Source organism: Miscanthus floridulus, chromosome 6, assembly GCF_019320115.1.
Source record: "Miscanthus floridulus cultivar M001 chromosome 6, ASM1932011v1, whole genome shotgun sequence".
Lineage (NCBI taxonomy): Eukaryota > Viridiplantae > Streptophyta > Magnoliopsida > Poales > Poaceae > Miscanthus > Miscanthus floridulus.
Genome location: NC_089585.1, coordinates 77,054 through 221,232, shown reverse-complemented (window position 1 = coordinate 221,232; position 144,179 = coordinate 77,054). Strand labels below are relative to the sequence as shown.

At 44.1% G+C, this 144,179-nt stretch overlaps 1 protein-coding gene, 3 long non-coding RNA genes and 1 pseudogene across 4 annotated transcripts; 1 reads left to right on the top strand and 4 right to left on the bottom strand.

Annotated features, from left to right (window-relative positions):
* Positions 1–45,297: 45,297 nt before the first annotated feature.
* LOC136461479 (uncharacterized) lies at positions 45,298–47,086 on the bottom strand. The gene is made up of 3 exons (XR_010760339.1): positions 46,883–47,086; positions 46,490–46,536; positions 45,298–45,752 (listed from the first exon to the last, which is right to left on the bottom strand). It is a non-coding gene; the product is annotated as an uncharacterized lncRNA (long non-coding RNA).
* A 1,050-nt stretch (positions 47,087–48,136) lies between these two features.
* Positions 48,137–49,343, bottom strand: LOC136461478 (uncharacterized). The gene is made up of 2 exons (XR_010760338.1): positions 49,198–49,343; positions 48,137–48,462 (listed from the first exon to the last, which is right to left on the bottom strand). It is a non-coding gene; the product is annotated as an uncharacterized lncRNA (long non-coding RNA).
* Positions 49,344–53,090: 3,747 nt separating this feature from the next.
* On the bottom strand, positions 53,091–53,572 carry LOC136461480 (uncharacterized). The gene is made up of 3 exons (XR_010760340.1): positions 53,483–53,572; positions 53,307–53,399; positions 53,091–53,225 (listed from the first exon to the last, which is right to left on the bottom strand). It is a non-coding gene; the product is annotated as an uncharacterized lncRNA (long non-coding RNA).
* Positions 53,573–61,019: 7,447 nt separating this feature from the next.
* LOC136457319 (uncharacterized) lies at positions 61,020–80,684 on the bottom strand (annotated as a pseudogene).
* An 8,970-nt stretch (positions 80,685–89,654) lies between these two features.
* On the top strand, positions 89,655–92,237 carry LOC136461477 (large ribosomal subunit protein uL29x-like). The gene is made up of 4 exons (XM_066460746.1): positions 89,655–89,757; positions 89,842–89,995; positions 90,097–90,254; positions 92,016–92,237. The coding sequence occupies exons 1-4, from the start codon at positions 89,754–89,756 to the stop codon at positions 92,048–92,050; spliced, it is 351 nt and encodes a 116-aa protein (XP_066316843.1). The 5' UTR covers positions 89,655–89,753; the 3' UTR covers positions 92,051–92,237.
* The last annotated feature ends 51,942 nt before the right edge of the window (positions 92,238–144,179 follow it).

The window sequence follows — 144,179 nt, the reverse complement described above, 5'->3', positions numbered from 1 at the left end:
ATCGATCTATCCATACCCCAAGAACCACGCTGATGTATGAATAAAATACTCAAACCCACCCAGGACTCCAACCCTACGGATTGACAAGTATCAGGCCTGAGCACACCCAAAGGCACGATGAACCACCACCTCATCTCAGCTCTAACTCTAATCATATTAATTATATGAATAGTTAAGATCAAAGTCAAGTATGCTAATCTCATAACATGTAAACTATAGTCTAGTTCATATGTCAAGATCATAACATAAAGACTATACTCTAGTTCATAAGTAAGACTATAATATAAGATAAGGAACAAGACTTTGGAAGAACTCATATTGATATTCATACCAGGAATATCTTCTAAGGAGTCAAGCCCTCCAAGGTAGCTTCACCTTAGCTCTAGAAAACTACTAAAGTAAAAGTACAAAGGTAGAGACGAGGAATTGCTTCTAATGTATTGTTGTGTGTTGTCTGACTTGTCTCTAGAGAGGGGCTCTACCTATCTATTTATATGCACTAGAGGTCGGTTTGGAGGAGAATATCCGGGGATCCCGCATGCAACCGCCTCAAGTTACCGCCATCGAACCACCATCCAAAGTTGGGGCCGATTGGGCTCACCAGGGGTGTGGGTGCACCCTGGCCTACTCCGTTGGCCATCGACCTTGTCTGGTGGGTCTCTAGTTGGGTCAGGATGGCTCCTTGGATGGTTTCGTGCCCGAATGCTTTGGATATGTTGGGCCTTCTTATTCCTTTGCGCAATTCAGTGGTAGAAAGCGCCTTTTTGGTATGATTTTCCATGTATTTGGGTATAAGTCTTGCAAAACATGAATTCTCGAAATACATGTGGAACTAGATCAATAGTAAAGGTATATGTGCATACGATTCCTTATTTCTCCTCTTTTATGTCTTATTTGGCGGGTAAAAATAGGAGTTAAGGATCGCCAACATCAACTTCACCGGTAGGAATGTTGGCCGCCATTCGTTGGGCATCTATTCTCAGGCCATTTGCTGAGTATTTGCCTGTGCGGTTGTCCATACGAATCATCATACAATTTTGGATTTGAGTTTTGGAGCTATACAAAGTGTGGGTACAATTTAGATGACCAGTTTCTGGATATACATAGTGTATTTTAGAGTGCTTGTAACATGATTATGTACTCAGCTATAATCTAATATAATTCTTCTTTCATCTAAAAAATACCATGAGGGAAGTATTCATTTTCCTCTATAGTATTTTTAGGAAACGAGTAAACCAGTTTTTTTCTACAACCTTAGTTCTTATTAGATTGCTACTTTTAGCATCTAGCACACCTTTATTAGTCTTAAGAAAATGTCTACATAAAATAATTTCCTCAGGTACGCCGATTCAGGTTCAAGAACATAAACAATATGTAAAAATTGGTATATCATTAATAAAAAATGTCAACAACACACTATCCCTAATGTTTGAGATGGAGTATTTCACTACTTAAAAAAAGGATTTTAGGAGACTGCCTAGAGGCACTGAAAAAGTAGTAGTAGTAGTAGAGAATAGATAGAGTAGTAGAAATATGAGCTAATAGCAGTAGGAGTAGTGCATGAAGTACAACAGTAGTAGCAATAGTAGTAATAGTAGATATCAGTAGTTGTAGCAGTAGGCAGATTAAATGCATAAACATGTTTGTTTGTAAATAATTGCTCTCAAAATAGCGGGTTGCTGCACCAAGCAGCCTTCCAACGCGTGTTGGTGATCACTGATCCTTGACTAATGTGACAGCCCTTCTTACCAAAATAATAGGTTCTAGATCAAAAATTAAGTGCCTAGAAAAATAGCAATATAACCAGGAAAATAAGTTACTGAAGATTAGTACAAAACAGGTTATATGCTCATAGGATTAACCAACTGATCAACTAATAAGCAGTTCAAATTAATAGATAAATTGCTAGACAAATAATTAAATAGTGTTGAAAATAATCAACACTCTAGAATCCGGCTGTCACGTTGTCTCACTACACCGCTTTGTATCATCGAGCAACAAATTAGTCCGCCCAATAGTGCAATCACACCCAAGTTATAGAAACTAGCAGATTGCACATTAAAAAATAATAGAGGCATCATAGGCAGCTATAGAATTAATCACAGGCATCACATAGGCAACAAGAAAAGGGGATCCAAAACCTGCAGGGAGGAAGAAAAGGGGATCCAAAACCTGCTAGGGTTCGGGCTCCCTGCGCGGAGGAGGAGGAAGATGGACGGAGGGACGCTGAGCAGGAGGAAGACGGCGCGGGGGAAGGAAGAAGATTGTGCAGGAAGGAGGTACGCTGGGGAGGAAGAAGATGGCGCGGGGGAGGAAGACGACAGCGCGGACGGAGGGATGCCGGGGAGGAGGAAGACGGCACAGGTGGAGGAAGAAGAGGGCGCGGGGGAGGAAGAAGACGGCACGGATGGAGGGACACCAGGAAGGAGGAATATGGCGCGGCGGAGGAAGAAGATGGCACGGGGGAGGAAGAAGACGGCACGGACGGAGGGACGCCGAGGAGGAGGAAGGCGCCACAGGGGAGGAAGAAGATGGCGCGGGGGAGGAAGAAGACGGTGCGGATGAAGGGACGCCGAGGAGGAGGAAGACGATGCGGGGGAGACAGGCAATGGCGGCGGCGGTGGCGGCGGTGGCGTAGGGTTTCGGCAGCCCTTCGGGGTCCAAAGAGCCGCGTCAAAGAAGATAACCAAGTGGGGGACGGGATAGAGTATATATGGGCAAACATTAACTGAAGCGAGCTTCATACTATAACCGCCTCGGTTAATATTAACCGAGGCGGTCGTCTTATGGCGCCCGCCTCCATTAATAGTAGCAGTAGTAGTAGGCTAAATAGTAGTAGATAGAGCAGTAGTAGTAGTAGGGTAGTAGTAGTAGCAGAGTAGTAGTAGTAGTAGGGTAGTAGTAGTAGGAGTAGTAGTAGGGTAGTAATAGTAGTAGATAGAGCAGTAGTAGTAGGGTAGTAGTAGTAGCAGCAGAGTAGTAGTAATAGTAGGGTAGTAGTAGTAGGAGGAGTAGGAGTAGTAGTAGTAGTAGGGTAGTAATAGTAGTAGATAGAGCAGTAGCAGTAGGGTAATAGTAGTAGTAGTAGAAGAGTAGTAGTAATAGTAGGGTAGTAGTAGTAGTAGGAGTAGTAGTAGGGTAGTAATAGTAGTAGATAGAGCAGTAGTAGTATGGTAGTTAATAGTAGCAGAGTAGTAGTAGTAGATATCAGTAGTAGTAGCAGAGTAGTAGTAATAGTAGATAGAGCAGTAGTAGTAGGGTAGTAGTAGTAGCAGAGTAGTAGTAATAGTAGGGTAGTAGTAGTAGTAGGAGGAGGAGTACTTATTACATATATGTGTGTCATACATATCAAATAATTGTTCAAAATCATACGATCTCCCACTGTCTTATATATATGCCCCCATTTCAAAAAACTTAGTAACACATAGTTCTCGTTAATCGATAAGTGAGTACATTATTACATATATGTTTGGCATACATATCATTTTGCTGGAAGCGATCCTATGACGCTCTTCTTCTAACCATCGAAGTAGAACCAAGGCTTCATGCCACTCTTGTTGACGCAGTTCTCGACTTTCTTGATCTTGCGTGGATGATCGGTAAAGAGTGAGAACTCCGCATAGTGGTTGTATTCTTCAGGACTCTGGACTCCATCTGCTCCCACAATCCTCTGCTTTCCTGACACTTTGGAGCTCCACGGTGGTTAGGCCATACTCGTCCACAACAACCGCCTTTGGCTTGACCCACTGGCACTGAAAGATGGGTATCTATAGGTCACCACCGTAGTCAAGTTCCCATATTTCTTCAATCTGCCCATAGTATGTCTTTGTCTCCCTAGTGGCCTCATTGATGCCCTCATATCGAACACCGATGTTCTGTGCTGCGCTCTTCTTGTCCTTCTCTTTCATGTGGAACCTGTATCCATTGATGTCATACCCTTGCCATGAGGTGATTTGGGTGGATGGGTCAGACGCAAGCCTTGATTCATCAGTTTCATCATAAGGAGGTATGCCCTGCTGTTTGATCCATGTTGTGAAATTGATCCTATGTTGTCTCTGTACCCATGCTTCTGTGCGTCCATCAAGAGCATGCAGATCTCCTCTAGGTGATTGTCAACCCATGTGTCCATGAGCACTAACTGATTAAGGATGTTGTGATGAGCTTCCTGCACCACTTTGTCTTGTATATCTGTGTGTACTTTCCTCCCCGTGCACCCCATGCCCAAGGTTCTACCTTCATGCAAAGGGACGGGCAACCCAATTGCATTTCCATCCCGGATGTATTTGGTGTAGCAGTTAATGGCCTCCTCTGTTGTGTATGCCTCGATCATAGAGCCCTCTGGGTAAGCACAGTTATGGACATATCTGTTCAGGGTCGACATGAACCTCTCGTACGTCCACATCTGGTGCAGGTAGACAGGCCCAAGTTCCTATATCTGATCAACCATGTGCATCATTAGGTGTGGCATAATATCGAAAAAAGAAGGCGGGAAGCACATCTCGAGCTGGCAAAGAGTCTCTACAATGAATTGTTTCAGGCCTAGCAGCTCAGCTTCATCGATGACCTTTTGTGTGATGAAGTTGAAGAAGTAACTAAGGTGTGTGATGACCATCTTCACGTACTCTGGACCGATAGCTCTGATGACAATTGGGAGGAACACCATGAGCATGACATGGTAGTCATGTGTGTTGAAGCTGGTGAGTGTGAGGTCCTTCATAGAGACCAGGCTCTTGATGTTGGAAGAGAAACTGGTCGGCACCTTCATAGCCCTAAGCCACTAGCACATGGCCCTCTTCTCATCTGTTGTGAGGTTGTAGCTTGCGCCCGAAAGGTCCACTTTCCCACTGTGCGTCGCTGGTGTCGGATGAATTTCAGTCCTGATGTTCTTGTTCACAAGATCTAGACATGACTTTAGGCCATCCTTTGTCTTAGTCTTGATGTCTAGCAGGACCCTGATCGTGCTCTCGAAGACATTCTTCTCTAGGTGCATATAATTAATGGCATGGGGTGTATGTAGCTCCTTCTAGTACGACAAGTGCTTGAAGAAACACGACTACTTCTTGAAAGGAACGGCAGGGGTGACAGGCTTTGCTTCTTCCTCCATCTTATCTCGCTTCCTCTTCATTGTTTTGGTCCCATCTTCCTCAGCTTTCTTCTTCTTCCCAAACTCGACATTTATGCCCTTCACCATGTCAAACACCTTTTGACCATAACTTGTATTTTCTGGCTCGTTGGTTTGAGGCTCGGCTTGGTTGTCAAAGAATTGGTTCATCGAAGGATGGCGGTACCTATGCTTTTTGTCGAGGAATCGCCTGTGCCTCATGTACACCAACTTCTTGGATGCATTAAGATAAGTGTAGCAGGTACCGTCAATGCAAACTACACATCCCTCAATGCAAACTACACATCCTGACTTACCTTTGATCTACCCCGATAGTGAAAAAAGGCTAGGGTAATCGGTGATGGTCACAAAAATGACGGCTTTTAGAGTGAACTCCTTCTTTAGGGATGCATCCATCATCTTGACCCTGTCTTCTCATAATATCTTCATGTCCTCCATGACCAGCTCTAAGAACACATCGATATCATTGCCAGGCTACCTTGGTCTAGAAATAATCATGGTTAGAAAAAGATACCTACGCTTTAGACATAGATAGGGAGGTAGGTTGTATATGGTGAGGATGACCGGCCAAGTGCTATGAGAGCTGCTGAGGTCACCAAATGGATTCTTCTCATCGGTACTCAGCGCAAACCTAACGTTCCTAGCCTCATCACCAAACTCCTTTGGGAACTTCATGTTGAAATGCTTCCATTGCTTGCCATCAGAGGGTTGTCGCAGCTTGCCATCGTCCTTCATGCGTTTCGTCGATGCATGCCAGGACATGAGCTGGGCATCCTCTGGGTTCCCGAATAGCGCACGCAGGCGATCGATTACGGGCAGATACCACACTGATAGTGCAGGACTTTTCCTCTACATGTAACCCTCTTCTTCCTCATCCTTAGGAGACGAGATCTTCTTCTTGGATGTCTTCTGCTTCTTCTGTTGTCCTCTCTTGGGACCCTCATTATCCACGTCTACGCGACAACCGGCATTCCTCTTGTACCGACTCGCGCCGCAATGAGGACAACTCTATAAGTTCTCATACTTGCCCCGATATAAGATACAATGGTTAGGGCATGCATGAAACTTTTTAAGCTTCATCGCCACTGGCCGGATCATCTTCTTTGCTCGATGGGTATTGGCGGGCACCTTGTTACCCTCTAGGTATGTGTCAGCAAGCATACATAACAGGTCATTGAAACTAGTGTCCGACCACCCATGGCGAGCCTTCAGCATCAGCAACTGGAGGTTAAAATGCAACACCGTCCAATGCTTTGGACAGTCCTTATATAACGGATCAATAGCCGCCTGCTTCATCTCTTTAAAATTCTCCAACCACTTCGGATTCCAAAACATAATGTCATCTTGGTCCGTACGGTTAGCAAGATTTTCAAAAAGCTCTGCATCTTCGGGACCCAACACATCACCCTGCTCACCATCCCCACCACCATCATTGTCTGCTATGTCTTGAAGAAGATCATTAATGCTGATATAATCACGATCACCATTGTTGCCCCCCGTAGCTGGTGTTGATGAAGACGGTTGTTGTCCTACATCATTCACAGTCGAGGTTGTCGATGAGTTTCCTTAACTAGATGCACCGGTGGCACTCGAATCTGCTTTGCCATGATACTTCCAGACGGTGTAATCCTTGACGAAACCATGCCGGATCAAGTGAGACTGCACAACGTTATCTTCCCGAAGAAGCTTGTTCTTGCAGCTATTGCACGGACAAATGGTGCGCTCCCGACCCAGGCGCAGACGATGCTTTTTCGCAGCGGCAACAAAATTTCTCACAAGGCCCAGGAAAGACATATCGTTGCCGACCCTCGGTAACTTGTACATCCACTCTTCCCTGTCCATGACCACCGCCACCTTGCACACAAAACGAGAATATAAAGTCAAATTTTCCCCCAAAAATATGAAAAGCATCCCCAGTAGTTCTATAACCAGTTTTTTCTTTCTCCTCCACCTAGATCTAGATCTAGATCTCTAGAGAGATCTAGAGATAGATCAGATCTAGAGAAAAACCACCTAAATCATGTAAAAGAGAGAGTACGAGAGCTGGAGAGTAAGAAATCAACCTCTTGTGGTGCCCCCCTTCACCAATTTCAAGGGCAAAACCTCCCCCTCTAAAATGGCCAATTTTTGGGTTTTGAGCTCAAAACCCAAAAAAATGGAGGTGGAGCCTGGGGAAGAAGAGATGGGTTACTGTATTTATAGGTACAGACTTAACCAAGGCGGGCTTCATAATTCGACCGTCTCGGTTAATGTACGTTTAACCGAGGCGGTTACATTATGACAAACGCCTCTGTTAAATAGTTAACCGAGGCGGTCGTCATAACATAACCGCCTCTGTTAATGAGTTTAACGGAGGCGGTCACGTTATGACGACCGCCTCGGTTAACTATTTAACGGAGGCGGGCTTCATAACGTAAATGCCTCGGTTAAACAAACATTAACCGAGGCGATTATATTATGAAGCCCGCCTCGGTTAAGATATTAATAGAGGCGGTTGCTGGGCCGGCAGCCGGCCTCGATTAATGGAGGCGGGCCGCCGGCCCAACCGCCTCCGACGGCTATTTCAAAGCGCCTCCCAAAAGATTTTTTTTGTAGTAGTGATATGAGTACTATGCTTAGAGTACTTCAGACCAATTCTACTTTTTCTATTTGCAACACATCAAATTTATGGAATGATCATTTCATAAGTCAACTTTTGTAGTACCCATTCATCGCCTTGCATGTATGTATAACACATGTACGTTGTTTTGTTGGTTGTTATAATTTATATAATGTTGATATTGCTTTTCGATTTTATATTTGACTATAGCATAGGATGGCCAAAATGATGTGAAATGACTTTGTGATCTAGCTATTGGTTTACGAAGATAATTCTAGAAGTTTTTCAATTCCTAATAAGGGACCGCAGAATTTTCTTAGGTGTGCCGTAGACAAGAAGTGACAAAATAGCTAGATAGTCGTAGTGAAACTAGGTTTTTACGGTTTGAACTTGATTGTTTCAATTTCACATCAAAACTTGAGTTACATTTTAATGTTTATCCTTTATATATGAAGATACATATAATATTGATTTTGTGAACATCACGCTCACAATATTGTTTTTTGGATAATAGTACAACACACATTTATACTCAAACTATCAGGACCTTATTTATTTGGGTAAAGTACACTTTTCAATCTTCAACTCGCACTGAAGTTCGATTTTCAATCTTCAACTATGAAATCGGGTAAAAGACACCCTCCAACTGTCAAAACCGGGTAAATTTGGCCCTCGACTGGATTCAAAAGCGGTTTTCTATTTTCGAGAGCCGCTGACATTTTATATTATTTTTTAGCATCTTAACATCCTCAAATGAAAAAACATAAAACCACAAAGTTGTAGATCTCATTGAGAGTTATAATTTTGGTATAAAAAATATTTTAATTTTACTCCATACAAAAGATATATTATTTTTCTAATGCGACAAATGTTAGTACGCGATTATTATGTTGCTAAAATTTATATTATTGTTTTAGCATCTTAACTACCTCAAGTGAAAAAACTTAAAACTAGAAAGTTGTAGATCTCATCGAGATCTACAATTTCATATAAAAATAATCTTCATCCGACATCATATATGATTTTTTAAAGTGGATTTTTATCAAGAGACAAAACAATATTGTGGCGTGACAATACTCAACTTTTGAGAAATTATAACTCTTCAATAAGACGTCACATGAAGATAACTTTTATATGAAAATTATAGATCTCGATGATATGTACAACTTTATAGTTTAAATGTTTTTCATTTGAGGACATTAAGATGCTCAAAAAATAAATATAAAATTTAAGGACCGTAATAATCGCGTACTCGCGCTTGCTGTATTAAAAAATAATATATTTTTTATCTAGAGTCAAATAAAAATACTTTGTATATCAAAGTTGTAGCTCTCAATAATATCTACAACTTTGTAGTTTTGAGTGTTTTCATTTGAGGACCTTAAGATGCTAAAAAGTAATATAAAATTTCAGCATCTCCTTAAAATAGAAAACCATTTTTGAAAACCGTTTTTGAAACCACCCGAGGACAAACTTTATCCGGTTTTGACAGTTGAAGGGTGTTTGTTATCTGGTTTCGTAGTTGAAGGTTGAAAATCAAACTTCAAAGCGAGTTGGAGGTTAAAAAGTGTAATTTACCCTATTTTTCCGGATACAAAGCACAGGAATTTACCTAGCACAATGTACAAAGTATTTCGAGGAAACAGGAGCGCGACAGTTACTTTTAGATGGACGCGGTAACACATGAACTGCAAGAATACACATTTAATTTCTTTTGAGAAATCTCTGAATGCCTTGGGTCTATGCATTCTCAGGTCTCATATGATCACAGTTCAGTATCTAGTCACCACAAGCACTACTACACAAATTTTGCAAGACGGTACCCTTTTATTAACCGAGTCTGTCACAAAATACAACCGCCTCGTAAAATGCTCGGCAATTAACGGAGGCTGTCGTTTTATTTACCGAGCCACCAAAAAATGACCACCTCGCAAAATCAATTTACTGAGGCGGTCGTTTTATTTACCGAGCCATAAAAAATGACCTTCTCACAAAATCGATTGACCTAATGCGCCCTTTCAGGTAACCACTAACAAACTAGAAAAAGTCCTCATACTGATATAAAGCCAGAGCCATGTAGCCCTCATGGTTGTACTGTATGTTCCAGCTTTTGCCGACAGATAAGTCCTTAGGGAGTGAAACCTAGAGCACCATGAGAACAGCTCAATGCTCTAGCTCCCTGAAATTCGTGTTGCTAAAAAGCATCCCTTTATTTCTTGTTGCGTATTCAATTAATCAGGTTATAGCTCATGATCATAATCAATTGAGCACTAGCATAGCTACCCATATGCAAATAATTCCCAAGGTGTCAAGGTTCAAGGTACAAAGCTAGGATATCCTCACCGGTAACAAGGTAGACACATGCATATGATTAAAGTGTGATTAAGGTAAATAGGACAACAAGGATCATATCATGCTATACTTGTCTTAAACACTTGCTTTTCACTCAAGGCAACTGCACATAGAAATTATTTGGTCTTCTCTTCCATAGCTGTCGGCCTCCAACGCTTACGGATAACTCTTCTTCTACTCGCAAATCATAGCAACCAAGCACACCAACAAACATACAACAACAAACGAAAACAACTAAGAACAGTACACCACACAAAAGAAAACATCGTACTAAAAGAGATCTAGCTAGTCGAGAGAACGCAAGAAACACCGATAACAGAACTATCGTTAAACGAAACGACTATGAGGAGTTTTATATTATATAAAAGAAAAGGAACAACTAAAGGCTTGATTTATTTTAGTTAAATAAAAGCATAGCAGAGTCATTAATTCACATTGGACAAATCATAATTTAATTTAAAAGGTAAGTTAAACCTAGTCATATTTTATTTATAAACAATGCCACATAATTTCATCAAGTTAAACTTTATCTTTGCAAAAGAAAATAAACATGTGAGAGCATATAAACGAGTTTATCACTTAGGCAACATGTTTAAACTAAGAAACTTATATTGTAAAAGCATATTAATGTTAGCAATTAATCACATTAACATTTTATATATAAATCACCGAGATATAAAACCTATATTGCTTTTTAATTATAAACTGATTACATAAAGCATTAATAAATTAATATTTCTGTTGAAATTCAAAAGCATGAGACATGATAAACATTGGTACTAACATAAAGATCATATATATCAACACAAAGCAATAGCTAGAAAGTGAGAGTAGTTATACGAAGGAGTATATATATATATATATATATATATATATATATATATATATATATATATATATATATATATAACTACTATCCTGTAGCTGGCTACAGAATAACTTATTCTGTAGCCACTTTGAGTTATGATAATTAATATGTTAATTTATGAGATTATAGTAACTCCTTACTAAGTGGTTTAATATAATGTTATGGTAAATATCCCCATGTGTTATAGTAACCCAACTATCGTAAATATGTATTGACATTATGGTAAATTAGTATATAAAATTATAGTAAATGGAGGTGGCTACAGAATAACTTATTTTGTAGCCGGCTATTGAATAGGAACTACTATCCTGTAGCTGGCTACAGAATAACTTATTCTGTAGCCACTTTGAGTTATGATAATTACTATGTTAATTTACGAGATTATAGTAACTCTTTACTGAGTGGTTTAATATAATGTTATGGTAAATATCCCTATGTGTTATAGTAACCCAACTATCGTAAATATGTATTGACATTATGGTAAATTAGTATATAAAATTATAGTAAATGAAGGTGGCTACAGAATAACTTATTTTGTAGCCGGCTACTGAATAGCCTATATATATATATATATATATATATATATAGAACTACTATCCTGTAGCTGGCTACAGAATAACTTATTCTGTAGCCACTTTGAGTTATGATAATTACTATGTTAATTTACGAGATTATAGTAACTCCTTACTAAGTGGTTTAATATAACGTTATGGTAAATATCCCCATGTGTTATAGTAACCCAACTATCGTAAATATGTATTGACATTATGGTAAATTAGTATATAAAATTATAGTAAATGGAGGTGGCTACAGAATAACTTATTTTGTAGCCGGCTACTGAATAGCCTCTCCCTATATATATATATATATATATATATATATATATATATATATATATATATATATATATATATATATATATATATATATATATATATATATATATATATATAGAACTACTATTCTGTAGCTGGCCATAGAATAACTTATTCTGTAGCCACTTTGAGTTATGATAATTACTATGTTAATTTACGAGATTTACAGTAACTCCTTACTAAGTGGTTTACTATAACGTTATGGTAAATATTCTCATGTGTTATAGTAACCCAACTATCGTAAATATGTATTGATATTATGGTAAATTAGTATATAAAATCATGGTAAATAGAGGTGGCTACAGAATAACTTATTTTGTAGCCGGCTGCTGAATAGTCTCTCCCTATATATATATATAGAGAGAGAGAGATATCAACATGCGTCAATAAATGCACATCAATTAACTGACTCATTCATTCACACAATTTATGTATTCATATACTGTAGTATACATCACGTTACAATTTATATTTTATACTGTAGTATATCATCATATTATATTTTATATATTATTATTCTATTTTAAATATTAAAATATGTAATGTCTCTACTTCGTCGGTTTGTCCCACCACTCTTCTACTTGACCCACCCCATGCGGCCAGTGCGATAGAAATTTGGGCCTAGCAAGGACAGACTATAATATAATAGAGCTACAATATATCCGCTCTAGGTTCACTTTAATTTATATTAAAGCATAATGTCTATATCTATATCTATCTCTATTTCGATCTCTATCTCTATCTCTATTCCTATTTCTATCTCTATCTCTATCTTTACTTTACAAAGAAAATGCCTCAGATGTCAAGCCGCCCAGCAGCACCATAGCCTCAAATGTAAGTATGTCCGGCATGCAGACCAATGCAACTGGCACTACTACAGGAATCAATTTGCGCAGCATGGCCAAAATACGCTCCGTGGCGGGCACCTTTTTTGCCTACCACGGTTAACCGGTGGCCGGCCACCAGGGTGCCCGCTGCGGGAAATTGGTTTACCGCGGCGGGTGGTATGAATCGCCCGCCGCGGTTAATACGGTTTACCATGGCGGGCTCTTTAAACTGCCCGCTGTGGTAAAGAGTTAATTTACCGAGGCGGGCGTTTTATGTTGCCCGCCGCAGTAAAGCCTGTACAAATACAGAGCACAGACCCTCCATCTTCTCCACGGGTCTTCCTCTCTCAAAACTCATGGGGGGAGGCTTTGCCCTAAAATTTGAGAAAACTTTTGATTTGAGTTGAAGGGCTTGGATTTGAGGGAGGAGGACATCATAAGAGGTTCATAAAGGCTCTCCGTCTCTCCTTCCATCCTCTCTCTCTATTTCCATCACCTAGAGTTCTCTTTAGATCTAGATCTAGATCTAGATCTAGATCAATTTTAATGAAAAAAATGATGTCATGTATTTCTTTAACTTTAGATTCATCATAGATGCATGCTTCATCTTTCACATCGTTATTTCCTCTCTTTTTCATGATTTTGGACGTAAAAATCATCAATTTCTCCTAATTCTTCTTTATTTAATGTTGATTGTGATGGATAATGTTCGCAGATATGATGGATAGATCGGAATGGATGTACCGGATCGATAGAGTGAATGATCCATGGTACCTCTTTGAATTAAGGAAGTTTATTGCGGCTGGTAAAGCTAACCGTGAGAGACTGAAGCGGATGACAACCATATGCCCATGTTCTCGTTGCAAGAACCTGAAAGCCCACCGAGACAGCGAGGTGCAAACTCATTTGATCATGTATGGTTTCATCGAGGGCTACACAGTCTGGACATTTCACGGCAAAAGAGTTGGTGCGAGTGGCGGTGCATCTGGAGTGAGCTCTTCGACGCCGACAACGACAGCACCACTGGTGAATAAAGATCCTTCTACAGCAGCTGCGCCAGCCGACAGTGACAACAGTTGTCGTGATTACATCACGGTGGATGATCTAATGCAAGACATGGCCAACGAAGCCGGCGACGGTGGTGATGGTCAGGATACTGTGAGCCAACCTAAGGATGTGCAGCTTGTTGAAGATCTAGTCAAACACTTCGATGAAGACGACGTTGTGCTGGGTTGCCCAAAGTGGTTGGAGAATTTCAGAGAGCTAAAACAGGTGGCAGTTGATCCTCTCTATAAGGACGGCGGCGATTGTCCAAAGGAGTGCACGGTGCTCTGTTTTAACCTCCATATGTTGATGTTGAAGGCTCGTCATGGTTGGTCTGACACTAGCTTCAATGAGTTGTTAAGCTACCTTGCCACCACGTACCCAACGGCTAACAAGGTGCCCGCCAATACTTATCGGGCCAAGAAGCTGATCCGGCCAGTGGCGATGAAGCTTAGAAAGTTTGATGCATGCCCTAACCATAGCATCCTGTATCGGGGCAATGAGTATGAGAATTTGATGAGTTGTTCGCACTATGGCTTTAGTCGGTACAAGAAAAATGCTGGTTGTCGCGTGGATGCAGAAGACGAGGGAGGCTTGCGGGGTGGTCGGAAGAAGAACAAGAAGGGGGCAAAGAAGAGCAGTGTGGCCAAATAGATCTTGGCTCAGGAGGACGATGAAGAAGAGGGTTACACACACAGGAAAAGTCTAGCACTGTTGGTGTGGTACCTGCCCATGACCGATCGCCTGTGTGCAATATTCGGGAACCCGGACGATGCCAAGCTCATGTCCTAGCATGCATCAGCTGACCGCCTGAACGACGATGGCAAGCTACGGCACCCATCCGATGGCAAGCAGTGGAAGGATTTCGATGAGGCCTACCTGGAGTTTGGCAAGGAGCCCAGGCATGTTAGGTTCACACTAAGTACCGACGGGATGAACCCGTTTGGTGAGCTTAGCAGCTCGCACAGCACTTGGCCCGTTGTGCTCACCATGCACAACCTACCTCCCCATCTATGTCAGAAGCGTAGGTACCTTATGCTGACCATGCTTATCTCTGGACCAAAGCAGCTCGGCAACGATATAGATGTGTTCCTAGAGCCGTTCATGGAGGAAATGAAGATACTATTTGATGTTGGGGTCCAGATGGTGGATGCATCCCACAAGGAGAAGTTCACACTAAAAGCAATCATCTTTGTCACCATCACCGATTACCCCGGTCTCTTCTCACTATCGGGACAGATCAAAGGGAAGACCGGCTACGTAATTTGCATCGACGGGACCTGCTACACTTACCTTAAGGGATCCAATAAGATGGTGTACACGAGGCATAGATGGTTCCTCACAAAAAATCACAGGTATAGAAGAAGTATTATGAACAAATACTTTGACAATCAGGATGAGCCGCAGCGTGATCAACCGACGCAGACTAGTTGGGGGACAAAGGTGTATGAGATGATCAAGGACATGGATCAGGTGGAGTTTGGAAAGAAGAAGAAGCCGCCTGAAGAGGGGAGCAAGCAGACAAGGAAGCGAAAGCGGGACCAGACAGAGGAAGTCCCCGCCGCTGTTCCTTTCAAGAAGAAGTCAATTTTCTTCAAGTACCTGTCGTATTGGAAAACACTGAATACACCCCATGCCATCGACTGCATGCACCTGGAGAAAAATGTCTTCAAAAGCACGATCGGTGTCCTGCTGGACATCAAGGGCAAGACAAAGGATGGTATTAAGTCACGGACGGATCTTGTCAATCTAGGCATCAGGCCGGACCTTCACCCGAGACCGCCTCAGAACAGTAAAGTCAATATCCTAGGTGCGGCCTGCAACCTAACGCAAGATGAGAGGATGACTTTTCTTAAGTTGCTTAGGGGTATCAAGGTGCCGACTAGTTTCTCTTCCAACATCAAGAGCCTAGTCTCCATGAAAGACCTCATAATGACCGACTACAACTCACACGACTGCCATGTCATGCTGACGGTGTTCCTACCAATTGCGATTAGGGCTATCCATCCAGAGTACATGAAGATGGTCATCACACGGATGTCATACTTCTTTAATCGCATCACCTAGAAGGTCATTGATAAGGCTGAGCTGCCTGCCCTGAAGGAGTTCATCGCAGAGACCCTTTGCCAGCTCAAGATGTGCTTTCCACCATCTTACTTTGATATTATGCCACACCTAATGATGCATATGGTCGATCAGATCCATCAACTAGGCCCCGTGTACCTACACTAGATGTGGACGTATGAGCGGTTCATGTCCACCCTCAACAGATACATCCATAACCGCGCTTACCCGGAGGGCTCTATGATCGAGGCATACACAACGGAGGAGGCCATGAACTAGTGTATGAGGTACATAAGAGATGGGAGGGTGATTGGGTTGCCTGTCCATCACCACGAAGGCAAAACCTCAGGGATGGGGTGCATAGGCCAAAAAGTGTGCACCGATGTGGCAAACCGAATGGTGCAAGAAGCTCATTACAACATCCTTCATCAGTTAGTGAGCATGGAGAAATATATTGAAAAGAACCTAGAAGAGATCCATGCCGCTAATGATGGACAATGCACGGAGGCATGGGTCCAGAACCATCACAAGAGCAATTTCGTAGAGTGGCTCAAAGAGCAACACATACCCCTTGAAGGATGCCTTGATGAAGATACGGAGACCGTTAAGAGGCTTGTGTTAGGCCCATCTAGCCAAATCACCACGTGGCAAGGGTATGACGTCCAGGGCTATAGGTTCCACATGAAAGACAAGGACAAGAAGAGCTCGGCACAGAACTGCGGTGTTCGATACGAGGGCAAAGAAGAGTACACGGGCCAGAGGAGGCAATACTATGGGCAAGTTGAAGAAATATGGGAACTTGACTACGGCCAGAACCTACGCATAACCGTCTTCCTTTGCCAATGGGTCAAACCAAATGCGGTTGCAGTGGACAGTTATGGGCTAACCACTGTGGACCTCAAAAGTATCGGCTACAAAGATGACCCATGGGTACTAGCAACCAATGTCGCACAAGTGGCCTACTATATATATGCAGAGGACCCAAAAAGGCATGTGGTTGTGTCTGGAAAGCAGCGGATTGTGGGAGCTGATGGGGTGCAGAGTCCCGAACAATACAACAACTACGCAGAGCTCGAGCTTTTTACCGATCATCCAAAGAAGATCAAGGCCGTCGAGGACCGATTCAACAAGTCCAGGATGATGCCGTGGGCCCGCCCTGATGGTGAGAAGAGGACGGTGAAAGCACCTGCACCAAAATGATTTATGTATCCTAGAGACATATATATATGTAATAATGTAGTGGACTCTATATGTATCCCAGAGACATATATGTAATAAAAAGCCAAGGGTTCTTTTTATCACTCAGCGCTTATAGATAGGTGGTTGTTGAGTGTTGGTGCGAATGTCCCTATTACTTGTTAGGGATGCAAATATATCGCATATGGAGGGATATCATTGATATTATATTTATTTTTATATTTGTATTCGATTTTGAATTCTAATGCATTATGTTAGTATAGACTAATGAATACAGCTAATGAATTATGTTAGTATAGACTAGTTTCATCTTCATGAGACTTAAAATAGCTAATGAATTTTGAAATGATGATCTTTACCACGGCGGGCATATAACAGAGCCCGCCGCGGTTAATAGATTAACCACGGCGAGCAACATAACCGCCCGCCGCGGTAAACATTTCCCGCGGTGGGCTGTTACGTTGCCCGCCACGGTTAATCGTAACCTATATAAGCCGTCCCCACCCTCAACATTCTAAGTCTTTTGCGTGGTTCAGTTTTACCCCAAAGGGCTGCCAAAATCTCATGCCGCCGCCGCCATCTCCACCGCCGATTGAGCTCCTCCGCGCACCGACCCCCACCCCCGTTCTCCTCCCCATGCCCGGTCCGCGCCCCCATCCTCCTCTCCCTTGCCCGTGCCCCACCCCCGTGCTCCTCTGGTGCCCTATCACCGGAACCCTAGCGCCGGCCATTGAGAAGTATCGCGCTGCCGCTGAGCTCCTCCACGCTAGGCCCCATCTCCGGAACTGTTGCTCTAGCCGTCGAGCTCCTCCATGCTGGGCCCCATCCCCAGAACTGTTGCTCCGGCCACCAAGCTCCTCCGCGCTAGGCTCAATCCCCTCTCGGAGTCTCGTTTCGTGTTGCTCGGAGCACGCACAGCAAAATCCAATCCGCCCCAAGTTATGCACGGTGATCCTCTCTCTCCTTTGCTGATTTGTAGATCGATTCTCCTCCCTAGGCGCGATCTATGGTTAAGACCTAGGCAATGCCGTGGTGGGGATCCTCATCGCTTCTGTTCGTGGATGGCTCATGATGATCTAGGTTCCACTGACTTTTATCACTTTTGTGCGAATTATATTGGGGTGGGGGGTTAATTGCTTGATGACATGATGATCTAGGAACTATGGCCATCTTCTAGGCGACTACAGTACTAGATATGAATCGTATCAAGTAAAAATCAGTTTTGTTGCTTTGCCCCTCTAGAATTTTTTTAGTTGAATAATCACCTAAACTGGGCTTATTGAATTTGGATCTGTATGTCTAGGGTCAGTTTTGTTGCTTTTGGTCTCTTTGCTTTGCCCCCTCTAGATCAGTCAAATAATCACCTGAACTACATGATTTGATATGTGCTTTGATAGTTCCTTGGATATGTGCTTTGATAGTCGAAGATGTATGTTGTAGCTGTTACCTGAGAAAGTTTTCATTGTTGTCAATCTGCATGCTTAGGAGATACATGAAGGCTTATATGCAGTTGACGCTATAGCTTTTGCCTATGAACACAACTAGTATACTGCCTACTACTACTCCCTCCTCCTCTACTCCTCTACTCCCTCCTATACTACTAGTATACTACTACTACTGCCTACCTCTACTCCCTCCTATAATACTACTAGTATACTACTACTAGTATACTACTAGTACTGCCTACTACTACTCCCTCCTCCTCTACTCTTCTACTCCCTCCTATACTACTAGTATACTACTACTACTGCCTACTACTACTCCCTTCTCCTCTACTCCTCTACTCCCTCCTATACTACTATTCTACTACTGCTGCTCCTATTTTTGATTTGTGAAAGGTTTTTGTTTAATGGGGCTAGTTCCTTTTTTGGCATATGCAATGATGAAGTTTTTTGGCATTTGCCTCTCTTGCTTGTCATTGGCAGTTTGGCATTGCCAATTGCCATGATGCCCATTAATCCACTGCCTACACTCTACTACCTACACTCTACTATCTACTGCCTACACTCTATAGCTTGATGCAAATTTTTTGATTTGTGAAAGTTTTTTGAGATGGCTAGCTACTACTTATCCCCTTACTGGTACTCTACTGCTTGATGCAAAATGGTACTTGTATTACCTATTTCTCTCTACCACTGTTGTCTTACTACTGCTGCTGCTACTTTGAATTCAACTGAACTGCTATACTACACTTGGTGAATTTTGAACTGCTATACTACTGATCTATGATGCTTTTGGTGAACCATAGCATTTGAATTCAATTCTTTTTGCTGCCTATGATGCCAAAGAAATTTATGACAAAATTCTGAGCATATGCCACTACCTATGATGCACCTTGCCTTTAAACTAATTCTGAGCTAAATTTGTGAGAATTTTGAGATGAATTGGTCACTCTGCTACAATTTTGCCAAATTTGATATAATTTGTGAGAATTTTGAGATGAATTGGTCACTCCCTCCTTTACTACTAGTATACTACTACTACTACTACCTACCTCTACTCCCTTCTGTACTACTACTAGTATACTACTACTACTGCCTACTACTTTCTAGTAGTATACTACTACTACTGCCTACTACTACTCCCTCCTCCTCTACTCCTCTACTCCCTCCTATACTACTATTCTACTACTGATGCTCCTATTTTTGATTTGTGAAAGGTTTTTGTTTAATGGGGCTGGTTCCTTTTTTGGCATATGCAATGATGAACTTTTAAACTTATTGTTGAGGCAGTGGCATATGCAATGATGTGAACCCTTTTATGCTGAGGCAGCGGCGATGATGATCGAGTGCCCCCGCTAAACTAGGATGGCTTGTATACCAGATACAAGCAACCAGTTTAAAAGCGATGTGATGACAATGGGGCAAATTTAAGCCAACTACTACTACTTTACTACTCTAGTACTACTCTACTTTACTACTCTATAACTGTGTCTATACAACTGAAATATGTATTCATTGTAGCTTTCTAATGGCGGAGGAACCGATAAGCGAATGGCGCGACCCTACCCCTAGTGCATCATCATCAACTAGCCTCGAGAGCCAAGTGTCTGTGACCCCAAGGCCAACAAAGAAATGTCGTATAGAGGACGAAGATGATCCGACCTACCAACCGAGGGACAACAAAGTTGAAAGTGCGCGGTCTCCAAACCCTGAACAGATGCCGGTGGTGCCTCAAGAATTGAATTTTGAGGAGGAACAAGTCAGTGAAAAAGACCCCCTCGCTCCATCTCCAACCACTTCAGGCAAGTCTAGTGGTCAGAGGACAAAGCTGAGAAGGGGGGAACACAGGAGGCACCGGAGGGAAATCCATGGTGAAGTCCATGTGATCCATGAGGTGGGACCAGAGGGAAACCTGTTGTCGCCACCCACGGTCCTTGCCAAGTTCAGCAACCAGGTGGCATGTATAGTCAAGGACAAGGTGGAGATCACTTGGGAGGAGTGGAACAATGTCTCAGTTGACTACAAGACACATATCTAGGGTGAGGTGATGAGGAGCTTCCATTATCCTAAGGACGCCGATCTAGACAAGTGCAGGGAGTGGGTCATGCACGTGGCAGGAAGAGCCTTTAGAAACTTCAAGTCCATGCTGACTAGGTACTACCTGAAGCTAGGCAAGTCACCCTATGTCAAATACACTATGGTGAAGGAACATCACTAGGAAGAGTTCTGCAAACAAAGAACAACAGAAGAAGCAAAGGCAAAGAGCGCCAAGTTCAGCGCACTCGCGAAGAAGAACCTGCACCCCCACCACTTGGGCATGACTGGGTTTGCTGGTAAGAGGCCCCAGTGGCGGGAGGAAGAAAGGGCTAGAGCTGCCACTGGGCTTCCCGATCCGTACGATGGTGTAGACTTGAGGGCTAAGGACTTCATTTATGCCCGTAAGCCGAAGAAGCTCAAGGAGGGCGCGAGCAAGTTCAATGAGCCCAAGTTCAAGGAGGTGGAGAGGGCTCTCATCGAGGCCGCTAAATCCAAGGACAGCTTCGAGGTTTGCAGGGGCTAGGACTTGCTGACCCTGGCGCTGGGAACCCCCAAGCACTGTGGCCACGTCCATGGCATGTCGTCGAAGATGAGCTGGAACTCAGTGGAGTCATGGCAATCCAACGATGCCACATACCGGTCAAGGCAGAGGTTACAAGGAGGGCATCTTTTAGAAGGGCTATGATCAAGGCGTGGCCGAAATGATCAGTCGGTCCATAAAAGAAGCCTTCACGAGCAATGACCCAGATATGGTGTCGATGAGGTCATAGATGCTTCGCCAGGCTAGCGTGGCCGTGCCTCAAGTTCCACAAGGGAAGACACAAGGGCAGCCACTACCGATGATCAAGGATCGCCCAAGGCACCCCGTCGATGACATCCGGCAACCCATGCGCGTCCACCTCAACATCCCATTTGGTAGGGCGAAAAAGTTGACCATGGGTGAGGGTTACATGCACCCCAAAGAAGATATCAAAGATTTCAACCAAGACCAGATCCCTACCAACTATGCTGTCGTGATACTTACATGGTATGTGACCTAATACGAAGAATTTGAAATGGAATATCCAACTGTACAAGGGGTAACGATCCTTGGAGCTGCCATTGGTTTCCGAAGTCCTGTGGAACAAGGACGACATAGAGATCATTCTCTCGATGCCGACTTCTACGTCGATGGCGACACCAGCATCACAACCATCCGTTGCCGGATCTTGTCCCCCCAATGATCCAGATCACGGCGACATCGATGACGAAGGCAATGGCAGGGATGACAAGGGAAGGAAGTCACCCCGAGGCACAAGCCCTCACCCTCGTTCTCCTCCTCCAACAACAAGTCCACCTCCACCTCTCGATAGTCCATCTAAGGGCACAAGCAAAGGACCGGGAGGCACGGAGGAACCGAGGTCAAAGACACCACCTGCTGCCATTGCGAGCACAAGCCACTGTCCTCCACCGCTGGCGAAGACTAAAGGCGACCAAGGGCATCTCACATACTCACTTGAGTTTGAAAGGTATGGTAGCGGCGAGCATAATTTGCTAATAACTTTTCTTTGCCATAATATGGTACTAACATTTCTATCCCAGGCCGAGATCACCTTTCCATCTATTTCCTGAATCGGATGACTGCCTCGGCCATTATGAGCATGGGAAGTTCATGATAACCAAGGCCTAGCTCGTCGACAAGGAAAGGTGGGAGACAAGGAGGTTTCATCTCTGGTACATGGAAGCGGCAAAAGCTGGCCTACATGGTTTTCTAGTCAAGGTTGTGGCAGAGTACTTCCACTTGCCCGGCAACGATGTAGAACTCCCCGTGGACTTCCATGACATGTACAGACTACTACGGGAACAAGACCTTGACATCGCCCAAGTCACCTTGTTCTCTATATAAGTGATGAATTACGAGTTTCACATATCACCTGCCTTTGAATCGGTCAAGACTACTTATATATGCCACGATGGCTTGTCCTTGCAGGTTGATGGCCTATATATCCAAGGAACTAAAACTTGATGTTATCTATCTATCTCCAATGCATATTGCTCAAAGAGTCATCATTGGTTACCACCTAGATGACAATCATCCAACCATGAAAGACTTGACCAAGCGACAGAGAGAGGCGCACAGGAAGAAACTGATGGACAATGAGAAGTTGAACATTTCAAGGTACATACTAGGAGCAATGAAGAAGATCATGAGAAATGGGTGTATCGTAGCTGCCTACCACTTTGGGTAAGTCGAAGACATGCCTGTAGAGATAAGTGGGTAGCTAGCTAGTATTATTATTTCTCATCGTAACCTGTATTTTGTTTCAATGGTGCAGCCAAGGCCTCAAGGGTCACTGGGTTGCATTTATCATCTACCCTCAGGATGGCAGGGCCTGCGTATTTGATTCGTTGAGAATGCCAAACTTAAAAGGGTACAAGACCTTTGAAGATTACCTCAGAGTGTAAGTGACTGAACTGTCTTCTCATATGCGTTCTAATGCCCTGCCTAATACTAGTACATTTCGTATAGCGCTTATAAGGAGTACGTGAAAGGATCCTGAATGCTATGATCAAAGAACAGAGAATTTTAAGGCTAAGCATAAGAACCGCATCAAAATCAGACGCAACTTTCCGGTAAGTATTTGAAAGGTTTAATTGTGCTTTCTGTTCATAAGTGTTCTAATGCCTGTATTCTAATGCTTGTGTATCGATCATGTAGTGTGCCAAACAACCAGTAGGATCACAAACCTGTGGCTTCTACGTCTGTGAGTACCTGAGGGAGTGCAAGCAGTACAACAGCAGTTGGAGGGTGCTCAAGAATGGATTGAACTGGTGGAGAGACGTGCAGAGCACCCAACACTCCTTCAAGCAGACAAAGGCGGACATATGTAAGTTTGTCTTAGACAAATGCGTGCTTGAAGGGAGCACGTTCTTCAATGAGAACAGCCAGCTAGCGATTTTACCGGAGTACGAGAGGCTGAGGAAATGACCCACGATGATGCGTCCGCAAGATTACTCCTTAGGGCATGTATAACGACTTTAATATGTAAATGTAATGAATTAACGATGACAAGAACAACTAAGTGAATGTATATATATGTATATTATCTCATGTGTAATGCCTGCATACTTTTTAAGTTTAATCTGTGAAATCTGGATGTGATTTGAATTTGAATTTGAATTTGAATTTGAATTTAATTATATGCCTGCTGTATTTTTTTTTAATTCAAGAAATAATTTACCGAGGTGGGCAAATAATAATGCCCGGCACGGCTAACGAACATAACCGCAGCGGGCGGTGTAACGTGTCCGCTGCGGTAAAATAATTTACCGCGGCGGGCGGTTCAACGTGACCGCCGTGGTAAAAGTATATTTACCGCGGCGGGCACGTTACACCGCCCGCCGCGGTAAATCGGTTAACCGCGGCGGGCAAAGCCACCCGCCGCGGTTAAGCCACGATTTACAGTGGCCTCTAGGCCGCGGCGGACGGCTTTGTCCGCCGCGGAAAATCAAAAACGCCCACCTCCATTAAAGTTTGTGTAGTAGTGTGGGACATGCAATAATCCCCATCACCTGGCCAAAACTGTGATGCATGGTTCTGTCAATCACCGTACGTCGCTTCCTCAATTGGCTTCCTCAAAAAGCTTGAAAGACTAGAATTGTGTCCATTACAAACTGTGCAGGACTATGTAGAACTCTTTAGTTTACCATATTGTCTATATAGGCATGCAAGTGCAACTCCTCTGGTATTTGCTCCTAGATCTATATGTTCCATATGAATAACCACTGATCCATTCTTTGTATCCCTAAATTTCATGGGCATAATCATGGCATTATCAAAGTCTGCCACATGCCCAGAAAATTTCCATATGAGTACTATACTTAGAGTACTTTAGACAAATTCTATTTTTTTCTATTTGCAACATGTCAAATTTATGGAATGATCATTTCATAAGTCGACTTTTGTAATACCCATTCATCGCCTCGCATGTATATATAACACATGTACGATCTGTTTGTTTTGTTGGTTGTTATAATTTATATAATGTTGATATTGCTTTTTGATTTTATATTAGACTATAGCACAGGATGGCCAAAATGATGTGAAATGACTTTGAGATCTAGCTATTGGTTTACGAAGATAATTCTAGAAGTCTTTCAATTCCGAATAAGGGACTGCAGAATTTTCTTAGGTGTGCCCTAGACAAGAAGTGACAAAATAGCTAGATAGTTGTAGTAAAACTAGGTTTTTTACGGTTTGAACTTGATTGTTTCAATTTCATATCAAAACTTAAGTTACATTTTAATGTTTATCCTTTATATATGAAGATACATATAATATTGATGTTGTGAACATCACACTCACAGTACTGTTTTTCAGATAACAGTACAACACACATTTATACTCAAACTATCAGGACCTTATTTTTTTTGGGTAAATGAAATGTCCTAATATGGCTAGAGGGGGGTGAATAGCCTATTTAAAAATCTACAAATCAACTAGAGCAATTTGATTAGTATGACAAATAGCATAATACAAACTTGCTCTAGCTCTACAAGGGTTACAAGCCACCTATCCAATAATTCTAGTTGCAATGATTACTTAGGCACCCAAACTTGCTATGTAACTACTCACTAAGAGCTCAACTAGATGAATGTGAATAATAAAGCAAGCTCTCAATTCTAATTACACTAAAGAGCTTGTATCAACTAGTTTGCAAGAATGTAAATAAGTGAGTAGAGTGATTATACCACCGTGTAGGGGATGAACCAATCACAAGATGAAGATTAAGCCAATCACCGGGAGAATGCAAATGACAAGAGACAACCGATTTTTCTCCCGAGGTTCACGTGCTTGCCAACACGCTAGTCCCCATTGTGTCGACCAACACTTGGTGGTTCGGCGGCTAAGAGGTGTTTCACAAACCTCGTCCACATGATTGGACACCGCAAGAACCTACCCACAAGTGAGGTAACTCAATGACATGAGCAATTTACTAGAATTACCTTTTGGCACTCCACCGGGGAAGGTACAACTCCCCTCACAATCACCGAAAGCGGCCATGAACAATCACCAACTCGTGCTGATCCTCCACCGTTGCTCCAACCGTCTAGGTGGTGGCAACCACCAAGAGAAACAAGCAAAATCCGCAGCGCAACACGAATACCAAGTGCCTCTAGATGCAATCACTCAAGCAATGCACTTGGATTCTCTCCCAATCTCACAATGATCATGGATCAATGATGGAGATGAGTGAGAGGGCTTTGGCTAAGCTCACAAGGTTGCTATGTTAATGAAAATGTGCAAGTATTTTCCCTTGAGCCGGCCATGGGGCTATAAATAGAGCCCTCATCAAATAGAGCCATTATACCCCTTCACTGGGCATAACGCGGTCTAACCGGACGCTCTGGTCAGACTGACCGGACCCTAGACTCAGCGTCTGAACCACTGATTTATGCCACATGTCACTCTGAGTTAAAACTAAACCGTTAGATCACAACGGCTAAGTGCTAACTGAACGCTCCGGCTAAACTGACCGGACGCTGGAGCCTCAGCGTCCGGTCGAGTACAGTAAGGGTCCAAATCCATTTTTCCTCGACCGAATGCGTCCGGTCCACCTCGACCGGACACAGCCCAGCATCCGGTGGTATACCCTAGCTACTGTACTGCCAGGTCAGCGCGACCGGACGCAGGCAGTCAGCGTCCGGTGCATTGAGATCCAGCGTCCGGTCACTTGATCGATGCTGGTATCTCCTCTGTCTTCTTCACCCTTACTCAAGTATGCTAACCACCAAGTGTATCACCTTGTGCACATGTGTTAGCATATTTTCACAAATATCTTCAAGGGTGTTAGTACTCCACTAGATCCTAAATGCATATGCAATGAGTTAAAGCATCTAGTGGCACTTTGATAACCGCATTTCGATATGAGTTTCACTCCTCTTAATAGTATGGCTATCTATCCTAAATGTGATCACACTCACTAAGTGTCTTGATCACTAAAACAAAATGGCTCCTATATTTTATACCTTTGCCTTGAGCCTTTTATTTTTCTCTTTCTTCTTTTCCAAGTTTGAGCATTTGATCATCACCATGCCATCACCATTGTCATGATCTTCATCATTGCTTCATCACTTGGAGTAGTGCTACCTATCTCATAATCACTTTGATAAACTAGGTTAGCACTTAGGGTTTCATCAATTAACCAAAACCAAACTAGAGCTTTCAATCTCCCCCTTTTTGGTAATTGATGACAACCCTTTCACAAAGATATGAATTTAAGTTCATTTGAATCCATGTTGCTTGCCCAAGCATATTTACCATTGTGTAAAGGATATGGACAAGTTTCATGAACTCCAAATGGTAGCAATTGCTCCCCCTACATATGTGCTAAGAGTTTGGATTATAGCTTTGCACATATGCTTAAATAGGAAATATAGGAGTCAATTTCTATCCAAATGATGCTAAGGTATAAGAGATGGACCTTTGAAGCGTGATACCAATCGGAGTGCACCAATATACCATCCTTAGCATTATTAGTAACTAGACATACACAAAAACTAGAATACCCCATGAGATCAACATTAAAAGCAAGGGTCTAGTTTTCATAATGTGAGCATGAGTCTAGCTACTTTAGCCTACGCATGCTAGTTTTTCATTTCATCATTCAAACCTATAACTAGCATACACCACACAAGCATGGATATTGAAACTTAGAACTAGTAACATGCAAGCAAATATATGAAATATTCATTCAAATGCATCATACAAGTTTATGAGCTTGCTCCCCCTACTTGTGTGCTCAAAATTTTAATTGATCCCTTTCCTTTATCATATCTTTCCCCTTATGTCAAATACTCCCCTATCACTCATATCTTTGTTTCTCTCCCCCTTTGTCAACAATTAGCACAAAAGGTGAGCTCAAATTATAGATAGGTTGGGGTGAAACCATGTGAAATAAGGATCATTTTTCCAATTTGGTTCAATCTAGATTACTTGCAAAAGATATTTAACTCAGTTTGATCCAAGGACAAGCTTCTTCACACCTCTAAATAAGGGTTATCTTGTACCATGTTGAGTTAAACACTTATAGCTCATTTTCTAAATCAAACACTAGGTTTACAAGCCCACAAACATGTCATATGCTACCACTAGATCATTTCAAACATACAAGCAATAGTGGTACCATGCAAGCATCAAATTCATTTGATTTTCATGAATGAGCCTAGGACATGATAGGAATGACTAGATGCACTAAACAAGTCCTTAGCAATGGATGGATGGCATGTCAATCATCTTTACCTTGCTTTGCTCGAAGGAGAGGCATGTCATATAGTGGGAGTGCATCAACACATATTGGAGAAGTCAAGTATGTTCAATTCATTCCTTAGCTTGCAAAACCTCTTCTCATCAAGTGGCTTGGTGAATATGTTGGCAAATTGATCTTCGGTGCCCACACTCTCTATGCAAATGTTCCCTTTTTGTTGGTGATCTCTTATGAAGTGATGACGGACATCTATATGCTTTGTTCTTGAGTGTTGAACCAGGTTGTTGGTGAGCTTCATGGCACTTTCATTGTCACATAGCAATGGCACTTGCTTGAATCTAATTCCAAAATCACTCAAAGTAGCCTTCATCCAAAGTAATTGAGCACAACAACTACCAGCCAAAATGTATTCCGCTTTGGCAGTTGAAAGTGCTACACTATTTTGCTTCTTTGATGACCAAGACACAATTGATCTTCCCAATAGTTGACATATGTCCAATGTGCTCTTTCTCTCAACTTTGCATCCCGCATAATCAGGAGTCTGAATATCCAATCAACTCAAATCTTGCTCCTTTGAGATACCATAATCCAACATTTTGTGTATGCTTCAAGTACCACAATATTCTCTTTGTTGCCTTCAAATGACTTTCTCTTGGTGAGGCTTGAAATCTAGCACACATGCATACACTAAACATCACATTCGACCTTAATGCAGGTCACATAGAGTAGGCTTCCAATCATAGACCGATACAGCTTTTGATCCACCATATTGCCACTAGCATCACTATCCAAGCTTCCACTTGTCCCCATTAGTGTACTAATAGCTTTACTCTCATCCATTTCAAACTTCTTGAGCATGTCCTTGATATACTTGCCTTGACTCACAAATGTGCCATTCTTCATTTGCTTGATTTAAAGACCAAGGAAGTAACTAAGTTCTCCAATCATAGACATCTCAAACTCACTTGCCATCATCTTGCCAAACTCCTCACAAAATTCTTGATTTGTTGATCCAAAGATGATATCATCAACATAGATTTGCATTACAAATAAGTCATTTCCAAGCTTCTTGGTGAAGAGAGTGGTGTCAACCTTTCCCATCTTGAATCCCTTAGAGAGTAGGAAATCCCTCAATCTCTCATACCATGCTCTAGGTGCTTGTGTCAATCCATACAAAGCCTTTCTCAACTTGTAGACATGGTTGGGTTTCTTCTCATCTTCAAAACCGGGAGGTTGCTCAACATACACAAGCTCATTGATGTACCCATTTAGAAATACACTTTTCACATCCATTTGGTACAACTTGATGTTGTGGGCACAAGCATAAGCTAGCAAGATCCTAATTGCTTCCAATCTTGCAACCGGGGCATATGTTTCTCTAAAGTCAAGACCTTCAACTTGAGTGTAACATTGAGCCACTAATCTTGCTTTGTTCCTTATTACTATCCCATCTTGATCTTGCTTATTCTGAAAGACCCACTTAGTTCCAATCACATTATGATCCTTAGGCCTCTCAACTAAATCCCATACTTGGTTTCTTGTGAAGTTGTTTAGCTCTTCATGCATAGCATTGATCCAATCAACATCCCTCAAAGCTTCATCTATCTTCTTAGGTTCAATGGATGACACAAATGAGAAATACTCACAAAATGAGGCTAATCTTGATCTTGTTTGCACACCTCTTGAAATATCACCTAATGATAGTGTCCAATGGATGATCTCTTGCAATATTGGATGGTTGAAGCACTTGCACTTGATTGCTAGCATTTGATTGATCACTTGGTTGAGATGATGAACTAGCCATTTGTTGATCTTGCACATTGCCATCACTAGTGCTTGCTTGGATTTGATCATGAGAACCACTAGCTTGCACATTTGAGTTAGAGAGCACTTGATTCTTGTCATCTTCAATATCAATCACCTCTCTAGGCCTTAACTCACCAATGTCCATGTTCTTCATTGCATTGACCAATTGAGTGCCTCTTACATCATCTAGATTCTCATCTTCCTCTTGGGAACCATTTGTTTCATCAAACTCCACATCATGAACCTCCTCAAGAGTACCACTAGCCAAATTCCAAACTCTATAAGCCTTGCTAGTGGTGGAGTAAGCCAAGCAAGAAACCTTCATCACATTTCTTTTCAAACTTGCTCAATCTAGTGCCTTTCTTCAATATATAGCATTTACTACCAAAAACCCGGAAGTATGCTATGTTGGGCTTTCTTCCATTCAATAGCTCTTAAGGTGTCTTTTCCATCACGGGGTGACAATAGAGTCGGTTGCTATAGTAGCAAGTCCTGTTGATTGCTTTGGCCCAAAATGAATGACTTGCATTGTACTCACTCAACATTGATCTTGCCATATCAATCAAGGTTCTATTCTTTCTTTCAACTAGCCCATTTGATTGAGGAGTATACTTGGCCGAGAATTGATGTCTAATTCCAAATTCATCACACAACTCATCAACTCTAGTGTTCTTGAATTCACTACCACTGTCACTTCTAACTTTCTTGATTGTGGTTTCAAACTCATTGTGTATGTCTTTGACAAATGATTTGAATGTTGCAAACACATCACTCTTATCAACAAGAAAGAACACCCATGTGTATCTAGTGAAATCATTCACAATCACAAATCTATATCTATTTCCACCAATGCTAGTGTATGTGGTTGGTCCAAACAAGTCCATGTGCATCAACTCAAATGCCTTAGATGTGTTCATTATGCTCTTCTTAGGATATGTATTACCAACTTGCTTTCCTGGCTTGATATGCACTACATAGTTTGTCCTTCTCAAATGTAACATCTTTCAAGCCTCTAACTAAGTCATGCTTAATCAATTTGTTCAATTGTTTCATTCCAACATGACCAAGCCTTCTATGCCATAACCAACCCATGCTAGACTTAGTGATCAAACATGTTGACAATTGAGCTTCTCTAGCATTGAAATCAACTAAGTATAGATTCTCATATATAAATCCTTTGAATATCAAGTTAGAGCCATCTACACTTATGATCTCTACATCATCCACACCAAATATGCACTTGAAACCAAGATCACACAATTGAGCTACCGACAATAAGTTGAAGTTCAAGCTCTCTACTAGTAGCACATTGGAAATGCTTAAGTCATTGGATATTGCAATCTTACCAAGCCCTTTAACCTTGCCTTTGCCATTGTCACCAAATGTGATACTATCAATCCCATTGCTCTTGCTTTCATTGATTGAATTGAATATTCTTGGATCACCGGTCATGTGTTGTGTGCACCCACTATCAAGCATCCAATGCCTTCCTCCGGCTTTATAATTTACCTATAAAAGAAGATCAATTCTTTTTAGGTACCCAAACTTGCTTGGGTCCTTGTAGGTTAGAAAAAAGCTTTAGAACACTTGTCCCATGTGTTGATATTGTTCTTGTTGGTGTAGAACCACTGTCTCGCTCTTCCCACTAGTGAGAATGGAAACAAACGAAGCAGTATCACATCTTGGTCAATGTCCTTAATGACAAGTGTGCTTGCAACCTCCAGGAAGTCCTGAAGATGAGCACTAGCATCTTCTTGAGCTTTTCCACTGAATAAAGTAGCTTGCACCATATTAATGAGACTTGGCTTGATTTCAAAGTCGAGATCTCCATTGACTTCAAGTGTTGGTCCAGTGAGGATGTTTTCAATACTTGGAGCAGAAAACTCTCGCAATGACTTGTCAGCCATGGCTCAAAAATTGATGTTCACTCTCTTGTGGTTGGATTGTTCTTGATTTGAAAATTGATGATTAAATCCGAACCTGCAATACCCTGTATATGATATAGAAAAAACAAGACAAGGGTAAGCCTGTAAAAGTAAGGTTAGTTATGATTCTCTAGTTTGATTAGCTTTGTCTAGGTAAATTTAATGATGGTGGCAAATAATAAATGAGATGGGAGGTGCTTTTGGAATTACACCTCCCCGGCAATAGCGCCAGAAATGCTTGTTGACACTTTTTAGCGTCACCCGTGTTGCTAGGCTGTCACCACTAGCGGCGGCGCTAGGAGTGCTGGTACTATCACTACGCTCTATTAAGAAAAAAGATTTTATCCGCAAGTGCACAAATAAAATATCACTGTGAGCATTTCACCCAGGGTTCAATCTAGGTATCGTTGATTTGTAATTCTGCCGAGCCACACTCTACTCTAGAACAAAAGCAATAAAATAGAACAATAATAACTAGATAAGTCAAAAGATAGATATGATAAATGATAACTGATAAGTGCATAGGTTTAGCATTCTAGAGAGAGACTCATTCATAAAGGATAATAAAGCATTAATTGAGAGACTAATTCCTGAGTAACTTATAATCAAATAACTAAACAATCTCATATATAGCAAAAGATAATCATTCATAGCAAATGGAACATTCCAGGATAAGATTGCAAACAGAGTACTTTCTAACCAAGGAATAGGGTTCTGCTAGTCCTATAAATGAGGGGTGGACTACAAAGGATTCAACAGGTCTATATAAGTCACACCTACGAGCTACCACATGTCCCGGCCTATGAGGGGGCATCCGTAGACAAAACAACGTCTAAGCACCACGCTTACACTAAGTTCTGCCACTCACCTACGGTACCTTAGATGAGCGCTATACAATCTATTGCTTGAACGAATATGAAATAACTATATCAAGTGCATAACTAGAATAAACTAGAAGCATAAATAATGTAACTAGAATAAGCTAGAAGCATAAATGATATAAGAATAATAATTGTAGCACAAATATCTGAAGTAGATACAAGAATTACCAAACTCCAGACGATGATCCAGAACCTCGAACACCGCGCTAGGCGACGCTCGAACTCTCTAACTAGAACTACTTCTAATCTCTCTAATCTTGAACTCTTCTTTGGAAGCTTCGCCTTCTTCTTCTTCTTCTTCTTCTTGACTTCTTAATCTCGCTCTCAACCCATATGAGATGGAATTGAATGAGATTGGAATGAGAGGGATGATCTCCAGGGGGTCCTCTAGGGTCCTATTTATAGTCTGATGGGGTGCACGCTGAGCCCTTGGATTGTAACTGCATCATCAACGGCGGAGAAGGAAACCCTAATGCGCAACTTGGCGGCCACGGAAGCGAGGAGGGGAGATGGTTCTCTGACAGGCCAGCCGGCTTGGGGGTGGGGCCAGGCTAGCCCCACCTGGCGGTGGCTTCGCCCCTGCTTCGGTCCGGTGTATTCCTGCGTCTTCTGGAGTCTTCTCAAGTGTTCCTTTGCCCGAATATCCAAATTATTCTCCCGTGATGCATATCCCTTTGCCGGTTTTTCTGTTAACTCCCTGAAAAATCATAGATTCACCAAAACTCATGGAATTTTATTAGTTTAGCCCTAGAACCTTATTTGGTGATCCTTTTTGTCCATTTCTTGTGCTTAGTTGATGGTTCTTGATATGCTTTAACGACCGTCAACACAGGCTATTACATAAAATTTGTCAAGAATTTTGGGATTATCTCTAGGCCAATGACTAATCTACTAAAAAAGGGTACATTGTTTGTTTGGACCAGTATTCATGAGGATTCTTTTCAAACTCTCAAACATGCCCTAACCACAGCTCCAGTATTAGCACTACCTAATCTCCAAAAACCTTTTGTCATTGAAACTGATGCATCAGACAAAGGCATTGGAGCAGTGTTACAGCAAAATGGTCATCCTATAGCATTTGTTAGTAGAGCTCTTGGTCCTACTAGTCAAGCACTTTCTACTTATGAAAAAGAATGTCTTGCCATTCTCTTAGCTGTTGATTACTGGAGGCCTTATTTACAGCATTCTGAATTTGAGTTGAGGACTGACCAGAAGAGTTTAGTCCATCTTGATGATCAGAGACTAACAACACCATGGCAACATAAGGCTTTCACCAAACTGATGGGATTAACATATAAAATCACATACAAGAAAGGCATTGAGAACAAAGTTGCTGATGCATTATCCAGAGTTCAAACTCAACACAATCCAGAGATACTGGCAGTCTCTCTTTTACAACCAGTCTAGTTATAAGAACTGGTAGACTCATATTCCTCCTGATCCACCTACAAGTAAAATTTTGGCTACTCTAGCTGTTCAAGGTTCATCTGGCGACTTTACCTTACAACAAGGAGTGATTAAATTTAGAGGAAGAATAATGGATTGGTAACAACTCTGCTATTCAGTTGAAGATTATGCAATCTCTTCATTCTAGTCCATTAGGAGGACATTCTGGATTTCCTATCACATATAAAAGGATCCAGCATTTGTTTGCCTAGCCTAAGCTTAAGTCTATGGTCAAACAATTTGTGGCACACTGTGAGATTTGTCAGTAGGCAAAACCAAAAAGGGTGAAATATCCAGGTCTGTTACAACCACTCACTATTCCCGATTATGCTTGGCAAGTGGTGAGTCTTGATTTCATAGAAGGTCTCCAAATGTCTCACAACTTCAACAATATACTTGTGGTGGTGGATAAATTTTCTAAATATGCACATTTTATACCATTGAAGCATCCTTTCATTGCATTTCAAGTTGCTATGGCTTATGTTGATAATGTTTTCAAACTCCATGGTTTTCCTAAGGCATTAGTATCTGATAGAGATAGAATTGTTACAAGTCAAGTATGGCAGCATCTATTCAAACTCACTAAGACCGAGTTGCGAATGAGTACCTCTTACCATCCTCAGTCTGATGGCTAGATAGAAAGAGTGAATCAATGCTTAGAGGCTTATTTAAGATGTTTTGTCCATGCTTGTCCCAATCAATGGAAACAGTGGTTATCATTAGCAGAATTTTGGTACAATAGCTGCTACCTTACATCATTGAATGCAACTCCATTTGAGATTCTCTATGGCCAACATCCTAGACATCTAGGGATTGATGTTGTGGAATCATGCACCATTCCTGATCTGGAGATATGGCTTAAACAGAGAGGAGCAATGGTTCAATTAATTCAACAACAATTGTTGAGAGCCCAGCAAAGGCAAAAAGCTCAAGCTGACAAGAATAGAACCGAGAGAACTTTTGAAGTAGGAGATATGGTCTATCTCAAGCTTCAGCCTTATATTCAAACATCTGTTGCAATTAGATCAAGTCACAAGCTGTCCTTCAAATACTTTGGTACATATCCAATGGTGGCCAAGATTGGCACAGTTGCCTATAAACTTCAACTCCTAGAGAATTCTAAAGTGCGCCCAGTCTTTCATGTCTCACAGCTCAAAAAGGCTTTACCCCCACTAACTTTGGTTTCTTTGGAATTACCTAATTCCACTAAAATAGATGCTTTCAGGTACCCTATGAAGGTGCTTCAACAACGTCTCAAACCTCATGGAGATCGTCTAGTGTCTGAAGTCTTGATTCAATGGTCCACCTAGTCGGCAACCATGGCCACTTGGAAACATGAAGAGGAGTTGAGGTCCCAGTTTCCTACAGCACCGGCTTGGTGAAAGGTCCTTGTTTGGTTTTGGTAATTGAGTGACAACCTAGATGGACTAATTGTGCTTATGTGAGATACACAGGTTTTAGTCCACAAGGTCATGTGTGTGAGCAGTTATGCCATAATATTGGATATGGCTTGATTTGTTGATAAAGTCTTGCACATGTGATGATGAAGGAGCTTAATGCATGAGACATGACATGGAGTCATGTGGCTAGGTGGAGAAGATCAAGACATGACTTCGCATCGATGGACCGGTTGCAAGTGTGAAGGGCAAGCTAGTGGGCTTGACGCCGATGGACCAAGGCAATGATGAAGAGCAAGTGAAGTCAAGATCGATGAACCAAAAGCCATGTGATGATATGAAATGGATCATATCATTTGACAAGGTTGGTGCATGTGTTGCATCAACATTGGAAGATGGAGATGAAATGGAAATGCGCAAGGCAAAGGTATAACCTATAGGGCATTTCATTTCACCGGTCTAAGGTTTAGTAGAGAAGTGCTTGATCGGATTTAGGATAGATGGCCATACTATTAAGAGGGGCAAACTTGTTTGCATATCGGTCATCTAGTGCCACTCGTTGTGATCTAACATTGCATATGTGCGAGGATCGAGTGGCATGGCAAAGTGAGAGAAAATCCTTTGAAAAATGTTTGACAAATGCTAACACACTTGCACAAGTTGGTGGAACACTTGGAAGTTAGCACAATTGCAAAAGGATTTGAAAGGAGGCATTTGGAACAAAGTTGGGCTGCTCTGCTGAGCGATGGACAGGTGCTCAGGGAGCGATGGATAGTGTCCGTCGCTTGTCCCTATGACCAGTGGCTTGGCCTTCTCGGACTGAGGGCGACGGACACTTTGGCGAGTGTTAGTTGCTCTATCCGTCGGGTGGTAAAACGCGCGCGCGAGCAGGCGAACTTGAATGGGGACATGTGGCACCGCATGGAGCGATGGACACTCAGGTGTTGTCCATCGGTCAGTCGACGGACAGTGTCCGTCGGAGCCTGTGCTCTCTGTTTGCTCTCGGGTTGCAACGCGTAATTATTTGTATGCGACGGACAGTGTCCGTCGGTCCGAGCAGCGAGTGTTCGTCGATTGGTTCTAGTGACCGTTGAGCTAGCCATTGGAGCGTAACGGCTAGTTGCCATATGAAAGGGACATGTGGTGGCCTAGGAGGCTGACGGACAGTGTCCGTCGGTGTAAAACCGACTATCCGTCGGTCTGTTCGTCGGGCGCGCTGTCAGCTTTTGTTCCAACGGCTAGTTTGGCTCTCTTGGCTATAAAAGGAGATGGTGGCTGGCCTTGGCTGGTGTTGAGCACCCTAGGGACTGTGTGTCCATGCTTGGGGAGTGCTTGGAGAGCCACTAACTCACTCGTGCTTATTAGGTTGCTAATCCCATGCGAAGTGAGTGATCGCTAGTGCAATTCTTTGAGAGATTGCATTATGTGGCACTAGGTGATCGTGTTGCAAGCCGGGTTGCTTGTAACTCTTGGAGGTCGCCACCTCCTAGACGGCTTGGTGATTGTGACTTTGACAAAGCATGCAAGGAAGATTGTGCGGTGCTCCGGAAAGGTGACTTGTGAGGGGTTCATGCTCACCCCACGGGAGATCATGAAGAGCAACACTAGTAGAGCGTGTCATTGAGCTACCTACACTTGTGGGTAGGTTCTTGTGGTACCCTTGCTTGGGTAGGTTCTTGCGGCGCTCTTGGGGAGATCGGCCGTGGATGCCGATTAGACCGCCGAACCACGAAGCGTTGGGTTAGGCTTGGTAACGCCTATTAACCACCAAACCATCGAAGTGTGAGGTCGACACAACGGGAACTAGCGTGTTGGCGAACACGTGAACCTCAGAAGAAAAATCGACATGTCAACCTTGTCTACTCATCGCGTTGGTTTGCATTCTCCATTCACAAGCTTGTATTTACTTGTTCATATATTGTGCTTGTGTTGTTGCTCTTGTAATTAGTTAGCTTGTGTAGCTTGCTAGTTACCTTCTTGCTTGTATAGCTTAGAAGTAGTGTTTGCGTGGCTAATTGGCTTGAGTAGCCTTGTTAGTCACTTTGCTTAGCTTGTGTAGCTAAGTAAGTTGCGCTCTCTTATTAGGCTTGTGTAGCCTTGTAATTGAGCTTTGCTAGTGAGCTTAGGTTGGCTTTGTGCTTTTGCTTACTAGCATGTGTAGGAGCTCCCCCGTGGCTTGAAAGTACTAGTTGCGTAGCTTGTGTGGCTTGGCATCTAGAATTGTGTAGGAGAGCTCGCCCTAAGCTCATCACCTTAGTTGCTCAATTAGGATCTTTTTAAGGTGCTTGAGAACTTAGGTGGAGGGGTGAAGTCTTGGTTTAACCGATAGTTTTAATTCCGCATTTGTTTTGGTTAATGGGCGCAATTAGTTTTAGAAAGGACTATTCATCCCCCTCTAGTCCGCCATCTCAACCCTACAAGTGGTATCGGAGCCGAGGTCTCTCATTTGCGGTCTTAACCGACCCGAGAGGATGGCGGAGTACGGGCTAGGAGTTGATTGCTCACACATTTTTGATGGCACAAACTTTGCACCGTGGAGAAATTGGATTGCATGCAATTTTAAGTTTATTTCTCCTCAAATGTGGTGGATCGTAGATGTGGGTTTCTCTTTTGCCTTGGATAAGAAGAATGCAACCGAAGCGCAAAAGAAATGCCTACATCTCGATTGCCAAGCTACTAACATTTTCTATAGATCTTTGATTGATAGCATTTTTGGAGAGATCATGGACATGAAGTTCGCCCATGAGATTTGGGTGTACATGAATAACAAGTATGGCAAGGTCTCCAATGATGATGAAGCCAAAGATGAAGAAAATCTTGGTGGTGATGTTGATGGCCCGACATCAAGTGATGCAAATGATGATTCTACTCCAAGCACACTTGATGAGCATGACCACAACTTGGTTATTGTGGAAGATTGCTCCACCTCATCATCAAGTGATGAAGATGATGATAATGATGATGAGGATGATGGCTATGAGAGTGATGCATCTACAAGCTCATCACCACATTGCAACACGTCACATGATGGCGCAAAGGTATTGCTTGGTAATGTGGTAGTTGATTGTGATGGTCCAAATTTTGAGCTTGTATGCAAACTCGCACGTGCTTTAGAAAAAGAGATGACTAAAACAAAGAATTTGACAAATGAAAACTCTTTTCTAAAGAACACATGTGAACAACAAAAGCATCTACTTTATGTCACTAGTTGTTCACATGAGGAGCTAAAATTGACACATGAGGAACTTTGTGCTACTCATGCCGGGAAAAGGGACACAACGCCGACTCATGTCCCCTAGGTAAAAATCCTAAGCCTATTTCAATTATGCAAATACTATGCTTAGGAAAGATGACAATGGTACCTCATTGGTTGTTATTGCTAAACATCCCACTATCCATACTAAGGCTATGCCTAAGTATGTTGCACCTAACTTGAGAGGACCCAAACAAGTTTGGGTACCATCAAAAAGTGGATGATTGATTGTAGGTACCATGGCATTGGAGGCTTGATTCAATTGCTCTCACATTGATCATCATATATTGAGTCAAGTCATGGAGCATCATGCATATTCTATTCCAATGCCAAGTCAAAAGAAGTGAAGTCCAAATGCTACAACATACAAGTGTCATATTCGAGTTATGGAGATTTATTGGAATTACTTGATGGCTTGCAAAAGATTGAGTTGAAGCTTGCTAATGAATGATCATGAGCAACAAAGGTATATCTCTAGTTGATCAATTACCTTCGGGTGCATATGAGTTGATTGAATTGGATATATATATGCATATGTTGCTTGCTATGAGGTGATTGAATGGATTTAATGCTTAGTAATCAAATTTAAGTTAGTTTGGATGGATATCTTTATGAGATGACTTTTAGTGAAGTGGATTGAATGGATATATGTCTTGTGATAGTATTCAAACAAGTTAGCTTCAAATTTGATTCATTTTCATGAAGAATAGCTCAAGTATTGAAATATGTCCAAATATTACAAATCTGAGCTAACTGAGATCAAGTCTGAGGTTGAGTGATAAAATCTATTTGGATTTACTTGAAATTTGGTACACATGCTCTACACTTATGGTATAAGTAAAAATTTCATGATTATTGGATAAGTGATGCTTCAGATTTGGAGTGGATCTTATCAATACATGTGCAGCAGTTTTCAGCATGTAGTAGTGTGGAGAAAAGTGAAAACTGGTAGCAATCTAGAAATGCAATGAAGCTCAAATTTTTATGGCTGCTAGTAGACTTATAGAAGCACATCTCCACCAAATTTCGTGGCTAGTGGAGCTGTACATTGGGAGATATGAATTTTTCATTGAAGAGTACAGAATCTGCCACATAAGTGACAATTGTTGGACTTATCTAGAGTCACTTAACTTGAAAGGTCCTCAAGTTGGAATCATGTTTATAAGTGATTGAGGAACCTATGTTTGATTTTGGATTGATCTTGAAGCATGACAAGTGACGAGTACAAGGCTATTTGATTGAGGAGTGTATTTGACACACTTTTGATACTCAAATTGGAAGATCAAGACCAAGCAAGAAGATGATGAAGTTTAAGTTCTAGTGCTTATTGGAGATCATTTGGTAGAAAAGAAAGGACTTAAACAAGGAAAAGAAGAACTCAAGCGAGAAATCAAGGTCACTTATCAAGTTGAGTTCATCATCTGGATCAATCAATCAAATTCACTTCAAGTAAGTATCAAGGATGATTCTTTGGAGAGAGGTCACTTCTCCCCGTGGGGGACATGCCACCTTTTGTAGGTAAACCAAGTGTGGTACTTGGATGGCTAATATAGAAGTGGTGATCCGAAGGAGCATTTGAGATGCTTAGTTGAAGCAATCAAGAGATTGATCAAGAAAAGCAAGTAACAACCCAAAATTGAGCAAGAATCCTATGAGTGATATTCAAGCAAGCCAAATCAAAAGAGAAGCAAGCCAACCACAACAAGAAGATGCACTTGATCATAAGTGGTATTCATTTTATATGGGTGAAGAATGGAATTCATAATGATGATTGGTCTTCACCAAGCTTATAATTGGACTTCACACTTTGCTATTGGAGCGCAACTGGAATCTAATGACTATCCTCTACTCCAAGATAGCAAAGGTATCATTGTATGTCATATGCATTCATAACTTGCTAAGGACATGATTAGTGCATATAGACATATTAAGTGGTAAATAGGAGCATTCATGAAAAATCAAATAATTTTGAGTACATATGATGCCACTATTGCTTCCATGTTTGATTTTAGTACTAGTGGCTACATATGACTTGTTCATGAGCATGCAAACCTAGTATCTAGCTAAATGAGCAAGAAAGGGTCTAATTCAACATAGACAAGATAACCCTTATTTGAGGAGTGACGAAGCTTGTCTTTGGTTCAAACCGAATTAGATTACTTATGCAAGTTTGCTAGTTTGAACCACACAAGAAGGATAATAATGGAAACAATCTAGTTGAAGCACAAGACAACAATGAAAATGGATATCAAGTTCAAGCTCAAAAGTGCTATCTAGACTCACACATTAATACATGTGGTACATTCATGATATGTTCATGTTTTACATCCACGTGGTATCTACACATGCCTTTCAAAAGTGGTGTCTAGTTCAACCATACAAGTGATATCCTACAAGATTTCAAGTGATCCTCAACTTTAAGTGATCATCAAGCAAAGAAGATATATGCTAGGACATAGGGGGAGGCGTCCCACCGAATGGTATCAAGTTCAAAGATCCCAGTGCAAGAGCAAGACTATGTCCTACACATGGTATGGATTTTTACGTGGTATCCCTTCATGTGGTGTCCATCAAAAATGCAAGTTTCCACCCTCAACATCCCTAGTACAACCCTTTGGAAATGAGAGGACACACCTTTTATGGTAATCAATGACAAAGGGGGAGAAGTTGTGTACAAAGATATGATGCAAAGAAGGAAAAGTTGAAGGGGAGAGATATGGACAAAGAAAGGGAGAATTGGACATGGACAAGCAAGATCACAAGATTTAAGAATACAAGAGGATCAAAAGACTTCAACAAGAGAGAAGCACACAAGTAGGGGGAGTAAGCTCATGAGCATTGCTTGATTGCATTTCATATGTGCATATTCATGTGCTTGCTTGCATTTGCACAAGTTTTAAATTTGATAAACTTACTTGTGTGGTGTATGCTAGTTATAAGACTTGTTTGATGATTTGATGAACTAGCATGCATAGGTTGGTAGCTAGACATATTGTTTTCAAGTGGTTCAAGAGCCTTACATTTAATGTTGATCTCATGGGGTTCTTGAGTTTGTTGAATGTCTAGCTAACCAAGATGCTAAGGGTGATCTTCAAATTTGCAACTCCGATGGTATCACGCTTGAAAGGTTTATTCTATACACCTTAGCATCACTTAGTAGTGCTAACACTCCCACAAATTTCATATTTATGCATATGTGCAAGATTGAAACCAAACCATTTAAGCACATATGTAGGGGGAGTTATCACTACCAAGTCGGATTTTATGGTGCTTATCCAAATCTTCACTTGTGAGCTTATTGTTGGATAAGTAGCTTAAAATCCAAACCAAGGTAGCAATTTACACTTGTGTGAATTGCTAGTTTGGAATGAGCTTAAATTTCCATATCTTTGTAGTGTTGTCATCAATTACCAAAAAGGGAGAGATTGAAAGGTCTTTGTTTGATTTTGGTAATTGAGTGACAACCTAGGTGGACTAATTGTGCTTATGTGAGATACACAGGTTTTAGTCCACAAGGTCATGTGTGTGAGCAACTATGCCATAATATTGGATATGGCTTGATTTGTTGATAAAGGCTTGCACATGTGATGATGAAGGAGCTTAATGCATGAGACATGACATGGAGTCATGTGGCTAGGTGGAGAAGATCAAGACATGACTTGGCGTCGATGGACCGGTTGCAAGTGTGAAGGGCAAGCTAGTGGGCTTGGCGCCGATGGACCAAGGCAACGGTGAAGAGCAAGTGAAGTCAAGATCGATGAACCAAAAGCCATGTGATGATATGAAATGGATCATATCATTTGACATGGTTGGTGCATGTGTTGCATCAACATTGGAAGATGGAGATGAAATGGAAATGCGCAAGGCAAAGGTATAACCTATAGGGCATTTTATTTCACCGGTCTAAGGTTGAGTAGAGAAGTGCTTGACCGGATTTAGGATAGATGGCCGTACTATTAAGAGGGGCAAACTTGTTTGCATATCGGTCATCTAGTGCCACTCGTTGTGATCTAACATTGCATATGTGCGAGGATCGAGTGGCGTGGCAAAGTGAGAGAAAATCCTTTGAAAAATGTTTGACAAATGCTAACACACTTGCCCAAGTTGGTGGAACACTTGGAAATTAGCACAATTGCAAAAGGATTTGAAAGGAGGCATTTGGAACAAAGTTGGGCTGCTCTGCTAAGCAACGAACAGGTGCTCAGGGAGCGATGGACAATGTCCGTCGCTTGTCCCTGTGACCGGCGGCTTGGCCTTCTGTGCATCGGAGCAACGGACAGAGGGCGACAGACACTTTGGCGAGTGTCAGTTGCTCTGTCCGTCGGGTGGTAAAACACGCGCGCGAGCACACGAACTTGAATGGGGACATGTGGTAGCGCGTGGAGCGATGGACACTCAGGTGTTGTCCGTTGGTCAGGCGACGGACAGTGTCCGTCGAAGCCTGTGCTCTCTGTTTGCTCTCGGGTTGCAACGCGTAATTATTTGTATGCGACAGATAGTGTCCGTCGGTCCGAGCAGCGAGTGTCCGTTGGTTGGTTCTAGTGACCATTGAGCTAGCCATTGGAGCGTAATGGCTAGTTGCCGTATGAAAGGGACACGTGGCGGCCTGGGAGGCCGACAGACAGTGTCCGTCGGTGTAAAACTGACTGTCCGTTGGTCTGTCCGTCGAGCGCGCTGTCAGCTTTTGTTCCAACGGCTAGTTTGGCTCTCTTGGCTATAAAAGGAGATGGTGGCCGGCCTTGGCTGGTGTTGAGCACCCTAGGGACTGTGTGTCCATGCTTGGGGAGTGCTTGGAGAGCCACTAACTCACTCATGCTTATTAGTTTGCTAATCCCATGCAAAGTGAGTGATCGCTAGTGCATTGCTTTGAGAGATTGCATTATGTGGCACTAGGTGATCGTGTTGCAAGCCGGGTTGCTTGTTACTCTTGGAGGTCGCCACCTCCTAGACGGCTTGGTGATTGTGACTCCGACGAAGCACGCAAGGAAGATTGTGCGGTGCTCTAGAGAGGTGACTTGTGAGGGGTTCGTGCTCACCCCGCGGGAGATCGTGAAGAGCAACACTAGTAGAGCGTGTCATTGAGCTACCTACACTTGTGGGTAGGTTCTTGTGGTACCCTTGCTTGGTTAGGTTCTTGCGGCGCTCTTGGGGAGCTCGGCCGTGGATGCCAATTAGACCGCCGAACCACGAAGCGTTGGGTTAGGCTTGGTAACGCCTATTAACCACCGAAGTGTGAGGTCGACACAACAGGGACTAGCGTGTTGGCGAACATGTGAACCTCGGGAGAAAAATTGACGTGTCAACCTTGTCTACTCATCGTGTTGGTTTGCATTCTCCATTCACAAGCTTGTATTTACTTGTTCATATATTGTGCTTGTGTTGTTGCTCTTGTAATTAGTTAGCTTGTGTAGCTTGCTAGTTACCTTCTTGCTTGTATAGCATAGAAGTAGTGTTTGCGTGGCTAATTGACTTGAGTAGCCTTGTTAGTCACTTTGTTTAGCTTGTGTAGCTAAGTAAGTTGCGCTCTCTTATTAGGCTTGTGTAGCCTTGTAATTGAGCTTTGCTAGTGAGCTTATGTTGGCTTTGTGCTTTTGCTTACTAGCATGTGTAGGAGATCCCCCGTGGCTTGAAAGTACTAGTTGCATAGCTTGTGTGGCTTGGCATCTAGAATTGTGTAGGAGAGCTCGCCCTAAGCTCATCATCTTAGTTGCTTAATTATGATCTTTTTAAGGTGCTTGAGAACTTAGGTGGAGGGGTGAAGTCTTAGTTTAACCGGTAGTTTTAATTCCGTATTTGTTTCGGTTAATGGGCACAATTAGTTTTAGAAAGGACTATTTACCCCTCTCTAGTCCGTCGTCTCGACCCTACACTTGGGGACAAGCCGGTTGTCAAGGGGAGAGGTATGTCAGGAGCTCTCCTTGCATCGGTGATCAAGAGCAAGCTTCTACTTCAGCGGGAAACTCAAATGACCAAGACAACAGCAAGCACGGGCGGGGATCGGAGGATGGGCCGGAAGCTGTCATCAGGCCCAAGCGAGTGGCGAAGCCCAATCCACGCTATACCGGTTCTACCTGGACGAAGGCGTAGCGGTGGAGTCTAAAAGGGGAAGGACAACCATCTTGAAGAGGAAGCTGGAGATAGAAGCCTGTTCGGTTGGCTGGTTCGTATCATTGCTGGTTCGTGAAGAAGTACTGCTGGCAGATTTTTGTGAGAGAAAAATACTGTTCCGGCTGGAAATTTACGATCGTTTACGACAAGCCACAGCCAAACGAACAGGCTGAGAATAGACATTGGCCGGCGCTGCCGGAGAACTTGGCAGGGAGCAGGGTTGCTCGCCTGATGTAACTATCGCTACCATACTTGCTAAACTCCAGTGAATTCGTGTTAAACTCTGCTAGATTTCCAGTTATATATCATCGGTAGTCTTACACACATGCACAAAGAACTTCAAGTGATTTATCAAGGTTCTTGAACACAATGTCACTCAAGTAAGTCTCTGTCCGAACAATGAGTTTTTTCGCTTGGGGTGTGTTTAGTTACCAAAAAATCCAAACTTTGGCACTATACAAAAAGAAGATTCTCCGTCATATCAAACTTACGGTACATGTATGGAGTACTAAATGTTGATGAAATCTAATTGTACAGTTTGGTTGTACTTTACGAGACAAACGTTTTGAGCTTAATTAGTCAACGATGGGACAATTATTATCAAATACAAACAAAATGCTACAGGACACTACAGTGCCGCGCAGTGATTTTGCCACTGCCTATTCCGGGCAACTAAACGAGGGCTTGATAGTCTTCAGTCATTTCCAAGTACTCTGCAACACACCGGAGATGGGCCACATTTGATGCGGTTATTTCAAAATTACAAGTTCAAATGCAAAAGCTTCCCCAGGTACATTTACAAGCTCCAGCTTTGAAAGATCTGGATCCTTGGAGCAATGTTTAAAAAAGCGGTAGATGAAAGCGGGCGGAGAGGCGTTTGTAGGCGTTCCTCAAAAAGCGGTGGGCCCAAACATATATTAGTACGCAGTATAGGTAATTAGTAGAGAGATTATGCAATTTATTAGGCAGTCATACTAGCAGACCACCTGTCAACGGAGCTGACCATGTGATTCGATTTTGGTAAGCAAAGCACAGCTCAGAGCAAGAAACAAAGGAAAAGCATGTGCGAAAGCTCAACAGTAGACGAAACAACTAATAAAAAAAAAAGGAAACCGAAACAACTCATTTTGAGCCATCGGGAGGAGAAAAGCAACGGGAGGGCTCGTTTAATCTCTGGAATCTGCCTGTAGCGCTCCCAAGAAAGCGGTCTTGGAGTCACTAACCATTTTCTGTACTCGCCCGCACCGAGAGACTAAAGGGAACTGCAAAACAAGAACAGGTGTAGGATGATTACAATGAAACTTATCACAAGCTTAAACATTGTTTAGTTTATATAATGCACAGGGATTATGCAGAAGGATGTATCAATAACATTTGCTTAATTTAATTAATACATCATCCCAAAAACTTCAAATCCAAGCACAACTGATAAAGAAAAACATGTAAGTGAATTTCGTAATTTACCCATTATTTGCTTGCTTTTCAGACTTTTGAAAGAACAGATATCTCTGCCAAGTCAAACATTGTAGTTTGTTAAGTACCGAAGTTGATCATTTTTATGTAACAAAACGTAGAATTGATACCCATACCCTTTTTTCAGAATTAAATCCATTTATCAAATTTTAGCAAGTGTCCTACTAAAAAACTAGACAAGAACTCTCTGCTCGTATCATAACCTTATTTGCAAGGATTGAAGATCCCGGTTATCCTGTCCTCAAATTATATAAAAAAATGTTCATTCAAATCTTGGTTGTTATGTCAATTTACGCTAAAGTGACATTGATGTGCAATATATAAACATGATATATCTACTCTTCCAAGATGTGGTTGGCACTCAATTTCTTACAAATGAAAATACAATCGTCGGACTGAACAATTGCCCAACAATGACTACTGAAGTTAGATTCACAGGTGAAACAGGCAAATAAAAATCTAGGGAAAAAGAAATGGACAATAACAATGCTAGTAAGAAGTAAAACTATTCAAGTAAATTAAACACCTTGTGCAGTAGAAAAGATTGGCCATCCAGCAACGTCCGAAAATATACTGCACAACAGGCAACGTTAGGAAATATTTAGATGCCGATATTTGCATTTGAATTTGCAATGTAAACAAATGAAGATTTTATCAATCCCATAGATTCCATTGATGATCACTAAGGAGCAAAAGCATTTTATAGACAAACTGATTAATCTTATCTTGGGCCTGAAACCCTAGAAAATTTCCAGTGGAAATGGCTTTGGACCAAAGTTAGGCGAATGTGATGCAAACATGAGCCGCCGCAGAAAAAGGCATCGATTTAGAACCACCAAGGCATTGCATTTTGTTTCCCAACTATGCAAAACCCATTGAATTCAAAGAAAAGAAAAGGAAATAGTAGGATGGTCACCACCTGCTGCTGATGGGATTGCAGAAGAGCGGAGATGAGGCGGTAGAGAAGGGAAACGCAGCGTTTTCGCTGCCCATCCCCATTGCCCGATCTCAGCGCCTCCTGTCCTCCTCTCTTCTGTACCTCTGTTTGGCTTCTTTCCCTTTTCTTGAGTGCGAGCAATGGAGGAGGACAGGACGGGTGCAAAGAATGACGGCTCGACGTCGGCGCGTGGTACTCCCTCCGTTTTAAAATATATGCAGTTTTGGCTCTGTACTAGATTCATTGAACATTCTATGAATCTGGACACCCAACAGCAGCAGTAACCGCAGCGGGCCAAAATCCTTTTGAAACAAGAAGGTGACAGCTGTAGAGTATTATGGGCATGTTTATATGACTACCACACATTGCCATACATTCTTACCAAACTTTGTCAAAAGTGTGGCAAAGTTTGGCAATTATACGAGTCTATAACATGTGGGCTTCCAGTGTGGCTAACCGTAGTTATGATAAAGAACCAAACACCCACTAGAAAAACTGTGGCACAACTAAAGTTCAGCGTGTCCAGGTTTGGCAATCAACCAAACAGGCCCTTTGTCTTGATGTGGGGGATTAGCTGTGGAGGAACAGAGGAAAGTGACTCTTGAAAAAGAGTAATAGTTCTTCGGGGATTGAGATCCTCTGACTTAAGTTAGGGTCACTGACATGTGGGACTAGGCGCTGCTGGACCCACGTGCAGTGACCTCACTGCCCTCTGACTTAAGTCAGGAAACCGGTTCCATAATTTTCGGTGACTAGGGAACAAAGCCTGGTTAACTGTCAGTCTATGGGTACTTAATCCTTTGTGGCCGTTGCTCATGTAGGCACGTGTTTCTTATTAAGTAGAAGTAAAACTCGAAGCCAATAGTGAAAATCGTTGCTAATTCCGGCGCCATAACAGTAATGCATAGTTATAAACGATGGAGTAATACAGTTATAAATGATGGAATAGCTCTCCTATCTCGACATACACGCTCCGGTTTGTAACCAAGATCGTTAGGACAACGTTTTACTATAGACGATGCAGTTGTAGGCCATGGGATTCCTGATGCAGTTTGAACATTTTCAGGCACTTAGCAAAACATGCATCCTAATTGTAAAAAGAAAGATGATTGCATTGATGCATTCTATCTACACACATTGCCTGGTACAATACGGGCCCCAAATACCTCGAACGACCGGCGCTTAGCAAAATTCACACCAACGAGGCCATGATTCATCACAAAGACACTAGCTATAGTCCGTAACTAAAAATTCAGATATTGACTTTCAGTTTCAAGTTTCAATCATCTGTAAAAGCTTTAAGTTGCAAGAAAACCGCTAGAGAGATGGCAGCCTCCATGGAAATTACAGGCAGTCTCAACACCAACACGGCCATGATTCATCACAAAGACACTAGCTATAGTCCGTAACTCAAAATTCAGATAATGACTTGCCATCAGTTACGAGTTTCAATCATATGTAAAAGCTTTGTTGCAAGAAAACCGTTCGAGGGATGGCAGCCTCCATAGAAATTACCGGCATTCTAAACACTTTGAGAAAGTACGGGTATCTTCCGGTGCCAACTGCATATTCATCAAAGCAGAAAGGTTAGAAAATCTGCACATAAGGGTGGGTTTTCATTGTTCCAAAGCTTAAAAGAATGTCTTCGTCACAATAATTAAATAATAGATGCAGCAGTGAGCCAAAAAATAACCAAAAGCAATCTCACTTGACTCAGTATTCAATGTGATCATACTGCACTTTCAAATTTGCAACATGGTACAATTAACTGCTAAATGCAAGAGCTTAAAGCATTGGGGCTCCAGCTAGAACAGGTGAGTGACATAGAATATTCAAATGCGAGGACACATACATTATATATGAACACACATCATGGAGTATTATCAATAATCAAATAAACAAATACGCAAAAGTATTTGGCATTTTAACTTCTGATAGCACAAAATTATTGCCAAAAAACTGCTAAAGACAATTAGCAAAAAATTATGTGGTTTCGTCTGCTTTGGGGGTTTCGGACATCCAAATCACCCTTTTTAACATAATAAGGCACAGCTACTGGTCTAACAGGAACACCTGCATCAGGTTGTTCTAACTGCCGAGAGACCACATAATACAATTCAGAACATACTACTTTGTTAAAAGAGTGAAGCGTGGCTAAAAATCACCATTAAAAATCACCATCAGGTTGTTCTAAACAACTGTTTTAAGGACATTATCTCCACACAAATGATCTATTAAACATTCATGAAAAAATAAAAATCCATCAGGAATACTGAATGTCCGAGAAAAAGCAGTACATGTACGTCGAACTCAGAGTAACACCGGAGAGCGCAGAAGAAGATCAACGTCAAACTGAAGCGTGAGAAGGCGACTAATCAACCTGCCCCAGCGACGTTCACTCGAGATGTTGTTGGCCAACAGATCTTGTCCTGTGTTGGCACAAGACACATGGGCCTGTTCACTTGTCTGAAATCTGGAGGAATCTGGATGGTTTGGAGCAATGCTGGAGGAATTTGTGAGAGAAAAATACTATTCCGGATAAAAAAATAAGCGGATCAAGCCGGATTTAAAGACACGCGAATTGAGCCAGCTATCTTGGTGACTGAGAACAGCGAGTCCCCAAAGCTCCCACTAGCGAATGCACCATTCTCACGTGCAATTTGCGCAGCACGGCCCATCATTTGATACCTCCTTTCATCATAGAGCTCTCCACTGTCAAGGTCCCTGGTGGCTTCATCCGCCATCCTCTTGAGGACCACAAGAGATTCGGTAAGGCTGGCGACATCATCAATCATCTCTTGAGAAGGAACCTCACAGTTGAAGTCAGCAGCAAAGTCAGCCAAGATCCTCTGGAAGAGGAGAGTGTGCACCACACGGTCAATGCGATGGACCTGGACACGGACGCGGACATACCCGCCAGTGAAGATGAAATCAGGAAAAGCACGAAACAGATGCCTTAGCTGGCGCAGCTCAAGAAGCGAGTTAACATAGAATGACAAGCAGAGGGGTGCTGTGCAAATTTGGGATGAGAATGACAAGCAGAGGGGTGCCAGATATGGTCCGGGAAGGAACGGCCCTGGCGGCGTCGCGGCCAGGACGCTGCAGGCGGCCAAGATGAATGTGAAGCCGGCATACAAGCGGAGCGGTGGGGTGAGCGCGATGCGGCTCAGGGACGTGCTGGGCGTCGCGTCGCGGGGTGAGCGCGGTAGCCGTCGGGGCAGGCGTCCCGCCCCTCTGCGCCGCCTTGCTTGTCATCCGGGCAGGAGCCCCCCGCGCGCCGGCCTGCTTGCTGCCTGCTGCAGTGCTCGCCACCGGAGAAGATGAATCATGGAAGTGTTCTGAACGGAGAAGACGGTGAGATGGACGGAACGTCTCGGGCCGGCCGTTCGGCATCGAGGACTTGGTCCGCGCGAGCGGCGGCGCGCTGCTCCCGGTCCTCGGTTTCCTCATCCTCCCCGTGCTCAGGTCCCTCCCGGAGGCGCTCGTCACGGCCGAGCTCGCCTCGACGTTCCCCACCAACGCCGGCTACGTGGCCTGGGTCTCCGCCACGTTTGGCCCCGCCGCAACGTTCCTCGTCGGCTTCACCAAGTGGGCGTCCGGCACGCTCTACCCGATGCTCTTCCTCGACTACCTCCGCTCCGGCGGGCTCGCTCTTGCGCCGCCGCTCCGCTCGCTCGCCGTGCTAGCGCTCTCTCAGGGGCAAAACCGTCCTGTCCATGTCATTGAGCTGACGTGTCGCTGATTTGGCAAAGGGGAAGGATAAATTCCTAAACTTGGTACATCAAGTTGTCTAAAAACCCAAATTTTTTGGGAAGAGGGGCGAAACTCTTTAGATCATCAGGAATAAGGGTAAAAACCTAAAATTCTATTGTCTTGGGGCGCCGGGATGAGGACAAAGAATGCAGGATGAGGACGAGCGGATCTAGAAGGATTGCACTTACTGGCTTCTCCTGCTCCTTAGGTACCTCCGCACCAGACGTGCACCGCTGCCGTGCTCGCCGCCATCTCGTCTCGTCTCCGCCTTCGCATCTCACGCCACCGCCGCCGATGAGTGGGTGGATGAACGCTGACCTCCACGATCGAGATCAGGATCGAGGTGATAGGCATCGAAGGAATGACAGTCCATAAGAAATCACCTGCGCGGATTCGTGGGATAGAAAGGCGTAAGAAAGGAAAGCTACCATGATTGAAGGATCAGGTGCTTCGGGCGGTTGGGCAAAACCTCTGGTAGAAAAAAACACTCGGTGGACACCCTCGTTCGTGAGATTTTTGCTATTTCACCCACGAAATCGGTGGGCTTCGGTGAAATGCCCACGCGCAAGATTGGGCTTCATTATAATGCCCACGAAAGCAATGCAATCACCTGTCAAATGCCAATACGTTATTTTCTAATTCTCTTAATCATTTTCGATTTGTTTCCCACCTGATCGGACCAAAGTACCCCTAGACTGAGATTAGCTCGATTAGTTGTGCTTCGGTGTCTGGACGCCATGGCCGTGGTCCAGAAAAAATACGGCGTGCTCCAGGCTCTCCTCCGGGCACCATGCTCCCTCTCTCCAGCAGCAAGCGCCTCTAAAAAAATAGAATCAGCATGCTCTAGCATGCGACATGGTTCAGGGCCAAATGGAAGAAAAAAAACTGGGTCGGTGTTGACCTGGGGCGAGCTCACGCCGGGGTTGATGGGGCCGTGCTGGGGCGAGCTCGCGCCTGGAAGAGGGGCGGCGGGCCGGGCCAACCTCGCGCCGGGATGGGGGCGGCGGGTCAGCGCGACCTCTCGCCGGAAGGGAAGGCCGCGGGCCAGGGCAACCTCGAGCCGGGAGGGGGAGCACCAGGCCGGGGGGACCTCATGCCGGGAAGGGGGGCGGCGGGAGGGGTGGCTGCCGCGCTCGATCCATTTGCCCTGGACTCCTAGGCACAGTTCGTCGCGGAGGAGGGCGACGCCATCGCAAGCCATGGTGGCTCTCTCTCTCTAACGCTCTCCTATTCATTCAGAGAACGAGTCCATCTGTTTCGGTGAAGAAAGAAAACGCCAGGGGTAATTTGGTTCGATCAGGTGGGAAACAAATCAAAAATGATTAAAAGAATTTAAAAAATAAGGTATGGGCATTTGACTAGTGAGTGCATTGCTTTAGTGCGCATTATAAGAGCATCTCCAATAGCTCACCAATATTTCATCCCTAATAGAGTGATATTGTTGATCACCAATACTGTTTTTCTAGGCTATTAGGAGAGGTGCTCCAACAGATCACCAATAATATTCCCCAATACATATAGGGTCCACCTGTCAAAAGAAGGTGATAGTCATGCATGGTGTGGAAGATGGTGAAAGTTAGTGGTGGACCCTAGCTATTGGGGGAGATGCAACTCCCTCTTTATATGAGGGGAGATGGAGGATATATTGGTGATCACCAATAAAAGGGGACCATATAAGGGAGTTGTTGGAGGAGTAAAATTGACTCATCTCCCCTAATATGGTAGGTTTATGGGGATGAGGGATGGGAAAGGGGAGCTGTTGGAGATGCTCTAATGAAGCCCAATCTTGCATGAGCATTCCACCGAAGCTCAGCAGTTTCGTGGGTTAAATAGCAAAAATCACCTCGTTCGTTGAACTAATCACTATTATAGAATGTTACTGTAGGGGTGGCTCTAGAGCCTCTGTAGGGGCGGCTGCGCCAGCCGCCCTTCCCAGGGTGTTCCTACAGAGGGTGCCTCTGTAGGGGCGGTTTTCTAACTGCCCCTGCAGTGCCCTCTGTAGGGGTGGCTGGTGTTTTCAGCCGCCCCTACAGTTACCTCTGTAAGGGCGGCTGGTAATATCAGCCGCCCCTGTAGTGGACTTCTGTAAGGGCAGCTGTATCATCAACCGCCCCTGCTGTGTGTATTTATAAGGGCGGTTCAATCAAGAACCGCTCCTACAGTGGATTTTCCAGCAAAAAAATAAATTATTCAAATTCAAATCTGACCGCCACAAATATACATATATACATCCACAAACATAAGACCATCATCACAAATCATAATTCACAAAAGTCTATCATTACAACATAGTCCATTACGAAGTCCATCATTATAACAAAGTCCAAACCGTTCCAAAGTCTGATCCAAATCATACCACAAGTCCACATTGTCATCAATGACCTAGGGCTAACCTATCAGTCTCCCGAAGGTGTTGATATAGAGGATTACTACCTAAGTCGGAAAGAAGATGATGGTAAGTGCCTTTATGATACACAATCTAGTCCATTATAAAGTTGCAAAGGTCGCCGACCATCTCTAAGACCTCGTCATCCTTGTATGGGTTCCTTCTCGTGTCTTTATCTTTCTCCAACTACAAGAGAACAAGTTTAGGTTTACTATATCACAACATATGCGAACTTTTCATACTACGAGCGAAGAGGTTCAAACTTACCAGATTGGGGTTTCTGTTGTAGCCACCGATGGTACTCATCATAATACATGTGTAGTATCCACAATGTAGACTCCCAGGCTTCTGCTTGGGGCACTGTGTGTTTTGCATATGGAGATGTTAAGTAATGCTATTGACAGACACATAATATATGGAGTACCAAAGTAAATGACACTTACCACACATAGAGTTTTGACATACAACTTTTCCTTCCTATTTGGATGATGCCTCCCCTTATGTTCCTAGACATTGTGCCTGAATGCCTTGTTTCAATGGTTTTAGCAAATGCAACTTGTTAGTATCCCACATTGAACCTTACAAGTATGTATACAAACATAGTAGCTAAAATAAGGATTGTCAATATGTATACATCTTGATAATCGTTATGAAGTCTTTGTATGTCTCGACTGGGAAATCCGCTGAATCAAAGACCCATGCCATGCTATGTGAGAGCCAGACGCCTATGCAAATCCAGTGATTGCTGCATGAATTTAGTCATAGAAGGAACACATAAGCTCTTTTGCATCGAACAAAGTAATTTGAACAAAGCTAAGTATACAGTCGAACTTACTTGAAGTGGTATGGTATCCATATATCATCGTGTTGTTGGAGATTTTTAAAACATAGGGCAATATATGCCGCAACCTTGAGGGACTCTTCTAATGTTTTCTTGTTCCTGATGTCCTCTTTCTTCTTAAGTGTCTTTCCAGCTCCTAGTTCTTTGTAATCTAGTTTCCACTCTTTAGGGTAATTAAAATTTGTTGATGCTATAGGTGAAGGGTCTATATACCCGTGTTTTAGAGCTGGCCTCTTTTTCACAAAGTCCGCTTGCATTCCACAAATCATAGCGCGGATTAGTTACAACAAAATTAAAAGATTACATTCATATCATATCGAGAGGGCAAGGACTTATAGGCACCATATGCGAATCAGATTCATTTCCATTCATCCGAGGTGGAAGCATGCCTAGATATCCTTAAACTCAACAGCAATTTGCCCACCTAGGGCTCCAAATGTGCCGGCAGGGATCCATGCTTGTAAGATTTCTAGTTCTGTTATCTGAGCACGCAAGTACCAATCATGGAACTTTCTCATTCCACTTGGCAAGCACTGTAGGACTCGGTTTGGTAAGAAGTTCTTACCTTTTTCATATTTATCCGAGCAATCATATGACCATTTGAGGTTATCAATAGCTGGATACTTGTTAAACCCTTTGTGCAATTTGCTAGTGGTGCCCTCCTCAGAAGCTGGTGCTCTGAATTCTTTTACTTGGTTCTTAGGCTTGAACTGGTCATGAGCCATCCACTTGTGCACCAATGAGACGTCATTAATGCCCACATACGATGGCCTTATCTTGATTGGGATTTTGTTTTGAGCTTCCCATTCGGGCATGTCCTTGTCAACTTGTGCATCACCTGCTCTAGGGGCCACTTGTTCTTCATGTATCGGCTGTTCACGAGGCAATTGCTGTTCATGAGACACTTGTTGTTCATGTATCGGCTGCGCTTGTTGATAAGAATGTTGCATCTCATCATGCCTTTGCTCGGTACGAGCTAGAGAAGGACGTGGCATGTCATCATGCCCATGCTCGATACAAGGTGGAGAAGGATGTGGCATGTCATCATGCCCTTGCTTGGTATGAGGTGGAGAAGTCTCTAGCGTGTGGTGGTCATGGTCATGGGCCGGTGAGTATACCTCCCCATCCTCGACGGGTCGCTCCCGAGGATGAACTTCAGTCAGAGTTGGTGAAGACTCGGTCAATACAATGTCCTGTCTATGCCAGAGGATGAACTGGTTCATGACGTCTCCGAGTAACACGAGCTCCTCGGGAGTAGGGTGTTCTATCTTCCAAGTCATGAACTCAGGCTTCACGGTATGCACCTCGACCCGAGTGTAATCCTGCGGGATGTCCCTATTGTGCCACGTGCCGCCCGGAGGATGTGCCACGCCCATTGCCACCTCAATGATCATGTTTTGCCTGCCCATCGGAACCACCAATTTACAACTGGTTGGCGCCCGTATGCGATCGACGGGGGTTCTGGTTGCATTGGAACCTTGACTGCTGGGAACATCCGGAGGGCTGCCAACTACCACCAGTTCTCTGGGCCACCCCATTGGTGTCTATGGCTCCATCGTAGATAGTCCTTTCTCCACCAACATCTTTTCAACTAGAGCCTTCACTTGGTGCTCAAGATTAGACTCTTTGGTCTCTGCCATGTGTGCCTCTCCTCTATGAATCCATGCTTCCAGGACATCCTCTTCCCTAGCCCCCTAGTGTGTCCTGTGTGCTCGGGGTTTCCCAAGGCAACGGTAAGCTCGTCCCTCTCTCTGGAAGGGTTGAATGCGCCCTTCTCCTTGTCTTCAGCAAGTTTCAGTATTTTTGATACTACCTCTCCAGTCTTTGGCTTAGCAAACTTGAGGCTACTACCGGATGAATCAACACTCCTCGCGTATATCCACTGTTTAAGGCATGGCTTCAACTTTGGCACTTCCATATTCTTGGCAGCTTCGGCCTCTGCGTCCATCTTCCTAAAGACCTCTTGCTTGCCAATGTAGCCACCAAGGCCTAGACGAGGGTAGTGTTGGTTCTTCTTCGCCTGCTCGCTGTTACAGGCACTGAGGGACAATGATGCCTCTGAAGTCTTCTCAGCCACAATCTCCTCCCATTGACTAGGAGTTATGTTGCCAAACTCGTGGAAAGGAGTTAACTTTTGTTGGATAAAGTTCTTGTTCAGTTCTGACCGCCAACGTCAGAAGCTCTGCCCCATTATCTTAAAAGCATTTTGTTATACCAACTCATGCGTTCCCTCCGGAAACCTGAAGTTCTGCTTCAGCTTCTCCTATAGGTCTACCTTTTGGCTCATAGGTACCAGATTCCAGCTATGGATAGCTAGGTTCAACTTATCTCTAACTACAAACCTAATGTGATTACGGAATTTCGCCCTGTATGTATATGGCTCAAGGATCTACCCGTCTGGTCTGACCTCCGTTATCACATAGCATGCCTTGTCGTGATATTGGTTTGGCTTTCTAATCCCCCCTCGTTTCCTCTTTGGCTGGGCAGTCTTAGTCGTGGTTGTGTCCTGAGGCTGTGGAGCAGAGGCCTCATTGTGAGTACCTATGGCTCCTTCCTCTGATCTCCATTGCCCCGCTACGTATTGTCTGGCAAGACGAGCTGAAGGCCGACGTCGTCTTTTCAGAGGTTGAGTAGGGACGACCTGTGTATCCGACAAGTCAAAAGTGTTAGCAGAGGTAACATAAAGCCATAGCATTAGCCAAATTTACAAGCTACTAAGGCTTTAACCGTACCTCGTCGTTTGGATTAAAATCCTTGTCCAACTCGTCCTCTATTGGCCTCCGTCTGGGTTCTTATGGGAAAGGATCCTTGGGACTTACATATCCCCCTGATGAGGTGTCGTCATCATCTCCTTCTTCACCTTGGGCATCCTCTCTGCCTTCTCTTCCCTAGGCTCCCCCCACTGGATCATCATCATCATCGACAAGGTCCTCCTGAGTAAGCATCACTTCTAGACCCTTTTCTAACTCGTTATCGAACTGCTCTTGAGTAAGCTAGTCATCTAGTTCTTGCTCTCCATGGGATGGCTGCTCATCATTCACGGGGCATCGGGATGCACTCTTTGATGTTCGCGACATTTCATGCCTTGTTCTAAGATATACAAGAAAAAAAATAGTATAAGTAGTAGAAGTAGTAGTACAAGTAGTAGTACTAGTACTACAAGTAGTAGTAGTACTACTAGTACTACTAGTAGAAGTAGTAGTACTAGTGGTAGAAGTAGTAGTACTAGTAGTACAAGTAGTAGTACTTGTAGTAGTACTGGTAGTAGTACTTGTAGTAGTACTTGTAGTAGTACTGGTAGTAGCTTGTAGTAGTAGTACTGGTAGTAGTTTGTAGTAGTAGTACTTGTAGTAGTACTGGTAGTACCAGTCAATCATTTGATGAATGAGAAATAGGTAAACTTACTTAAGGCACATCTGCTAGTGATTAAACATCAACTACACAAGGTGATAATGTGGACCTGTTTGCTGATATCATCCTCCATTGTGGATGGCTTTTGTTATTATGATTAACTATAGAGTGCAGTTAACACTCACTTTTGATAGGTAATGTGATGTGACACTTGTGAGTAATGCTGTGTAGATCACTATAATAACATGCATATGCTACTGTGACCAAGAAAAATATGTTATTAGATTCCAGGGCCACTAGCGAATGCACCATTCTCACGTGCAATTTGCGCAGCACGGCCCATCATTTGATACCTCCTTTCATCATAGAGCTCTCCACTGTCAAGGTCCCTGGTGGCTTCATCCACCATCCTCTTGAGGACCACAAGAGATTCGGTAAGGCTGGCGACATCATCAATCATCTCTTGAGAAGGAACCTCACAGTTGAAGTCAGCAGCAAAGTCATCCAAGATCCTCTAGAAGAGGAGAGTGTGCACCACACGGTCAATGCGATGGACCTGGACATGGACGCGGACATACCCACCAGTGAAGATGAAATCAGGAAAAGCACGAAACAGATGCCTTAGCTGGCGCAGCTCAAGAAGCGAGTTAACATAAAATGACAAGCAGAGGGGTGCTGTGCAAATTTGGGATGAGAATGACAAGCAGAGGGGTGCCAGATATGGTCCAGGAAGGAACGGCCCTGGCGGCGTCGCGGCCAGGACGCTGCAGGTGGCCAAGATGAATGTGAAGCCGGCATACAAGCGGAGCGGCGGGGTGAGTGCGATGCGGCTCAGGGACGTGCTGGGCGTCGCGTCGCGGGGTGAGCGCGGTAGCTGTCGGGGCAGGCATCCCGCCCCTCTGCGCTGCCTTGCTTGTCATCCGGGAAGGAGCCCCCCGCGCGCCGGCCTACTTGCTGCCTGCTGCAGTGCTCGCCACCGGAGATGAATCATGGAAGTGTTCTGAATAGAGAAGATGGTGAGATGGATGGAACGTCTCGGGCCGGCCGTTCGGCATCGAGGACTTGGTCCACGCGAGCGGCGGCGCGCTGCTCCCGGTCCTCAGTTTCCTCATCCTCCCCGTGCTCAGGTCCCTCCCAGAGGCGCTCGTCACGGCCGAGCTTGCCTCGACGTTCCCCACCAACGCCGGCTACGTGGCCTGGGTCTTCGCCACGTTTGGCCCCGCCGCAACGTTCCTCATCGGCTTCACCAAGTGGGCGTCCGGCACGCTCTACCCGATGCTCTTCCTCAACTACCTCTGCTCCGCCGGGCTCGCTCTTGCGCCGCCGTTCCGCTCGCTCGCCGTGCTAGCGCTCTCTCAGGGGCAAAACTGTCCTCTCCATGTCATTGAGCTGACGTGTCACTGATTTGGCAAAGGGGAAGGATAAATTCCTAAACTTGGTACATCAAGTTGTCTAAAAACCCAAATTTGTTGGGAAGAGGGGCGAAACTCTTTAGATCATCAGGAATAAGTGTAAAAACCTAAAATTCTATTGTCTTGGGGCACCGGGACGAGGACAAAGAATGTAGGATGAGGACGAGCGGATCTAGAAGGATTGCACTTACTGGCTTCTCCTGCTCCTTAGGTACCTCCGCACCAGACGTGCACCGCTGTCGTCCTCGCCGCCATCTCGTCTCGTCTCCGCCTTCGCATCTCACACCACCGCTGCCGATGAGTGGGTGGATGAACGCTGACCTCCACGATCGAGATCAGGATCGAGGCGATAGGCATCGAAGGAATGACAGTCCATAAGAAATCACCTGCGCGGATTCGTGGGACAGAAAGGCGTAAGAAAGGAAAGCTACCATGACTGAAGGATTAGGTGCTTCGGGCGGTTGGGCAAAACCTCTGGTAGAAAAAAAAAACACTCGGTGGACTCCCTCATTCGTGAGATTTTTGCTATTTCACCCACGAAATCGGTGGGCTTCGGTGAAATGCCCACACGCAAGATTGGGCTTCGTTATAATGCCCACGAAAGCAATGCAATCACCTGTCAAATGCCAATACGTTATTTTCTAATTCTCTTAATCATTTTCGATTTGTTTCCCACCTGATCGGACCAAAGTACCCCTAGACTGAGATTAGCTCGATTAGTTGTGCTTCGGTGTCTAGACGCCATGGCCGTGGTCCAGAAAAAATACGGCGTGCTCCAGGCTCTCCTCCGGGCACCATGCTCCCTCTCTCCAGCAGCAAGCGCCTCTAAAAAAATAGAATCAGCATGCTCTAGCATGCGACATGGTTCAGGGCCAAATGGAAGAAAAAAAACTGGGTCGGTGTTGACCTGGGGCGAGCTCACACCGGGGTTGATGGGGCCGTGCTGGGGCGAGCTCGCGCCTGGAGGAGGGGCGGCGGGCTGGGCCAACCTCATGCCAGGATGGGGGGTGGTGGGTCGGGGCGACCTCTCGCCGAAAGGGAAGGCCGCGGGCCAAGGCGACCTCGAGCCGGGAGGGGGAGCACTGGGCCGGGGGGACCTCATGCCGGGAAGGGGGGCGGCGGGAGGGGCGGCTGCCGCGCTCGATCCATTTACGCTGGACTCCTAGGCGTAGTTCATCGCGGAGGAGGGCGACGCCATCGCCGGCCATGGTGGCTCTCTCTCTAACGCTCTCCTGTTCATTCAGAGAACGAGTCCATCTGTTTCGGTGAAGAAAGAAAACGCCAGGGGTAATTTGGTTCGATCAGGTGGGAAACAAATCAAAAATGATTAAAAGAATTTTAAAAATAAGGTATGGGCATTTGACTAGTGAGTGCATTGCTTTAGTGCGCATTATAAGAGCATCTCCAATAGCTCACCAATATTTCATCCCTAATAGAGTGATATTGGTGATCACCAATACTATTTTTCTAGGCTATTGGGAGAGGTGCTCCAACAGATCACCAATAATCTTCCCTAATACATATAGGGTCCACCTGTCAAAAGAAGGTGATAGTCATGCATGGTGTGGAAGATGGTGAAAGTTAGTGGTGGACCCCAGCTATTGGGGGAGATGCAACTCCCTCTTTATATGAGGGGAGATGGAGGATATATTGGTGATCACCAATAAAAGGGGACCATATAGGGGAGCTATTGGAGGAGTAAAATTGACTCATCTCCCCTAATATGGTAGGTTTATGGGGATGAGGGATGGGAAAGGGGAGCTGTTGGAGATGCTCTAATGAAGCCCAATCTTGCATGAGCATTCCACCGAAGCTCAGCAGTTTCGTGGGTTAAATAGCAAAAATCACCTCGTTCGTTAAACTAATCACTATTACAGAATGTTACTGTAGGGGCGGCTCTAGAGCCTCTGTAGGGGCGGCTACGCCAACCGCCCTTCCTAGGGTGTTCCTACAGAGGGTGCCTCTGTAGGGGCGGTTTTCTAACTGCCCCTGCAGTGCCCTCTGTAGGGGCGACTGGTGTTTTCAGCCGCCCCTACAGTTACCTCTATAAGGGCGGCTGGTAATATCAGCCGCCCCTGTAGTGGACTTCTATAAGGGTGGCTATATCACCAGCCGCCCCTGCTGTGTGTATTTATAAGGGTGGTTCAATCAAGAACCGCCCCTACAGTGGATTTTCCAGCAAAAAAAATAATTTAAATTCAAATCTGACTGCCACAAATATACATATATACATCCACAAACATAAGACCATCATCACAAATCATAATTCACAAAAGTCTATCATTACAACAAAGTCCATTACGAAGTCCATAATTATAACAAAGTCCAAACCGTTCCAAAGTCTGATCCAAATCATACCACAAGTCCACATTGTCATCAACGACCTAGGGCTAACCTATTAGTCTCCCGAAGGTGTTGATATAGAGGATTACTACCTAAGTCAGAAAGAAGATGATGGTAAGTGCCTTTATGATACACAATCTAGTCCATTATAAAGTTGCAAAGGTCGCCGACCATCTCAAAGAGCTCGTCATCCTTGTATGGGTTCCTTCTCATGTCTTTGTCTTTCTCCAACTACAAGAGAACAAGTTTAGGTTTACTATATCACAACATATGCGAACTTTTCATACTATGAGCGAAGAGGTTCAAACTTATCAGATTGGGGTTTCTGTTGTAGCCACCGATGGTACTCATCATAATACATGTGTAGTATCCACAATGTAGACTCCTAGGCTTCTGCTTGGGGCACTGTGTGTTTTGCATATGGAGATGTTAAGTAATGCTATTGACAGACACGTAATATATGGAGTACCAAAGTAAATGACACTTACCGCACATAGAGTTTTGACATACAACTTTTCCTTCCTATTTGGATGATGCCTCCCCTTATGTTCCTGGACATAGTGCCTGAATGCCCTGTTTCAATGGTTTTAGCAAATGCAACTTGTTAGTATCCCACATTGAACCTTACAAGTATGTATACAAACATAGTAGCTAAAATGAGGATTGTCAATATGTATACGTCTTGACAATCGTTATGAAGTCTTTGTATGTCTCGACTGGGAAATCCGCTGAATCAAAGACCCATGCCATGCTATGTGAGAGCCAGACGCCTATGCAAATCTAGTGATCGCTGCATGAATTTAGTCATAGAAGGAACACATAAGCTCTTTTGCATCGAACAAAGTAATTTGAACAAAGCTAAGTATACAGTCGAACTTACTTGAAGTGGTATGGTATCCATATATCATCGTGTTGTTGGAGATTTTTAAAACATAGGGCAATATATGCCGTAGCCTTGAGGGACTCTTCCAATATTTTCTTGTTCCTGATGTCCTCTTTCTTCTTAAGTGTCTTTCCAGCTCCTAGTTCTTTGCAATCTAGTTTCCACTCTTTAGGGTAATTAAAATTTGTTGATGCTATAGGTGAAGGGTCTATATACCCGTGTTTCAGAGCTGGCCTCTTTTTCACAAAGTTCGCTTGCATTCTATAAATCACAGCGCGGATTAGTTACAACAAAATTAAAAGATTACATTCATATCATATCGAGAGGGCAAGGACTTACAGGCACCATATGCGAATCAGATTCATTTCCATTCGTCCGAGGTGGAAGCATGCCTGGATATCCTTAAACTCAATGGCAATTTGCCCACCTAGGGCTCCAAATGTGCCGGCAGGGATCCATGCTTGTAAGATTTCTAGTTCTGTTATCTGAGCATGCAAGTACCAATCGTGGAACTTTCTCATTCCATGTGGCAAGCACTGTAGGACTCGGTTTGGTAGGAAGTTCTTGCCTTTTTCATATTTATCCGGGCAATCATCTAACCATTTGAGGTTATCAACAGCTAGATACTTGTTAAACCCTTTGTGCAGTTTGCTAGTGGTGCCCTCCTCAGTGGTGCCCTCCTTAGAAGCTGGTGCTCTGAATTCTTTTACTTGGTTCTTAGGCTTGAACTGGTCATGAGCCATCCACTTGTGCACCGATGAGACATCATTAATGCCCACATATGATGGCCTTATCTTGATTGGGATTTTGTTTTGAGCTTCCCATTCGGGCATGTCCTTGTCAACTTGTGCATCACCTGCTCCAGGGGCCACTTGTTCTTCATGTATTGGCTGTTCACGAGGCAATTGCTGTTCATGAGACACTTGTTGTTCATGTATCGGCTGCGCTTGTTGATAAGAATGTTGCATCTCATCATGCCTTTGCTCGGTACGAGCTGGAGAAGGATGTGGCATGTCATCATACCCATGCTCGATATGAGGTGGAGAAGGATGTGGCATGTCATCATGCCCTTGCTCGGTACGAGGTGGAGAAGTCTCTAGCATGTGGTGGTCATGGTCATGGGCCGGTGAGTATACCTCCCCGTCCTCAATGGGTCGCTCCCGAGGATGAACTTCAGTCAGAGTTGGCGAAGACTCGGTCAATACAATGTCCCGTCTATGCTAGAGGATGAACTGGTTCATGACGTCTCCGAGTAACATGAGCCCCTCGGGAGTAGGGTGTTCTATCTTCCAAGTCATGAACTCGGGCTTCACAGTATGCACCTCAACCCGAGTGTAATCCTACAGTATGTCCCTATTGTGCCACGTGCCGCCCGGAGGATGTGCCACGCCTGTTGCCACCTCAATGATCATGTTTTGCCTGCCCATTGGAACCACCAATTTACAACTGGTTGGCGCCCGTATGCGATCGACGGGGGTTCCGGTTGCATTGGAACCTTGACTGCTGGGAACATCCGGAGGGCTGCCAACTACCACCAGTTCTCTGGGTAGCCCCATTGGTGTCTGTGGCTCCATCATAGATAGTCCTTTCTCCACCAACATCTTTTCAACTAGAGCCTTCACTTGGCACTCAAGATTAGACTCTTGGTCTCTACCATGTGTGCCTCTCCTCTACGAATCCATGCTTCCAGGACATCCTCTTCCCTAGCCCCCTGGTGCATCCTATGTGCTCGGGGTTTCCCAAGGCAATGGTAAGCTCGTCCCTCTCTCTGGAAGGGTTGAATGCGCCCTTCTCCTTGTCTTCAGCAAGTTTCAGTATTTTTGATACTACCTCTCTGGTCTCCGGCTTAGCAAACTTGAGGCTACAACCGGATGAATCGACACTCCTTGCGTATATCCACTGTTTAAGGCGTGGCTTCAACTTTGGCACTTCCATATTCCCGATAGCTTCGGCCTCTGTGTCCATCTTCCTAAAGACCTCTTGCTTGCCAGCATAGCCACCGGGGTCTAGACGAGGGTAGTGTTGGTTCTTCTTTGCCTACTCACTGTTACGGGCACTGAGGGACAATGATGCCTCTGAAGTCTTCTCAGCCACGAGCTCCTCCCATTGACTAGGAGTTATGTTGCCATACTCGTGGAAAGGAGTTTACTTCTGTTGGATAAAGTTCTTGTTCAGTTCTGACCGCCAACGTCAGAAGCTCTGCCCTATTATCTTAAAAGCATTTTGTTGTACCAACTCGTGTGTTCCCTCCGAAAACCTAAAGTTCTGCTTTAGCTTCTCCCATAGGTCTACCTTTTGGCTCATAGGTACCAGATTCCAGCTACGGATAGCTGGGTTCAACTTATCTCTAACTACAAACCTGATGTGATTACGGAATTTTGCCCTGTATGTATATGGCTCAAGGATCTACCCGTCTGGTCCGACCTCCGTTATCACATAGCATGCCTTGTCATGATATTGGTTTGGCTTTCTAATCCCCCCTCGTTTCCTCTTTGGCTGGGCAGTCTCAGTCGTGGTTGTGTCCTGAGGCTGTGGAGCGAAGGCCTCATTGTGAGTACCTATGGCTCCTTCCTATGATCTCCTTTGCCCCGCTACGTATTGTCTGGCAAGACGAGCCGGAGGCCGACGTCGTCTTTTCAGAGGTTGAGTAGGGACGACCTGTGTATCCGATAGGTCAAAAGTGTTAGCAGAGGTAACATAAAGCCGTAGCATTAGCCAAATTTACAAGCTACTAAGGCTTTAACCGTACCTCATCGTTCGGATTAAAATCCTTGTCCAACTCATCCTCTGTTGGCCTCCGTCTGGGTTCTTGTGGGAAAGGATCCTCGGGACTTACATATCCCCATGATGAGGTGTCGTCATCATCTCCTTCTTCGCCTTGGGCATCCTCTCCGCCTTCTCTTCCCTGGGCTCCCCCCACTAGATCATCATCATCGACAAGGTCCTCCTGAGTAAGCATCACTTCTAGACCCTTTTCTAACTTGTTATCGAACTGCTCTTGAGTAAGCTGGTCATCTAGTTCTTGCTCTCCATGGGATGGCTGCTCATCATTCATGGGGCATCGGGATGCACTCTTTGATGTTCGTGACATTTCGTGCCTTGTTCTAAGATATGTAAGAAAAAAGTAGTATAAGTAGTAGTACTAGTAGTACAAGTAGTAGTACTAGTACTACAAGTAGTAGTAGTACTACTAGTACTACTAGTAGAAGTAGTAGTACTAGTGGTAGAAGTAGTAGTACTAGTAGTACAAGTAGTAGTACTAGTAGTAGTAGTAGTACTTGTAGTAGTACTGGTAGTAGTACTTGTAGTAGTACTTGTAGTAGTACTGGTAGTAGCTTGTAGTAGTAGTACTGGTAGTAGCTTGTAGTAGTAGTACTTGTAGTAGTACTGGTAGTACCAGTCAATCATTTGATGAATGAGAAATAGGTAAACTTACTTAAGGCACATCTGCTAGTGATTAAACGTCAACTACACAAGGTGATAATGTGGACCTGTTTGCTGATATCATCCTCCATTGTGGATGGCTTTTGTTATTATGATTAACTACAGAGTGCAGTTAACACTCACTTTTGATAGGTAATGTGATGTGACACTTGTGAGTAATGCTGTGTAGATCACTATAATAACATGCATATGCTACTGTGACCAAGAAAAATATGTTATTAGATTCTCCATGTGCTAGGTCCATTGCAAGCATGTGGTATCCCATGGCAAGGTAATTATGATTAGCTTCTAATGACAGTCGACTAACATGGTGAGCTGTTAACTGTTACAGAGGTCTACTGTAGTCCTAGGGGAATGTTTCAAAACTGGACATGAAGCTACGAACTGCAAATTTTTCGCTGTTTCTTGTCTACTATAGTCCTAGTGATGCCAACTACTGCCTGCAAAATCCATTTACAATAGGTTCTCCATATGACAGTAAATGGGCGGCATGAGACATCATTTGCCTATAGAGAGGTGAACTTTTGCAAAACAATAGGACTGCATACTTCACTTTTTGTGAGTAATTGAGTGTTACATGATTGTGAAAGCTATTAGGTTTTTTATAGAGGTTGGAGCCATGGTTGGTAGCAGAAGTCAAGGTTTCTGGTGATTTGGAGCTCTTGTCATTCTTGGCTAATGGGTTACCAGTTTCAGAAGATATAGACATGGCTAGTGTTGCGGTTTTGAAGGCCCCACCTCTGAACAGGGACTGGTTTGGAAGTGAGTCCCATGTTTAGAATAGAAGTAGTAGAGAACATAATGTTGCAACCTGTTCTTTTTTGCCTATATTTTGTTTGGAAGCCAGTTTGGAAGCCAGTCAATCAAAATGCACAGAAAGAACAAAGATAACAAGAAACCAATAATTGTCTCTACTGCTAGTCAGATTCCAACCACAATACACATGACTGTCTACCTTATCAGTCTCAATCACAAGTCATGAATACTGACATAAGTAGTAATGGTTATGTTATAATGGAACTCATATGATGCTCTGAACCAACTTTAGAACACATTAAAATAGGAACAGTCAAGAAACATGTTATGAAGGAAACAAACAATCGCATAGTTAAAGACTCAAAAACAGGGCAGTGAAGTGGCTATAAAATTTGAGGACATATGCAAATCTAGAAAAGGATTTATGAGAAATTAACAGCAGACAATGGGGATAACTCATACAAGATCATGTGAAGAAATTACAAATAATAATAACAAAAGAAGCAAGTTTGTTTACCTCTAGATGGAAACAATTCAAAAAGAGGGGAATCCCAACGATTACGCCTCTCTGGCTTCTCAAATCTCCTTACAAGATCTTCAAATCTGGCATCATTGAAGAAAAAGCCAATGAGAGGGCAATTGTAACTGATAGTTGATAGAGCAGTGCTTGAATAGAAAAAGCACAGTTGTGTTATTATTCCGACAACCCCAAAATTCAATACAGTAACTGAACTACTAAAGATTTATAACCTATGAAATACAAGTTTGTTTAAAATAAGAATGCCAACATCTAACCCCATTAGTGTTTCGGGTCACTGAGCTCCATACAGATTAGATCTGACTTACATATTACTTACATATCCCTACAATGGTCCACTTCTGTATCACAAAAAAGCTGAAACATAAAAGAGGAAGTATAAAAGAAATCACTTTCTAATGGATGATTTACTGTTCTAAACTATTCAAAGCAAAATAAAGTTTCCATTATTTCCTATAGATGCTCTTGACAAAAGGATCATGCAGGACATAGTCATGAGTTCCAATTTGTCCTACTTGTTGAATTAAAAGAACTTTTGTAACTTTGTTTAGGTGAGGTTGTATCTTGTAAGTTTACTTAGTTAATCCTTTGATAGATACCAAGAATAGCCTAAAAAGGTAGCTCATCAAGCAAACAATATTACCAGTCACAGACTAAGCAGCCGACAGCTATATTTTCTGACTTTCTATAATTTTAATTACCTTGTTTTTTTTGGGCAGAACGAGTTAGCTAGACGGGATGACAAGCTCATCTCCTCTGGCAAATGGTCGAAAACACCCTTTTTCTGAAATTACTGTTACTTGACAGGACTCTCTCCTATGATTTGGCATCCTCTTACAATCTCTCATTCTCTCTAGTGGTGCCTGCTGGACCTCACACGACACTCTCAAGAAAAGCAGGCATTAGGAAGGTTAGATGCTAAGCAAGCATGCGATTAGGAAAAGAAAGTGCCCAGTCTAAGGATGACTCCTTAGCGAGAATACTATAGTCACCATGAGACAGATCTTGGCAGGCATAACAGGAAGGAGAAAGGGATTATTGTAGGGAGCTAACACACTACAAAGTGCAGTTCCAAGCTATTGTTAAAAAGCTATTGTTTACCTAAAACCAAAGAAAGGGGCGAAAACTAGAAGACTAGTACTACATAGTTGTACATGTACTTTTATAGTGTGTTTCTTAAACTTGTCATCAAACATCACTAAAAGACCATTTTCATTTTCAACTGTGCGTTTCTTAAACTTGTCATCAAAACTAGAAGACTAGTACTACATAGTTGTACATGTACTTTTATAGTTAGGAGTATGTATTTACCACTTTAGGTTTGGTAGAGCTTTCTTTCTTTGTGGAAGCTGATTATCTGACTGAAAATGTTTCTCTAGGATAAACTCTCTCTCTATATATATATAGTGATAAGAAAAAGCTTCTTTTTTTAGCTCGGAGCTCTCTAATTCATTTTATATAGAACTAATCCACAGAATCAGCATATCACGATAAAAAATTACGGACAAACAGGCCTTGAGCAAACATAACTGACCTAGTGCAATGCAAAGTGCAATAACTCAAATGACAATTTTTAGATAATGGATGACTCGTAACCCTTGTGTAAGCTGCAAAGGTCACAGTGTGGTTTCAAAATTAAATAAGCATTAACTGTCAGGACAGAACACTATGGCTGAGAACTAACTTCTTGTCCCTAGGGGGCACGACCAAGCAAGGTTAGCAATGCAGACAACTTGTAAGACCCATGTAAACCACCCAGACCAATCAACTCATGCACCAAATTCATTTTTTGGATGTTCTCAAGAAAAGATGAACACAAATTTATAAAAATAACACTACTTTCATAGCTGCATATCTACTTCAAATAGATTGGTTGCATTTTATCTGGGCAATGCCTAGTCCTCAGGTATAGCTTGTCAGTTGGCACTAGAATACACATGAGCAAAACATGAAAAGTTGAAGTCCAACGTATGTACTCTATTCCTCAACAGGTGTAAGGTAATCCAGACACATAATTGATGTTTATGTTCAGTTTCAACTCTAGATGGTCCCAATTCATGCACCGCCAAATATGGTATCATTCAGCACTTGGGAGTTAAGCCCCTGAGTCACAGACTCAAAGAAACAAACATTGCACAACATCCCCTACATATAGACCCCAGAAGAAAAGAACCAACAAAGGCAATTAGATGACCGATCAATAAAAACTGTACCATCCACCTCATTGGCGACCCTGGAATGTAGTATTACACCCGCACATGCCATGCTATGTCGATGACAATGCCCAAAGCCCCAGAATACATGATCAAACAAGAAAATAAAAATGGAAACGAGAACCTGCTCGGATGTACCCTCGACTCGCAAGACCTCCACCAGGTCGTCGTTCACCCGTTGTCGCCTGCCGTCGTCGCTTCCAAACACGTAGATCTGATGGTGAACGCAGATCTGATAACAAGAGCCGCGGCTGGATCTGTGGGTCGAGCGGGGATCCTACCCACCGGTGTCGGCGGCACAAGGGGAGGACTCTCGGCAGCGGAAGCGGAGGTGGGCGCCAAGCGGAGGCTCAACGACGATGAGACAGGCGCTCGACGCGCGCGAGCGGTGGCGTGGCCAGGCGATGGGGCTCCCGATTCCAGCCGCTGCTGGTCTGGCATGGGGATAAGGCGGTCGCCGAAGAGCGGAGAGGGAGAGGGAGGGGGCCGGCCGCCGAAGACGCGTCAGGAACCCTAGCCGCCAAGGAATTGGGCAGCGTGACGGCATCCACAGGAGATTTCGCCCAACACTCAACGGGTGGCCACAGCGACGACTGATATACCTCAGAGCACTGTAGGGGCGGCTGACGTTATAAGCTGCCCCTACAGAGAAACTGTAGGGGCGGCTGAGGTTATAAACCGCCCCTACAATTGAATTTTTTTTTCAAAAACCTAAATCAAAATGGGAAAAAAATTAAATTTTAAAAAATTAAAATCAAAACTACTAAAATAATTTTGAGACACCAAATGATCTCAAATGATTTAGAATTTGGTCAACTTGTCATTTGACAAAATTTGAACCTTTCAAATTTGAAATTTCAAAAAATGACAAGTTCGAACCAAAATTTGAGACTCAAAATGATTTGAACATAAAAAGTGATGAATACCAAAGTTGTTCAACTCATTAATATCTACAACTTTTATTTTGGTCAACTTGTCATTTGAGAAAATTTGAACCTTTAAAATTTGAAATTTCAAAAAATGACAAGTTCAAACCAAAATTTGAGACCCAAAATGATTTCAACATAAAAAGTGATGAATACCAAAGTTGTTCAAATCATTAATATCTACAACTTTTATTTTAGTCAACTTGTCATTTGACAAAATTTGAACCTTTCAAATTTAAAATTTGAAAAAATGACAAGTTCGAACCAAAATTTGAGACCCAAATTGATTTCAACATAAAAAGTGATGAATACTAAAGTTGTTCAACTCATGAATATCTACAACTTTTATTTTGGTCATTTTTTAATTTGACAAATTCTTAGCCCCCATTGTTCACTAATCTTACACATGTATCATATAGTTTATAAAACCTTATGAGAGATATGTCACATTTGAGAACAATGTCATTACCACTTTATCATATGAAGAAATGACCAATACTAAAGTTGTAGATCTTGATGAGTTATTCAACTTTGGTATTTATCACTTTTTTAGCTGAAATCATTTGGGGTACCAAAATCTTGTCTGAAGTTGCATTTTTTTATATTCAAAATTTAAATTGCTCATACTTTTCATATGTATATATTGACAAAAACCAACAAAATAAATTGATAGAGAATTATTTTAGAAAATTTTAGGAAAAAAATCATCAGATTTGGAGTTAGTATGAGGAAGAAAAACTAGTTACAAAGTTGACCCACAGATTAAAAAAAGAAATCACACTATTCACTATAATCATGTAAGGATCATCTAGAACAGTGTGATTTCTCTTTTTAATCTGTGGGTAAACTTTGTAACTAGTTATTCTCCCTCATACTAACTCCAAATGTGATGGTTTCTTTTCCTAAAAATTTCTAAAATTATGCTTCAGCATTTAAGTTCGATCAAATTTGGATGTGACAATGTTTTACACATTTTAAAATTTGAAATTTAGAATTTAACAAGTTCAAACCAAATTTTCAAACCCTAAATGATTTCAGATGTAAAAGTGATGAATACAAAAGTTGTTCAACTCATCAAGATCTACAACTTTTATTTTAGTCATCTTATCATTTGACAAAATTTGAACCTTTCAAATTTGAAATTTGAAAAAATAACAAGTTCGAACCAAAATTTGGACCCCCAAATCATTTCAACTGAAAAAGTAATGAATACCAAAGTTGAATAACTCATGGAGATCTACAACTTTTAGTTTGGTAATTTCATAATTTGTTAAATTCTTAGTACACATTGTTCACACAAACATACATGAATGTAGTCTCACACACACATACATGAATGTAGTCTCACACACATACATAAATATAGTCTCACACACACATACATGAATGTAGTCTTACGAACACTGACACACTTACATAAACTAGCTAGCCCACCATGACAACTTTTCCCTTGACACCTTTTTGTTCCCATGGCAATACATCTTTGGGCAGGTTCTTTTCCACAGCCTCGATCTTCTTATAAAAGTCTGTGAATAGCGGAATCTCATCACACTTATTGTAAGCTTCAACATCGTCCACGCCATCAACTCCGATGATATGTTGTTTTCCAGAGGTCCACCATGTGCTTTGTCTTCTTCTTTGGGGGAAGGTTACTTTGCGAGTCAGGCATATAGAAGACTTGAGCGACTCGTACAGCGAGCACCCAAGGGTCATCCTGGTAGCCTACATTCTGGAGGTCGACGACTCTCTGTCCAATCTCATTTAATTGATGTTGCTTGATCCAGCGGCATCGAAACAGGGCCACCTTTATATCCCTTCCATAGTCAAGTTCCCATATATCTTCAATTATGCCAAAGTACTGCACCTTTCGCCCCACTCCGGCGAGAGCCTCTATTCGGACGCCGCTGTTCTAATTCACAGATTTCCTGTCCTTTGTGTTGGTATAGTATGTGTACCCATTGATGTCATAAGCATTCCAAGATGTCACCTGTTTCGATGGCCCGGTCGCCAACCGACTGATGGTAATAGAATCTATGGTTTCTCCAGGCTATATGTTCTGGTCCTTCAACCATGATGTTAGGTGTTGCTTATGCTGTTTCATGACCCAATCATCTGAACGGCCATTCCTCTCGGCCATAATGATAGCCATGTGTTCATCAATGTATGGTTGCATCACTGCCATACTCTGCAAGACACTGTAATGCGCCCGACTCACCTCTCTATAATCATTGTTGAGGAATACTTTCCTACCACTTATGCCCTTCCTAGCTAGCCTTCCCTTGTGATGAGAATCGAGATTACCAATCCCTCTCTGTACTTTTAGCCACTCTTGGCAGCACTCGATGACTTCTTCAGAATTATAACCCTCTATCATGGAGCCCTTTGGGTGTGTTCGGTTATGCACGTATCGGCTTAGAACCGACATGAACCGCTCGTAGGATCACATTTCATGCAAGAAGCTAGGGCCTAGCGCCTTGATCTGATGAACCAGGTGAATCATGAGATGTACCATTATATCAAAAAAAGCGGGAGGTAAACACATCTCTAGCTGGTTCTGGGTCTCCACCATGAATTCATGTAGGTCACTCAGCTCTTACCTACGAATCGTCTTCTATGAGATCTTCGAAAAGAAGTGACACATGCGGGTGATGGCCATCTTTAGGAACTCTGGCTTTATAGCTCTGATTGCAATTGGTAGGAACACTGTCAGCATCACATGACAATCATGAGTCTTGCAGTATGTTAATGATAGGTCCTTTATCGACACTAGCTTCTTCGGGGTCGCCGAAAACCCAGTCGGCACTCTGACCCCCCTAAGGAAATTGCATATAGCTCTCCTCTCCTCTAGGGTTAGGTTGAAGCTAGCCGCGGGAAGACTGTACTTGCCATTATCTTGCTGTACTAGCTAAAGCTCTCGCATCACGTTCAGCTGCACCATGTCTTTCCATGATCTGAGACCATCCTTTGACTTGCCCGTGTCCATCAAGGTAGCCATGAGACTCTCAAAGACATTCTTCTACACGTGCATCGCATCAATGGCATGGGGGACCTCCAAGTCTGGCCAATAAGGTAGGTACTAAAAGAAGATCGATTGCTTCTTGAATGGTACGTCTTTGATGGGAGGTTTGCTTCTATCTCTAATCGTTCCATCTGGATTCTTCTTTCCATAGACCATGTGTATGTTTTGGACCATTCTGAACACATGTTCTCCATTACGACTGTCTCTCTGGAGGGGGTTCATCCTCCAAGATGTTGCCATAGTATCTTAGGTACAATTTGCCATGGTACTTGTGACCTGTCTTTAAGAAGCGCCGGTTCCTTATGTAAACTATCTTCTTGGATCCATTTAGGAACACCCATTTAGTACCATCCAAACAGACTAAGCATCCAATCTTGCCTTTGAACTGTCCAGACAGGGCAAACAGCGCGAGGTAATCATTGGTAGTAACAAATATTATTGCTTTGCATATAAAGTCCTCCCGCCAGAACGCATCGTACATCGGCTCCCCATACCTCCATAGCCTCTCCATTTCTTGCATCAGAGGCTCCTAAGAACACGTCTATATCAATGCCTGGTTGTTTGGGGCTGGAGATAAGAATGGTGAGGAGAAGGTACTTCCTCTTCTGACACAAATACGTTGGGAGGTTGTACATGGTCAAGATGACTGGCCATGTGCTGTGGTCGGTCATCCTCTCATTGAAGGGATTCATTCCATCAGTGCTCAAGCCGAACCATACATTTCGTGGGTCATCACTGAATTCTCCTTTGTACTTAGCATTGAACGATTGCCACTTGGCTACAATCGGCCAGGTGTGCGATCGTATCATCATCCACCTTGTGCTCATCATCCCACCATGTCATTAGTGCGGCTTCCTTAGGGTTTAGGAACATACACCTCAAGCGGTCGGTCATTGGCAAGTACCACATAACCAGGGCAGGAATTCTTCTCTTATTTGCATCGTTGCCTAATGGAGTTTCCTCTAGGGGCTAAGATTCTTGCAGCACCTTCTTCCCACCCTTCTTCCTCTTTCCTGTGGAGGCTTCCACCCCACTTTGAAGGTCATTGTTCTTGTACCGACTAGCCCCACACCTAGGACATGTATCTAAAGTCTCGAACGATGTGCCACGCCAAAAAAGGATACAGTGGTTGGGGCATGCATGGAGTTTTTCAACTCCCAATGTGAGTGGAACTTATAACCTTCTTCGCTTGGTATGTGTTGGCGGGAACTATGTTCGGCTGTGGGAGCAACCGTGACATGAGGCACAACAGATCATTGAAACTGTAGTCCGACCAGCCGTACTTAGCCTTCAGGATGAGTAGCTCAAGCACAAAACGTAGCAGTGTGAAGTATGTTGGACAGCCCTTCTCAGCATCATACACAGTCTTCTTCGATGCTTTTGTCATCCTCTTAAGATTTTCTATACCTCTCTTGCTCTTTTCTAATATTTCTGGTCCAAAGGCCCCAAGCATTTCATCCAAGTTGTCATCGTCATCTGCATCCCCCTCACGTGCTTCGCCATCATTGCTGACACCACCAGCATCATCACCACCTTGTTCATTGCCGAAGCCACCACCTTGTTGATTGCCATAGTCATGATCCATTTGTTGCTCAAGATCGTCTGTGAATCGGGACAAGTATGCTTGGGTTTCAGCTTCATCAGCTAGATCATCGTCGCTGTCATCAACAACCACTGTTTCATCGTGATGAATCCACACGGTGTAGTCCAGAACAAATCCTCTCCTAATAAGATGTTCTTTGATGGTACTCACATCTCAAAATGCAATAAGATTCTTGCAATCTTTGTAGGGACAAATAATCATGTCACTATTCTCTTTCAGCGTCGCTGCATGCTTCTCTACGGCTTTGATGAATTTGTCCACCTCATCACGGAAAAGAGCGTCATGTCTTAACGAACCATACATCCAAGAGTTCCTGTAGTCCATCTTATAGAAACAAAACAACCAAAAAAAGAATATTACTCGAGAATAATTGTATATACCTGAGACACGCACCATGATAGTAGAGGATAGTTAATTAATTGACTATTAATGCATAAATATTTTAAAATATAAATTGATAGGTTCAAATAAACAATTTCAAAGAAAACAATTAGCAACATTTAATATTTCATCCACTACCTTTCATGCAAACTCCATTCCAATTTCATGGTACAAGATAATTAATTAATGGCCTATTTATCCATAACTAATTAAAAACACACATTATAGAAAGGAATCAAAATAAATATTAAATGATAATTAGTAGCCATGGTAGAGGATATTTTACACATTAGCAACAATTAAAATCTTACACATTCACCTACATGAAACCCTAGTCACATAAAGAAAAAATTAAAAAAGAATAAAAAAACAAAATCCTAGATCTAGATCTAGATATAGGGTTTCATGACACATGCATCAAACTTCACTAATACTACACTAAAATCAACAAAGATGTACTAACAAAGGGTGCAATCTTACTTCCCTACCTAATTACCCTAGTATAGTGAAAATTAGAGTCCAATTTCACTCATAACTAGCTCAAGCTCCATGGAAGAAAGAGAAAACCAAAAATCAAATTACTCATTAACCAACGAATTAAACTTCAAATAAAGGGTTGTAGAAGCATTTCCTTACCTTTTAGAGCCTCTTTATCAAAGGATTTGAGATCAAAACCTTCCCCCCTTAATAAAGCAATTTTTAGGAGGAGCCAAAGGCCTCCCAACCTTTTTTTTGGTAGAAGAGTATGTCCCGAGGTGAAAGAAGGGGTGGCTGCTACTATTTATTCGTGTGTCGTTAGTAGGGACGGCTGGTGATTCAGCCGCCCCTATAGTAGAACAGCAGGGGCTGGCTGGTGGCAGCCGCGCCTACAAAATGGTCACTGCAGGAGCGGCTGGTGATTGAACCGCCCCTACAAATCACCCCCAACTATAGGGGCGGCTCAGGTTACCTAGCCGCCCCTACAGTCCCATCTGTAGGGGCGGTTGGGCTGCTGGGGCCCGAAGACGCCCACTGTAGGGGCGGCCCCCAACCCTAGCCACCCCTATAGTAAAAATGGTCCCATTCCTACTACGCGAATCTGTAGTAGAGAATCCTCATGCAAGATTGGAGAGCGTCACACTCCCTCGGCAGGGGGCCGGGGTCATTTAAAATCGACGTTTTTGGGTCTCGGATTGGTTCAGACCAACAGCAGATATACAGGTGGGGTAGTATTTGGCCGGGTGAAGTTGATATTACTCTCAACTCTTTCTTTAGGGGTTTAGATACAACATATCTACACCACACATGCATCGAATCAACGTTTCAGATAGAGCCATCCTAGGTGCATTTTAAAATCTAATTAGCCATAGACAGAGCTAGGTCCTCGCAGCTCGCAAACGAGTCCAATGGTGCATTTTAAAATCTAATCAGCTCAGGTGGCAAGGCAGCTAGGTGGCACGCTCAAGCAGGGTGGTAGTCCAACGGAGTTTAGCCTCACTAAAATTTCTATATGAGATGTTTCTTATGATTGTTTATTGCAAAAAAGAGACACAGAATGCAGCTAGCTCTTTCTCAGAAGATAGTCTCTAAAGAGAATGAGTGAATAAAACATAGATGCCACCTCTCATCAATCATCTGCAAGAGCTACTTGCTAGCTCTATCATTGGGGATGCTCTTAGCGTGTGGACACAGCGGGTTTTCATCGCTTGTCACACACCAAAATTAGCTGGATTCTAGTGATCTCTAGGGATGTGACTTTGAAACTGTGTGTATGTAATTGTAGGTCTGTGAGTGTGCGTAGGTGGTGTAGGTTTGAGTTGTAGGTCTGTGGGTGTGCGTAGATAGTGTAGGTTTGAGTTGTGATGTGTTGGTGTGTGTCTGTGAACATATGTTACAGGTCTATCCATAGCAAAATCCGAGAAGAATTTTCCAGTCAGTCACCCATCACAAAATTGCTCCAGGCCAAGTATGCTTAACCTCAGAGTTCTTTCGAGATGAGCTTCCGAAAAAGATGTTGCAACTTGTTGGTATAAGTATTCTTTCAATCCTATTAAGCCTTAGGCTAGGATGTCACATACTCACCTCCTTAGGAGACCGACATCCTCGTCAGGTCAACCCCAAGCTAGGAACGTCCCCTCTAGGCCACGTCCGTGTGTCCAGTGTCAGCGCATGTGCTATGCTATATGACCACTCTCTGTGCCCACACCAGCCATGCGCACCATGCATGCGTAATTACGACCACACGCGCCTATGAAACCGCGAGGGTCAGTTCTGATACTAGTGTAACATCCCGCCCTCGGGGTCAGGTCTGCTTACACCTAGCAGCTCTTTAGGACATCAAGACTTTCCACAAAGACCAACACAAGTCTTTTCTGCGTACTTTGTCCTCACTCGTGCGCACCCGGGAAGAACTTCTTGGACAATATAGTTAGAATGCGCGAAAGCATGAAAAATACTTATACAGATGATAATTGTTATAAAATGCATGTGTATGCAGTCAGATTGTATTTTGGCAAAAAAATCTTCGTAATTACGACCATAAGGTATTGTTCATCACCTTAGCTAGCCCATAGTCCATGACATCGAGCGCGGAGCCCGTGCACGTGTAGGAAGAACAGGCGTGACCAAGGAACCACAGCCGACCACCCATAATGCAGAGCGCAGAGCCCGTAGCACGTGTAGGGAGAGATCAGAGACTGGGTCTTCTCCATAGAGAGAAAAAATGGAACGTGTGCTGCTCGGCTGTTGTCGAAATAACTTGGAGATATAGATTATATAAGCGGAGTCTGAGCAACTAGTTCTGTGCTGAGCATTCGGCCTTAGCTAGCTCGTAGTCCATAACGTGGGGCAGAGCCCGTAGACGTGTAGGATAAATAGGAGCGACCAAGGAACCACAGCCAACCACCCATAACATAGAGCGCGGAGCCCGTAGCACGTTTAGGGAGAGATCAGGAGACTGGGTCTTCTCCAAAGAGAACAGAAAAGAAAGTAAGCTACTCACCTGATTAGCGAAAGGTCTTGGAGATATGGAACAAAGTGTTTGGCAACTTGGAGCAAACGTGTGGCGAAATACGTTGGCGATTTGGGGAAAACATATTCGGCGACTTGGATAAAACTTATTCGGCGATTTTGGGTGAAAATTTATCGGCGTTTTGGAGAAATCGTTCGGCGATTTGGAGAAAACCGTGTGGCAGTTTTCATATTGGAGATCATTATGGAGTATTGTGATGCTCGGCAGCCGTACGTGGAGATTAAAACATAAGGGGAAAAGGAATATAACCAAATTACTAGAGATAAAAACTTTATTCATCACAAAGTGAAGAGTACATATCTGGAACGTTTCAAGGGTAGAAACGTATAAGGTGTTCGATGTGCCATGAATTGGGAACATCAATTCCATCTAAGTCACATAGGCGATAAGAGCCTGGTCGGGTGACCTCTTTAACGACATAAGGCCCTTCCCAAGGGGAGGAGAGCTTGTGGAACCCCTCGGTCTTTTATTTTCTATGAAGAATGAGGTCACCAACGGTGAATGAATGACTTCTTACGTTGCGGTTATAGTACCTCCACAAGCCTTCTAGATATTTGGCTGTGCGGACACAGGTGATCAGGCTTTCTTCCTCGACCTGGTCGACATCCTCTGTCCTGGATAGCTATGGCTTGCTCTTCATCATAATTTTCCACCCTAGGTGCTCGAAAGGTAATATCTGCTGGTAGTATGGCCTCTAAGCCATAGACCAAAAAATATGGAGACACACCAGTACTGCAACTAGCTTGAGTGCACAGTCCCCAGACCATAGCTCGTAGCTCCTTAAGCCATCTACCGGGATGCTTTTCTTCTTTCTGATATAGCCTCTTTTTTAGTGCGTTAAGGATCATACCGTTCGCCCGTTCAACCTAGCCATTGGCTCTAGGATGGGCAATGAAGATGTATTTAACGGAGATGCACCGGTCCTCACAAAAGTCCCAAAAATGATGGCCGGTGAACGTGGTTCCGAGGTCAGTGATGATGCTGTTCGAGAGATCGAATCTAGTGTATGATATCTTCAAAGAGCTTGACTGCTTTCTTAGCAGTAGCTGAGGCGAGCGATTTGTACTTGATCCATTTGGAGAACTTATCAATGGCAACGTATACATATCGAAAACCTCCTGGCGCTGGCTTAAAAGGCCCAATCATGTCCAGCCCCCAGCATGCAAAAGGCCAGGAAGCTGGGATGGTCTAAAGTTCTTGAGCCGGCACGTGTATTTGTTTGGCGAAAAACTGACATCCTTCACAGCATCAGATGAGGTCTTCTACGTCAGAGATGGCCGTGGGCTAGTAAAAACCAGCTCGGAAAGCTTTGCTGACCAGGTTTCTCGAGGCCACGTGGTTGCCGTAGGAACCTAGAGTGAATTTTGAGAAGTAGCTTGACCCCTTCACCTTGGGTGATGCATTTTTGCAGTATCCCTTCCTTAGCACTTTTCCTCATCAAGTTGCCGTCTGCCAACACGTAATGCTTGCTTCAGCGAATTAAACATTCAGTTTCGGTCTTGTTAGCGGGTACTTCGGCGCTGGTGAGGTACTTGATGAACTGCTCTCTCCAATCGGTGACCGGCGAAGGTACAGCAAGTACCAACTGCTCGGCAGGGGAACCTCTACAATTTCCTTTTCTTCTTTAATGGATGATGCCAAGAGATCTTGAACGAAGACCCCCGGTGAAACCACGGCGCGAGAAGAACCTATTTTTGTGAGCTGGTCGGCGATCTGATTTTGATCTCGTACCACGTGGTGGTATTCGATACCATAGAACTTCCCTTCAAGTCTCCTGATTTCGGCGTAGTATGCGTCCATCTTCTCACTGGAACAGGACCAGTCTTTGTTGAGCTAGGTTGATAACCAACATAGAATCCCCAGTACACCATGAGGCGTTTGACTGCTGAGCTCAACTGCTATATGGAGACCGTGGAGATATGCTTCATATTCCACAGCATTGTTGGAGGCTAGAAAGTATATCCGGAGGACATAGCAGAGCTTATCTTTGGTCGGCGTAATGAACAAAATGCCCACACTAGCACCGTTGATGTTAAGGGCGCCATCAAAGTATATCAACCAGTGCTCAAAACAAGTGGCAGCAATGGGTTCTTGGATCTTGGTCCACTCAGCGATGAAATCAGCAAGTGCCTGTGACTTAATGGTAGGTCTGCTTCTGAATTCGATGGAGTAAGTTCTGAGCTCAACAGCCCACTTTATGATATGGCCATTGGCCTCTTTGTTGCGGAGAATGTCCCCCAAAGGGAATTCGGTGACTATGGCGATCTTGTAGTATTTGAAGTAGTGCCGGAGCTTGCACGATGTAATCAGAATTGCATATAACAGCTTTTGTACCTAAGGATAATGAGTTTTTGGCTCATTAAGTACTTCGCTGATAAAGTAGATCGGACGTTGCACCTTGTAAGCATGCCTAGCTTCCTTGCGTTCGACGACGATAGCAGTGCTGACGATGCAAAAAGTAGCAGCGATGTAGATCAGAAGAGTTTTATCTAGTCATGGTGCAGTCATGATCGGAGGCCTTGTTAACAACAATTTTAGCTGCTCGAAAGCTGTGTCTGCCTCTTTCGACTAGGAAAAATGCTCAAAAGCCTTGAGGAGTTTGAAGAAAGGTAGCCCTCTCTCGCCGAGGCGTGATATGAAGCGGCTTATGGCCGCCATGCAACCTGTAAGCTTCTATATATCCTTGACACATGTTGGCCATTTCATATTGGTGATGGCGGAGACCTTGTTAGGGTTAGGCTCAATGCCACGAGCACTGACGATGTAGCCCAGCAGTATACCAGATGGAACTCCAAAGATGCACTTTGAAGGGTTCAGCTTCCATCGGTACTTATTCAGGTTGGCGAAAGTTTCTTTGAGGTTCCGCAATAAGGTTATCAGTGGTCTTGGTCTTGACGACCACATCGTTGATGTAAGCTTCGACATTACGGCTGATCTATTGGTCGAGGCACATATGAATGGCCCTTTGATAGGTAGCCCTGGCGTTTTTGAGTCCGAAGGACATAGTTCTGTAGCAATATGCCCCGAAAGGCGTGATGAAAGATGTTTTGATCTGGTCTTCTTCCTTGAGGGAGATCTGATGATAGATAGAGTAACAGTCAAGGAAGGAGAGCAGTTCACAGCCAGCCATGGAATCTACAACCTCGTCTATCCGAGGCAAGCCGAAGGGGTCTTTAGGGCAGTGTTTGTTAAGATCAGTATAATCAACACACATTCTCTATTCTTTATTCTTTTTCGAACGAGAACAGGGTTTGCTAACCAATCTGGGTGATACACTTCTTTTATAAATCTGGCCGCTAATAGCCATTTTATTTCTACCCTAATAGCCTCCTTCTTGCCTGGCACGAATCGACGGAGTTTCTACTTGATCAGTTTGGCGGTCGGCGAGACATTCAAGGAGTGCTCGATCTTCTCCCGTGGTACCCCCGGCATGTCTATAGGTTTCCATGCAAACATGTCGGCGTTGGCACGTAGGAAGGAGACGAGCGCACTTTCCTATTTGGGGTCAAGGTGAGCCCCAATCTTCACGGTCTTGGAGGGGTCATCGAGGCCGAGGCCGAGGCCGACCTCCTTGACTTCCTTGGACTTGGCAGAGGTGTGAGAAAGTTCTAGCTCTGGGATCTCCATGTCATCGGCTGGGCACCATCTTGGCTTCAGACGACGACGCTAGCCATCTAGATGGAGAGGTCGGTGGCTTCGGTGAGAGCGAGACTCTCCATCTCGTAGGCGTAGGTGACGGAGAGGTTGGCCCATAGAGATAGGACTCCTACAGGCGAAGGCATCTTCATCACCAGATATGCATAGTGCGGCATGGCCATGAACTTGGCTAGAGCCGGCCGACCAAGTATGGCATGGTAGGCGGTGTCGAAGTCAGCGACGTAGAAGTTGACATGCTCGATGTGATAATTGCTTGCCATGCTGAACTGTACTGGCAGAGTGATTTCTCCAAGTGGTCTAGATGCCCTGCTAGGTACCACACCCCAAAAGGAGGAGTCCGAAGGTGTTAGATCTGTTATCGTGAGGCCCAACTCCCTTAGAGCCCCGGTGAAAGTGCATCTAGCCCTTTAGTGGGTTTTAGATGACTGAATGACAATGTGATTAAAGGACTAACCTATTTGCTAAGTGTAGATAGGTAATAGGTTATCTCATAAGTACTTAATGAAAGCCAAAATGATGTGTTGTTGTGTAAACAATCTAGTTCAAGCACAAGACAACAATGCAAATGGAATTCATGCAAAGGCTTAATTATTGTGGGATTTCTATGTACTATGTCAAAGCAAGCTTGTAAGAATTAATTAATGAGACATAAGGGATTGCATATGGATTGGTCTCATATTTGAAGCTTGCTAAATTAAAATGAAAAAGATAACAATACATGAATGGATGATTCAACACAAGATGTGACTTGATGGCTTGAGATGGTGAAGATAGCAAGGAAAGGCTTCGAGGTACGAAGCAAGGGTGAAGGACAAGCGATGGCTTGGTGGCCAAAAAACCTAGCTAGGGTGAAGAAGGAAGTACTTGCATTTAGTTGAGGTACTAATCAAGCTATGATGGCCACATTTATGTGGAGGATCAAATCACTATTGGAGTGTTTGATGGAAGTGACTTGATACATTTGTGATTATTCAAATTTGATGAATAGAATCAAGTCACGTGCTCAAGATGGGTATGCTCAAGTGAAAAGATCATTGTCAACATGTTAGCACCCCTATTTGATGAAGATTGAAAGAGACGGCATCAATTCAAAATAGATCAACTCAAGTGGTAAATTCATTTTTCCTTTTATCTTGAGTTTAATAGGTATGTCGTACTATTAAGAGGGATGCATCATGTTGATAGATAATGTTTCATAAGTGCTCAAGCCAACCCATGTGAGTTTTGAGTATTTGAGCGACAAAAGAGCTAACTTTATTTTTGCTGGTCTAGCAATACCGGACGTGTCTGGTATTTACCCAGCAGTGGTAGAATTATTGTTCTGGGGTTGGTTCGTTGGGAGTTTCGACGGTCGGGAGTTCCTGGCAAGGGTCGGGGGTTCCGACGTCTCGCACTTTAACTATCTTGGAGGGTTCACTGTCCTGGTCATACTAGACGTGTCCGGTATTCATACTGGACATGTCTGGTATGCATGACCAGAGGTCAACGGCTAGTTTTCAAAAGCCTTGAGGGTCAGGAGTTCCGACATGAGTCGGGAGTTCCGGTATTCATCAGGAGTTCTGGCACCTCACATTGTCACTGTGACTTAGTTACCGTTGGGGCAGTGTAAGTCATACCGGACGTGTCCGGTATGCATACCGGACGTGTCCGGCATGGACAACGGCTAATAAAACGGCTAATTTTTCCAAGGGGGCTATAAATACCCTAAAGCCTCCACCTTTGGAGGCTACTGATTCTGCTTATACACACACACACACGTTTTTGAGCCTTTCCAACTCTCCCAACCCTCTCTTAGTGAGTGATTGATCAAATTTGCCAAATCAAATTGTGGGTTGAGTGAAATTAAAAAAGAGAGCAATCCAACCACTTGAGCACTTGTGCATATTGTCAATCTTGTGATTCGCATTTGTTACTCTTGGACTCTTCGGTCCTAGACGGTTAGGCGTCGCCGGAGAGCACCCGAGAGATTGTGGCGTGCCTCGAAAAGTTTGTAACGGTCGATTCCACCACCTCAAAATCATCTAGTGGAAGGAGGAAAAGGAGTTGGAAAAGACTCCGGCTAGAGTGACCTTCATGGTACCCTCTAGGGCTGACCTTCGCTGGGTCGCCCGCAGCCCTCTCAATGGAGAGTAGGACTCGAACGAGTCCTGAACTTCGGTAAAACAAATATCGTGTCTCAATTTGCATTTCATTCGATATTTGTGTTGCTCTAGCTCTTGTGCAGGTTCTCTGTGTTTACTATCATCTCAAGTAGGTACCTACAGTTTGGTTTGAAGATAGAAATCAAAAGGAGCAAGTTTGGGGCTACTCTGCAGAAATCGTGTATACCAGACACGTCCGGTATTTGAGCTCAGTGCTGAATTTATTTTATCCTTGCGCTAATCGTTGTGATGCAGGATTGTGGCTCCTAGATTTATTTAGTATCTTTTACATACTCTATGGCTAACTTATGAGGGGTGGTATTACTCTTATTTAGAGTTTCCAATTTGGAAACTCCCTTTACTAATTGTTTCCGCATTTAAAGGTGTTAATTTTTAGAAACGCCTATTCACCCCCCCTCTAGGCGGCATCTAGGTCCTTTCACCCTGATGAAGAGTAAGTTCAAAGCACTACCACCATTGACAAGGACTTTTCTAAAGAGCACCTTCTGGATAGTTGCGTCGAGGATGAGGGGAAAATGCCCTGTGTAGGGTATGTCCGCCCACTGGTCGGCCTTGGTGAAAGTGATGGGGACCTTTGACCATGGGCGATAGCTAGGGTTGGTGATGGTTTCCTCTAATGCTACGACGAGCACTCGTCGGGCAGCGAGCTTTTGTTCTCTTCTGCTCTTGACAGAGGTGAGGCCACCGAAGATGGTGGCGACCACCTTGTCATGGTCCTGAAAGGCATTGCCATTGCCCCCATGTGGTCGGCGGCCTTCGTTCCCGCCGTTGGTGTCATCGTCTAGCTTTTTGTCTTGGAACTCCTTGGCTAAACCGAGGTAGTCTTTCATCTTGTGTTTGGCATTCTTATGAAGGGGACACGGGCCATCAAGGATCTTCTTGTACTGCTCATCATAGTTGCGCTTGGCGCGTGGCTCATTGATGTTACTGACAAAGTGGTCTCGCCAACGGTGGCGATTCTAACTTGGCTTGGATCCTTCTAGGCGATCACGACCGATGTCCCGGTGGAAACTTCGTTCGTCATAGCGGCGGTCGTTGTGGCACCGGTTGTTAGGGCGGTCGTCGTAGCGGTGAGGCGGGCGATTTGTGCCCGCGTCTTCATTGAAACATACTTCAGCTTCCTCCGCGTCAGCGTACTGGTTGGTGGTCGTGATCATCTCGCCGATGCCTATAGGTGGCTTGCGGTTGAACTTGGAACGGAGCTTGCGGTGATGAAGTCCCCGGACAAAGGCGGTGATGACCTCGACTTCTGTGATGTTGGGGATAGAATTCCTCATCTCGGAAAAGCATCTAATGTAGCTGCGGAGGAGCTCGAATGGCTTTTGAGTGATGCGGTTGAGATCGTGCTTGGTGCCTGGCCGCATACATGTATCCATGTAATTGTCTATGAAGACTTTCTTCAGCTCTTCCTAAGATCCGATGGAATCCGGGGCAAGGCTTGTAAACCAGCTCATGGCGGCTGGCGTGAGCATGACGGGGAGATAATTTGCCATGACATTGGTGTCTCCTCCGGCGGCGCAGACAGCAGTGGCTTAAGCCTGTAGCCACTAAGTTGGGTTCATCCTTCCCTCATAGGGCTCGACCTCGGTGATTTTAAAACCACGGGGCCACTGGAGTGTTTGGAGCGCCCTGGTGAAAGCTGTAGGACCTTCCGGGTTGTCGGTGCCGTTGTCTGCAGCGTTGTCGGCGGCGATTGGCTCCAGGGCTGAGTCTGGATCACCATACTCTCGCTCATACTCCTGGCGGCGGCATACTTCATCTTCATGGTGGCCGAAGCGACGCTGCTCGATACGCCATCGTGCATCCTGAAGGTTACTGAGGTGCACTCGAGCATCCTGTTCGACCTCCTGGTCATGCTGGCGATGATGCTCGGCTCGGTGGCCCCTGGCTCCCCCTAGAGAGGTAGTGACTGGTCGGCGAACCGACTTTGACTAGGGCGGCGATTGGATCTAGGCACAGCTGATCGGCGAATGGTGCTGGTGGAGCACGAAGGTCTTTGATCCTCTTGGATCTCATTGACTTGACAGTGTGCCGCTTTAAGCATAGCGGCGACCTTGGTGAGCTCGGGCATCTGTGGGAGGTGGGCGAGTTCATTAGCGACACTGCTAGATTGGCGCTTGGAGTCTTGAAGACGTCGTGACCGTCAACACGGAGAAAATCTTCATCGAGGTTGCGATGGAGTGACCTTCCTTGTGAGTCGAATTGGTTGTCGCGAGCAGCCTCGGCCATCGCAAGGGCGTGCTCGTTTTCACGGCACTGCGTGTGGTTGACGTTCCTGTTTTCACGAGCAGCGCGTTCCTCATCGGTTTCACCGTTCTGGGGGGGCTGTCGATGCTGACGTTGAAGATCGTGCCACCCCAGAAAGGCGGGAGAGGGGGTTGCTCGGTGAAGGTTTCGGTGAGGGTCTCGGTGGAGCCCTATGACTCCGAGTCTAGATTCTCCTCCAGGATGGTTTGGAGGGATGCTCCAGGGCCTCAGCTTGCGTGCAGCATGTTGACTATTGGCGGGAGCTGACCGGCGATCTGGTCGGCAAGAGGATGGATATCCCCTACCTGGTCGATAAGTTTTCCCCTCAGGGCGTGTTGGTATGCAGCGGCGGTGTTGTCGAGCCCGTAGGGCAGGACCGTAACCCTCGGAGTTTGCCGAGCGGCTTCCGATAGATGCGTACGGCAGGGTGGTCAGCGCTGAACCATAGTGTCTAGAGCCAATTCAGCGATGGAGAGGCAATCGGCGAGCTTTAGACCGACCCGATCGATGGATACGATCAGATCGTCATTGTTGATCTGCCTCCTCTGGTAGCGAGGAAAGCGGGTGGTGAGTTGTCGGTGAAGGCAACCTCGGAAGCGGTTCCAAGATTGGATCTGTAGTCGTGGGAGCGTGGGTGGTCGGCGCAGAACGGATCTGCACCGGCTCAAGGAGCTCTCCGACTCCGTCAGCGTTGATGACCCACGAGATGGATCCGACCGTGAAGATCTGGCGGGGCTGCGGGAGGGACGAAGAGCCTGCGGAAAAAGCTATCTTGTTCGACAAGGAAACAGTACGCACACCCCTACCTTCTGCAGCGAACTGTCAATAGAATATCGTCGACAGTCCTCTGAGGGGTATCCCACAAAGGTAGATTGATCGACAGAGGAGCGTGTGATCAAGAACAAGAAGGCAACAGAGACATACGAGTTATACAGGTTTTGGCCATCAGTATGACGTAATACCTTACTCATGTGGTCTGTTGGTTTGTATTAGCTATCGTATGATATGCTGTGATTTTGGAGGGGGTCCCTGCCCGCCTTATATAGTCCGGGGGCAGCGTTACAAGTCGGTTAGATCTGAGAGATAACCGGAAAGTAATAATAGATTACAAACATCATGGGATCATACGTATCCTAACAGATCACGGTAGCATCTTCAGGATATCTTCCCCATGTCTTGCGGAAGGTGCCGAGTAGAGTCGTGCCCCGCAAGACTTCATCTTGTGGGCTGGGCCGCCCCTGGGGTGCAGCCCATGTGGTCTGCCGTGGGTATCCGGGGTTGTACCCCCCACAGTCACCCATCCCGCTCCAAGCCAAGCACGCTTAACCTCAGAGTTCTTTCGAGATGAGCTTTCGTAAAAGAAGTTGCAACTTGTTGATATGAGCATTCTATCGATCCTATTAAACCCATGGCCAGGATGTCACAATCCTAGACTGCGGATGCTATATCATTCATATACTCCCTTCCACAGCTCTCATCATCTGTCATAGCTAGTACATGAATGACACAGAGGTGGCATTTGGCAACTGGGAAATGAGAAGTGAGATAGGGATTGGGAAATGGACATCGATGAAATGAATAATTGAGATTTAATATGATGGATAAATAAAGGGTATAGATTTCCCACCCCATTTTCCTATTGTCAAACGGTATCCCAATCCCGCCTTCCTTTTCCCAATTGCCAAACGGACTCAGATAGAATTTTTAGCTTAGGATGTCCACAGTAAATGAATACGGAGGTTAAAAAGAAAGCTAGAGTGAATCCAAAAATAGCGGTCCGGCAGGCCGTGTCGTGTGCTTTGGACACAAGTGCCTCCTCCTCCTTGCGACCACCCCCCGCTGCTCATCTTGGTCAACACGAGTGTTGCTGCCCTCTTCCACACGACCGACATGTTGGTTTGCAACTTGTTAGTTGATGTTAGGAAATTGTAGCTTAAGATTGGGTTTTTTAAGCATGCATCATTGTTACGTGTTAACATTCGATGATTTAGTTACAGATATATTTGTTTGAAAATTTTATACACGGTTGCAAGGCAGGGACACTCGCCAGTTTGTTCAGAAAAATGATGAAATTCGACTCCTTTCAGAGAAAAAAATGCAATTCAGACAAATGTAGGCTCGAGCTGAATTCGTGTCAACCGCAGCCGTCGGATCAGCGATCGTCGTGCTGCTTGATGCAAGCGAGATTAGTTATGGTCACGTGCCTGGGCGTCGGCCCACGACACGGCATGGCACGACTCGAATAGGCACGAGCCATGCCGGCTCGTTAAGCCCGCCGGCGCTAGAGCCCGCTATGAACTTTTTAGCCCAATAACGTTGAAGATCTTAAAAAAATAGACAAAAAATAGAGCAAAATGAGGAATTTGAACCCTTGACCTTCGGGGTAGAAGGCAAGTGCCTTACCACCAATGCACTTCACCTTTAGCATCTAGTATGAAACATAAATTGTATTTAATTTCGTGCCGTGTCATGCGCCCGTCATGCTCGACTCTCGGCTCATGGCACGGCACGCACAAGCTATCGGGCCGGCCTAGCACGAAATTAATCGGGCCGTGTCGTGCTTGGGCCGGGCCAAAGAATTCATGCTTGATGCTCGCCCGCTTGGCCCGGCCCATTTGGCCATCACTAGGCGAGATCGGCCGTAGGCTGCTCCAGCAGCTCCACACGGTAGGATTTCACTTTAGCCCAGCTGGGCCCATTCAGCCCACACTGCGTCTCAATCTAGGGTTTTGTCTTCCCTTCTCTCTTACTTATAAGTAGGGATGAAAACAGTACGGATATTTTTCGATCGTATTCGAGACCGAATTCGTTTATAGGGGTTTAAATCTATCAGTATTCGAGTCTGGATATTCAACCTCCGATACCGTATCCGTATCCGAATACTTAAATCACATATTTATGATGTCGATATCCAATCGTATTATATTCGACATGGTTGACACTATCCGCACTCAAATTCGAATCCGGACGAAAATACGAAAACAAATGTAATATCCGTATACCATCCGTTTTCATCGGAATCAGATCACCTGACGTCGCCCTCCACGACTGCTCCCGGCAGTCGCTCAATCCACGCCGTCCGCCAGCATCGAAGCGTCCAGCTCGTTCCCTTCGCAGCAGGTCGTCTAAGCCTAGCAGCCCAGCAGCCCATCTAAGCCCATGAGGACAGTAAACTGCGCAAGAGCACGCCAATACACGCGCAAGAACACCGCGCCGCCGCCGCCTAACTCGCTCCGCCCGCACGAGTTGGGCGCACCGCCGTTGTTGCTGCCGACGCTCCCTGCGTGGATGGTTCCTGATCTGTCGAGCTATGCGAGCGAGGACTGCACAGCAAGGTCACCAATGGGCGTCGCAAGGTGCTGCGGCTGGTCCTGCGTCGTGGCCGCCGTCTGCCAGTTTCCACTGCACAGCACGCAAGGGGCGACGCTGCTGTGGGCTGCTACATGCCAGGTGCAACAGCTGTAGCTTCAAAAGTTCAGGGTTCAGAGGAGTACACGATCTTCAAAAATAAAAAAACCAGGCTTTAGCTGTAGCACGAGCAACGGCAACTGAGCACGAGCAGCGCAACAGCTGATGATCGCCGTCTCAGTCCTCACGGCTCCCTCGCGCTGAAGAGGTGCCGCGCCTGGGCTCAGCGAGGGAAACGTCTTAACAGGCCGCGTTGTTGGGCCTACGCAGCGTGCGAAGGAGGTGAAAGGCCTGAGCTCAGCTGCTCCCTTGGATTGCAGTGAACGGCAGATATGCATCGACTGCCGGGAGCAGTCACGGAGGGCGACGTCAGGTGATCTGCTCCCGTTTTCATCCCTACTTATAAGCCTCCCCCGCCGCCGGCAGTCAATTGCCTTCGCGCACAGCCTCCACCCCGCTCCGCCGCCGCCGCCGCCGCCGCCTCCGCTTTGCCCCTGACGCTGCAACCGCTACCGTCGCCATGGGTAAGCCGCGGCATCGCCAATGCATCATTGCGTCCGTCCTTACTAGTTTCTTGTGGATCTGACGCCTCCGTTGTTGTGTGGCAGACCCGGTCAAGTTGGACGAGATCCGGAAGAAAAGGAAGGCGGAACGGATGGCGCAGCTGAAGGAGCTCAAGGCGGAGCTGAAGAAACTCAAGGAGGAGCGATCTCTCCCCGGCGCCAAGGTCACCGACGGTGCCCCCAACAAGCTGTCCGAGATGTTCGCGCGCCCTCTCTCTTGTTCGCTTTCGCTTGCGCATCTGTCTATCTTCGGGAATTGATTCTAACCGAGGCGAAATTGAATCTATCTGGGTTGTTCAGCGAGAAATTGCGCCCTTTTCTCGCGGAGGTGGCGAAGAAGCAGAGGGCGGCGCTCCGGGAGGCGTACAGCAACCGCGAACCCCCCATCCTCCGTCTCAACTCCCAAGAAGACCCGTGCTGCACCGCCGCATCACCACCAGGTGTTATCATGCTCCCAGGTTGATATACCATGACCAATGCTACTCACTGTATTGCCTGCGGTCTATGTCAGTGTCTGATGGCGTTATTTTTCGTTCGTAAGATGTTTTTTTAGAGAATATTAATAATAATATAATAGTAGCTGAAATTAGGTGACTGTTTTATTTGGGAACCCATCATAAGATATTCTTGATTATCTGTGACTGGAGGGGTAGCTGTTCTTTTGAAGAGTGTTATTTCGACGATAGTACTGACTGTTTACTCTTCTTTTGAAGAGTGTTGTTTCTGACGATAGGACTGACTGTTACCTTAGCGGATTAGTGTTTAAAAAGCTGCGCCCAAGGGCTGTGGGGCGATGGATTTTAAGTGGCTGGACGCTTAATCCGAAAGGGTGTTTTTTTCTGCTTTTTGCTGCTTTAGTGTGTCGGCTGCACAGCACCGATTCATGTTTCCAATACTTATTCAGTGATTCTTGCATGCTACTGTCTCCTGCATGACAGGAACAGTGGGTAGTGATAGAGGAGGAAAAGTGAGATGTATGGAAACTGTATTTAGTAAATATATCGTTGATCGAAACATTCATCCTTGTGAAATTAAAAAATTTACAGTTTATAATGAAGAGTATATACACTTTGCTCTGTTCTCTGTGAAACGCCTAGAAACGCTAGGCAGCGCGTGGGTGCTAGGTGGAGCTGGAGCGCTTGCTTCTCTCTACGGCTTGTTAAGTATTGGTGGTTTTTGCTTAAACATTTTGGATGTGGTAGCAATTCTGCTTGCTGGTGTAATTGGTAATTCAAAGTTGACTCCTTATGCGCTTTTATGAAATTGTGCATTTCTAGCACTCTTCATGTAAAAGGACTGTTATTACCCCTAACATAGGTTGAAATAGTGGGATCTTTTGAAGACTGTTGTTCCAGATGATAGTAGTGACTGTACTAGTCTTATTAGTTTCTTGATAGCAGATGTTATGTCAAAGTTACCTTAGTAGTTTAGTGTTTAAAAAGCTGCGCCTAAGGTCTTTCATCTAAGCGATTGCTTTTAAGTGCCTGGATGCTTAAGCATTCGAAAAGGTGTTTTTTCCTGCTTTTTGCTGCTTTAGTGTGTCAGTTGCACAGCACCGGTCCGTGTTTCCAATACTTATTCAGTGCTTCTTGCATGCTACTGCCTACTTTGCAGGACAGGAACAGTGGGTAGTGAAGAGGATAAGTGGGAGATGTATGGAAACTGTGTCTAGTAAATATCTGACTGATTGAAGTACTCATCCTTGTCAAATTTAAAAATTTACAGTGTATAATGAAGTACATATACACTTGGCTCTTTTTTTTTTTGCGAAATGCCTAGAAATGCTAGGCAGTGGTCTAGTTGCTAGGTGGAGCTGGAGCGCTTTCTCTACCACTTTTTAAAACATTTGTGTTTTTTGCTTAAACATTTTAAATGTGGTAGCAAGTCAGCTTGCCGGTGTAACTGGTATTTCAAAGTTGACACCTTATGCACTGTTATGAAATTGTTTGTGCATTTCTAGCACTCTTCAAGTAAATGGACTGTTTCTAGACAACTATAGTACCCTTAACATAGGTTGAAATAGTGGGATAACATTTTCATGTTGGTATGCCACATTCAATCCACTGTTTTTTAGATCATTGTTTTTCTTATGTTCTGACCTTTTATTTTTCCATTTTTGGAGATACCACTGGTTTTGCATCATACAAATGGGATGGACGTACCTTTTTTTTTGTTGGTTTAACCACACTGACCCAACATTTTATTGATTTGTCCCACAGCTTTCTCTGAAGATGGAGATGGAAAGGAAGCATAAAAACTACTTCTCCATGAGGAAGTATAATAAAGGCCTAGGTCAGGACTGCGATGCAATGCCTAGCATAGTGTGGAAGTATTTTGTGTTTGCTCTGTTACCTGAAATGCCTAGATTGGTGTAAGTGGCATATTCTATTGACACTGAAATCTTACATGTTTCGTGGGAGCTTTGCTTTGTCTTTGTGAAATCTTACTTGTTTTGTGGAGCTTTGCATGAGAATGAAGTTGTCCTGCTTTTGGTCCAAAGGTTTCTATTTCCATCTTCCATGCTAGACGGCTACTCATAATAACACTTTTAACCCATACGTCAAGATTCCACTCAATTGTTCTGAAAGAGTTTTCTGGACAGTTTAACTCACTGTGCTAACGTTTATCTGTTCATGCATCAAATATGTTCCTGATAACCCGGTTGGTCGGATAAAAACTAAGTTGGGGGTTATAATCGAAGGGTTTCTACTCGTTCATGCCGTTTCATCAAGCCTGTTGATGCGCACTTGGGACGGAAGCATCAGAGGACGTATGTACGTTTAACTTGCATGGCTCGTTGATCACTAAAATGAAGCTCCTGAATGCAGCTCTAATTTATAAGTAGGGAAAAAAAAGTAGCCATGCCAACACATTTCTCAGTCCACAGCAATTTCCATGGCCGGGTAGGGCCGGTTTCCATGGGGCCAGAACTTGCCTCCGGAGGATGGGGGATGGCGGGCGGCGATGCTTCGACGGGATTTGGCGGTGGTGCATGGCGATGAAGGGAAGAGGAGGTGGGAGCGAGAGGTGGAAAAATGGTTTCCTGGGGATGGGTGAGAGATGCATAAAATATAGTGGATGGAGAGGAGGATTTGATGCATGTAGTAAAAGAGAGGATGGAGTAAGAGCTGGAGCAAGCTTTTCGCCCTCTCATGCATCAAATGACAGTTTTTTTTTCTGAGAACTGTTGAATTGCTCTTACAACCTAGTTCAGGAAGGGGACAAGATTTCACCTAACAGATGTAGTAATATACAACATGATTAAACATTTATTCTCATCAAAAGAAAAATATCAATCTTCTCTAGAAATCATGAGTCCTTCTCACTATTAAACAAAAATTATTTTTTTAAATCTTGTTCGGTTATGAGATTAGAAATATATTTAAAATATTATTGCCATGTGACAATGACGCGTAGGCAAAACCACCTTCAATAACATCTTAGCGGCTTATTTATATGGTTTTAGATAGTTCAGAGGTAGAATAATTGGTTTTATAGGTGAGTGGGTTAAGGTAAACCAGCCTCAAATAAGTGAGGAGGTAAAGTAGTCTTATTGAAAAAAAAGATTGCCTTCACCCGTAACTAAATAAACTAAGTGCGCAGAATAGATAGGATGACATGTCCACAATTTTCTGTGTTTTTACAATAAATATAAAATACTCCCTCCGTTCACTTTTAGATGTCATTCTAGCTCTGGGCACGGGAATTAAGGAGAGGTGAAAAAGGTGGGTGTACATAAAAAGAGGAGGAGAGAGATAGAGATAGAGATGTATGGGGAAGAGAGAAAGGTACATCGAGAATCGAGAATGACATATAATTTGATAAAAATTGGAAACCGTAGAATGACATGTAAAAGTGAACGGAGTGAGTAGTAGAAACATGGTCTTGTGAAAATAAAATCACAAGTGTGGTTTTTTGTTGGAAAGAAAAAAAGGTAGCTCTTTTGTTTAAAGCATACGGCAAATTACATAACATGACGCGCAAAATAAAAATAAAAACAAACATAATGAAGCTGCAAGCCACACTCTTCAACTATACTCCTTACGCCGGCGGTGGGAGTCTTTAGATTCTTCTGATAAACCTCAAATTTGGAATGATATGAAACTTCTTATGCGAGAAACCTTTGTTAATCCACCTCCTGTTTTGATTTCATATGATGAGATGCACCATTTGGAGGAAGAATCTGTTGTTATTCCTCTTGCTATGACTAACCTTCTGTAGGATAATATCCATAAGCGAGAGGATGACATGGAAGAAAATGAGGAGCTCACAACCTCATATGCAAATTCAGAACCATCACTTCACAATGCACATATTACTCCTGCTGAGAACACAGGTAATGCCCATGGTGCTACACTCACGGAAGGTGAAAATTATCTTAATGTACTAAATTTTTCCACAAACCATGTATCATAGAGCAGTTGTTAGTGGAACCCTCTCTTGATTTATCTTTGTCCCATGATAATTTGCTTGATGTTCCTTGTGATAAAGATGAATTAGTTGATGATGCTTTAGTTTTCCATGTTTTGGAACCAATTACTTATGCTGAACATAAACGTTTGCTTCCCATTGCTACCAAAAAAAAAGAAAAGAAATTATTGTATTCTTCAAATACTTTGGGTTATATTGAGTTTGATACTTTATATGCTCTTAGTAGTTTAGAAGAGAAACTTAAATGTGTTGAATTGTCATGGTTGTCTACTTGTACATATCATTTTATTGGAAAATATAATTATAAAGGAGAGTATATGGTGCATCGTGTCTATATTTGTTCAAATCTGAAATCTCCTTATATTGTGCAAAAGTATGATCAACCAAAGGATTGCAATTGCTATAATCTTGTCATGTCGAGTTCCCCTAGTTTTGTTATAAAGAAACATATTAAATTTCAAGAAGGGGAGCAATGTTGGCTACTACCAACAACGTTTTCTTCAGCTAATCCCAAACCGAGGACGGTTTGTTGTTAAGAAGGGGAGGATGATGAGGACATGACACCATCGGATACAACCATTGTTTATAAGGTGAGCTCGTTCCTACATTTGCATAGTGATTTTTAGTATAATTCACTTGGTTCCACATGTACATGTCACTATTTGATTGTAGGTTCAAATGTGTTTCATAATGGAAGTTCATCAAAGTTGAACTTTCGGTTCGTCGGTAGCCCGACAGTGCCTCATTGGGAAGGCCATAACTCATCCATCCGAAGTGCAATCGAGGTCAATGAGCACTTGATGAAAAGCTTGTTTGATAAGGTTTCAAATAGATCTAGGTTCCATCTCAATATCACATCGGCAAGGCCTCCAAATCACCAATATATTATGTCGCTATTTCTAGCGGGAGCTGCACCCTCCTCCTTTGTGGATCTAGCGGTGGAGCGACCGGATCCGACGGTGGATCTCCACCACAGCCATGATGCTGGGACCTCCACCACGGCAGGTGAGGACTGCATCGGCACTGGCGGCCTCCCTCCACCACTGGTGCGGTGGGATCCACGAGGAGGCGTCAGGCATGGTCCCCTATGAGCGACTGGCGAGGTGGTGGCGGCCGTGGGAAGCCCGGATCCGTCGCCGGTGGCCTCGCCAGTGGGCTCGAGAACAGGCTCACCAGCGGGCTCCTGGTATTTTTTGTTTTTTTAAATGATTAACCGCAGCGGGTATCCTAACATGCCCGTCGTGGTAAAAGTATATTTACCAGTGGCGGGCACGTTACACCACCCACCGCTGTAAATCAATTAACCGCGGTGGGCAAGACCGCCCACCGTGGTTAAGCCATGATTTACCGTGGCCTCTAGGCCGCGGCGGATGGCTTTGCCCGCCGCGGAAAACCGAAAATGCCCGCCTCTAGTAAAGTTTGTGTAGTAGTGCTTGGTGCAGCGGTGGAGGATCGGCATGAGTTGGTGATTGTTCATGGCCGCCTTTGGTGATTGTGGGGGGAGTTGTACCTTTCCCAGCGGAGTGCCGAAAGATAACTCTAGTAAATTGCTCATGTCATTGAGTTACTGTAACAGAACCGACCAATTATACGAAATTAAGTAAGAAAATCATCCGCCAGAGCAGACGATTTAGCAAACTTAAGCCTGTATAACCCAGTAGTCCGTGAAATCACGAAGGATTTCAAACCAACTTCCATTCCAGCCAAGATCGTAATAAGTTTAGCGGTCACCATCACATATTACATAAAAGTTCACAATCACAGGTACATCAGAGTTTCAACATAGTTATTACAAAACCAGTTCGAATAAAAGTAGCGGGAGTCATTTGTTCAAACCACACACACACTCACGCGGAGTTTAAATATAGTGCCAGCGAATGATCATCTCCAACAAAAGCATCAAATGAGACGTAAGGAATGACCATGCCCATGGTCCTAAGCATCACCCATCGCAGGATAAAGGCAGTTGATACAGTAGCCGTAATACATCTACCCATCAGCAACAAGTGAGAATAAAACCCTGAGTACGAGAAGGTACTCAGCTAGACTTACCCGACATAACCAAAAATAAATGACACCAAGGATTATGAAGGGCCTTATAGTAGGGTAGCTGACTCATTTGCAAAAAGAAGCATTTTTAGCATTGCAAGAATCTTTCAAAAAGCATTATTGCCAAGTTAATTATTATTAACCTGTCTACTAGATTTGCACCTATACTAGAGTAAACATGTGATTAAGCAGATAATGATAACCAATGATCATTAAACAACTTCCATACTATCATATTCATTATAACTGTCCAAGTGTTCCATAACATTTACTACGATGAAGTAACTCAAGTCAAGTGCTCACTATCCAGGAGCGATGGCGATTCGAATCGATTCCTAACCAGCTGGTGATTTATTCCTTACACAAACCTCACTCACCCACAAAAGTGAGATATTGATCACCGAGTCAACTTTCTAGGAATCTCGAGTTTGCCAGGAACCACATGTACCCGGGGGCCGACCGACTGCACTTTGGTCTTATCATCCTGCCCTCGTGTCCTACCACACCTGCTCCGGCACAGTGCGTTGCGGGCAATCTACTCGGCCCGAAAAATCTCCCAGCTTCGTGGTCGGAAGGTACTTTATCCGGCCAGCTAAATGTAAGGCATGCGTTCAACATGACTCGAGGCCCAACAACGGTCGGTCCTCAATCGACACAGACTGGAAAGCACTACAGTCCAAAACTCTGCAAGTCTCCGTCCGGTCTCAACTTCATTTAACACTTAGTTATACCATGACTTCATAGTCATCCAAACAGATCCTAGGTAACCACCTATAGCTCGCAGGTGACAGGAAATCACCTGACTTCTACCGGTCTAAGCCAGCTAAGCATTGACTCGACTACGGATACCAGGGTAACAAGGATATAGTATAACAAAGGTAAACAAGGTATAATGCAGCAACAGTTGCAAACAACTCCTGAATGTAACGCATCAATTAAAGTAAAGCATTTAATTAACAATTGCAAACCGGGAGAAAAATGCTCCGGGGCTTGCCTCTCTCGAAGGAGCTCGGACGGTGATCGGGGCACTCCGGAAGTTCCTCAACGTCCTCCTCGTCGGCTTTCGGCACTTCCTGCGGCTGCACCTCGAACTGCTCCTCGGGCTCCTCGGGTATGATGACTGGGTTCTCGGTTTGCGATCCTGTATGATGCAATGTGCGTAAGTGCTTATGCAATCGGTGCATCGGATGAGATGAATACAATGGATATGTTTGAATGCAAGGTAGTCAACATCATCCAAGAAAATATACTACAAGCACATGTCATCTACTGCATTCTCTTCTACTACTAATATGTTAATTCAACACATTTTATTAAATGCTTCAAAGATACACCAAAGCTTTACTAATTTCTTAAACACACACATGAAGCAACACTTAATTAAACCCTAATTAATAATAGGTTTGAATAGCAACCTCTATTTTTCTTGCTTAGAAAAATCTTAGAAAATTACTACAGCATAGTATTACCCTAAGAAGTGTACCATCAGATTTTCATGATATTTGAGTGAGTGGATTAGCCTACACAAAAATAACAAGCTATGGCATGATTTTGTACATGAAAATACTTTGTACTGTGAAAAGTGTCAAACAATAGAGTTAGTATTTTTCCTATGTTCTTCATAGCATACAATGACTGTACAAAAATTATCACATGCATGTTTTATACAAAGTTTGCTCTCTAGCAAAAATAACAAAAATCAGCTATTAAAGGTACTTGAACTACACCTAAAAATTTTCTCATAGCACATGCATGAAGCATATTTTTCCTAGGAAATACATGACATAAGAAGATTAACAAACTTGGAATCATATTTTTCTGAAGCCTATAGATTTTTCTACATATCTTTCAAGTTATCAGCAATATTCATGATTAAATAAAATTCTACAGCAAAGTGTCTCAAAAATGACATGCACAATTTTTCCCTAAGTAGATGTTATGATAAGGAACCTAGACAAATTTATTTTAACAGATTTGGAACAACTTTGAGTACCCAAACATTTTTCAAACCATTTCAAATTTCAAATAATAAAGAATAAATGGAAAAACAATTCATTTAAACGCTACTGGGCCAGCCCGAACGGCTTAGGCGGCCCACGACTGTGCGCGCACACGGCCCAGAACGGCGCAGCCCAGCTCCAGCTTCCTCTCAGCAGTGACGACTGGCAAATGGGACCCACACGTCAGTGAGAGAAAACAGGGGACGGAGGGAGACGACGGCGCGGCAGCCGCGAAATTCACCGACGGCGAGTTCTCCGATGAACCCGACGGCACCGGCGTGCTCCCCACAACTATGCGCACCCATCCATACCTTCATTTCAACCTCTACCGTACCCTAGCAACGACGGCGTCAGCAACGGCGGGCGGCAGCAATATCGCTGCGGCACTCCGGCGACGGCGAACTCCCATTGCCACAAACAAGCTTGGTACAAGCTTCACGAGACTACTACGGAGCTACCCAAGCAACTAGAAGAGGACGGAAGAGTCCCTAGCTACCCCAACCACGGCGGCCTCAACTCCGGTGAGGACACGCGCATGGCGGCGGTGGCGGGAATGGACAATGTGCCCTTACCAAAACTCAGACGGTGCAGCCAAGGGGTGGAGGAGGTAGAAGAGAACAAGGCGGCACTACGATGAAGATGTAGTGAGCGATTTTGCGACGGTGAGCAAGAGCGAGCTCGTCGGAGTTGCTGCGGCTACTGCTATGGAGCTGCGAGCGAGCGGAGAAGGCGAATGAAAACAAAAAACGAGCGGGTGAACTGGTCGGGCAGGCGCGCGGGGGCTTAAGGCGAGGCCAGCGGTGCCAGAACGACCGCGGCGCGTGGCCTGCGCGAGCAGAAGACCAGCGACGCGCGGCATCCACGCGGCGGTGTTCTTCTGAATCCGGTCGGGCACTATAGCAGTGATTCAGAGAACAAAAGGGCTGACTGACAGCGCCAAATGATGATGCTCTATCTCCTAATCCGTTGATTGATAGCGAAAGAAATCAAAACGAAAGTTGTACACCTACATCCCAGCTACAAAACTCATTTAGAGATCACTGTCTAATTCGCAAAGGACAGAGAGAAAAATCATGCCAAAGTCGTGTTCAAGAAACTGAAAAATGGAGTTTATACTTAGAAATTTCTAAGTGTTGAACCCAACCCAATTTCTGACTTGTGGGACCACTTTGAGCATGTTGTGCACATTTTCATGATTTGGTCAAAAAATACTTTTTGTTCCTCATATAATTTGCTACAACTTTGTTTTAGGTTGCTCAGACATGCAAACATTCTAAGTGGTACTTTTTGAACAGTCAAACCAAAGAGTCCTCGGGTCAAGACAAGTCAACCCATGACTTGGAAACTTAATTAGGCAAAATGATCAACATGAACATTGTTCCTAATGACTTTCTAAGCATAGCTAAGATGTTTAACCATATATTTAGCCATACCACACATTGGTCATATAAAAATCAAGCACTAAAGGTACTGAAATGATGAAAAACAATTGAAATGATACTTTTGTTTCATAGTCATGTTTCACATGTTTCAAGTGATATATGCTCATGAATGGATGAATGATGCTCATGTTCATGGAATGTAAGTGCAATTAGGCAAGCCTAACACCAGGGGTGTTACAGCCCTCCCCCCTTATAAAAATCTCATCCCGAGATTTGGGTTACGAACCATTTGTTATAAAATTCTTCATAAGCTTTTTGTAGATACTCTCCTGTTTCCCAAGTTGCATCTCCCTCATCATGATGATCCCACTGTATCTTGTATGTTTTCACCACACTATTCTGAGTAGCACGTTCCTTCGTGTCTAACACCCGGACTAGCTGTTCACGATACACCAAATCTGATTTGAGTTGAATACCTCAAGGTTCTATTCTTTCCTCCGGAACACGCAAACATTTCTTGAGATGTGATACATGGAAAACTGGGAAAACGGTACTCATTGTCTCAGATAACTCTAACTTGTAGGCTACCGGACCTCTTTGTTCCAAGATCTTGTATGGTCCTACGAATCTCGCGGCAAGCTTTCTTCGGATTCCAAACCTTTTCTTCTTCATTGGCGTGACTTTCAGATAAACATAGTCACCAACTTCAAACGCAAGGGGTCTCCTTCTTTTGTCTGCATAGCTTTTCTGACGTGATTGGGTAGCTTTCATATTCTGCTGAATAATATGAACTTTCTTCTTGGCTTCTTCTACAAAGTCAATGCCATAATACCTTCTATCTCCAGGCTCGACCCAATTCAATGGTGTTCTACATTTTCTGCCATATAAAGCTTCGAATGGGGCCATCTTGATGCTTTCTTGATAACTATTATTATAAGAAAACTCAGCTAATGGTAACCATGACTCCCATGATCCCTTAGAAGACAATACACAGGCTCTTAACATATCCTCCAAAACAGCGTTTACTCGTTCAGTCTGACCATCTGTCTAAGGATGATAAGCGGTACTGCGAATCAAACTAGTCCCTAAGCCTTTGTGTAAGTGTTCCCAAAAGTGAGCCATGAACTGTGAGCCTCTATCCGATATTATAGTCTTTGGTATACCATGCAACCTCACAATTTCTGCGATATACTTCTCGGCATATTGAGGTGGTCGATAATCTGTTTTGACCGGCAAGAAATGAGCGGTCTTGGTAAGACGGTCCACAATTACCCAAATCGAATCATGTCCTTTTTGAGTAGTGGGCAAACCCGTGATAAAATCCATACTGATATCGTCCCACTTCCAACTAGGGACTGATAAGGGTTGTAATATACCAGCAGGTTTCATGTGAATGGCTTTCACTCGACAACATGTGTCACATCTGGCAACATATGCTGTAATTTCTTTCTTCATTTTGGTCCACCAATAGTGAGATCTTAATTCTTGATACATCTTACTACTTTCGGGATGGATAGATAGCTTAGAAAGGTGAGCTTCATCCATGAGTTTATTCCTAAGCTCTCGATCCTTAGGAACCACATGACGGTTGTTAAACCACAACACGCCCTGTTCATCCACTTTAAAGTGTTGAGACAACTTTTCTTTTATTTTCTCTTTGATGTGGAATATCCCCTTATCGGTTTTCTGGCCTTCTATTATCTTACTTTCCAAAGAGCAAATAATCTGAATACTATGTAACACAGTAGGATGCATTAGATCGAACCCATCTTCAAGTAATGGCTGCACATTCAAGTAATGTGACTTCCTGCTCAAAGCATCTGCCACTACATTGGCTTTACTAGGATGATATTGCAAATTCAAGTTGTAATCCTTTATCAATTCCAACCATCTGCGCTGTCTCATGTTTAGCTCTGGTTGGGTAAAGATATACTTAAGACTCTTGTGATCCATGAAAATATTGCACACATTACCAAGTAGATAATGTCTCCAAATTTTTAGGGCGTGCACAACTGCAGCAAGTTCAAGATCATGCATTGGATAGTTGACCTCGTGCTTTCTCAATTGTCGTGATGCATAAGCAATGACTCTCCTTTCTTGCATAAGAACACAGCCCAATCCAGTCTTTGATGTGTCGCAAAACACATCAAATGGTTTCTCGATATCTGGTTGTGCTAGAACAGGAGCAGTGGTCAACAGTTTCTGTAAAGTGTGGAAAGCTACTTCACACTCCTCTGTCCACACAAACTTGTGATCCTTCTATAGGAGACTCATCATCGGTTTGGCAATCTTCGAGAAATCTGGTATAAAGCGACGGTAATAACCGGCTAGTCCTAAGAAACTTCTAATCTCAGGGACTGTGGTCGGTGCTTTCCAATTCATAACTTCTTGCACCTTACTTGGATCGACTGAAACTCCATTCTCTGACAGAATGTGACCAAGGAAAGGAACTTCCTTCAACCAGAATTCGCATTTGCTAAACTTAGCATACAATTGATGATCCCTAAGTCTGGTCAAGACAGTTCTCAGATGCTCTTCATGATCTTTCTCGTTCTTGGAGTATACCAGAATGTCATCGATGAATACTACCACAAACTTATCCAATTCTGGCATGAAAACTGTATTCATCAAAAACATAAAGTATGCAGGAGCATTTGTCAAGCCAAAGGACATGACAAGATACTCATACAACCTGTATCTGGTGGAAAATGTAGTTTTTGGTATATCCTGTGGCCTAATCTTGATCTGATGATAACCGGATCTCAAATCTACTTTTGAGAACACCTTGGCCTTGGATAATTGGTCAAACAGAACATCAATATGTAGCAAGGGATATTTATTCTTGATGGTCACAGCGTTGAGTGGCCTGTAATCTACGCACATTCTCAACGTGCCCTCTTTCTTCTTTTTCACAAACAAAGCGGGACATCCCTATTCAGACTTGCTTGGTCGTATAGACCCCCTTTTTTGATAAATCTTCTAATTGCTTCTTCTGCTCAGCTAACTCATCTGGAGGCATCCGATAGGGTCTCCTTGAAATCGGAGCTGTTTTGGGGACTAGCTCAATTCCAAACTCAATCTCCCTATCTGGCAGAAGACCAGGTAGCTCATCCGGGAATACATCTAGAAATTCACACACTACCGGAATCTGATGAATAGGAATGACTGCCGTAGCACATGTAACACTTATAAGGTCTGTTCTCCGAGGCAATGGTACTTGGAAAGTACCCTCACCTAGTGGATCCTTAAGGGTAAGTACTCGACTTCCAGTATCTATGACTGCTCCCCAATCCTTCATCCAATTCATCCCTATGATGACATCCAAAACTAATCCAGGCATAACTATCAAGTTCACTCGGAACTTCCTGCTACCTAATTCGAGGGTTGCCCCTTGAACCATCCGGTTGGTCAAAACATCAGCCCCTGCTGAACTTATACGGTACCCATACCCCAATTCTGTGCATAGTTGTCCATGTTTCTGTGCAAATGCTTGACTCATAAAAGAATGCAATGATCCAGAATCAAATAGAACAACTGCAGGGTTTTCGTTGACAGGAAACTTACCAGCAGTGATGGGCTCTCCCTCAGGAATTTCATCCACTGTTGTACTATGCACTCTAGCATTATAAGTCTGCTGCTTCTTCTTGGGTGGGTACGGACAAAACCTCGAGAAATGGCCGGGTTGATCATAGTTATAGCAGGGTCCTCTTACTGTCCCGGCAGATCCAACAGCTCCCTTGGAACTGCCTTGTACCGTAGTTGCGGCTGCTTTGTTGGGTTGTACTGCCATCTTGTACGGCTTTTGAGGTCCACGGAAATTCTGACTTCTTTGCTGAGGTGGCCAGAACCTAGCGCCAGGTGCTGATGGGCGATATGGGGGATGACCTCCCATAGGGGCTCTAGCTTGAGGCGGCCCACCTTCAAAGGCTCTCTTGCATGTCTTGGCTGCGGTGCTGGCGTTGTTATTCTTCTCCTGCTTCAGACAGTCACTGATGAAGTCATTGAATCTGACGCGGTTGTTGGTACCAACATGCTTCATCATTTTTGGATTGAGACCCCTCTTAAAACTGGCTATTCTTTTAGCATCTATGTCAACCATGTCGAGGAGCATAGCGACACAAGTTGTTGAAGGCATGCAGGTATTGCATCACGGTCTTGGTGCCCTGGTTCAATGCCAGAAACTCTCCCAACTTCATTTCGGTCAGCCCTGGTGGAATATATACTCCACGGAAGGCCTCAGCAAACTCTCTCCAAGAAATCTGAGCATTTGGAGGGAAGGTGGTGCGATGGTGCTTCCACCACATTCCCACCGGTCCCTGCAATTGAAGTGCAGCATACTCCATTTTTAGAACCTCAGTCATTCTCAACACACGGAATTTATCTTCCATCATGTTGATCCATTCCTCAGCATCGAGTGGCTCTATTGCTTCCTTGAATACTAGCGGCCTGGTGTCCATGAAATCTTTGAAGCTGCTATATTGGTTCACTCCCATGCCACCACCTTGATTGTTACCACGTTGAACGTTGTTGGCGATGGTTCGAAGAAGATCCTCCATATTCTTCTGGGATTGTTCCGCATTGCGCTAACTCCCGAGCAGCTGTGCAAGGAACATCTCAGGGGTAAACGGGGGAGGAGGTGGCAAATGTGGTTCATGGGGAGGTTCATTGTTGTTGCCGTGGTTTCCACCACCACCACCAGTCCCCGCACCGTTAGCACCGGGCTTAGCGGCCTCATATGTGGTTCAGCGAGTGTTTGTCATCTGCATATTTCAGCAACAAGTAATGATTGAGTGAAGCTGTAATAATTGCGAGTGAAGGAAAAATTATGCCGTACTGAATTTACTAGAGAGAATAAATTCATGCAATAAAACAGAGGCACAACAATCGCATCCCAATTAAAACAACAACACTTAATTGAATTACTTCAATGGCAAACATCGCGTCCATACAATTAAATTGCCAGCATACATACACTGGACTTTTTATGCGTTCAGATATCGCATTCGAAAATTAGTTCCAACCACATGCCAAGTCTCATACGTTTGAAGCAACATACAATAGGTTACATGCCAACAAAAGAAAGGTCATCGCGGCAGGACCTAGATACTAGCGCAAGGCAACTAGCCTACTCCTCGGGGCCATCGTCGGGATCAGAGACGTCACCATCGCCTCCAGGTGAAACTGTAGGCTCATCCTGGTTATCGTCGTCGATGTCCATGCCAGCGGCGTTCAGTGGAGCATATGGGCCAACCCCATTGTAGAGCGCATGAAACTCCTTGTGTAGGTTGCTGTTGTATTCCTCTAGCTCATCGACCCTCTGCAGCAGAAGGTTTCTTGCGTTCTAGGCTTCATTCCTTTCCTGAACCAGCTGTCCAATCATGCGGTCTGCATTGTTGTTGGCTTGAGTCAATGTATGCACTCGCTGCATAGCTCTATCACCTCTCTCAACCGCCTGATCTCATTGTAAGTTCATATCAGCCAACTGCTCCTGCAAGCTAGCTATAACACGTGCCTGTCTCTTCTGCTGCTTTTTCCCTTTTAGCTTATCCTCACTACGCAAGCCAGTTAAAGTCCAGTAGGTACTCTCGAGACCCTCATACGCTCTGATGGCGGCGAACATAGCACTCATTGCCTGGTTGTCGCTAGCCTGTCCTTTAGCTGGACCTCTGACCAATGCACTTCCCTGAGGCTGAACCCAAATGGCATCACGAGGATCATCCCTAGGAAAAGTACCAGCTAGAGCTGTTGCAAGCTCACTAGGAAATCTGCTCATAATGTCCCTGATGACACGGAAGGCTGCTCCCTCTGCACCCTCAGCTGGAGTGTGACCCTCAAACTCCAAATGCCAACCATCCCAATCTGGAGCATCACCGAGAGCAGGAACCGTGATCTCCACCACTGCAAGTCCATCCTCTGCTAACTAGCTCTCATTCCAAGAGTACACCGGCTCTTGACCCTCTAGGTACCCCACATCATGGAGCACTCTCCAAAGCAAAGTTGGCATGCCAAACTCGCTCAAGAAGGTGTCCGTGGTGCAGTGCTCCCTCAGGGCCAACGGACGTCGAGGTGCTCTTCCTCTGGTGGACTTACGGGCGGTCTGCTTCGTGCGGGCCATCTGTAGCAAAAGTTCTTTTATTACCTCGGGGAAACATATTTTAGGTGATACAACTTTTATCAAAATGAGATAATCAATTTATAAGGGGAGGAATGCATGAGATGAATGAAATGCACAAGTAACATGATGTATGTACGTGCCGTACGTTCTCACAAATTTAGGAAATAAATAATTTCTAATGACGAATTCGGTGGCATACAACGATCTCTCAATACGTAGCTAATACGTTCTACACGATAGTGTTGTTATGTACCTGCAGAAGATCCATTTCAGCCCAATTCCCAATGAATGCATAAAAAGCAGTAACTTTTATCTACACGCTCTACATGAATCCCCGGATACGTGTACAATGGTAGTAACTACCCGAAACCATCGTCCTATTGACGGCATCGCCTCAACAGACGGAAGACCCATACATGAGATACCTTTGTAAAACATGCGTAGAACATGTAATTACTCCAGCATCATATAAGCATTCACCCTAGATCGGCGGTGTATCCGATCATGCTCTTACAACTCACACTTACCGAGGCATAGAGGCAAATGATCCATTCATTACCACTCAATAAGTGGCACTCATACAATAGCACGCCGTATGAGCGACGAAAGAGAAATATGATGCAAGAATCCCAGTCAGTACTTAATTAAGCCACCTAAAGTCCTTAACTGGGCATAAAGGATATGATCACTAGGCACACTTTATATTTTGAAAATCACGTTTTCCAAATGCCTTTTTGTTTTAAATACACTTGTGAATAGTAACACGCTAAACCATGCTCTGATACCAGCTGTAACAGAACCGACCAATTATACGAAATTAAGTAAGAAAATCATCCGCCAGAGCAGACGATTTAGCAAACTTAAGCCCATATAACCCGGTAGTCCGTGAAATCACGAAGGATTTCAAACCAACTTCCATTCCAGCCAAGATCGTAATAAGTTTAGCGGTCACCATCATATATTACATAAAAGTTCACAATCACAGGTACATCAGAGTTTCAACATAGTTATTACAAAACCAGTTCGAATAAAAGTAGCGGAAGTCATTTGTTCAAACCACACACACACTCACGCGGAGTTTAAATATAGTGCCAGCGAATGATCATCTCCAACAAAAGCATCAGATGAGACATAAGGAATGACCATGCCCATGGTCCTAAGCATCACCCATCGCAGGATAAAGGCAGTTGATACAGTAGCCGTAATACATCTGCCCATCTGCAACAAGTGGGAATAAAACCCTGAGTACGAGAAGGTACTCAGCTAGACTTACCCGACATAACCAAAAATAAATGACACCAAGGATTATGAAGGGCCTTATAGTAGGGTAGCTGACTCATTTGCAAAAAGAAGCATTTTTAGCATTGCAAGAATCTTTCAAAAAGCATTATTGCCAAGTTAATTATTATTAACCTGTCGACTAGATTTGCACCTATACTAGAGTAAACATGTGATTAAGCAGATAATGATAACCAATGATCATTAAACAACTTCCATACTATCATATTCATTATAACTGTCCAAGTGTTCCATAACATTTACTACGATGAAGTAACTCAAGTCAAGTGCTCACTATCCAGGAGCGATGGCGATTCGAATCGATTCCTAACCAGCTGGTGATTTATTCCTTACACAAACCTCACTCACCCGCTAAAGTGAGATATTGATCACCGAGTCAACTTTCCAGGAATCTCGAGTTTGCCAGGAACCACATGTACCCTGGGGGCCGACCGACTGCACTTTGGTCTTATCATCCCGCCCCCGTGTCCTACCACACCTGCTCCGGCACAGTGCGTTGCGGGCAATCTACTCGGCCCGAAAAATCTCCCAGCTTCGCGGTCGGAAGGTACTTTATCCAGGCCAGCTAAATGTAAGGCATGCGTTCAACATGACTCGAGGCCCAACAACGGTCGGTCCTTAATCGAACACAGACGGAAAGCACTACAGTCCAAAACTCTGCAAGTCTCCGTCCAGGTCTCAACTTCATTTAACACTTAGTTATACCATGACTTCATAGTCATCCAAACAGATCCTAGGTAACCACCTATAGCTCGCAGGTGACAGGAAATCACCTGACTTCTACCGGTCTAAGCCAGCTAAGCATTGACTCGACTACGGATACCAGGGTAACAAGGATATAGTATAACAAAGGTAAACAAGGTATAATGCAGCAACGGTTACAAACAACTCCTGAACGTAATGCATCAATTAAAGTAAAGCATTTAATTAACAATTGCAAACCGGGAGAAAAATGCTCCAGGGCTTGCCTCTCTCGAAGGAGCTCGGACGGTGATTGGGGCACTCCGAAAGTTCCTCAACGTCCTCCTCGTCGGCTTCCGGCACTTCCTGTGGCTGCACCTCGAACTACTCCTCGGGCTCCTCGGGTATGATGACTAGGGTTCTCGGTTTGCGATCCTATATGATGCAATGTGCGTAAGTGCTTATGCAATCGGTGCATCGGATGAGATGAATACAATGGATATGTTTGAATGCAAGGTAGTCAACATCATCCAAGAAAATATACTACAAGCACATGTCATCTACTGCATTCTCTTCTACTACTAATATGTTAATTCAACACATTTTATTAAATGCTTCAAAGATACACCAAAGCTTTACTAATTTCTTAAACACACACATGAAGCAACACTTAATTAAACCCTAATTAATAATAGGTTTGAATAGCAACCTCTATTTTTCTTGCTTAGAAAAATCTTAGAAAATTACTACAGCATAGTATTACCCTAAGAAGTGTACCATCAGATTTTCATGATATTTGAGTGAGTGGATTAGCCTACACAAAAATAACAAGCTATGGCATGATTTTGTACATGAAAATACTTTGTACTGTGAAAAGTGTCAAACAACAGAGTTAGTATTTTTCCTATGTTCTTCATAGCATACAATGACTGTACAAAAATTATCACATGCATGTTTTATACAAAGTTTGCTCTCTAGCAAAAATAACAAAAATTAGCTATTAAAGGTACTTGAACTACACCTAAAAATTTTCTCACAGCACATGCATGAAACATATTTTTCCTAGGAAATACATGACATAAGAAGATTAACAAACTTGGAATCATATTTTTCTGAAGCCTATAGATTTTTCTACATATCTTTCAAGTTATCAGCAATATTCATGATTAAATAAAGTTCTACAGCAAAGTAGTCTCAAAAATGACATGCACAATTTTCCCAAGTAGATCTGATGATAAGGAACCTAGACAAATTTATTTTAACAGATTTGGAATAACTTTGAGTACCCAAACATTTTTCAAACCATTTCAAATTTCAAATAATAAAGAATAAATGGAAAACAATTCATTTAAACGCTACTGGGCCAGCCCGAACGGCTTAGGCGGCCCACGACTGTGCGCGCACACGGCCCAGAACGGCGCAGCCTAGCTCCAGCTTCCTCTCAGCAGCGACGACTGGCAAATGGGACCCACACGTCAGTGAGAGAAAACAGGGGACGGAGGGAGACGACGGCGCGGCAGCCGCGAAATTCACCGACGGCGAGTTCTCCGATGAACCCGACGGCACCGGCGTGCTCCCCACAACTATGCGCACCCATCCATACCTTCATTTCAACCTCTACCGTACCCTAGCAACGACGGCGTCAGCAACGGCGGGCGGCAGCAATATCGCTGCGGCACTCCGGCGACGGCGAACTCCCATTGCCACAAACAAGCTTGGTACAAGCTTCACGAGACTACTACGGAGCTACCCAAGCAACTAGAAGAGGACGGAAGAGTCCCTAGCTACCCCAACCACGGCGGCCTCAACTCCGGTGAGGACACGCGCATGGCGGCGGTGGCGGGAATGGACAATGTGCCCTTACCAAAACTCAGACGGTGCAGCCAAGGGGTGGAGGAGGTAGAAGAGAACAAGGCGGCACTACGATGAAGATGTAGTGAGCGATTTTGCGACGGTGAGCAAGAGCGAGCTCGTCGGAGTTGCTGCGGCTACTGCTATGGAGCTGCGAGCGAGCGGAGAAGGCGAATGAAAACAAAAAACGAGCGGGTGAACTGGTCGGGCAGGCGCGCGGGGGCTTAAGGCGAGGCCAGCGGTGCCAGAACGACCGCGGCGCGTGGCCTGCGCGAGCAGAAGACCAGCGACGCGCGGCATCCATGCGGTGGTGTTCTTCTGAACCGGTCGGGCACTATAGCAGTGATTCAGAGAACAAAAGGGCTGACTGACAGCGCCAAATGATGATGCTCTATCTCCTAATCCGTTGATTGATAGCGAAAGAAATCAAAACGAAAGTTGTACACCTACATCCCAGCTACAAAACTCATTTAGAGATCACTGTCTAATTCGCAAAGGACAGAGAGAAAAATCATGCCAAAGTCGTGTTCAAGAAACTGAAAAATGGAGTTTATACTTAGAAATTTCTAAGTGTTGAACCCAACCCAATTTCTGACTTGTGGGACCACTTTGAGCATGTTGTGCACATTTTCATGATTTGGTCAAAAAATACTTTTTGTTCCTCATATAATTTGCTACAACTTTGTTTTAGGTTGCTCAGACATGCAAACATTCTAAGTGGTACTTTTTGAACAGTCAAACCAAAGAGTCCTTGGGTCAAGACAAGTCAACCCATGACTTTGAAACTTAATTAGGCAAAATGATCAACATGAACATTGTTCCTAATGACTTTCTAAGCATAGCTAAGATGTTTAACCATATATTTAGCCATACCACACATTGGTCATATAAAAATCAAGCACTAAAGGTACTGAAATGATGAAAAACAATTGAAATGATACTTTTGTTTCATAGTCATGTTTCACATGTTTCAAGTGATATATGCTCATGAATGGATGAATGATGCTCATGTTCATGGAATGTAAGTGCAATTAGGCAAGCCTAACACCAGGGGTGTTACAGTTACCTCACTTGTGGAGAGGTTCTTGCGGTGTCCAATCGTGTGGACGAGGTTTGTGAAACACCTCTTAGCTGCCGAACCACCAAGTGTTGGTCGACACAATGGGGACATAGTATGTTGGCAAGCACGTGAACCTCAGGAGAAAATCGGTTGTCTCTTGTCATTTGCATTCTCCCGGTGATTGGCTTAATCTTCATCTTGTAATTGGTTCATTCCTCTACACGGCGGTATAATCATCCTACTCACTCATTTATATTCTTGCAAACTAGTTGTGGCAAGCTCTTTAGTGTAATTAGAGTTGAGAGCTTGCTTTGTTGTTTTAAGTTCATCTAGTGGAGCTCTTTAGAGTAGCAAGTTTGAGAGCTCTTAGTGAGTAGTAACATTGCAAGTTGTGTGTCTAGTAATCATTGCAACTAGAATTGTTGGATAGGTGGCTTGCAACCCTTGTAGAGCTAGAGCAAGTTTGCATTTTGCCTTTTGTCATACTAATCAAATTGCTCTAGTTGATTTATAGATTTTAAATAGGCTATTCACCCCCCCTCTAGCCATACTAGGACCTTTCAGATGGCTCAGGTAGAACCCTAGCTGCCACCCCCACCCCCTTCCCCTAGGCCTTCCTCACCGCCTGCCATCCTTGCGGCCGCAAGGATGGCGGCCGCAAGGCCTTTTCCTGTCGCAAGCTTGTCCCTCCCCACCTTGTCATGAACTGGCAGCGCCTCGCCATGGATCCGGCCCTCTCCAGCGTGAATTCGGCTGTCGAGGCTCCGGTCCGGCTCTGTCCCACATGGATCTCACCCTCCTCTGCCATGATAGCCGACTGATTCGAGGTGAGGAGGCTAGATTGTGGACAAGCCAAATGAGTCAGCGCACTAGGAGCCGCTCGTGTCTTCCTCATAAGGGTGACTCCGCCTTGCCTTCTTCCTCGGTTGTTCCTCACCGCCACCTGAGCAGCCCGCCGGTGTGCGTGCGGCCATAAGGACAGCAGCGGCAACCCTTTTTCCCTTTCCCCTGCTTGGTCGTGTGGTTAGATTCGATGGGAGGCAAATCTGGTCGCATCATGGATGGTGGAGGTAGTTGTGGCGGCATGGCGCGCCGGTGGCTCCGAAGGATGACGTCGCACGATAGTAGGCCTGGCTAGCCCCTCAACTATGGTAGCCTGACACGGTCTCTATTGTGGTCGCTTGTCACAGTCTCCATGCTCGACCTCCTAGCGTCGACCACTGTAGCTCACCCTCCCCTCTTCCTTTGGTCACGCAGTGGGTTGAGGGTGATTTTGTGAGTTGGTGCGCTTGGTCGTGAATTAGTGGTCGTGCGGCGATGTTATTGTGAGGCTATGGCAAGGTGGCCGGTCCTATGGCAAAGCAGCCCCACCTTCTCCTTGGTCGTGTGGTCAGATTCATGTAAGGGGGCCACCGCCCATCGGTCTCGTGCGATGGGGGTTGAGTCTCATGATGGGAGGTAGATCTGGTCGCATCTTGGATGGTGGAGGACGTTGCGGCGTCATGACGCGCTGATGGCTCCGAAGGATAACGCCCTGTTTGCAAGCTCATTGTCTAGGCCTTTAGTATGGTGCTGGCAGCTCAAACGGCCCGGCTAGCCTCTTCGCTGTGGTGGCTTATCACAGTCTCCGTTGTGGTCGCTTGTCATAGTCTCCACGCTCAACCTCCCAGCATCGGCCACTGCAGCTCACCCTCCCCTCTTCCTTTGGTCGTGTAGTGGGTTGAGGGTGATTTCATGAGTTGGTGCACTTGGTCGTGAATTAGTGGTCGTGCGGCGATGTTATTGTGAGGCTATGGCAAGGTGGCCGGTCCTACGGCAAAGTAGCCCCCCTTCTCCTTGGTCATGTGGTCAGATCCACGTAAGGGGGCCACCACCCATCGGTCTCGTGTGATGGGGGTCGAGTCTCATGATGGGAGGTAGATCTGGCCACGTCTTGGATGGTGGAGGACATTGCGGTGTCACGACGCGCTGATGGCTCCGAAGGATAATGCCTCAGTTTGCAAGCTCGTTGTCTAGGCCTTCAGTATGGTACTGGCAGCTCAAACGGCCCGGCTAGCCTCTTCGCTGTGGTGGCTTGTCACAGTCTCCGCTGTGGTCGCTTGTCATAGTCTCCACGCTCGACCTCCCAGCGTCGGCCACTGCAGCTCACCCTCCCCTCTTCCTTTGGTCGCACAGTGGGTTGAGGGTGATTTCGTGAGTTGGTGCGCTTGGTCGTGAATTAGTGGTCGTGCGGCGATGTTATTGTGAGGCTATGGCAAGGTGGCCGGTCCTACGGCAAAGCGGCCCCCCTTCTCCTTGGTCGTGTGGTTGGATTCACATAAGGGGGCCACCGCCCATCGGTCTCGTGCGATGGGGGTTGAGTCTCATGATGGGAGGTAGATCTGGTCGCGTCTTGGATGGTGGAGGACGTTGCGGCATCACGACGTGCTGATGGCTCCGAAGGATAACGCCCCGTTTGCAAGCTCGTTGTCTAGGCCTTCAGTATGGTGCTGGCAGCTCAAACGGCCCGACTAGCCTCTTCGCTGTGGTGGCTTATCACAGTCTCCGCTGTGGTCGCTTGTCATAGTCTCCACGCTCGACCTCCTAGTGTCGGCCATTGCAGCTCACCCTCCCCTCTTCCTTTGGTCGCGCAGTGGGTTGAGGGTGATTTCGCGAGTTGGTGCGCTTGGTCGTGAATTGGTGGTCGTGCGGTGATGTGGTTGTGAGGTCGTGGAAAGGTCGCCGGCCTTGTGGGCAAAGTCAGCAACTGTAGTTCATCATCCCCTCTTCCTTTGGTCGCGCAGTGGGTTGAGGGTGATTTCATGAGTTGGTGCGCTTGGTCGTGAATTGGTGGCCGTGGGGCAATGTGGTTGTGAGGCTGTGGCAAGGTTGCCGGTCCTGTGGGCAAAGTCACCCCCTTGTGCGTCTCCTCGCCTACTCTTGGTCGTGTGACCCCTCCCTCTCTCTAGCCTTCTCTTTTGTTTGACTTGGTCGCAATATTCCTAGCGTTGCTACAGGTAGCTTTCGCGTGCTTTCTTGGCCACGCAATAAGCACACCTAGGTCATCTTTTGGTGCATCCCTTTCTTGCAATTGAGTTTTGCTTCGGGCGCTGTTCACTCAAGGTCGTCAAAGGTCATTCAGGTTGCTAGCCTCTTCTATCATGGTCTCTGTACTCGAGAGCTGCATTGTCCAATCAGCCTCCGGGACATCCCTTTGACGGTGGTGTTTTTGCTTTGTTCGCGTCTTCATGCTCCTTGCAACATCGTTGCATCGCTTTTTTGGTCGTTTGGAGGTTTGAAAAGACGTTCAAGCTCTCTTGCCCAAGAAGTTAGGAGATCATGAAGCTCACCTCTAGGCATCCTTGGTGTTCGTGAAGCCATGGAGGTTCATCCTTTCGAGGCATGTTGTGGAGGTTTAGGTCACGTGTGTCGTAGGTTTTAGCTTCTAGGTCGCTATGTTCCTCTTTTTTTATTTTGTTTACTTGCGTGACTTTCAGGTCTTCTGTAATAATCTGTAATTCTTCTTCTTCTTAATGAAATACGTGCTCCGCACGTTCTCGAAAAAAAGCCAGTCCAAGCATGCCACGTCGGAGCAACAGTGGGGACGCGCATCTCGCAGTGCAATCAGATGAGCGCAAAAGATACGACATCAGAAGTCGAGTGCAGGATCAGATGCTGATAGCGCTTCTTCAGATACCTGGAGCTTTCTCCTTTGGCTGGAGCAAATCAAATGGTAGCAGCAGGATTCAAAGGTACATCAAAGAGGCAAAAATTATTCAGAATAAAGTTCCCATTCTCTTTATTATATTATCAATGAAAATCTGTGTCTTTGTTCCCCTTCTTTTGGTTAAGTGTAAAAGCTTTTGAGTGTTCACGAAAACGTGACATATCCAATTATCCACTAATGACGGAAGTTACAACAAATCCGCTCGTTACAAGCTGACCCAGTTTAATGTTACATGTTTTCATTCGGTCGTATTGGCTGGTGCACTGAAGATCAAAGGCGTTTTCAATTTAGTCTTTCACCTTGCAATTACCAAAACTATAGTGATACCTTCAAAGTGGATTAATGGGCAAACTTGTGGGCAAACTTGGAACGCGACCACATCATGAGTGATACCTGCTTATTATCTTAGATGGTGGCAATGTCAGCAACTCTGCAAGCATCACTCGGCGTTCTGAAAAGTATAGCACTCTGCAGCTAGCTCTAAGGATAGCAAACTTGGATGCATGATCCACATTTGTTCTTACTAACTTGGTTAGAATGCAGGCCTCTCGAAAGACTGGAGAGCATCACGTCACCTAGTTCTAGAGCAGGCGAAACAAGTGAACATATGAAGGACCGAGAAGGTGACCAGAGGGGGTTGAATCGAAGCCAATAAAAATTCTTCACAAGAACTTTTGGCCTATGTCCCAACCCTCCTCATGAACAATCACCAAAGTCACACACACACACATGGAGAGTGATGCGCTGACCCTAGGAGTGATAATCAAGCAAAGATGATCCGGGCAAATCACACTCGAGGCTTCGGACCATAGACTCCGGAAATATTGCTGGACACTCCGGGCGACCGGATACTCCGGCAAATTGCCGGATGGTCCGACCCTGTCAGGACAGCACGCTCGCGAGCTCAAGAAAAATCTCGAAACCCAACCAAACGACCTCCAAAAATCACAAAATTTAAACCATAGCTTCGTCTTTAGATGGAGAACATCATTGAAAAGGATTCATACCCAAAAAAACCCCACAAAAACACCACGGATTTTGGATCGAACCGAAAGAACTAGGGTTTGAACAAAACTTCACCAAATCCTCAAATCGAAGGTGCTCGTGCCATGGATTCGGTCTAGGACCTACCAAGGATTGTTGTAGCACATCCTAGCACCAAGATCCACCGCAAGATTCATCCTAAAACGCAAAACACAAGGCGAATCGAATCTCACGAAAATGACTCCGAAAATAGAGAAGAAGAGAAATTCGGGTAGAACAAGATGAGCACGAATTCGATTCAACAAAAAGCTATTCCATTGATGCAAGAGTGATATACACAGCTAGGATTCCGCCCTCATCCTTCCACTTTTGTTGGAAGATAAAGGAGTCTCTCACACCTCTCTTTCTCTCCTCTCACATGAAGTACTCACCTAGCCATCAAAAACTCTAATGAAACCCTGTTGACACCGGAATTTGACATCGGATCTTGTGTTTTGATATGATGAAGAGCTACATCAGGACGGAGCTTAGTGATAAATGAATATTTAATTCATTATAGGAAGGTAATAACCTCACGTGCAAGATCAAGGCTCTGGTGACATACGAAGGAAAAGATTGATGTGGGATCAGATACGGGCATGCATGGATGGAAATTACCGGCACTTGTGCACCTTGCCGAATAAAATATTCATTACTCAGTTTGGGAATCTGATTATAACGAGCTTTGAACAAGGAGGCGTGATTACTATAGAATCCTTTGCAAAGTGCTTATGGGATCGGATGAGCATGAAGGTGGCGCTGGTGCAAAGAAAGGCTAATACAAGGTTTTCATTATTTATAGTATGATTAGCATCGTGGCTGGAATATTATATTGTTTAGTTAGGTGCTAGTCGATTTAATGTTGGAGTCTTACTTGTGTACGCAAAGTTAGGCAACCCTATAAATGTAAAGGGTCACGGCACATTGTAAAAATAATCAGAAAATCGATATACAACTTCGGCGCATCGCCAACTCGTCTCGACGGGTTCTTGTCTCTCGAGTATCGACTACGAGATTAGAGTTCGTCACTTTGGTAATTATGCTGACGTATCTAGTAACCTTCTCGTTTTAAATCATGATTGAATTATCTCGAGGTTTAGGCCTTTGAATCTGCTAATGCTTTGTTGGCATAATTGCTAGTTATCCGGTACTTTAGATCTATCTGAGGTTTACATGATTTAAGTAGTGCGCATGCTTTGCTGATTAGGATCATGTAAAAAAATCAGGTTTGTTTATGTTGACACCCAAAAATGTCCGGATATATTTTTAGGTAACTTGAACACAACAAGAAGGTCATGGACATGTTGGAGGTCAAGCGGCATCGCCAAAAGAGCAAGAATCGCGAGGAAGAAGACGGCGAGCCAAAGCGAGCCACGCAAGGCGGCTTAGCCGGTTTGCCAACCGGCTTAGCTGGCTTCACCTTTCAAACCGGCCTAGCCGAGTGCTAGGCTGGCTGAGCACCCCCACCTGGCTTAGCTGGGTCCCAAACCGGCTAAGCTGGTCCTCACTCAGGCCAGCTTGGCCCCCGGACGGCGCCTGCAAAATCCGGCTTAGCCGGGTTGACAGCCGGCTAAGCCGGTTCATACTGGAAACCGACCCAATTTCGATTGAGGTCGTGTTTTTGGTAGTTTTTGGAGTTGGAAACGTATCTAGGTTGTTTCCTAAGGTGATAAGACCACCCCCTCTATATATTGAGAGGTTCACAGCCGATTTGATCCGATCTACCAAACAAATCGACACAACGTCCAAATACCTCCTTTTACCCTAATTTTGCTCCTCTCAACCCCTCTACTTGCTGTTTGGTCAATCTCTCGACGAGTTTACCGGCGATCTTAGGCGGCCTTGCTGGTCCTAAGAGAACCTTTGCGTGCATCCTCCCGACAGATCTTTCCGGAGGGTGTTCCGAAGCTTTTTCGGCCGAGGACGAGTTCTACATCGGTCCTATCGATGTCTAGATCGGTTCGATCGATCACGCTACGTTCCTTGCTGTTTTTGCAGAGCCGGTTCATACTGGAAACCGACCCAATTTCGATTGAGGTCGTGTTTTTGGTAGTTTTTGGAGTTGGAAACGTATCTAGGTTGTTTTCTAAGGGGATAAGACCACCCCCTCTATATATTGAGAGGTTCATGGCCGATTTGATCCGATCTACCAAACAAATCGACACAACGTCCAAATACCTCCTTTTACCCTAATTTTGCTCCTCTCAACCCCTCTACTTGCTGTTCGGTCAATCTCTCGACGAGTTTACCGGCGATCTTAGGTGGCCTTGCTGGTCCTAAGAGAACCTTCACGTGCATCCTCCCGACAGATCTTTCTGGAGGGTGTTCCAAAGCTTTTTCGGCCGAGGACAAGCTCTACATCGGTCCTATCGATCTCTAGATCAGTTCGATCGATCACGCTACGTTCCTTGCTGTTTTTGCAGGTTGTTTGCAACCTCTAGGGCGTCCAAAGCCCGCTGGTGTGTTGGAGCAAGCACTAGTTTGCGTCAACATACTTTTTGGCGACTCCGCTGGGAAAATCAAGGTGACATATTCAATCTAAATCAAATTCCAGCACCATGGCGGATGAATCCAACACGGACAAGAGGGCTGAGGTGCACTTAAGCAATATCCAACACCCTCAATCTGTAGACGAGCTTCCCGATGAGCTAAAAGCCAAGCTACAAGAGCAGATGGAAGCCGTCACTCGCGTATTCTTGGAGAGTTGCATCAAGGATCGCCATGATCGGGTGGAACAATACAAGCGACCGGTCTATGGAGAACTTCCAGCTGCTGCTACTCCTTCTGCTGAGGTAAGCCCCGATGATGATCAACCCAAATATGATGATTCTTATCCTCAACATGCTGATTATGCTGTTATGCTTGAAGGTCATAAGAAAACCATAGATATGAGTATTAATTCTGCTATTGGTATGATTATGTCTAGGTTTGATAAATTAGAGGGTAAACAGCCTAATGTAGAACAATCTAATACTCAATATGAATATGGCATGCCTTCTAATTATTATGACAATCAAGCATTGTACACGCCCGCTAATAAAGGTAAATCGGTCTCTTCGGCTCCTTCGGCTGCCGATAAAACCGGTTCTACTAATAATAGGACAGCCACTAATAATCAGCTTGTTACCTTTGTTGGCAACACTTCGGGCCGTGGAACGCGGACCGATAATAGACAGCAAACAAATAAAACTTCGAGGGGTAACACCATCCTACCCAACCCACCAAAGTCGCCTAGCGCGCCTCCTGTTTTTGATGATGATAATGCAGCTCCTTCTACCGATATGGCTGAAGCTTTTAATCGGTTAAAGGAAGATTTAAGTAAATCATTAGAGGAAAGCTTAGGCGTACAATTAAAGCTTGCAAGAGGTACATACCACAAACCGTACCCTCCACATTTTGACTACATGAGAAATCCCGAAGGGTGGAAGGTACCTGATTTTCAAAAAATTAGTGGTAATGATAACAAATCAACAATGGAAGATGTTAGTATGTATCTTGCTCAATTAGGTGAAGGTTGTGCTTTTGATTATATGAAATGCCGTAATTTTCCTTTATCTCTTACTAGCACAACTTTTGCTTGGTTTACATCTTTACCTGCATGTACCATTGGTTCTTGGGCTCAATTAGAAGAAAAATTTCATAGTCACTTTTATGATGGAGTCCAGGAAACTAGATTATCACATTTAACATCGGTTCATCAAGGTCATAGTGAATCTGTGCTAGAATTCTTCAGAAGATGCAAAGAAATTAAGAACCGATGCTTTCATTTGATGATTTCTGAATGTGATCTTGTTGACATATGCTTTAATGGTTTGCATTATAAAATTAAGGATAAACTTGAGAACGTTCAATTTAATAATCTTCCTCACTTGATTGAGAGGGTCGTTTCCGTTGAATCGCGCCTTAAAGATTCTCGTGACAGCAATTATCAATCTCATCGTTCTAATGTTCATACTTTTGATGGCTATTCTTCTTTGGATGATGAGAGTAAAGAGGTAATGGCTGCTGAAATTCGGTGGCCAGCTGAGAATAAACAAGTGACTTGCCCTTCTCTCAAGCCGATTCATAAAAATCGGAATGAGGAAGTGAAGTTTACTTTTGATGTTTCTAAATGCGACCGGATTTTTGATGAATTGCTCAAAATCGGATGCATTAGAATTAATTATGTTTTGCCTTCTACAGATGAGCTTAAAAAGAGAGCATATTGCAAATTTCATAACTCTTATTCTCATGCGACTAAGGATTGCAATGTCTTTCGTCGGTAGGTCCAATCGGCTCTTAATGAGGGACGATTGAGTCTTACCGATATGCAGCTCGACAAGAACCCTTTTCCAGCGCACATGAACATGGTTGCAGCTGGCACGCCCGCTGTTTTAATCCGTTCGGAGCAAGCCACTACTACTAAAGGGAAGAACGTGATCATCGGCGAACCACGGCCCGCACCGAATATTAATAAAAATTCGAGGCATCAAGTGGTGTTGGAAAAGGACCAAGAAGGCAAGAACAAGCTTACCATTGTTGCTGGATCGGTGCAGGCATTCAGAAGGCACACGTGGTACGAGACAAGGGCGGCACGACATAGGCCGGCTAGGCCGACTGAACAAGTCGGCCAAGCCGACCCTGTGCTGGAAGGAATCCAGCCTGCCAAGCCAGTTGGCCAGGCCGGCCAGGCCAAGTTGATAGTGGGGTTGGGCCAGGCGGCCAGGCCGGGTGTGCAGCGCCACTGTCCAAGCCAGCTAAGCCGGACATGCAATCCGGCCAGGCCGAGTCCTCCCTGCTGACAACCAAATCGGCTTAACTGGTTCTGGGAGTTCCAGCAGCACTTCTCCATCCGGTGTGCATATTTTAAGGTCTTTTGTTCCGCATAACCCAGAGGTTGAAGTTTGGAAGAATAATGAGCCAAAGGTCAAGAAGCAAGTTGTGAAGCTGCAGTGCACCTTTGATCGACTTTTGGCCAAGTACAAGAAGCAAAAGGCCGATTCCGAGAATCGACCGATAAAAAAAGAGAGTCTACGCCTCCTAAGCGCGATGATGCTTAAGAAAAGCAATTGGCTATGACTCCACCAGTTGTTTCTTCTCTTGTGCAGGTTACTCAACCCCGAGTATCTCGTTGGGGGCCTTCGCTTCCACCGGTGGTGCCACCACCTCAATGGGGACCGAAGGGAGTTTGGGTGCCGTATCCTATGGCTCCGGTGCAAGGAAGCTTTGCTGGTCCTATTGCTAAACCAACCGTCTTTAGCCGATTGGGTGATCAATCGAGCTCTAGCGGTGCAAACCAAGGATGGGTGATCACATCTCGCACTCTCACGCCTCAAGAATTAGGGAAAGCGCCTATGCAGCAGGTGCATGTCCCAAAGAAAAAATAAGTACCTGTGAAGCCCGCTCAAGATATCGATCCTTTGCCAACCATTACTATCGGCTCGATAAAAGCTACCGTTGAAGATGTCAATGAGCCGATTGTGATTGGGGGGCAAACTTCATCAACCAATCAAGATGAAGCTATGGAAGATGTTGCTGAGGTTAAAGACAAAAGAAAATTACCGAGGGATCCAAGATATACCCAGCCCAAGTGGTGTCCTATCGGGTTGGACAAGACTTAAAGGAGAAAGTTGCAGCGAGCTCGGCAAAAGAAGTTGAAGCATGCAGCTCTTGGGATAGAAGAAGGTCCTATTTTGTCGGAGATTGTCCAAGCAATTCAACAAAAAGAGGCAAAGATAGCTGCTGTGACAGAGCAGTCGGCTCAACCGACTGTGCAGTTGGCTAAGCCGGCTAAAGCACTAGAGGCGGCTAGGCCGGGTGCCAAGCCGGCCCTAGCCGGTTTCCCTTTCACTACAGGTGACATCAGAGGCGGCCAAGCCGTCTAAACCGGCCAAGCCGTCTAAACCGGCCAAGCCAACCTCTCTCTTGCTCACTGCCGAGCCAGCCAAGCCAGTAGGTGAACCGGCCAAGCTGGGCTTGCCGCTGCTAGCAGCCAAGCCGGCTTAGGAGGCAGCTAGGCTGGTTTCCCTATTGGAGGTGGCTAAGCTGGCCTCCTAGGTGGCTAAGCCACCCGACACTGATGCTGCTACTGTTGAGCAGCCAAAATTGGCTGTGCCGACTCTCGAGTTGGCTGAACCGATTCCTGCTATTTCTGATGTTTCCATAGGTGTTTCAAAGGACTTTGCCACCACCATTGCTGCTATGGTGGGCATCGAGGTGCCAGAGGAGCCTGAGGAGGAGATGGTGGACTACAAGCCTTCTCCACCGTGTGCTGAGATGAACATCATCTATCTTTCTACCGATTATTATGTAATCGAACAGGGAGGAAGAAGAGGTCGCCGCTGCGGAGATGGTGTTTGGTGCTGAAGATGCTGTGTTCAAGAAGCCGAGCGCTGCCGGATCAACCATCTCAAACCACTACATGTGAAGGGCCACATCAACGGCCCTCTGGTCCATAACATGCTAGTGGATAGTGGAGCAATTGTTAATCTCATGCCATACATGCTCTACAAGAAGCTTGGGTGCAAGGATGAGGAGCTCATAAGGACCAACATGACCATCACCGGCGTTGGAGGAGGTACACCAATTCTGTCCAAGGGAATTGCTAATGTTGAGTTGACCAACGGGAGCAAGACTTTGGCTACAGCGTTCTTCGTCGCCAATGTGTAAGGTAGCTACAATCTTATACTCGGTCATGATTGGTTCATGCCAATCAATGTGTTCTATCTAGCTTGCACCAATTTCTCATCCAGTGGGTGGGAGATTCTATTAAAGTCGTTCATGCAGACACATCGGTTGAGATTGACACAACCGATGCCTCCATTGGGGGATCTGGCATAATTGTTTGTCTTTTAGGTAGAGATCTTTCTAATTATGAATTTGTTAGCTACATAGAGCATGGATTTGTACATGTATCATTGAAGCCGATTGACAATCGGCTCAATATTATTATATAAACAATTTTTGCAATGAATGACAATGTTGAATGGTTAAAGCATCGTCTTGAGCATTATCGGACTGAAAAGACCGATGCATGCGAAGCTATTGATGACTTTGATGAGTTCAATAAGTTGGGCCAAGGATTCACAGTCGGCCAACCCTTTAGAACAAGTTGATATTGGGGATGGTTCGGTGCAACGACTGATGTTTATAAATCAAAACTTGGAAGCCGATTATAAATCTAAATTAATCGCGCTTCTCAAAGAATATGTTGATTATTTTGCATGGAATTACACTAAAATGCCTAGACTGAGCTGAGATCTCGTTGAGCATCGGCTCCCTATTAAGGATGGGTTCAAGCCTTTCAAGCAACATCCGCGACGCTTCAATTTTGCAATTAATGACCGAATCAAAGAAGAGATTGATCGGTTGTTGAAAGTGGGTTTTATTCGTCCATGCAGGTATGCGGAGTGGGTCTCTAATATTGTGCCAGTTGAGAAGAAAAACACTAGGAAGATCAGAGTTTGCATTGATTTTAGAGATTTAAATAGAGCCACTCCCAAAGATGAGTATCCTATGCCTATAGCCGATATGCTTATTAATGATGCTTCAGGACATAAGGTTATTAGCTTTTTTGATGGTAATGTTGGTTATAATTAAATATTCATGGCTGAAGAAGATATATCAAAGACAACTTTTATTTGTCCTAGATTTGTTGGCTTTTTTGAGTGGATTGTTATGACCTTTGGGCTCAAGAATGCAGGTGCTACCTATCAAAGAGCTATGAATTTAATCTTTCATGATCTAATTAGGGTGATTATGGAGGTCTACATAGATGATGTTGTCATTAAATTGGCTACCCATGATTCTCATTTAGCTAATTTACGTCTTGCTTTTGAAAGGATGCACTATTATAGTTTGAAGATGAATCCACTCAAGTGTGCTTTTGGAGTATCAGCTGGGAAGTTTCTTGGATTTGTAATTCATGACAAAGGCATAGAGGTTGATCCCAAGAGGATAGTAAAGATCAAGGCAGTTCAAGCTCCTCAATGTAAAAAGGACTTGCAAAAGTTTCTAGGAAAGGTGAACTACTTGAGAAGATTTATTGCTAACTTGTCCGGGAAAATTATTCCTTTCACCCCTATACTAAAGTTAAAGGATGAATCTGAATTTACTTGTGGGGCAAAGCAACAAGAGGCATTTGATAAGATACAGGAATATTTGTCATCTCCACCCATTCTTCGTGCACCTAGAAGGGGAGTACCTTTTAGATTATATATTGTTGCCGAAGAGAAGGTGATTGGGGCTGTTTTGACTCAAGAAGATGAAGGTAAAGAATATGTTATTGCTTATCTTGGACGTCGTCTTCTTGATCCCGAGACAAGGTATGCCCATATTGAAAAATTATGCTTATCACTATACTTTGCTTGTTCTAAGATGAGACACTATCTTTTATCAAGTACGTGTGTTGTAGCATGCCAGGCCGATGTAATCAAGCACATGTTATATCGGCCAATCCTTTCTAGAAGGGTGGGCAAATGGGCATATGCTTTAATTGAATATAACTTGACTTTTAAGCCATTCAGAATTTTAAAAGGTCAAGTCCTTGCTAATTTTATTGTTTAGCATAGCATAAATCTAGATGATGAGATCAATTATTACACTATCACCCCATGGAAACTATATTTTGATGGATCAGTTTGCAAAGAGGGACAAGGAGTTGGAATAATTATAGTTTCTCCTTATGGCGTTGAGAATGGAATGTCAAGCCGATTGGAATTTCATTGTACTAACAATCAAGCCGGATATGAAGCCCTTTTATTCAGATTGATCATGTTGACTTCTATGGGGATTGATCATGTGGAAGCTTATGGTGATTTATTGCTGGTGGCACAACAAGTTGCTGGTGAATTTCAATGTTTAGATGGGTCACTTCGTTCACGCCTTAATGCTTGTCTTGATTTAATTATTAAATTTGCTGAATTCAAGATTCGGCATATTCCAAGACTTGAAAATCAAAAGGCAAACTTGCTAGCTCAACAAGCATCTAGCTATGATGTAGAGAAAAATAATTTTCATTTACAAGCAAAGCCAATGCATGAAGATTTTAATTTTTTCTGTGCAGGTGCTGCTGAACCGGCTCAGCCGACTGGTACAATCGGCCAAGCCAGCAAGCAATGTGAAGGCAGCCAAGCCGGCCTCAACCCGGCCAAGCCGGCAGCAAATGGCCAAGCCGGCCTCAACTCAGCCAAGCTAGGCAGCAGGTGGCTAGGCTAGTGTCATGGTGGCCAGGTCGATTGAAGGTGGCCTAGCCTGTAACACCCTGGTGTTACAAGTGTTTGATGTTTGACCACTAAAACCACTTAGAAATACTTAGGTTGAATTTTGGAACAAATTTTATATTAACAATTGTGTCCAAAAATGCTCCTAGCAATTTATTCAAATCATTGAAATTTGATTTAAATTGACTTTGTTTTAGTGATTAAAAATCTAGCAAGAATCTGACATTGATCCTTTAAGCAAAGTTGTAGAGAATAAAATTTGGCACAACTTTTGTTTTGGGGTCATAAGTTGGAATTGATTTTTGAAAGCTCAAAATTTCATTTGAAAATGCTATAGAATTCAAAATAAAAGAAAAAGAGCTTTTTCTCGGAATTGGACCGCCTCCTCCCCTTCTCGGCCCAACTGGTAGGCCAGCCCACCCAGCACCGCACGTGCGCCCACCTTCTCCCTGCCCATGTGCACCGCATGGACGCTGGTGAGAGGCCGTCGTGGGCGGTGCCTCTCTCCCAACCAGCGTGCAGTCTTCAAGACCCGACCAGGAGCAGCCCCCCTTCCTCACTCACCACACGCCACCCCCTCTCTCTCTCTCTCTCGCTCACAGCAGCGGTAGTAGCGCAGTGGCAGTGAGCCACCATGCACTCTCACCGATGAGACGCATTCCAGCCGCTCTAGCTCACCTCCACCCCATCCATCTACGTCGAAGCTCCGCCTCTTCACCGTGCACTCGCCACCGCCTTCACCTCGTCGTGGTAAGCCTTCTAGCCCCAAGAATGGCTCACCGGAGTTCAGTGGAGCTCACCGGCGCAGACCTGCTCCATGAACCACCCCCTCTAGCTCCCCCTTTTTTTAGTTCTAGCACGCACCACAACCGCCTTCACCTCCCGATGCTCGGAGTCGCTTCCCCACGCCACGCCGTGGCCGGAGACGGCACCCCACCGGCAACCCACGCCGCCGAGCCACCATTGACGGCGGTGAGCTTGCTCCAGAGCTCTGCTAGCCTCGCGAGTACTACGCTAGGCCTGCCTCGCGATGGGGAACCCATTTGGGTAGACCCCCCCCCCCCCGCCGAAGACCTCGCCGGTGGCGAGTTCTCGCCGGCCCACGTCGCCGCTCTCCCTCTCTCTCTAACGCATGGGGCCAACTGGCAACTGGGTCCTGCATGTTAGTGTCTCTGGGTGCACTGCACCAGGTGCACCTAGCCAGCTGGTTTCAATGGATTTTTTGTTTTAAAGAAAAACATTTCTAGAAAATGATTCTATTGCTTAGAAAATTCATATCTAGGTGAATATTGGTCCAAAAATCATGAAACAAATTTTGTTGGGTTGCTTATGAGTAGATCTATAGTTTAAAAATATTGTATGTCATTTTTGTGATACTTTTACATAGAGCTTTATTTAATTCTTTAAATTGTTGTAATATTAGGAAATGCATATTTAATTCTGTGTAGATCAGAAAAATGTGGTTCCAATTTTATTGAGCTAGTTATGTTATGTGCTTGCTTTGAAAATTTTATAGAGTCTATGTTCTGTAGATGAAAACAATCTTTGAAATTAAATGGTTTAATTACTTGATTTTGTGGAAATTGTAGTAAATAAAATATAGGTGATAAATGCTTGGAATTGTTTTTGGACTATTCTTGTGTTACTAGGTAAATAAGAAAAATATTAAATCTGTTGTTTCACACTTTTCATAGTGCAAAGTATTTTCATGTGCCATTTGGCTATGCATTTGTTATTTTTGTGTAGGCTAAAATAATTATCCAATTGGCCTACAATTTTTATGGTAGATTCCAATAGGCATGATGATGCTCTTGTAATTTTATTAGATTTTTATGAACTCAGGAATTATATGTTTTTATTCTAACTTAGTTTTAAAATAAATATAAATTTATTTAGAGCAGGTCAATTTAATAAAATACTTTGGTGTATCTTTGAAGCATTGTGACTTGCTAGTGTGGTTAACGTAGTCACGTACAGTGTGTATGTGTTATAGGGTATGTAGGCCCGCTTGTTAATTGTGTGTATGTATGTAATTGATAAAGTTGTGTTTTACTTTAACTAGAGAAGAGATATGCACGTACTCGGTAACTAAAAGTGAAAACGTTCGTACTCATGCAAGCATTCATGCTCATCATGCATCACTTCCATCATATGCACGTGTCTAATAGTCACACCTACATATGCATCATATAGGATCGTAGGATGACACCCCGGTAATTGTTCCCGAGGAGCAAACCAGAGTCAACCAGTAGGAGGTTCCAGCACTAGAGGTGCACTTGGACGTGGAGCCAAGCGAGGAGTTGCCGAAGTGCCCCGACCACCAGCCTAGTTCCTTTGAGAGAGGCAAGCCCCGAAGCATTTCTCCCTATGGTTTGCAAATCTTTAATATTGCGTCATTTATGTTTGATGCATTAAGTATAGGAGTTGGTTGAAACTGTTGCTACATATATATCAATCCTTATTCATTGACTACCTTAATATATTATATCCTTTCACCCTGCTAGGTCTAGGACCGAGTTAAATGCTTAGCCCTGCTTAGACCGGTAGAAGTTGGTGATTTTTGGTCACTGACAACTATAGGTGGTTACATGGATACTTTTAGCTATAAAGGCTATCATGGAAACAACCAAGTGTTACTAAATAAATGGAGACCAGACAGAATATTGGGCAGTCGGACATGGGTCTTGCGAGCTATTAGTTTCCGTCTGTGTCATTTAAGGACCGACCGTTGCACGGCCCTCTTGTCATGTTGAATGCATGCCTCACATTTAGCTGGCCGGATAAGTCGTTCTGGCCATGAAGCTAGTAGCACTATTTAGGGCCAGGATCGACACGCTGGATGCGTGTATTGGTGTAGTAGAGGGAATGATGGGGGAACGAAGAGTGAGCCTAAGGGCAGACATGGTCTGATTCCTAGTAGTCGGGCGGTCCTCGGATACTGTGGTCCCTGTTTGTCCTACGACTTTACTGGAATAGTGTCATTGGTGATCTAAGTGACCCTAACAGGGGAAGCGTGGTTTGTGTGAGGAATAATTCGCTAGCTGGTTAGAAATGGATTCAAATCATCATCGCTCCTGGATAGTGAGTACTTGACTTGAGCTACGTCATTGTAGTAATTATTATGGAACATGTGAATGGTTATGATGAAGAAGTGGAAAGTGCTAAAAGATGGCTTAACTATGATGGATTGCTTTAATCAAGTGATTGCTCTAGTACTAGTGCCAACCTAGTTGATAGGTTAATGATTAATTAACCTGATGCTGAAATACTCAAATCATGATGATTACTATGATTTGCTTTCTGCCAAAATGAGTCAAGCCAACCTACTCAAAGAAGCCTTGCATAATCCTTGGTGTCAACTTGTTTTATTTTAAGTCGGGTAAGTCTAGCTGAGTACTTTCTCATACTCAAGGCTTTGTTCCCATTGTTGTTGCAGATGGCCAGATGTACTATGGGTACTGTGTCAACTATCTATGCCCTGCGATGGGTGACAACTAGGACCATGGGCATGGTCACTCCTTATGTCTTATCTAATGCTTTTGTGGGACACGAACTAGAACTGGCACTGTATCAAACTAAGTGTGTGTGAGTGTGGTTTCAAAACTATTTGCTTTCGCTATCAAACTTTAAATTTGGTATTGTAATAACTTTATATTTTAGACTCTGATGTATCTCAATTATGTGCAAACTTTATGTAATGTATGACTAGTACCGCTAAACCATGTACGATCTTGGCTGAGATGTTGTAAAGTTTGAGATCCTTCGAGATTTCACGGACTACCAGGATTATGAAAGTATAAAGTACGGAAATTAGTCACTTCGGTGATTGTTTTTGTACTTACATTTTTATAATTTGGACGGTTCTGTTACAACTGGTATCAGAGCAAGGTTTAGCAGTTATTGTTCATATGTGTATTTAAAATAAAAAGGAGTTTTGGTTTTACCAAAAAGGATTGCCAACTTATAGATATAATAGTGTTTCAAACCAATAATTGAAAACTAAGAGTGTGCTAGTGGTCATATCCTTTATGCCTAGTTAAGGACTCTAGGTGGCTTAATTAAGTACTGACTTGGGGGTTCTTGCATCATATTTTATTTTGTTGCTCATCCAGTGTGCTACTGCATGGGTGCCATTCACTTGAATGGTGATGTATGGATCAATTGCCTCTATGCCTCGGTAAGTGTGAGTTGTGAGAGCATGATCGGATACACTGCCGATCTAGGGGAATGCTTATATGATGCTGGATTATTCACATGCTATACACATGTTTATATGAAGGTATCCTATGTGAGGGTTGTTTCGTCTGTTAAGGCTGATGCCATCATTAAGGCGAGGAATTAGGGTGCGTGTGCTGCATATGTGCATAGTGGGGTATGTAGATATGTGAGTACTTAGATTTAAAGATTCTACAATGCATTATTCATACTATGAGGGTTGGGCTAAAATGGATTTTCTGCAGGTACATAATAGTGAAATTGTGTAGTATGCATTAGTTCCATATATATGAGAGAGCAATGTATGCCACTGTCTAGCTCGCTAGAAATTTTACTTTTCCCTAAGTGGTGAGAACATACGAAACATGCATGCATCATGTTAAGTTGTTCATGTCATTTCATTACATTGCACCTCCCCTTATAAATTGATTATCTCTTTTAGATAAAAATGGCAACTTAATCTCCATTCTCACAGTCAGTGGTAACCTTGCTACAGATGGCCTGCACGAAGCTCACCGCTCACAAGTCCACTAGAGGCAGAGTCCCACACCAGTAGCTTGCCACCAGGTCACCACGCTGCAAGAGCAAGTTCCTAAAGGAGTTTGGCATGCCCACACTCCTATGGAGGGTGCTCCACTCCGCTGGATACCCTATGGGGAAGGAGCCTCGTTACTATTGGAGCAAGGAGCAGCTAGGAGACCAGACCCTAGTCTATGTGGAGGCGGTTATTCCTCCTAGTGGGAATGACCCCAACTAGGGTGGTTGGTTCTTTGGATCCAAGGGAAGGACTCCTTGGGAGGGTGCCTATAGGGCGTCCTATCTAGTGCTCAAGGACCTCATGCAGAGCGCTCCAGAGGTGCTAGCCCATGCCTTGTTAGGGGTGTTTCCTAGGGAGGACCCTTGCACTTCGGTGTGGAGTCATCCCAAGGGGATGGCCTTGGAAGGAGGCATGGAGGAAGGCCAGAATAGTAGCAATACAGTGATGAGTGCGATGTATGCAGTTATGAAGACCTACGGTTGCTTGGAGGCCAGTTTTGGGTGTTTGGATGATGCCTATCATTACTCTTGTGATGATAGATGTCAGCTCAGGCGTGAATATGAGAGTGACATGGACCACCTCAGAGAGGAGCTGGCCAAGGTGACACTTCAGAGGGACCAGGCCACTCAAAGAGATGAGGTGGCAATGCAGGATGTTCATGCCCTGCGAGAGCAGAAGGAGCGCCTGACTCTTACACACAGGAACTGTGAGCATATGCTTGTCCATGTGCTCAACTAGAGGAATGAAGCCTAGCACGTGGAGGATGTTTTGAGAGCTCAATAGGTGGAGCTTGAGCAATAGTTAGATGATGCTATATGTTACAATGAGAACTTGCACGAGCAGGTTCATCAGATGCATCACTAGCTCCATCCCCACCCTAGAGCTGCCGAGCACAACGACAATGATGATGCAGGGACTTCTAACATGGATAGCAACCATGAAGAGTAGGCTAGTCGTGGCTACTCTAGTCGCTAGATGTTTCTTTTGCTATCTTTCCATGTTGGCCTATAGACTTTAATCAGATTCTAAGACTTTGGTGTAATGTTGGATCTTGGACGATGTGTGTGACGATGTGTGAGCACCTAAAAGTCTAGTGTATGTATGCTGGCAATTTTGGTTGTATGCGAACGCTATGCGATGTCGTTAAGTAATTAGTAGCAATGTTGTGTTGTGGTTGGAATTGTTGTGCCTCTACTTTACTGAATGAATTTATTCTCTCTAGTAAATTTAGTGTGGCAAAATTACACGTTCACCTACAATTATTGCAACATTACCTATTAATTACTTGATGCTGGAAAATGTAGATGGTGGGAACTCGTCGTACCACTATAGGAGCCTATGGTGCAGGTGCTAGTGGTGTGGGAAATGAAGGTCTTGACCCACCACCACCTCCTCCTCCCCCATACATGGTAGAGCTCTTTGCTCAGTTCCTAAGAAGTCAATGCAATATGGAGGCTCTGCAGCAGAATATGGAAGCAGCCTTGCGCAATATCACTGACAACACCCGTCGTGGGATGAACCAAGGCGGTCATGAAGCTAATTAGTATAGTACCTTCAAAGACTTCATGGACACCAAGCCACCCATATTCATGGAAGCCGCAAAACCTTTGGAAGTCAATGAGTGGATCAACACCATGGAGCAAAAGTTCCACTTGATGAGGTTGACCAAAATGCTGAAGACGGAGTATGCTTCCCACCAGTTGCAATGACCAGCAGGGATATGGTGGTCTCATCACCGAACCACTTTTCCTACCAATGCTCAGATCACTTGGGGACAGTTCACTGCTACTTTTTGTGGAAATTATATTCCACCAGGGCTAATGATGATGAAGGTTGGCGAGTTTATGAAGCTAACCCAGGGCACCAAAACCATGACTGAATATCTGCATGCCTTCAACAATCTATCTCGCTATGCTACAGAGTTCATCAACATGGATGTCAAGAAGATCGCAAGTTTCAAGAGAGGTCTTAGCCTAAAAATGCTGAAGTCTGTGGGTACTTCCACCCAGGCGATGTTCAACGACTTTATCAGTGACTGCCTGACTCAAGAAAATAACAACAACCTTTATTCTGCATCCAAGAGCCACAAGAGAGCTTTTGAATCAGGTCCTTCATGGGAAAGAGCTCCTATGATAAGTCATCCTCTGTATCATCCACCTACACCAGGGGCAAGATTCAAACCACCTCAGAGGAGAAATCAGAATACTCCACCACAGCAGAGGAATCAGAAACCTTTCAAGATGGTAGTACCTCAAGCAAAGGCAGGACAGGGCAGCTCATCAGGAACCGCTGCTACCATAAGGGGGCCTTGCTACAATTACAACCAACCTAGGCACTTTGTAAAGTTTTGCCCATATCCCCCGAAGAAGCAAAACCATTATCTAGCTCGAGTGCACTATACCACCATGGATGAGATCTTAGAAGGAGAACCTGTGACCACCAGTATGTTTTCTATCAACCAACACCCTGCAGTTGTTTTGTTTGATTCTGGATCATCGCATTCATTCATAAGTCAAGCTTTTGCGAGGACGCATGACCAAAAGATTAAAGAATTGGAATATGGGTATCAGATAAGTTCAGCCAGGGCTAACCTGTTGACTAATCAAATGGTTCAGGGGGCAACCCTAAGTATAGCAGATAGGAAGTTTAAAGTAAATTTGATAGTCATGCCTGGTTTAGTTTTGGATGTGATCATGGGGATGAACTGGATGAAGGATTGGGGTGTAGTTCTTGATACTAGAAGTAGAACCCTTTCCCTCAAAGATCCCCAAGGCAAGGATACTTTTCAAGTGCCATTGCCTAGGAGGATAGGCCTTGCATGTACCACATGCACAATCCAAGTCTCTCCTCTGACTGAGATTCTAGTAGTGTATGAGTTTCCTGGATGTGTTTCTCGATGAACTACCCGGTCTTCCTCTAGATAGGGATGTTAAGTTTGCTATCGACCTAATCCCTAGAACACCACCGATCTCAAGGAAGCCTTATCGGATGCCGCCCAATGAGTTGGCCGAATTAAAGGCACAATTGAAGGGACTACTAGACAAGGGTCTTATCCGACCAAGTAAGTCAGAATGGGGATGCCCCACACTATTCATGAAGAAGAAGAAGGATCAGTCCTTATGGATGTGCGTGGACTATAGACCCCTTAATGCTATGACAGTCAAAAACAAGTATCCTCTACCCCGGATAGATATCATGTTTGATCAATTATCAAGAGCCTGAGTGTTTTCTAAGATCGATTTGAGGTCCGGATACCACCAGATCAAGATTAGACCGTAGGATATACCTAAGACCGCTTTTTCTACTAGATACAGGTTGTACGAGTATCTTGTCATGTCTTTCGGTTTGATGAATGCTCCTGCATACTTTATGTATCTTATGAACTTGGTCTTTATGCTAGAACTGGACAAGTTTGTAATTGTGTTCATTGATGACATGCTGGTATATTCTGAGAATAAGGAAGATCATGAGGAGCACTTGAGAATTATGTTGACCAAACTATGAGATCATAAGTTATATGCTAAATTTAGCAAGTGTGAGTTTTGGATGAAGAAGGTTCCTTTTCTTGGCCATATTCTATCAGAAGATGGAATTTCGGTAGATCCTAGCAAGGTGCAAGAGGTTATGGATTGGAAGGCACCGACTACGGTTCATGAAGTTTGGAGTTTTCTTGGTTTGGCCGGGTACTATCATCGTTTTATACTAGATTTCTCTAAGATTGCCAAGCCTATGACCAGTTTGCTACAAAAGGATCATAAGTTCATCTGGACGGAGGAGTGCACAACAGCTTTTCGTACCTTGCGGAAATTGCTAACCACCGCTCCCGTTCTAGCGCAACTAGATATAGAGAAACCTTTCGATGTGTTTTGTGATGCATCTAAAAATGGTATGGGTTGTGTACTTATGCAAGATGGATGAGTCATTGCTTATGCCTCATGCCAACTCAGAAAGCATGAAGTTAACTACCCAACCCATGATCTAGAGCTTGCTGCAGTAGTGCATGCCTTGAAGATTTGGAGGCACTATTTGCTTGGAAACGTGTGCAACATCTATACAGACCACAAAAGTCTCAAATACATCTTCACACAACCTGAGTTGAATATGAGACAAAGAAGATGGCTAGAGCTGATCAAGGACTACAACTTGAATGTGCATTATCACTCGGGCAAGGCAAATGTAGTAGCAGATGCCTTGAGTCAGAAGTTGCATTGCCAAATCTTGCAACCTTTGTTTGAAGATGGGTTTAACCTAATGCATTCTGAGGTGCTACTCAATATTCAGATTAGTTGCACCCTGGAAAGTAAGATCATAAAAGACCAGGCAACGGATAAGGGAATTTTTCACATCAAGGAGAAAATGGAAAAAGGAGTTAGTTAAGCATTTTAACAAAGATGAATGGGGTGTGTTATGGTTTAATGATTGTCTTGTTGTACCAAAAGATAGGGAACTCAGAAATCAGCTCCTAGATGAAGCTCATCTTTCTAAGCTATCCATCCATCTAGGAAGTAACAAGATGTATCATGACTTGAGACCTCATTTTTGGTGGACAAAGATGAAGAAAGAAATTGCAGCTTATGTCGCAAGGTGTGACACTTGTTATAGAGTTAAGGCTATTCATATGAGACCCGCAGGTTTGTTGCAACCTTTGTCAGTACCAGAGTGGAAGTGGGATGATATAAGTATGGATTTCATCATAGGTCTTCCCACCACCCAAAAAGGAAATGATTCAATCTGGGTGATTGTTGACTGTCTTACCAAGTCAGCTCATTTCTTACCCGTCAAAATGACATATCGACCACCTCAATATGCAAATCAATACTTTGTAGAGATAGTTCGGTTACATGGTGTACCAAAAACCATTATGTCGGATAGAGGGCCTTAGTCCACAGCTCATTTCTGGGAGCGTTTACATAAATGCATAGGTACCAGTTTGGTGCGCAGTACAACTTAGCATCCACAAACCTTAGGTCAAATAGAAAGGCTCAATCAAGTTCTAGAAGATATGTTGAGGGCTTGTGTGATATCCTTAGGAGGTTCATGGGAATCATGGTTACCATTAGCTGAGTTCTCCTATAATAACAGTTATCAAGAGAGCATAAAGATGGCTCCCTTTGAAGCCTTGTATGGCCAAAAGTGTAGGACACCCTTGAATTGGGTCGAACCTAGAGAAAGGAGATACTATGGCATTGACTTTGTTGACAAGGCTGAAGAATGAGTCTGAACTATTCAACAAAACATGAAAGTCGCACAGTCACGATAGAAAGGTTATGCTGATAAGAGAAGAAGGCCATTAGTCTTCGAAGTTGGTGATCATGTTTACTTTAAAGTTTCACCAATGAAGGGTGTGCAAAGGTTTGGAGCAAAAAGAAAGCTTGCGCCAAGATACGTGGGACCATATAAAACCCTAGAGAGAAAAGGGGAAGTCGCTTACAAATTGCAGTTACCGGCTGAAATGAGTACGATCTTTCCTATGTTCCATGTGTCATAATTGAAGAAGTGCTTACGTATCCCGGAAGAGAGAGTTGACCCATAGGGTCTCAAGATCGGATCAGATTTGGTGTACCAAGAACAACCAGTTCGGGTATTAGATAGTAAGGATAGGGTGACTTGGAATCGAGTGGTTAAGATCTACAAGGTTTTGTGGAGTCATCATGACGAGACAGATGCAACCTGGGAAACGGATGCTTACTTGTGCGAGGTTTACCAGGATTTTTATAAACAGTGGTTAGTAACTCAAATCTCAGGATGAGATTTTTTTTAGGGAGAAGGGCTGTAACACCCTGGTGTTAAGAATTCATCAACATCTGCATATCATATGCATAAGCATCATTTTGCATTGGCATTTCATGTGATGTTGTTTAGCTTGAATTAATTCACACCTGCTTATGATCTAGGTTAAGTAGTACAAGTGTTTGATGTTTGACCACCAAAACCACTTAGAAATACTTAGGTTGAATTTTGGAACAAATTTTATATTAACAATTGTGTCCAAAAATGCTCCTAGCAATTTATTCAAATCATTAAAATTTGATTTAAATTGACTTTGTTTTAGTGATTAAAAATCTAGCAAGAATCTGACCTTGATCCTTTATGCAAAGTTGTAGAGAATAAAATTTGGCACAACTTTTGTTTTGGGGTCATAAGTTGGAATTCATTTTTGAAAGCTCAAAATTTCATTTGAAAATGTTGTAGAATTCAAAATAAAAGAAAAAGAGCTTTTTCTCGAAATTGGACCGCCTCCTCCCCTTCTCGGCCCAACTGGCAGACCGGCCCACCTAGAGCCACGCGCGTGTCTGCCTTCTCCCTACCCGTGCATGCCACGTGGACGCCGGTGAGTGGCCACTGTGGGTGGTGCCCCACTCCCGACCAGCGCGCGGTCTTTAAGACCTGATCGGGAGTACCTCCCCCTCCTCACTCACCACACGCCACCCCCTCTCCCTCTCTCTCTCTCGCTCATAGCAACGGTAGCAGCACAGCGGCAACAGCGCAGCAGCACCAAGCCACCATGCACTCTCATCGGTGAGCCATGTTCTGGCCGCTCCAGCTCACCATCGCCCCCTTCATCTCCACCGAAGCTCCGCCTCTTCACCGCGCACTCGCCACCGCCTTCACCTCACCATGGTAAGCCTTCTAGCCCTAGGAATGGCTCACCGAAGTTTGGCCGAACTCACCGGTGTAGACCCACTCCATGAACCGCCCCCTCTAGCTCCCCCTTAGCTTAGTTCTAGCATGCACCGCAACCGCCTTCGCCTCCCGGTGCTCGGAGTCGCTTCCCCTCGCCACGTCGTGGCCGAATACGGCACCCCACCGACAACCCGCACCGTCGAGCCACCATTGACGGTAGTGAACTCGCTCCAGAGCTCCGCTGGCCCCGCGAGTACTACGCTAGGCCCACCTCGCGATGGGGAACCCGTTAGGGTAGACCCCTTGCCGGAGACCTCACCGGCGGTGAGTTCTCGCCGGCTCGTGTCGTCACTCTCCCTCTCTCTCTAACACATGGGTCCGGCTGGCAGTTGGGTCCTGCATGTCAGTGTCTCTAGGTGCACTGCACCAGGTGCACCTAGCCAGCTGGTTTCGATGGATTTTTTGTTTTAAAGAAAAACATTTCCACAAAATGATTCTATTGCTTAGAAAATTCATATCTAGGTGAATATTGGTCCAAAAATCATGAAACAAATTTTGTTGGGTTTCTTATGAGTAGATCTATAGTTTAAAAATATTGCATGTTATTTTTGTGATACTTTTATATAGAGCTTTATTTAATTCTTTAAGCTGCTGTAATCTTAGGAAATGCATATTTAATTCTGTGTAGATCAGAAAAATGTGGTTCCAATTTTATTGAGCTAGTTATGTAATGTGCTTGCTTTGAAAATTTTATAGAGTCTATGTTCTATAGATTAAAACAATCTTTGAAATTAAATGGTTTAATTGCTTGATTTTGTGGAAATTGTAGTAAATAAAATATAGGTGATAAATGCTTGTAATTTTTTTTAGACTATTCTTGTGTTACTAGGTAAATAAGAAAAATATTAAATCTATTGTTTCACACTTTTCATAGTGCAAAGTATTTTCATGTGCCATTTTGCTATGCATTTGTTATTTTTGTGTAGGCTAAAATAATTATCCAATTGGCCTGCAATTTTTATAGTAGGTTCCAGTAGGCATGATGATGCTATTGTAATTTTATTAGTTTTTTATGAACTCAGGAATTATATGTTCTTATTCTAACTTTGTTTTAAAATAATATAAATTGATTTAGAGCAGGTCAATTTAATAAAATACTTTGGTGTATCTTTGAAGCATTGTGACTTGCTGGTGTGGTTAACGTAGTCACGTACAGTGTGTATGTGTTATAGGGTATGTAGGCCCACTTGTTAATTGTGTGTATGTATGTAATTGATAAAGTTGTGTTTTACTTTAACTAGAGAAGAGATATGCACGTACTCAGTAACTAAAAGTGAAAACGTTCGTACTCATGCAAGCATTCATGCTCATCATGCATCACTTCCATCATATGCACGTGTCTAATAGTCACACAAACATATGCATCATATAGGATCATAGGAGGACACCCCGGTAATCGTTCCCGAGGAGCAAAGCGGAGTCAACCAGCAGGAGGTTCCGGCACTAGAGGTGCACTTGGACGTGGAGCTAGGTGAGGAGTTGCTGGAGTGCCCCGACCACCAGTCTAGTTCCTTCGAGAGAGGCAAGCCCCAAAGCATTTCTCCCTACGGTTTGCAAATCTTTAATATTGCATCCTTTATGTTTGATGCATTAAGTATAGGAGTTGGTTGAAACCGTTGCTGCATATATATCTATCCTTATTCATTGACTACCTTAATATATTATATCCTTTCACCCTGCTAGGTCTAGGACCGAGTTAAATGCTTAGCCCTGCTTAGATTGGTAGAAGTTGGTGATTTCCAGTCATCGACAACTATAGGTGGTTACATGGATACTTTTAGCTATGAAGGCTATCATGGAAATAACCAAGTGTTACTAAATAAATGGAGACCAGACAGAATATTGGGCAGTCGGACATGGGTCTTGCGAGCTATTAGTTTCCGTCTGTGTCATTTAAGGACCGACCGTTGCACGGCCCTCTTGTCATGTTGAATGCATGCCTCACATTTAGCTGGCCAGATAAGTCATTCTGGCCATGAAGCTAGTAGCACTATTTGGGCCAGGATCAACACGCTGGATGCGTGTATTGGTGCAGTAGATGGAACAACAGGGGAATGAAGAGTGAGCCCAAGGGCAGACATGGTCTGATTCCTAGCAGTCGGGCAATCCCCGGATACCGTGGTCCCTGTTTGTCCCACGACTTTATCGGATTAGTGTCATTGGTGATCTAAGCGACCCTAACGGGGGAAGCATGGTTTGTGTGAGGAATAATTCGCCAGCTGGTTAGAAATCGATTCGAATCGCCATCGCTCCTAGATAGTGAGTACTTGACTTGAGCTACGTCATCGTAGTAATAATTATGGAACATGTGAATGGTTATGACGAAGAAGTGGAAAGTGCTAAAAGACAGCTTAACTATGATAGATTGCTTTAATCAAGTGATTGCTCTAGTACAAGTGCCAACCTAGTTGATAGGTTAATGATTAATTAACCTGATGCTGAAATACTCAAATCATGATGATTACTATGCTTTGCTTTCCGCCAAAATGAGTCAAGCCAACCTACTCAAAGAAGCCTTGCATAATCCTTGGTGTCAACTTGTTTTATTTTAAGTCGGGTAAGTCTAGCTGAGTACTTTCTCATACTCAGGGCTTTGTTCCCATTGTTGTTGCAGATGGCCAGATCTACTACGGGTACTGTATCAACTGTCTATACCCTGCGATGGGTGACAACTAGGACCATGGGCATGGTCACTCCTTATGTCTTATCTAATGCTTTTGTGCGACATGAACCAGAACTGGCACTGTATCGAACTAAGTGTGTGTGAGTGTGGTTTCAAAACTATTTGCTTCCGCTATCGAACTTTAAATTTGGTATTGTAATAACTTTATATTTCAGACTCTAATGTATCTCAATTATGTGTGAACTTTATGTAATGTATGACCAGTACCGCTAAACCATGTACAATCTTAGCTGAGATGTTGTAAAGTTTGAGATCCTTCAAGATTTCATGGACTACTAGGATTATGAAAGCATAAAGTACAGAAATTAGTCACTTCGATGATTGTTTTTGTACTTACGTTTTTATAATTTGGACGGTTTTGTTATATAGCCGCCTTCCAGCAGGCTAAGCCAGCCACATCAGGCGGCTAGGCTGGCTTTGTTGTGCCTGGCAGTTACGAATCGGCTAAGCCAACTTTTCAAATCGGCCAAGCCGGTTCTCGGGTGTCTAGCCTGGAAAAATTGAATAAAAATAATTCAAATTGGTCTAATATTATTTCTGATGATGCTAGTACCAATTTAGAGGATTGGAGGACTCCTTTGTTGTCTTTTTTGTAGGATCCTAGCACCAAAGTTGATAAAAGCATTCGGCGGCTTGCTTTCAAGTATACGTTACATAATGGTGAGCTTTATCGGAGAACCGCCAAAGATTTGTTAATGAAGTGTTTGGGATCTGATCAAGCTAGGGTGGCTATGGGAGAAGTCCATGAAGGCATTTGTGGTACGCATCAATCGGCCCCGAAGATGAAGTGGTTATTGAGATGGGCTAGTTTTTATTGGCCTACTATGATGGCTAATTGTTTTCGCTACTACAAAGGATGCGAGGAGTGTCAACGGTTTGGGAATATTCAGTTGGTGCCTGCTGCCATGCTTCATCCGATCATCAAGCCATGGCCTTTTCGTGGTTGGGGGCTAGACTTCATTGGCCAAATTCATCCCTCATCTTCAAAGGGACATAATTTCATCTTGGTTGCTACCGACTACTTCACTAAATGGTCGGAAGCGGTTCCCTTGAAGAGTATAACACACAGAGAGGTAATTGAGTTTATCACAGAGCATATTATTCATAGATTCGGCATTCCTCAAACATTGACTATGGATCAAGGGACATCTTTTATGTCTAAAGAGGTAAAGGATTTTGCCGAATCATATAAAATTAAAATGCTCAATTCATCTCCATATTATACTAAAGCTAATGGCCAAGCTGAGTCTACTAACAAGACCTTGATCAAGCTTATTAAAAAGAAAATCGAGGACAATCCAAGAAGGTGGCATAAAGTCTTGTCTGAAGCTTTGTGGGCTCATCGCATATCGAGGCATGGTGCTACTAAAGTCACTCCTTTTGAGCTAGTTTATGGTTAAGAAGCTGTGTTGCCCGTTGAAGTCAATTTGGATGCATACAGGCTTGCTAAACAAAATGATTTATCTATTGTTGTGTATCATGATCTAATGATGGATAATATCGATGAGGTAACCAATGGGAGATTAAAAGCTTTGAAGGAGATTGAAAGGGACAAAGCCCATATTGCAAGAGCCTACAATAAGAAAGTCAAGAGCAAATCGTTTCAAGTTGGAGATCTAGTGTGGAAAACCATACTACCAATTGGATCGAAGAGCAATCAATTCGGCAAGTGGTCACCTAATTGGGAGGGTCCTTGCAAAGTGATAAAGGTGGTCTTCGGGAACTCATATATGCTGGAAACGGTAAAAGGTGAACGTCTACCGAAGGCAATTAACAGGAGATATTTAAAAAATATTTCCCAAGTGTTTGGCAAGAGGCCTAAGTGCTCTCCAAACAATGGCCGGTACATGTATCGCCCTTAGAACAAAAATGGCCGATATTTAATATCGCCCTTAGTTGCTGGACAGCCGATGTGATGGGTATTGTTGTTGTTTGGTTTATTTTGTTTAAGTGTTTTTAGGTTCATGCAATCTTCACCTAAAAACAGGGGGGCATATGTTGACACCCAAAAATGTTCGGATATATTTTTTGGTAACTTGAACACGACAAGAAGGTCATGGACATGTTGGAGGTCAAGCGGCATCGCCAAAAGAGCAAGAATCGCGAGGAAGAAGACGGCGAGCCAAAGCAAGCCACGCAGGGCGACTTAGCCAGTTTGCCAACCGGCTTAGCCGGCTTCACCTTTCAAACCGGCCTAGCCGAGTGCTAGGCTGGCTGAGCACCCCCACCCAGCTTAGCTGGGTCCCAAACCAGCTAAGCCAATTCTCACTCAGGCTGGCTCAGCCCCCCGACGGTGCCCGCAAAATCTGGCTTAGCCGGGTTGACAGCCGGCTAAGCCGGTTCATACTGGAAACTGACCCAATTTCGATTGAGGTCGAGTTTTTGGTAGTTTTTGGAGTTGGAAACGTATCTAGGTTGTTTCCTAAGGGGATAAGACCACCCCCTCTATATATTGAGAGGTTAACGGCCGATTTGATCCGATCTACCAAACAAATCGGCACAACGTCCAAATACCTCCTTTTACCCTAATTTTGCTCCTCTCAACCCCTCTACTTGCTGTTTGGTCAATCTCTCGACGTGTTTATTAGCGATCTTAGGCGGCCTTGCTGGTCCTAAGAGAACCTTTGCGTGCATCCTCCCGATGGATCTTTCTGGATGGTGTTCCGAAGCTTTTTCGGCTGAGGACGAGCTCTACATCGGTCCTATTGATCTCTAGATCGGTTTGATCGATCACGCTACGTTCCTTGCTATTTTTGTAGGTTGTTTGCAACCTCTAGGGCGTCCAAAGCCCACTGGTGTGTTGGAGCGAGCACTAGTTTGCGTCAACAATTTAAGTACTCTGTCACTGTTGAATTTGCTTAATCAGCTAGGTTAATTACGTAATGAATCGTTCGTCTTGAGATCGAATTATCTCTTAGGACCTTAGGGATCGAATTATCTCCTTATGGAAAAATTACGTAATGTCCTTCCTTTGATTAAGTTAGTTTAGCTGTTCTACCAGAGTGTTTAGCTGGTAGCTTATCACGTTCTTTTGCATGTTTAAGTATTTGTACTTAGTCGCTACATTAATTAAACTTGCATCGGACCAACTACTCATCGGATCGGCTTGTTTTGCTTCCTTATTCAATCAGACGATAGCCTATAGCATAGTGCATGTGCTCAATTGTTCTAATTGCTGTGTTTAGTATATAGCCGATAGCACTTGCGCTCGCCTGTTTATTATTCTAAGTGCTATATTCATCTGACGGAGTTGTTCTCACCTTTTGGTACACTTATTTACTAACGTTGGCTGGTTTCACATCGGCCATCCATCGGCCTACTTGGGCCAGTGACCCAAAGAATTTAATGGTTTTATCTCTTTGTCGTTTTGTAGGAAAAGCGACTGGCACGCCTTGGTGAGTCCGCGTCTAAATTTGATCCTGCACTAGAGTTAAGCAGATCTCCTAGGTCACGTGTGTGATTTTTGAGTCAACAAACCCTAACTTGGCTGGGTGGAGAAAGGCTCACCTCTTCCACCAGCCATCTACCTATTTATAGGCACACCACAAAGTCCAGAATGCCCTTAACTTAACATTACAACTCAACCTACACCTAGGGGTAAAACGATCCAACTTTTTCTCCTCCGCCCGAACACCGTGGGGCTCTTCATGACCTTGCTTCTCTTAACGCAAGCTTTGTGATGGCCCCACGTGCACCTCCATCCCCCACCATCGGTTTTAGGGGCCAAACCGAGAAACCGCCTTTGCACGCTTCTCAAAGCGAGACTTCCGCTGCTTGCTTACTCCTTAAGTAAGCCACTCGATGTCGACACGTGTCACCTCATCCCGCGAACGCCATCAAGTCTCCATCCTAGTTTCGTTGGGCATACTTGACTCGGCCTCCCATTCGCCTTGACTTGGTCAACCTGCCGTCTTCATCTCCTCCACGGTTTTGAGGCCAAACTGCAAAACTGTCGTGTCGCTTGTCCTCTCCACGTGTACGGTGTGGATCACCCTTAACCTCACATGGCCTCATGATCGTCCGGCCCCAAGCCCCCGCTTGGTCCCCATCCTCCCGCTGTTGACCATCAAGTCGACTCCATTGACCTACACATCATGAGACAAGCAAATACATTTCTCATCTTCTCCATTCTTCCCAACACCTTCTCCAACTTCAGTTAGCCATAAACACAATCATAATCATGCTTATGCAACCCTCAAAATCCCGCATTTCAACTAAAACTCATGTCCCTTTAACCATCAAATCCAATGTCAATCACTCATCACACAATCAGAGGCGAAACTATGTAGAGGGCCACTAGGCCATGGCCCTAGTCGTCAGCAAAAAAAATGATTAGTGCTAATGCTTAGTTGAAGGCGCTGCTGAAGCCGTTGGTCAGTCCGTCCCTTGCTGCATCCACGGGCGTTCAATAACTGGGTGAAAACCTAGCCTGGTTTCTCCGGGCCGGCGGCGATGGCGCAGGCGCATCATCGAAGTTCTTGATCGCCAAGGCCGGGCAGTTTTCCCGTGTGGTTACCCTGTTCGGTGTTCAGCTCAAGGCGGAGGCGGCATTCGTTGGCGTAACAGCTCGGCGTTTGGTGGTTTACACCAAGTGCTTCGTGCTGTTGCCAAGGAAGAAGCATCCAGTCTTCAATGGTGGTCGGTGTCCAACGTTTTTAGTACCTTTATTAGGTCTGACAAACGTGTTTGGCAGCTTCGTCTTGACGTTGGTGATCTTATTCTGTGGAATTGACATCACGGTGGAAGTCAGAGGTCACGTAGGACTACTCGAGCTCCTTGTTGGGGATGTATTTTCTTCGGTCAATTTCTTTCTTTAATTTTTGATGTTGTAATAATTTGGTCTGATTCTACCCACGGGTAGATGAAGCCAAATAGTTTCTATCCTTTATCTAAAAAAAACTAACTTAGGTACGATTTGTTTAATTAGATAATTGATGTTTTCCATAGATGAACAGACGAGACGCTAGGTGGATTGGTGGAACAAAATATAACATCTTCACTAATTAATTACGATTTTACTTCAGGTCAATCGACTGAAAAATCAAATTTTCTCAGTCGACGTTCAACTATGAGCTTTAGGGTTGGAGGATTGTTAGCATCCCGGAGGGCCTCCACGGCTGCCGAACATAGAGAAGGAGCTTGGGGGAGGCAGGCTGGCCCGACTGAGGAGGTGGGTAAGACAGTGGGGGCGCAACCTTGTGGACAGCGGGAGATGGTGGTTGGGTAGGATTGGGGTAGGAGAGCTTAACGGCGACAGGTTAGTGCGCCGAAGGGTCGCTGCCGAGATGGTTGGAGGAGGGAGGTAGGCAGGGGAGCATATGTTAAGGGAGGTAGGCAGGGGACCGTTGTTTTGTCTCACTTTATTTTTTAAAACTAAGTTGAAGCTGTTAAGTGTGTGAATGAAACTAAATTATTATTTAAGCTTGTCTACCTGAAACTCGTATGTTTCAGGGGGAGAAAACACGC

Excerpts from the sequence above, each read along its gene's own strand:
- LOC136461477 (XM_066460746.1), top strand. Across the intron at positions 89,996-90,096 it reads CCCAACAAGCTGTCCGAGAT|CGAGAAATTGCGCCCTTTTC; the intron begins GTTCGCGCGCCC and ends TGGGTTGTTCAG. Across the intron at positions 90,255-92,015 it reads AGGTGTTATCATGCTCCCAG|CTTTCTCTGAAGATGGAGAT; the intron begins GTTGATATACCA and ends TTTGTCCCACAG.